Source organism: Rhinoraja longicauda, chromosome 12, assembly GCF_053455715.1.
Source record: "Rhinoraja longicauda isolate Sanriku21f chromosome 12, sRhiLon1.1, whole genome shotgun sequence".
Taxonomy (NCBI): domain Eukaryota; kingdom Metazoa; phylum Chordata; class Chondrichthyes; order Rajiformes; family Arhynchobatidae; genus Rhinoraja; species Rhinoraja longicauda.
Window position 1 is genome coordinate 10,199,056 of NC_135964.1, and position 144,179 is coordinate 10,343,234.

Here is a 144,179-nt window from a genome sequence, read left to right on the forward strand (position 1 = left end):
ACAAAATCCCAAGGGGCTTGACCGAATGGATGCAGGAAGGACATTTGTCTTTTGTGTGGGAATCAAGAATTGTGGTCAGCCAATTAAGGGAAAAAATTGGTAAATGTTATTTTCTCAGAAGATGGATTAGTCTTTCCACAAAGGTAGTAGGAACAGTCTTTGAATATTTTTAAGGCAGAGATAAATAGATTTTTGACAAGTAAGGGGGGTGAATGGATAGGTAGGAGTGCAGAGTTGGTTAAAAGCAGATCAGTCTACTTCTAATACTAAGTTGTAATTGTATTTATTGTCATTCGATCACTGGTTCTTTTTGTGCTTCTCTGTTCAAACTTGATGGTAACCCTGTATTCTGTACTCAAGCCATTCAAGTGGGTTACTTTTTTTTTTTAAACCCACAATTGTATGGACAATAAGTCAGCAGAAGGCACAGTAATGGTGAGTTAACACAGAGTTTCTATTTTCAGTTGAACGCAACAACTGCATCATAAGACATGTTTCATATAGTTAATAGAAACATAGAAAATAGGTGCAGGAGGAGGCCAATTGGCCCTTTGAGCCAGCACTGCCATTCATTGTGATCATGGCTGATCATCCACAATCAGTAACCCGTGCCTGCCTTCTCCCCATATCACTTGATTCCGTTAGCCCCTAGAGCTCTATCTAACTCTCTTTTCAATTCATCCAGTGAATTGGCCTCTACTGCCTTCTGTGGTAGAGAATTCCACAAATTCACAATTCTCTGGGTGAAAAAGTTTTTTCTCGTCTCAGTTTTAAATGGCCTGCCCTTTATTCTTAGACTGTGGCCCCTGGTTCTGGACTCCCCCAACGGTGGGACCATTTTTCCCCGCATCTAGCTTGTCCAGTCCTTTAATGATTTTATACGTTTCTATAAGATCCCCTCTCATCCTAAATTCCAGTGAACACAAGCCCACGTTAAAGCATTTTTCTGGGGGAGAGGAGAGAAAGAACTGAAAACAAGTCGGTGTCCCTGGGTTTATAAAGGCAGGTACAGAATTAATGCCAGAAAAGTAAAAACTATGTTTTCCACCTGAATAAAATGATCAAAATAAGCAAACGAGTACTTAATGAGAAGCAAGAAGAAAAATATACAGGATGAATCTGTGTAATGGAGTATTATCTTGTTTTCGTCTGTCTGACAGGTGTCTTGTCTATTAAACAGAGAATATGCTGTTCCCCCTCTACTCACTAATTGGCATGACACTTCTCAAGGGAATGGAGTCTCAAACTATATTTATTCACGATCAAGATTGTGGACCAACTTATCGACTTCCAGGTAACTCATAAAAATGGGAGACCTATAACCCTAAATTCAGAATCAGACATCTCTAGATTAATATAGTCAGATGTAACAATGCAAGTGTTTTTTACTCTCCAGAGAATTCCACCCACTCTTTGCACATCCCAGGATAAACTCATCTTGTTTCTGGTTCTTAACTATATCTGATCATGTAATTACTCATGTAATGTGAACAAAGAATTGTCTTTATTCATATTACAAAAGCAGCTAATTGCCACCGGGCCTGAAATCACGACTGATAATGTTTGCTAGGAACATTTCTTGCAGATGGCTTAATATAAGGCTTTACAGACTGCAGTTGAACCAACGAATCACCAAACGTTATGAGACAAATGGATGCCATTTGGAATGTGTAGGAACTGCAGAGACTAGTTTAAACCAAAAATAGACAGAAAAAGCTGGAGAAACTCAGTGGGTCAGGCAGCATCTCGGCAGAAAATGTCTGAAGAAGGATCTCAACCCGAAATGTCACCTATTCCTTGTCTCCAGAGATGCCGTCTGACCCGCTGAGTTACTTCAGCTTTTTGGATCTATCTGAGGCCATTTGGAACATTGATCAGCCAAAAAATGGAGCTATGTAGACTAATTCTAATTCCCAACTCTTGGTCATTGCATGTAGTCTAAATCATATCAAGGCATTATGTAATGAGGATTGCAATCTCCATCATCTTTCAGGCAATAAAGTTCCAGAGCCACATCGTTCTTTAAGTGAAAGCATTTTCCCTCAATTGCCTCCAATCTTTGTTATTAAATCCATGCATCCTAATTACTATGTGCCCTGCACAACTTTAAACTTTGCCCCTGTCACCTGAGAGCTATGCCCTCTGGTATTTGATATTTTCATCGTTGGAACAAGCTTCTGACTGTCTACACTTTCTATGACATGCTTTCATATACCTCTATCAGGTCTAATACCCCTTAATCCAGGCATCATCCTCTGCAACCTTCCCAATGCCTCCACATCCTTTCCTCAATGGGATGACCAGGACTGCTTACAATACTGCAAATGCGGCCAAACAAAAATCCTATAAAGGGCCCAGGACGTGGAGCTTGGTGATGAGTGTATAATTACGTGAACACCAAACTGTCGTCACTGAAAAGCAGCCTAATGTATGCTTTCCTGTTATCATATGGTCTAGAGCAGAGAGGAATCCAGTAAGATAGCATCTGCTGCTGGCCTGTTATGGCAATGGGCAAATTGAAGTGGAACTAGGCCATTTAGTTTAGTTTAGTTTAGTTTAGTTTAGTTTAGTTTAGTTTAGTTTAGTTTAGTTTAAAGATACAGCGCGGAAACAGGCCCACCGAGTCCATGCCTACCAGCTATCCCCGCACATCAACACTTCCCTACACACACTAGGGACAATTTACAATTATACAGAAGCCAATTTACCTACAAGCCTGTACGTCTTTGGAGTGTGGTAGGAAACCGGAGCACCGGGAAAAACCCACGTGGTCACAGGGACGACGTACAAAACTCCATACAGACAGCACCCGTAGTCAGGATCAAACCCGGGTCTCTGGTGCTGTGAGGCAGCAACTCTACCGCTGCACCACTGTGCCGCCCCCTGAGGCAGGAATTGATTAGCACCATAACCAACCTCATGAGGCTGCTGTTCATTACGGTGGACGTAACTGCCACCAGACGGTAGTCAGGTCACTGTGCTCTTCTTGAGCACTGGTACGACAGATGCCCTTTTGAAGCAGGCCAGGACCGTAAACCCCAGAAACGAGGTTGAATATGTCCTTGAATACTCCAGCCAATTAGGCCTCACAGGTACAGGTATACTTCTCAAAATACCTAATTTCAACAATTTGAAATTTTAATGAAAATATTTTAATATATGTCTATATATAAAGGGGTAAGTGTACTTACTGATGTCTCGTGGCACTTGGTGAAAGATGGTAGCGAAGTTCAAAAAATTCATAATTTATCCAAGACATCTGTAGATCTCTAATGATTCAATAGGAAGTTGAACTGTCTTGGTTGCTCTAGGGACTTCAGGCTTTGTTTTCTTTTGCATTATATTGTATATTTTTATTGAACATTTTTGTGTGTTTATTATATTATCTATTGAGTACTTGTTTACCACATGTGTAGAAAGAACTGCAGATGCTGGTTTAAACTGGAGACACAAAAAGCTGGAGTAACTCAGCGGGTCACACTGCATCCCCGGAGAAAAGGAATAGGTGATGATTGGGGTCGAGACCCTTCTTCATAAGTTTTCTCCAGAGATGCTGCCTGTTCTGCTAAGTTACTCCAGCTTTTTGTGTCTATCCTCGTGTTCACTACCTGGTTGTGCTGCTGCAGGTAAAAATTTAATTGTTCCATTTCAGTACATATGACAATATAACATTCTTGATTCTAATCTAACTACTTTTACACTGGTGTCAAAAACTATTATTTATAAATATGTTATCATAACCTATGTGGTATTTATTTTAATAGATAATGATGATATCAAAGTGGTCTGTGGAACCCAAGATGTGCAACTATCGATCTATTTGTGCCCAATTTATTTTGCTGGTTACAACGAGAGTCATGTGGCTTTAAACAAACAATACCATGACTCTAAATGCCACGGAAAGGTGGATGATTCGGTTTCTCCTCCCGTTCTCAGGTTTTCATTTCCCATCAGTGATGTCAACTCCACATCCTGTGGAAACAGACTTATGGTAGGTCAGTCATCACGACCTGAAGGAATTGCGTACTTTGAGGAGAAATTACCTTGGAAATTATAGCTTATGATAGCATTAAATATAAAAATTTAAAATAGAACTGCAAAAATACATACCATTTATAATTTGTTAATTCCTCATGCTTATTCAGCTGGGCATGTGGGCTGAAGAATCACTAATGGAGTTTAATGCAGATAAGTGTGAGGTGATGCATTTTGGGAAGTCAAACCAGGGCAGGACCTTCACACTGAATATTAGTGCCCTGTGGAGGGTTGTAGAGCAGAGGGATCTAGGGGTGCAGGTGCACAATTCCCTGAAAGTGCCGTCACAGATAGATAGGATCTGTTGACCCATTTGGACAAGTTGGGTCGAAGGGCCTGTTTCCACACTGTATCACTCTTTGACTCTATAGGATGGTAAAGAAGACTTTTGGCACATTGGCCTTCATCAGTCAGAGTATTGAGTACAGATGTTGGGGACGTTATGTTACAGTTGTGTAAGACATTGTTGAGGCCATTTTTGGAATATTGTGTTCAGTTTTAGGATATAACTGCTATAGGAAGGATGCCATTAAGCTGAAAAGAGTGCAGTGAAGACTTACAAGGATATTGCTAAAACTCAAGTTTCTGAGCTATTGGGAGAGATTGGGCAGGCTGGGACTTTATTCCTTGGAGCACAGGAGACTAAGGGGTGATCTTACAAATGTGTATAAAATCATGAGGGGAATTAATAATGTGAATGTGCAGTCTTTTTACCAAAGGTTGAGGAGTTGAGAAGCAGAGGACATAGGTTTATGGTGAGAGGGAAAAGATTTAATAGGAATCTGAGGGGCAAGTTTTTCACTCAGAGGCTGGTGGATATATGGGGTGAGTTGCCAGAGGAGGTAGTTGAGGCAGGTATAATAACAATATTTAAAAGACACTTGGACAGGTATATCAAGGTATATCAATAGGGGAAGGTTCACAACGACATGGACCAAATGCAGGCAAATGGAACTAGCTGAGATGGGGCATCTTGGTTGACTACATTAGCTACAGGGAGAAGTTAATCCAGGCAGTATTCTTCTAAACCTCTTCTGCACCCATTACAGGAAGGATGTGGAGGCTTTGGAGAAGGTGCAGAAGAGGTTTACAAGTATACTGCCTGGATTAACCTCTCTCTGTAGCTAATACCCCCATATCCAAGCAACATTCTGGTAAACTTCCTCTGCACCCTCCTCATAGCCTGCACATCCTTCTTGAAATGGGGCATCCAGAACTGCATGTAATACTCCATAAATAGCCTAACCAAAGTCTTATAGAGCTGCATCATGACTTCCTGACTCTTATACCAATACCCTTAGCAATGAAGGGAAGCATACCATTTACTGCCCTATCTACTTCTGCTGCCACCTTCAGTGAACTATGAACTTGGACTCCACGATCCCTCTGCACATCAATGTTGTTAACTGTATGCACTCCCCTTACATTCGACCTCACACCTCACACTTGCTCAGATTCACATGCATCTTCACCTGAAAAAAGAGTTGGATAAACTTGAATAGATGAATTCTCTCTCTAATAGACGTAGAGGCACCATAAAAAAAACTGATGATAATTTATTATATATGTTCCTTATACATGCATATTTTCTGGCCTTTTGAGCACTGAATCCCAGAAAAAGTGTAACATAAGTTAAGAGCAGCTGCCCACAGTTCCAATGATCTGGGTTCAATATTTGAGCTCTGTTCAGTCTGTGTGGAGTTTGCACATTCTCGCTGTGACTTTGTCAGTTTCCCCTAGGAACGCCAGTTTCTTCCCAGAGCTCAAAGAAAGGCAAGTTAGTAGTTATTTGGCCATTTTAATTGCCTCTAGTGTGTAAATGGATGGCGGAATCTGGAAGGAGTTGATATGGGAGAATTTAGTGGGATTACTGTCAGATTAGTGTTTGATGGTGCATGGGTATGGTGGTCTGATGGGCCTGTTTCCATAGTTTATCACTCTACAACTTTAGCTCCACCATCAGAGGCCGTCCTCACCTGGACTACCATCTGGAAAGTACTGTAGTGTGAGCAGCAGGAAATTTTCAGAAAATAAATGCAAGTAGCCCCAAGACCAGGTTACAAATATCACTGCTTAAGAATGTATGGCAGTCTAACATAATATTTAAACAATAGTTTTACCTCAACATTTTAAATATATTTTGTTCTATACATAGATCACCAGTGCTCAAGGAACGGGTGCTTTTAAAGACTTTTCAAACATCCAATTTGTCAATATCAGTGGTATGATAGAAACCAACGACCCAGTAACAAACATCATAACGTACAACCAGGAATTGGTGTATCTGTATTCCTGCTCCTACCCTTTGGAGTACTTCCTCAATGATACTAAACTGGATGTGTAAGTAAACAATTTGCTCATTATTTGTTTAGCTGAATTCATTTTTAAGTAGAATTTCTGAATTAAAATGTACATTTGGAAAACATGAGCTTTAAACACTTCTCTGCTCCTTCCTTTGGCTATTAAATAATATCATGGACAAACACCATTCACATAAGATAGACTCGAAAAGCTGGAGTAACAGCGGGACAGGCAGCATCTCTGGAGAGAAGGAATGGTTGACGTTTCGGGTCAAGACCCTTCTTCAGTCTCGACCCGAAACGTCACCCATTCCATCTCTCCAGAGATGCTGCCTGTCCCACTGAGTTACTCCAGCTTTTTGTGTCTATCTTCGGTTTAAACCAGCATCTGCAGTTCCTTCCTACATATAACTTTCACATCATGGATTGAATCATCGGAGCAGATTTAAATAATATCAGTCCCCCCACCCCCTCCCCCCATGAAATAATAATTCCTACATTGCATTGCTGTCCACTGGTATTGTAGTTCAGAATTATTTATTTAAAAGGTTATAAGAACGTTTGGCCCATCCTGGTGATAAAACAGCCTATTCCCACCTTGCCTACACACAGAATTAGGATAGAGATTGCTCCATCAGATCGGTCCAACTTCAAAATGATTTCACCTCCATCCTTAATCCAAAATATCCAGAAAACAAAATTTCCGAGGAAAATACATTCTATGTTGCAAACCCTGTGATTCCGAATGAATAAAGATATTACAAGATCCAAATATAGCATCACTGATAGATATGACATGGAAGGAGACAGCCCATCCATGCCGGCTAAAGAGATCTAATTCAGCTGTTTCTATTTACTAAGCTCCCAATCTGTAGTGCTGTAGATTTATTGCTGGCGCCATGTCCTCGTCTAGGTACTTTTTAAATTTAATAAGGTTTTCAGATACGTTATGGATTTTAAAAAATCATAACAGGAAATCTTTGCTGTATTCTGTAATAATTTCATACTGATTGATTGATTGATGTAATTGATTTATAGTGCAGGAGTCAGTATAGCCATCAAGGATAACAATGGGACCTTCAGGAGCACGCTCACACTTCAGCTTTACAGTGTAAGTTGTTTGATCTTCTATCCAGTGATTAAGGTATCAAAGTTGCAAAATGTTACCAAAAATTAAGTCACAATAGACAAATGCGCTCAAGAATATCTGACCACCGAACCTTCAGTTATGATTAATTTATATATCAAATGTATTTTGATCAAAACATGCTTTGGAAAGATGCTGGAGGTTTGGAAACAGGGTTTCCTGTTACTGGATTAACAGAGTCTCTGATTTTCTGGCCAGTAATTTAAATGCATGGAAGATTGATGGCTCCGTCGTGGAAAAGATCTTAAAAAAATGACTTAAATACGCAGTGCAGGATTTAGGTTGGAGATGTGGTTCAAACGAGAAAGTAATGAATGGGTTTGTAGTGAAATTAAACATTAACAGAAAGAAGAAATCAGCCATAGGAATTAACTCAGCATGCAAGTAAATAGCCTTTGGGTTATTTGGGGAAAGAAATGAGGTTAGGAGTAGAAATAGAGTAACATAAACACAGATGAGTATAGTGAGGCTGTGTGAAGTCTACCTCATGGATTGCCATGTGCAATACTGCTTTTTAACCTGAGGAGAATTCAGAAACTGGCAAGAGACTGTTGACTGGGTCGGGGTAATGATCATCTCCAAAAGATGGATTACTTAATATCTAATAGATAATGTAGCAGCTGGTTCTCACACAAAAGATATAAAGAAGAGTGCATCTCCCATTTGGTCTCGGAAAGAAAGAGATCTTTAAATTATACTTATCACGTTTAATAGCATTATCGTAACTAATAGCCGGAGAGAGGAAATGGTCAAATTCATACAGCTGTTGCAATTGTGGACATTTTTAATGTAAATCTTAAATAATAGGTTTTAACCCGCAATGGCAAAATAATGCTGGAAAATAGAAAAATACTGGAGATAGACACAAAAAGATGGAATAACTCAATGGGTCAGGAGGCATCTCTGGAGAAAAAGAATAGGTGACATTTCGGGTCGAGACCCTTCTTCAGACTGAAATGAGCGATATAGACAGTGATGTAGAGAGATATAGAACAAATGAAAGATATGCAAAAACGTAACGATGATCAAGGAAACGGTCCATTGTTAGCTGTGGGCTAGGTGATAACGAGTTATGCAGAGAGTGAAATTTGCCAGGACAACAGTGAAACTAGTACAACGACTAGGGTGGGGAAGGGACGGAGAGGGGATGCAAAGGTTACTTGGAGACATAATCCTCCAAAATTTCCGCCACCTCCAACAGGATCCCACTACCAGTCACATCTTCCCATCTCCACCCCTTTCCACCTTCCGCAGAGACCGTTTCCCCCACAAGTCCCGGGTTAACTCATCCCCTCCTACCCAAACCACCCCCTCCCCAGGTACCTTCCTGTGCAACCGCAGGAGATGTAGTTATACCTCCTCCCTCAACTCTGTCCAGGGACCCCAACAGTCCTTTCAGGTTAGGCAGAGGTTCACTTGCACCTACTCCAATCTCATCTGCTGTATCTGTTGTTCAAGATGTGGACTCTTATACATTGGCGTGACCAAGCGTAGACTGGGCGATTGTTTTGCTGAGCACCTTTGCTCAGTCCGCCTGGACCTACCTGATCTCCCGGTTGCTGAACACTTTAATTCCCCTTCCCATTCCCACACTGAACTTTCTGTCCTAGGCCTCCTCCATTGTCAGAGTGAGGCTGAATGCAAATTGAACAGCACCTCATATTTCACTTAGGCAGCTTAAAACCCAGTGGTATAATTGACTTCTCTAACTTCAAATAACCCTTCCATCTCACCTCTCTCCATCCCTCCCCAACCCAAGTCATTCCAACTTCAAAGTCGTCTTGTTGAGTCTCATTGTCTATACTTGTTTTCACCCTGGCCACGGCTAATAATGGCCTGTTTCCATTATCATCGTTACATTTTTGCATATCTTTCATTCTTTTGTTCTATATCTCTCTCTACATCACCGTCTATATCTCTCATTTTCCTTTCCCCTGACTCTGTCTGAAGAGAGGTTTCAATCTGAAACGTCACCTATTCCTTTTCTCAAGATGCTGTCTGACCCGTTGAGTTACTCCAGGTTTTTGTGTCTATCTATGATTAATAAGTTTGTAGATGACACAAAATTGGGTGGTATCGTAGTAAAGATGTTTATCAAAAATTGCAGCAGGATCTTCATCAGTTGGGCTGGTGGGTTGAGCAATGGTTAATGGAGTTTAATATAGATAAGTGCAAGGTGTTACATTTGAGGTCAAACCAGGGCCGGACCTACACAATGAATGGCAGGGTTCTGGGGAGTGTTGTAGAGCAGAGGGATCTAGGAGTGCACATACATAATTCCTTAAAGTGGCATCACAGGTAGATAGGGTGGTTAAGAAGGATGTTATGATACAGTTGCACAAGACGTTGGTGAGGCCATGTTTGGAGTATTGTGTTCAGTTTTGGTCATGCTGCTATAGGAGTGATGTTGTTCAGCTTGAAAGGGTGCAGAGAAGATTTACGAGGATGTTGCCAGGATTTAAGGTTCTGAGTTATAGGTAGAGGTTGAGCAGGCTAGGACTTTATTCCTTGGAGTGCAGGAGGATGAGGGGTGATCTTATAAAGGTGTATAAGATCATGGGGGAATAGATAGGGTAAATACACAGTCTTTTACCCAGAGTAGGGGAATCAAGAACCAGAGGACATAGGTTTAAGGTGAGAGGCAACTTTTTCACACAAAGGGTGGGGGTATATGGAACAAGCTGTCAAAGGAGATAGTTGAAGCAGGTACTATCATAACATTTAAAAGATACTTGGACAGGTATGTGGATAGGAAAGGTTTCAAAAGATATGGGCCAAATGCTGGGAATAGTGTGGATAGGGCACCTAGGTCTGAGTGGGTAAGTTGGGCCAAAGGGCATGTTTCCATTCTGTATGACTCTATGGCATGGTTGTGGGAGGGACTTGATAAGCTGCTCAATGTTCCGAGGTTTCAATGTTTCAGACTTGATCGAGAGGAAGGCAAAAGAGGTGGAGGAGTTGCACTATTAATCAGAGAGCTGTCACGGTGGCACTCAGAGAGGATATACTGGAGGATTTGTCCGCTGAGGCAGTATTGGTGGAGCTTAGAAATAAGAAAGGTGCAAGTACTCGAATGGGATTTTATTATAAGCCCCCCAATAGCAAGCGGGAGATAGAGGAACAGATATGTAGATAGATTACTGAAAGATGCCAAAGCAACAGGGTTGACTTAGTGGGTGATTTGAACCTTTCCAATATTGACTGACTTGCTCAGTGCTAAAGGCATAAATGAGGTAGAATTTATGAGGTATATCCAAGAGGCTTTTTTGATACAGTATGTGGATAAACCCAAGAAGGAAACATACTGGACCTTGTGTTAGAATTAACCTGGCCAGGTAACAGGTGTTTTAGTGGAAGAGCATTTATGGGATAGTGATCACAACTCTATAAGTTTTAAGATTGTTTAAACAGGGAGAAGGCTGAGGAATATAAAGAAAATAGGAAAGAACTCAAGGGAATGATTAGAAAGGCCAAGAAATTGGTTTTTATACCTATATTAAAACGAGGAAAACCTGGGAGAAGGTCGGACAGCTCAAGGATAAAGAAGGGAATTTGTGCCTGGAGTCTGGGAATGTCGGTAAGTAAACAAATACTTTGCATTTGTTTTTTATCAAAGAGAAGGACATGGAAGACAGTGAGATCAGTGTGAACACTAATATGTAAGGGCAGTTTGAGATTAAGAAGGAGGAGGTGTTGGGGCTCTTGAAGAGTATTAAGGTGGATAAATCCCCAGGACCTGATGGGATTTATCCCAGGTTATTGAGAGAGGTAAAAGAAGAGGAGCCTTAATGAAGATCTTTGCAACTTATGTAATGTTGTTTTTACGAAAGAAAGTAGAGAGAATACAGGGAATTATAGGCTGGAAAATCTCATGTCAGTGGCAGGGAAACTATTGAAGAGGATTCTTCAGGATGGGATTTACTTCCCATTTGGAAAAGAATGGGTTACCAAGGGAGAGTCAGCATTGCTTTGCACACAGGTCGTTTCTTACTAACTTGATCGAGTTTTTGAGGTGGTGACGAAGGTGATTGATGAGGGTATGGCGGTGAATGTTGTGGATTTTAGTAAGGAATTTGCTAAAGTCCCCAATGGTAGGCTGATCCAGAAGATTAAGATGCATGGGATTAACAATGACTTGGTCATATTGACTCAGATATGGATTCAGAACTGGCTTACTGATAGAAGACAATAGGGTTGTGATGGAAGGACAATCAGGCTGGAGGTCTGTGACCAGTGGAGTTCTGCAGGGATCTGTGTTGGGACTGCTGCTGTTTGTGATATATATATATATATATATATATATATATATATATATATATAAATGACGGACGTTAACGCAGACGGGTTGGTTCGTAAATTTGTAGATGACAGCAAGATTGCTGAGGTCATGAACTGTGAGGAAGACTGCCAAAGTATATAGCAGAATATAAATCAGCCACAAAAATGGGCAGAGAAACAGCAGATGGCGTTTAATCCGAGCATGTGTGATAGGTTGCAATTTGGGACATCAAATGTAAGACGGAAATTTACAATTAATGCATGACCCTTAACAGCAATGATATACAGAGATATCTTGGGGTCCAAGTCCATAACTCCCTGAAAGTGGCAACACAAGTAGATAGAGTGGTAAAGAAAGCACATGGTATGCTTGCTTTCATAAATCAGGCCATTGAATATAACAGTCAGGAAGGCATGATATAGTGTCTTGGGGGAGTAATGGGAATGGGAGGAAGACAGCTTGGGGAAGTAAAGGGGGATGGGATGTAGTCAGCTTGGGGGAGTAATGGGGATGGGGTGTAGCCAGCTTGGGGGGAGGAAGGGGAATTGGAGGATGCCAGCTTGTGGGGAGTAAGGGATGGGAGGTTGGCATCTTGGGGGAGTAAGGGATGGGTGGCAGCCAGCTTAGGGGAGTAAGGGATAGAGTTCCCAAAGTCCGTTGCGAACCAGGGACCGTGACCTCCGTGATGTTAAGGTCCGCAGCTCCCGCAGGTTGGAGCACCAAAGTCCGATCCCTGGCAAAGGGATCGCCCGCTCCGAGATGTTAAAGTCCACAGGCTCCACGGTTTTGGAGCTCTAGAAGTCCCAGCAAGAGGCCCAGCCAGCTCCACGATGTTGGGCCGCAGTGCGGATGGAGATACGGCAAGGAAAAAGTTGCATGTCCGTCAAGGAAAGAGATAAGAAAAGTTTCCCCACCACCCCCACATAATACAAAACTAAAGATAAATTAAAACATACATTTTACAACAAACTAAAAACAAACAGAAGGAAAAGGACAAAGACAGACCGTTGGCGAGGCAGCCATCATGCAGCGCCCCCTGGTGGTATTTTAAAGACTTTTGCATAGGTATAGGGATATGTAGGGAATTGAGGGATGTGGGTTATGTGCAGTCAGATAGCTGATGGTCTTGGCATCATGTTTAGCACAACCCAAAAGGCCAGTTCTTGAGCTGTACTGTTCTATGGTCTGTGTTCAATGGTCAAAAATAGTTCAACTACCATCACAAAAGCATACGTAAACTGTATTCTTTTTCAGGACTCAGGTTACAAAAATTCTATGATCGTCCCAAACACAGGACTCATCTTGAAAACTAAGATTTATGTAGAAGTAAAAGCTGTCAACCTAACTGAAAGGTAAGAGAAGTAAAAATCGTTTGAGTGTTATAATTAGAAAAGCTTTGTCCTCTATGTCACAAGACCATGGGCCTGTGAAATGTCACACGTGAGGTAATGCGGCCTTCTCAAAAATCATTGCACTAAGATTTAATTTATTGTAACTCATATGGTTCTAAGGTTTCTTGAACTAAAAGTAGAAACTTTTAATTGCAGGACATAATTTGAGATATAATGAATCAAAGTTGGAAACAGTCACCTGTACTAAAAGTATTTTTCATAAATAATTTTTAATCTCTTACCTGAAATCCTACAGCCTCGACCACCAGCGTGAAAGCTTTATTTAGTTAATTGAAGGTCTCTTTTGTGTTTACAACCTTAAGACATAGGAGTAGAATTTGGCCATTTGGCCCATCGAAGACTTCAGCATTCAATCATGGCTGATCTATTTTTCCCTCTCAACCCCATTCTCCTTCCTTCTCCTAGAAAAGCCCATTAAAGTAATTCCGTGGTAAAGTTTGTAAATGGTTAGCTGTGGATCTGATAACAATTTGTGTTGTGTATGCTGTAGCCAACTCTTGTTTAGATCTAGATTTATAATTGTCACGTGTACCGAGGTACAGTGAAAAGCTTTGTCGTGCATGCTATCCAATCAGATCAGATATACCATACATTGATAGAATTACGTCAAACTCAAGTACAATAGATAGAGCAAAGGGGAAGATACAGAGTGCAGATTATAGTTCTCAGCATTGTAGTGCATCAGTTCTAAATTGGAGATTGAATTCCTTTTTATGTTCAGGGAGTTCTATTTCCTGATCTGATTTAGAAGCATTGCTGTCCCTTAATGCTGTTCTAAGTCAACTAAAGTAACAGCAAATTTAATGTATCACCTCCTTTCAGAAACATACAAATGTTAGAATTTAAAAGGATGTACGCAGTGGGAAGATGTAAACTGCCTTTGTGAAAATGCTTGCTGTGTATTTATCATCATTTATCTTCCACACAAAGGTTCAATGTCCTTCTTGATCGTTGCTATGCTTCAACTTCACCATTTCATTTAAATTCTTCCCAAACATATGATCTCTTTGTTGGGTAAGTGCTCTAAATCTACACGTTTACTGTAGTAATTTTCTATCAATCTAGTTAATTTTTTTACGTATATTCTCACCCCTTCACTATTGTGATCTACACATTTCTTGAAAATCATAAGGAATGGATAAATCAATGTAGAGATGAGATTGTACCTGAGAGACAGCCCGACTTCTGACACCTCAGCCCCAGTCATTAAAATCTCCTCACTAAACTGCCACTTTTGCCCACATTTATAAACCACAACAGGAACCATCCTTGTTTTGTTTATTTTTATTTCCGTGTAAAGTTTACTTGCATATTTTCTATGTTTTATGGTGTTTCTGTAAGAACACAAATTAGATCACTAGTAGGTCACCCTGCTTCTCAGGCTATGTGCCAGTCAACAAGGCAGCACCATCACCCTTTCACCTCTGCAGAAGCTTCTCGAGCCGAAACGTCACCCATTCCTTCTCTCCAGAGATGCTGCCTGTCCCGCTGAGTTACTCCAGCATTTTGTGTCTATCTCCAATTTAAACCGGCATCTGCAGTTCCTTCCCACACACTTTCACCTCTACCTTCCCCAACCTCACCATCCTGCATTGTTGTTTTGGTAGCAGTGAGTTTTGGCCTGATAGGCCCTTCAATCCAAACTCATCCTCATGGATGTTTTGCACCTTCTCCAGCTCAATCAAATCTTTCCTATCGTGTGATGACCAGAACTGCACACAATACTCAAAGTACAATCTAACCAATGTCTTGTTCAGCTGTAACATGGCATCCCAATCCATTCCCCATGCCTCAGTCAATGAATGTAAGCATGACCTTCGCCTTCCCCACCACCCAGTCTATCCATGGTCCAGTTTTTGGTGAATTATGTTGAATCCTGGTGTCCCATGCACAAAACCATGCTGACTGTACAAATTTTCATGTATCTATATTAAATTTATGTGAGGATGTCAACTGTGCATCATGTTGCAAAGATACGATATGAGGGAACTTTATTTATCCCAGGAGGGAATTCGGTCTGTCAACAGTCATGGAAACACAACAAGATACATGAAATATGAAATTAAAGAGTGGAGAGTCCAGGATTGGGGATGTGCAAAGATTGGGAAGGGGGAGGGAGGGGGAAGGGGAGTCAGTCTACCCCATGACACAAGGAAGAGGAGTTGTACAGTTTGATAGCCACAGGGAAAAAGGATTTTCTGTGGCATTTTGTGCTGCAAGAGTCCAGATTGTCCTCAGAATGAATCATTTATGTTCAAATGAGTGCAGTCAGGTGCCAGGGCTGCACCATATAACTGAGCAGAATACAGCTGATCGTGCTCCAGCTATCACGGTAGCCAAGATGATAAGTTCTGTTACTGGCTGTAATGCTCCTAAATTGATTGCTGACACTTGCTTCCGATAACTATTTCCTTGGGTCAACTATTAGTCTCATCATTGCGAGAAATTTAGATTTGCTTGTGGGCTGCGGAGATCATCTTCTTTTGAAGATACATGTTCATCACAATACGTCATTCGCAGTGTCAGGAACGGGCCTCAATTATTTCTCTAATAGCTTGAACCAGGGGCATCCCCTGCCAACATTAGACAATAGACAATAGGTGCAGGAGTAGGCCATTCGAGCCAGCACCACCATTCAATATAATCATGACTGATCATTCTCAATCAGTACCCCGTTCCTGCCTTCTCCCCATACCCCCTGACTCCGCTATCCTTAAGAGCTCTATCTAGCTCTCTCTTGAATGCATTCAGAGAACTGGCCTCCACTGCCTTCTGAGGCAGTGAATTCCACAGACTTACAACTCTCTGACTGAAAAAGTTTTTCCTCATCTCAGTTCTAAATGGCCTACCCCTTATTCTTAAACTGTGGCCCCTGGTTCTGGACTCCCCCAACATTGGGAACATGTTTCCTGCCTCTAACGTGTCCAACCCCTTAATAATCTTATATGTTTCAATAAGATCCCCTCTCATCCTTCTAAATTCAAGTGTATACAAGCCGAGCCGCTCCAGTCTTTCAACATATGACAGTCCCTCCATTCCGGGAATTAACCTAGTAAACCTACGCTGCACGCTCTCAATAGCAAGAATGTCCTTCCTTAACACCATCTTTAAGCTCCTTCTGTAGGATTTGAACCTATGCTTTTACTGGAGATGGCACTTCAGTCCCCAGTAAGGCTACCCTTCCTGCTTCAGGGCTCTAACCATAAAATACTGAAGGAAAGCATGCCTCCATTGCCTTATTATGACTATGACATATTTTTGAAGCAATATTTTTTTCCCTTTAATAAGGTGCTTCATGTTTTTGTGTTGCCTCCCTGATTTTGTGCACCTCGCCCAGGTTCTCTGCTGAACCCTAGACGGTCAGGAATAAATTCAACTGATTCCCATCAAAAAATATAACAAGATTTCCTTCAATTCCAATTTTGCTGGGTCACAAAATCGCTTTTCATGGTTGAGATATGAGCTAAAATAATGTATTCAACTCTACAGATGCAATAAAGAACCACAGACCAACGTCGTGTCTAACGGAAAGGACCAGTTTGCGAGATTCTATTTTGAAGCATTCCGCTTCACTGAGCATCGAGACCTGGCTGTCTCCACCTTCTATCTGCACTGCATCACACGTCTCTGTGCTCAAGCTGCTTGCAGTGAATTTAATGTGAGTACCAGACATACAGGATGAAAATGTTTTGACATCCTTTTCAAAAAGAGATGTCGGACCTAAATTCCCAAGGTTTCAGCTCTGATGAGTGGGGTTCTGACGGTGATGGAAGGTTCGCTGTCTGCAGGCAAAGACATAAACCTTGTCCAAAATTGTGAACCGTGTCCCAAATGGTGAACCATGTCCCAAATTGTGCACCATGTCCCAAATTGTGCACCATGTCCCAAAATTGAAACATGCCTCAAAACCATGAAGCTGGGTTCTTGAGTCTGGTGATACGTTCTTTCAAGTTTCTGTATCTTCTGCCCAACAGGACCAGGGAGAAGGAATGACCCGGGGTGCGACAAGTCTTTGATTATATAGGCAGCTTTTATGGGGACTATGGTCCGTGTGATGGACTGAGCTACACCCACAACTTTCTGCAATTTCTTGCAGACTTGGGCAGAGCTGATCCCAAACCAAATTGTGATGCAACCCAAAGTATGCTTTCAATGGGCATCTGCAGAAGCTTCCATGAGTCAATGAAGACATGCTGAAGTTCTACAGTCTCCTAAAGAAATAGAGGCGTTGGTGTGGCTTCTTGTCTACGCACAATACTCCAAATGTTGCCGAGCCAGTTTTAGAGAATCCCCTTTATTCTTACATTTTACCACACCAGCCTCTGTAACTAGCACAACATTATTCAGCATTTCCATCACCTTGAACGTGAACCCACCACTAGATACATTGTCCTCTCCCCAACGCTTTCTGCTTTCCACTCTCGCTGCGATTCCCTGGTTTGCTCGTGCCTCCTCACCTATTCCACCCCCAACCCAGGTATTTTCCCCCGGAGATGTGACACCTGTCCCTAACCCTAACCCTCAGTTCCATCCAGGGCCCTTATCCAATCTCGTCGACTGCATTCCGTGCTCTCCAAGTGGCCTCCTCTACATTGGTGAGACCCAATGCTGGCTTGGCAACCCCTTTGCCAAACACCTGCACTGCATCCGCTCTGGCCATCTGTATCTACCAGTTGCTAACCATTTTAGAGTCATAGCGTCATACAGCATGGAAACAGGCCCATAGACCCAATTTGCCCATGCCACCAACATGCCCCATATACACTAGTCCCACTTGCCTGTGTTTGGCCCATATCCCTCTTAACCTATCCTATCCATGTATCTGTCTAAATATTTCTTAAACTTTGTGATAGAATCTGCCTCAACTACTTACTCCAGCATCTCACTCCATTTACCCACCACCTTTTGTGTAAAAAGTTTACCCCTCAGGTTCCTATTAAATCATTCCCCCTTCAACGTAAACCTATGTCCTCTGGTTCTCGATTCCCCAACTCTGGGCAAGCGACTGTACAAAATCTTAAGGAGTAAATCGGGTAAACGCACATAGTCTTTTAGAGTAGGGGAATCGAGAATTAGGTCCGAAAGGCCTGTTTCCACGTTTAATAACTCCATGACTCTAACTTGTAGTTGCAGAAAACTACTCAAATCATGTTCCTTTTTCTTTTAGAAATGTGCCAGGTCAAAAAGAGAAGCACCGGTCATACACACCACTCCAACGCCAGATGCATTATCCAACCCCTCGGTAATTAGTTCCTCAAGTATCCTGACCAAGAATGATAATGGTATGTTTTTTAAAATCCAATTTAAATCAAAATGCACATGAAATATGAAGTCTATCATTAGCATTGAACAACATAACCAAATGTTTCAGCCGAGGATTGGTCCTGGATCTGATAAAGACAGGGTAAAAGCAAACAAATAAAGTGGCCAAGAATTGTACTATAATTTTCTACTGATGGGACCTTGTGCATGTTTGGCCAATCAGGATCATTGTAATATGAGGTTGTGGGCACGCAATCTTTATCAAAATGCCCCGGTATGACCTCAGTAAATTCTCTAACTCTCAATTAATGGAATACCCTTGTCAAATTCAGCCACCCACAGAAATTTGTACATTTGCTCCACATTGGTACACAAGTCATGATATGAAACAGTGGTCTGTAACCATTCTCAGTGTGGCCTAGTGTCAAAATAGATTGTGTCATAATCCCAGCACTTTTCTCAATCTTTCTTGCTAAAATGTTGCAACCCACTCCATAAACTTTCCACATGAGCAGTGCTAATATTCAGAATGAATGAGAAGCTGTTCAAGCCACAGATGGCACACCCAAACAGCCAATCCCTGCTTTTGTGCATTTTGAGAGGCTCTGCTTCGAGAAATTGTCAAAACCTTTACAGATGTGTCTCAGATGGGCCTTACACTCAATATCTGGAAGGTAGAGTTCCTCTGTCATTTACTCTTTCTGCGCACCACTCCACTCTCACAATAAAGGTCACAGAAAAACCCTGGAAAATGTGGATCGTTCCCCTAACTCAGCATCACAACGTCTCAGTGAAAGCCGGCATGGAAGGATAAATTCATGATCACCAACACAGTCTTTAATCAACTGAAAAAAGGATACTTGGAGATCAAGATCTCTCACATGGCACAAAAGTCGTGGTTTACCAAGATATCTGTTCCCCTATATGGTTCCGAGACCTGGACTACTGTTTCAGTTTCAGTTTATTGTCACGTGTACCGTTGAACAGTGAAAAGCTTTTGTAGCTTGCTATCCAGTCAGCAAAAAGACAATACATGATTACAATCGAGACATTTACAGTGTATAGATACATGATAAGGAATAACATTTAGTGCAAGGTAAAGCCAGCAAAACATAGTTAAAGTAAGAAATGTTGCTGTTGGAATTGAGATTTAAGTGTGGAGCGATTTAATATGAGTTTGTAGATCTGCTTCTGTGGCTAGCACACAAATAGTCGCTTGGGCTGGGCATCATTTTGGAAGCCTTTCTGTGAGCAGGCATTTCTAGGTGTTGGGAAAGTACAGATTGTCCTTAGAATAGGACTTTATACAGATTGTGTTGGTGGTACTTTCCCAACTCCTAGAGATGCCTGCTCACATGATGGCTTCCAAAATGACGCTCAGCCCAGGCGACTAGGCGAATAAGTAAACCAAAGTTAATGTCTGCTCCCAGCACAACATCCCCAGAAATTGAGTCCCTGGCTATGTTGGGCTGTTGGGAATGGAATCTGATACTCTTGTATCAGAGTATCATGGTATGTAGGTTTTATCTGTTTACCACCATTTGTACACAGGGGAATGGTATGCACAATTTTATGGTGTTGATCTCAATAAGCTCTCACATCACCAAACTTCTACTCATCCTTTGACAAACACACACACATTATCACCTCAACTAATTTGAGGAACGTTTTTCTTGTTTGCAACCCTTTTAAGATTGCTGAGAACTCAAAGCCAGAATTCTTGCCACTCCTCTTCATTCTGACTTTCCTTGTCAGCTAATTTCTCTTTTTCCACTTCCCACATCTATACCCACGTCAATGAACAGTTCCCCACATCTGATTGTCTTGGAAATTTACTAAACACCTGGTCCTCCTGTTTCTTCCCACATCCCAAACACATGCTTTTTGGAAGATTAATTGTCTACTGTAAGTTGTTTCTGGTGTAGGTAAATAGTAGGTAAATTGGGGGTGGGGTGGTTTATGTGTGTGTTTGTCTGCTTGGAAATAAGTAATAGAATGAGATAGATGGGACATCTGAAACCTTGTATAGACTTAAATAGCCTCCTATGTTGTTGGAAATATGAAATTCAATGCTGGTACTTCAGATGAAACAAACAAATAAGTCTAGCTAACATGCTGAATAACCATGATGTATGTGTACAACCTCTTGCATAAACATTTACTCTTAATTATTTTGCTTCTGTACTTTTTTCCACAGTGGTGAACACAAATAATGATTCAGGTAAGGGAAACTATTGCTGCAGGGCACTTAAATTCATCATAAATATAAAGAAAAAAAAAGAGCAGATGCCAAATATTAACATTTGCTAACAAAGGCATTTTCTTTGATATTTTTAATGTTCATTAATAGGTGCTCCACAAGACAACATTCTCACATTGTCAAAATACAAACCTTGCAATTATTTATATAATTAGAAAAATTGACAATCGTAAATTTCAACAACATCTAACCTTTATGATTCTGCTGATAGCAATTTCAACTGTTACTTTGTTTAGGATGGCCAAGGATGCCTACCTGAGTTCCCTATTGCCAGTTGCTTCTCTACGTGCTTGGTCTACAACTTTAATGAAACCCCATATGACAAACACCACCCAGTATCTCCTTCCTAGATTTCACAAATTTTCTAGCAGATTTGGACTGTGTGTAACTCTGGGACACACAGTAGAACCCCTCTGTGATCTGAAACAGATATCTGCACCTTTTACATGAATGCTTCTACAACCACTTCAATGACAGACCAAACAAACTCAGGGTGATAAGAGACGCGATTATAATTAATTTTTCTATTCAGTAAATATGAAATATATTTTGATTGTCTTAATTTAATGATACAAATGAAAGAACCTGCCATGCTTTTTCATATCATATTACTTAATTGAAACAGAATATTAGGTAAAGTTCCTTCAAAGTTTGTTGCCTCTGAGGTAGCTTTCTACTTGAAAATCTCAGCAACTGTCCTGTTTCATGACTTCTCTCTTGAATTTGTCTGCTCATTGCCAAAAATGGATGAAAATGTTAGAATACAATACGGTCAGTATGTTTTCAATGACTGAGAATGGCAAATTCATTGTTTATTTAGTTACAAAAAGATGTCTGCAAATTTAGTTCATTCATTCCAGTCTATTTTACAACTTGCTGGACTTTTAAAAATATAACTTTAACCCTTCTGTGAACTAATGGTCAAAAATTTTACCAACGCATCAAAAAATCGAATTCAATCTTCATGAATTCCTCATCTCAACAATAAAAAAAGCTCAACTGACAAATAAAAAAAATATATGAAGTAATTCTGGTGTTTATTGGCATTTCCCTGCATCCATGTTATATCTGATGTTTTAGCTTTACTTTCTGCTTTCTCCCACTCCTCGAACACAAGTGCTGATTTTCATTCATGGCACAGCTCCTCATTGACTCATTTGCATGCAACTTCACATTTCCAAGGCTAGAAATGAATACTAGCAAACTATTCAATCTTTTAAAGCTTTAAATCTGAGCCCAAGGTCATTTGTAATTGGCAGATCATTATATAGTAATCCAGAATATGTGCTCTGCCATTCTCCACACCATCGCCCTTTCTCTCTTCCTTCCTACTGCCGTGATTCCTTAGTCCAGGTTGCTGAGGTTGATTTTATTATTTCAATCAAATGCTTGGTTCACACTTTCATTGATTTATCATGCAAGTGATCTTGCATTGTTAGTGTAGATAAGCAATGTTGGCTCTTTCTATTTCTTGAACATTGTTTAACATGTTTGTTATTTTTACCTCCAGCATCAGCTTTAGCTGCTCAACAGGCCTTGAGTGTGTACACTGGTCTGGGAGTTGGATTGGGAATCTTGGCTGTAACCTGCATTGTCATGATTGCAACAGGTATACTACTGTATCGAAGATTCAAGAAAAAGAGCACCTTAAAATAAGCTGGGAAGCATGTAAAGAAAATATAAAAATAAACAAGTTACCTTTCACTGATGACTTTGCACACATTCAAGCTTCCATTAGAGCTTTCTGAAATAGAGACGATGAGTCTTATTGTAGCCACTGGCAGTATGAGCCATATTTTGTAGAGTATATTGGTATATACTATTTCATTGCCACTTGGAAACCAAAATATAACTGATTAATTTTAACTGCACCTATGCTAGGATCATATGTCGTGACACAATGAAGATTGTATGCATACATCTTTCTCTATGCAACAATTACATTTAATTTGCAAAAAGGTATAAAATATGTCAGATAATATTACTTAAAAATTACACTTTGTAAATTTATATGTTCTACTATAATAAGAGTGGAAAATCAGGTTGGGTAAATTCTAAAATATAGTGTTGCTTAATCATTGTGATGCCTTTACTGCGTCTACTTAGCCTTGTCTGTCTGACAAAATCTGCACATTGGAAGCAAAAAAGGATGTAATATTGTGAAGTAAATGAGTGAAACTGAATTTTTTTTGCACACCACGATGCAGATGACAATGTATTAGAGTAGAATGAAAAATAAAGTGCGAGCTGCTCTGATCATTTAGTGTGTATACAGCTTGGTTTGGTATTGAGTACAACGAAACAGGCATATTCCAAATTATGAACATTTGTTTACTTGTTTTAGATAAAGACAGACTGGGCATTGGTATGGGGCATCACAGTTCACAGAATAGGTGACTCTGGTCAGGGTGGGAAAGATACACAAGACATTTTGGGTGGTACTGTGGTGCAGTAGTAGAGTTGCGACCTTGCAGCGCCAGAGACCTGGGTTTGATCCTGACTACGGTGCTGTCTGCACAGAGTTTATATGTTTTCCCTGTGACCATGAGGTTTAACTCCGGGTGCTCCACTTTCCTCCCACACTCCGATGACATACAGGTTTGCAGGTTAATTGGCTTTGGTAATAAAAACTTGCCCACACCGATCAACATGCCTAGGGTTGCCAACCCAAATTGGTTTGTCCCATATGGGACCGCCCTTGTCCCGTATTAGGCCCGGGGATGCTGTAGGCCCGGACACTGTAGGCCCGGGGGCCGCGGTAGGTCCGGACAGTGTAGGTCCAGACAGTGTAGGTCCAGTCAATGTAGGCCCGGAAGCCCGGGCGCAGCCTAACGGAGGTTGCGTAGCAACCTGCCTCCCGGCCCGGGCGGCCGTCATTGGTGGAGGGGGAGCACATGAGCGATGGCTGGGTGAGGTCACGCGGGGCGTGACGTCACCTTGTCCCTTATTTGGGAGTGAGATAGTTGGCACCTCTAAACATGCCCCATCTGCACTAATCCCACCTGCCTGCATTTGGCCCACATTCTTCTAAACCTGTCCTATCCATGTACCTGTTGTGAAAGTACCTGCCTCAACTACCTTCTCTTGCCGCTCGTTCCATGCATCCACCAACCTTTGTGTAAAAAAGTTGCTCCTCAGGTTCCTATTAAATCTATTCCCCCTTACCTACAACTGGTTCTTGATTCCCTGACTCTAGGTAAAAGACTCAGAGATCCCCTCATGATCTTATACATCTCATAAGGTCACCCCTTATCCTCCTGTGTTTCAAAGTATAAAGTCCTAGACTGCTCAACCTCTCCCCATAGTTCAGGCCCTGAAAAATAGATACAAAGTGCTGGAGAAAAGTCAGGCAGCATCGCTGGAGAAAAAGGATTGGTGATGTTTCGTGTCAGGATCCTTCTTCAGACTGAAAGTAGAGGTGGGGGGAGGGAAGGAGAGGAGCTGGAAGCAAGAAGAAAACAGGATGTATCGGGGCCAGCCACAAATTACCTCAAGCAGGGCATCACCTGGTAGGTCATTATTAGCTAGGGAAGGTATGATCTCAAGAGAAACAATGTGGACAACTATGAAACTGGTAAAATGACTAGGGAGGAGGAAGAGGGCAAGGAGGGTGGGGGAGGAGTATGAGATTAAGCTACTTTAAATTAAAGAATTCAATTTCATACCGCTGCGTTGTCAGCTACCCAAGCAAATTATAAGATGATGTTCCTCCAATATAGCGTGTGGCCTCACTCTAGCTATGGAGGAGCCCTATGCCAGAAAGGTCAGTATGGGAATGTAAAGCGGAGTTGAAATGGTCAGCAACCGGGAGAACCCGTAGTCTAGATGGACCAAGCGTAAGTGTTCCGAGAAACGGTCGCCAAGTCTAAGTTTGGTCTTGCCTATGTACAGGAGCGCACATCGGGAACACTGGATGCAGTAGATGAGGCTAGGGGAGGTACATGTGAACTGTCCATCCTGAAAGGACTGTCGGGGTCACTGGGTGGAGTCAAGGGAGGAGGTACAAGGACTGGTGTTGCATCTCCTGCGGTTGCAGGGGAAAGTACTTGAGGAGGCAGTGGTATGGGTGGGAAGGGACGAGTGAACCACAGAGTGACTTTCTGCAGAACGCAGAAAGGGGTGGAAATGGGAAGATGTGGTTAGTGGTGGGATCTCTCTGGAGGTGACGGAAATGTCGGAGGTGTTGGATGCGGAAGCTGGTGGGGTGAAAGGTGAGGACTGGGGAACCCTGCCCTTTTTGTGTCTGGGGGGGAGGGGGTGCAAGACCAGAACTGCAGGATACAAAGGAGACACATGTGAGGGCCTCATCTATGATGTTCCCCGAAGAATGAGGACATCTCGGATGTAGATGTCCATCTTCGGACATCTCGGATGTCCTTGTATGGAACACCTCATCTTGGGAACAGATGTGACAGAGACGGAGGACTCAATTCCTACTCTCAATTCCTCCGTCTCTGCCACAACTGTTCCCAGGATGAGGTGTTCCATACTAGGAGATCCAAGAACTCCTCATTCTTCAGGGAACATGGGTTCCCCCCTTCTATCATAGACGAGGCCCTCACACGTGTCTCCTCTGTGTACTGTAGTTCTGCTTTCACGCCTCTTCCCACCACAGAATAAGGACAAAGTTCCCCTGGTCCAAACCTTTCACCCCACCAGCCTCCACATCGAACACATTATCCTGAAATTTCTGTCACTACATTAAGTGATCCCACCACTAAAGACATCTTGCCATCTCCACCCCTTTCTGCCTTCTGCTGGGACTGCTCCCTCCGCAACTCCTTGGCTCCCTCAACCCTTCCCGCTCATACCACCACCTCCCCAGAAGATGCAACACCTGTCCTTATACCTCCTCCCTCAACTCAACCCAGGTACCCCGACAGTCCTTCCAGGTAAGAACGAGGAGAACATGTACCTCCTCCAACCTCATCTACTGCCCCGGTGTTCCCGAAGTGGGCTCTTGTACATCGGAGAGACCAACCGCAGACTCGGCGGTCGTTTTGCTGAACACTTATACTTGGTCCACCTAGGCAGACCGGATCTCCCGATTGCAAACCATTTCAAACTCCCCTTCCCATTCTGACCTTTCTGTCCTGGGGCTCCTCCATTGCCAGAGTGAGGCCACACACTATATTGGAGGAACAGCACCTCATTTTTCGCTTGGGTAGCTTACAACCCAGCAGTATGAACATTGAATTTTCTCATTTTAAGTAGCCTCAACCCATACTCCTCTTCCCTACCCCTCCCTTCTTGCCCCCTTCCTCCTCCCTTGTCGTTTTACCAGTTCCACCATGGTCCACATTGTTTCGCTTGAGATCACATCCTTCCCTATCCAACAATGAACCGACCAGGCACTTCATAAGTGGTCACTTCATAAGTTGTAGGATCAGAATTAGGCCATTTGGCCCATCAAGTCTACACCATTCAATCATGGCGAATTTATCTTTCCCTATGAATCCCATTCTCCTGCCTTAAGAATCTATCAATTGCCACCTTAAAAATATCCATTGACTTAGCCTCCACTGCCTTCTGTGACAATGAATTCCTCAGATTCGCCACCCTCTGATGAAATAAATTCCTTCTTATCTCCTTTCTAAAGGTACGTTCTTTTATTCTGAGGCTTTGGCCCCTGGTCATAGACTCTCCCACTAGTGGACACATTCTCTCCACATCCACTCTATCCAGGCCTTTCACTATTCAGTAAGTTACAATGAGATCCCCTCTCATCCTTTTAAACTTTAGCGAGCACAAGTCCAATGCCATCAAACGCTCATCATATGTTAACCCAATCATCCCTGCGATAATCTTTTTAAACCTCCTTTGGACCTTCTCCAAAGCCAGCACATCATTCCTCAGATATGGGGCCTAAAACTGCTCACAATACTTCAAATGTGGTCTGACCACTGGACCTTATAATGCCTCAACATTACATCCCTGCTTTTGTATTCTAGCCCTCTTGAAATTAATGCTACCATTGCATTTGTTTTCCTTACTACCGATTCGACTTGTAAATTAACTTTTTGGGAATCCTGCACCAGCATTCTTAAGCCATTTGTAGCTGGCCCTGATTGGTCCTGGTCTTTTCTCGCCTCCAGCTCTCCAATCCCCATCCCTTACTTTCAGTCTGAAGAAGGGTCCTGACCCAAAACGTCACCCATCCATTTTCATCAGAAATGCTGTCTGACCTACTGAGTTACTCCAGTATTTTGTGTCTATCTTTGGTATAAACCAGCATCTACAGTTCTTTGTTTCAAGATCCTCACGTTTTCCCTGTGTCTCACCATCTTTCCGACAAGAGGGTGACCAAAACTGAACACAATACTCCAAATGTGGCCCCACCAATGTCCTGTACAACTGTAACACAACATTCCAATTTTGACACTCAATACTTTGACTTATGAAGGCCAACGTGCTGAAAGCCTTGTTGACCACCCGATGTACCTGTGAGGCCACTTTCAAGGAACAATATACCTGCCCTCCAAGATCCCTCTGCTCTACAACACTCCCCAGAGCCCTGCCATTCAGTGTGAAGATCCTGCCCTGCTTTGACTTCCCAAAATGCAACACTCCATTAAACTCCATATTAAACTCCATTAATTATTCCTCAGTCCTTTTGCCCAACTGATCAAGATCCTGCTACAATTTTTGACAACCATCTTCACTATCTACAATGTCATCCACTTACGTTGTCATTTGCAAACTTGCTAATCATGCCTTGTACATTCTCATCCAAATCGTTGATAGAAACCACAATCAACAAATGGCCCAGCACTGATCCCTGAGGCATGACCGCTAGTCTCAGACCTCCAGTTCGAAAAACAACTTTCCGGCATCACCCTCTGCTTCCTTCCATGAAGCCAATTCTCTATCCATTCGGCCAGCTCTTCCTGGATCCCATGTCTATCATGGCCTATCATGCAGAACCTTATCAAATGCTTGGCAATGTATTTGTAGAATCATGTTCTAGCATGATCTACAAGCTTCAGAGGAGAGGAGAATAGATATAGGGTGGTGGGGGGGGGGGGGTGGTGAAGAGAGAAAACAGACCCATTAATATTTTCAAGATGAATTTCATTTTCTTGTATTCATTGCAGCCGAGTGTAGCTGAGGAAATCTCAGCCAATGTGTTCACCAAGTTGGAGAGTAAAAGACAAGGTAAATATGGTCAAAATCAGTTTTATTTTTAATCTGACACATTTAGGATACTAAATAAATTAAAATATACTTCAGAAAAGAGAAAAGCTAATTAGATTTGAATGGTCCATGTATTTTGGGAAATCCTCAGTGCCTCCTGCTTTCACATTGCATTCCTCTGTCCATTCTTTCTGCAGCATCATGACTCTGGGCCCATTTATCCTGTCTATTCCAACAAGATTCTCCTTCAGTTGCAACACAAGTGGATTAAGTGGTAAAGAAAGCATATGGTATACTGTCTTGTATTGATCGAGGCATTCAGTACAAGAGTTAGAAAGACTAGAACTTTGGTTAGGCCGCATTTAGAGTATTACATGCAGTTCTGGTTGCACCATTACAGGAAGATGTGGAGGCTTTGGAGTGGGTGCAGAGGAGGTTTACCAGAATGCTGCCTGGATTAGAGGGTATCAGCTATAAGCAGAGGTCGGACAGGTTTGTTTTCTCTGGAGTGGGAGAGATTTAGGGGATCTGATAGAAGCATATAACATTCTGAGAGCCATGGAATGCATTGCCAGGTCTGCTGGTGGAGGCAGATACGATAATGCCATTTAAGAGCTTTTAGATAGGCACATGGATATGCAGGCAATGGGGGAATGTAGATCATGTGCAAGCAGATGACATTTATGACATGGGCATTATGGGCCAAAGGGCCAGTTTCTTCATAAGTTCATGTGATAGGAGCAGAATTAGGCCATTCAGCCCATAGAAACATAGAAGCAAGAGGAGGCCATTCTGCCCTTCGAGCCAGCACCGCCATTCATTGTGATCAAGGCTGATCGTCCACAATCAATAACCCGTGACTGCCTTCTCCCCATATCCCTTGATTCCACTAGACCCTAGAGCTCTATCTAACTCTCTCTTAAATCCATCCAGCGATTTGGCTTCTACTGCCCTCTGTGGCAGAGAATTCCACAAATCTGGTCATCAGGTCTACTCAGCTATTTCATCACGGCTGATCCATCTCTCCCCCCTCAACCCCATTCTCATGCCTTCTCCGCATAACACGACACCCATACTAATCAAGAATTTATCTCTGCCTTAAAAATTGTCTTGGCCTCCAGAGCCTTCAGTGCTATACATTTATGTGTCTTATGTTCTTTACACTAAAAATATCTGTGATTTTTTTACTGTTACTAAGTTTTATTCTAACTTAATTTGATAATTTATTTCCTCATTATATGACTTATGTCTGACTTTTTGATTCATTCACACACTGCAACAATTTTAATCAAGCAAGCGAAAAAAGCAGACATGGCCTTTTCATCAATGAAGGCATTCCATCAGACACAGACAGTATCCCAACAACTTACCTCTCAAGCCATGCAATTTCATGGAAAAGGTGGGAACGCTATGTCTAAATTGGTAAAAAAAGTCTTACAAAATGTTTATCTGACTTTTTAAGACAATGAAGTAAACTCCAGGAGATCATCTGAAGAGGGTCAGCATTTCTGGTAATCCCATTGTTAGCCTTTACTTATCTTTCAGATGGGATGTTAAACTGAAATCTTGTATACCTTCTGCATGTCTTGATATTATTTTGAAGAAAAGCAATGGAGCTCTCCCTAATATCCGAGCCAACCATTATCCTGCACAGACATCCTTAATATAGGTAATAATCCATTGCACAGAGGAAGAACATCGTAACCTGGGGTCATTGGGTGTTTCGGGTCTTTCAACATCAGACACCCTCGCCCGGGCGACCCAGCCGTGGTTGATCAGACCATGACTTGTGTTCAGGTGGCATTTGCTCCACCGCATGGACCTCCTCTCCTGATCCAGAGCCATCTTGAGGCTTTCTCTGCTGCCTCTGTGGTGTTCTTGATGGCTCTTCTCCTCTCCATTTCGGTGATGCCCAGTCCACTCAAGGCCTTGTAGAGCGATTGCCCTGCAAGACCTCTACAGCCAACCTCAATGGGCATACACCTTGCCTTCCAGCCCTGCTTTCGGCAGTGTATGACCAGTTCTTCGTATTTGGTCTTCATTCTCTCGTGGGCCTCCTCCAGACAGTCCTCCCACGGCACTGTCAGTTCCAACAAGACATTGTTTTTGGTCGCCTCTGAGACTAGGAGGATGTCCGGCCTCAGGGTGGTCGTGGCGATGTGCCGTGGGAACGTCAGCTGTTTCACCAGGTCTACAGAAAGCTGCCAGCCTGTGCAGTCACCAGAATTCCCAACGGATTCTTGGCTGCTGTGGTTCTTGGCAGCTGCACTCCAAGCTTCACAATGATGATCATCTGGGTGGTGGGGCGTGCTTGTCTGCAGCTGCTGATTCCCATGCTGATGGCTCCTGCAATGGGTTTCAGAACCTGGTTGTGACGCCAGGTGTACCAGCCGTGCCCAAGAGCCTTTGGGCAGCAGCTCAGGATGTGTTTCAATGTCCCCTTGCCTGAGCATTGCGGACAATCCGGAGATTCCGCTTGCCCCAGATGAAGAGGTTCGATGGGCTGGGCAGGACATCGTACGCTGCCTGGACTAGGAACTTGATACGCTGTGGTTCAGCCTGCCAGAGCTCAGTCCATGTGACTTTTCGGTCCATGGCCTGCTCCCACCTTGTCCAGGCCCCCTGCTGCCTCAAGCCAACCACTCTGCTGGACCCCTCCTCCTCCACCACTGTCCTCACTTCCTCCTGGACCAGCCTGCACCTCTCCCTCCCCTTGCCCTTGTCAAACTGGGGAGTTGGGAAGGTTCCCAGACCAGCTCTTCCCCGGGTCACTGCTCCCACCAGGACTCTGTGGCGTATCCGAGACTCCGCTTGCAGCACAGCTTCGCCGGCTCTCCACTTCCTCACAGTTTTCACCTCCACCCTTACCTGAGCCACCTTGGGGTCGCTGGAGTCCCTGTACAGCATCACCTCTCTGGCCCGAGTCACCTTAAACTCCTCCTCTAGGGACTTCAGGGACAGCTGGAGCTTGGTGTTATTACCGTAAAGAGCGATGCTACTAAGGCTCCTGGGCATTTCCAGACACCTCGTGAGGAAGTTGCTGACTTTCCTCTCCAAGCTCTTTACGATGGAGATTGGGACTTCGTAGACAAGCAGTGGCCCGAGCATCCTTGGCAGGATACCACGCTGGTATATCCATGCCTTGAACTTGCCGGGAAGCCCTGACCGGTCCACCGCTCTCAACCAACTCCTGACAGCTTGCTGGGACTGATGCTGTATCCTTCAAGCTGCTGTTAAACACCTTGCCAAGACTCTTCACTGGCCTTTCGGAGACAGTTGGGATTGGTGTCCCTTCGATGCTGAAGCAGAACCTGTCCATGACTTTGCCCTTCTTCAGCACCTGTGACTTTGATTTTCCTGGCTTAAACCTCATCCTTGCCCATCCAATTAGTTTCTCCAACCCTTGCAGGATCCACTGCCTCCTGGTACTGACTCAGTTGTGTCCATGAAGGTCCTGATTGGTAGTTGGCGTATTCCCGACTTGGTCCGAGGGCCCCTGCACTCTGGTTCAGCAGACTTGACGATCATGTTCATCACCAAGGCAAAAAGGATCACTGAGTGGGGCCAGCCTGTGATGATCCCAACCTCCAGTCTGTGCCACTCTGATGTTACTGCCCCTGCTGTGACTCTCATGCTGAACTGGTTGTAATAGTCCAGGATGAGATCTGCCACTTGGGCCGGCACATGATGCTTGACCATGACTGTCTGGATCAGCTTGTGCAGGATGGAGCCATAGACGTTGGCCAGGCCAAGCCAGAGCACTGTCAGGTTCTCCCTAGACAATAGACAATAGGTGCAGGAGTAGGCCATTCAGCCCTTCGAGCCAGCACCGCCATTCAATGCGATCATGGCTGATCACTAATCAGCTTCTCTGATGAGCTGGGTCACCACTCCCATGTGCTCTAGACACCCCGGCACTCCAGATATGCCTCCCTTTTGCACTGAGGTGTCAATGTAGCCATTGTTGAAGAAGAAGTTAGTCAACGCCTCGCTACTATGCTGAAGAAAATCTTGCTTTCAACGCTGAGCAAGGAGATGATCCAGAACTGGTCGATTCTCTTGGAATCTTCTTCCTGTGGGATCCAGACTCCTTCAGCGAATCGCCACTGCTGCGCCACTTTCCCTCTCCTCCAGATGTCTTTCAGGATCTTCCACAGCCGTTTTAGTAACAAGGGGCAGTTCTTTTAGACCTTATCTAATATCGTTGATAAAAACTTCAGTTATTTTTCTATCAAACCTATATTTCGTCAGTTAAATTAATTGAAGTAATTATCAAGTTATTCCAAGAAACCTGAGATTAATCACTGTGATTACTACCCGCTGTGTTTTTATGTGAGCCTCATTATTCTTCACCGTGAATGAGGATCTAAAAGTGTGCTGTGTAGAGCTTACAAAGGGCGTGCATTATGGAATCTTTTTGCTCAAGCTCTATTATCTTAGTAATGCTACACAAAACGTTTTAACTTTTCATTGTCTTTGCCACACTAGTGAACTCTCTACTTGACCCTGAATGGATATCCCTGTATCACATTCACCAGAAATTCCTTAAACCAAATGCTAAACACTCAGAGTGGTGGTTGATTCATTGCAATTCTAACTTCCTACTATCAATTTAACCCATAGAGTCAAAAATCAACTTCTAATTGCAGTCTTTTAAGCCAGTTATTTATCTAACTCGTTTTACCATAACTTTCCACATTTCTTTTACTGTATCTGTTAAATGCCAGTGTAAACACTATTAAAAGTATCCTGAATATCTCAGGATATATCAAAATTGAAGCTTTTCACCATGCTCGAAAAATTCTGGCACATTGGCTAAATTTGTGGACATGGACTTTTAAAATATTTATTTTTCAGAGATCATTGCAATTTTCCAGCAGTTATTAAATGTAGATGTTCTTCAGAATGTAGATATATAGTTGGTATTAGTATTAGTTTATTATTGTCACGTGTATCAAGATTCAGTGGAAAAACTGTGTTTTGTGTGCTATCCAGGCAAATCAGGAAAATAAGCAGGCTGCAGAATCTAGTCTACATCTACAGAGAAAGTGCAGATTTTAAAAAGTGCAATGGCCCCAACGAGGTCGAATGGAAGAATGGGGATTCATTCTTAGCTTATGGGAGGTCCATTCATGTGTCTGATAACAGCAGGAAAGAAGCTGTTCTTGAATCTGGTGAAGGTCCTTATGTATCTTCTCCCTAATGGGAGAGAGAGAAAAGAAAATTACCAGTTGTGAATGGTCCTTGAAGATGCTGGCTGCAGTAATGAGACAACTTTAAAGTATCTAATGGGACTAGTGTAGATGGGACATTGGCCGATGTGGACAAGTTGGGCCAAAGGGCCTGTTTCCATGCTGTAAGACTCGATGATTCTATCTATGGAGTAGATGGAGGAGGCTGGTTTGGGTGATGGACTGGTACTGGTCTGAATTCTCTGCAATTTTTTGTGATCTTTGGCAAAGCAGTTGCCAAAACTAAAGCTGTGATAAAATGCATCCTCTAATGCATCTGTTGAAATGGGAAGTTATTGGAAACATGCCAAATTTCCTAAGTCTTCTTAGGAAGCAGAGGTGGTGATGTGCTTTCTTGGCTGTAATGTCAATGTGATTGGACCAGGACAAATTGTTAGTGATATTTTCAACTAGCAACTCAAAGCTCATGGCCATCTCCACTTCAGCACCATTTTACTGGGGCATATTCTCCACCATGCTTCCTGAAATGGATGACCAGGTCCTTTATTTCTCCTACATTGAGGGAGAGACGTCAACACAATGCTACTATGCTCTCTATCGCCGTCCAGTATTCTTCCTTGTTATTGTTTGAAATCTACCCATTACATGGTATCGTCTGCAAATGTGTGTTGGAAAAGGAGTTGGAGCAGAATTTAGCCACAGTCATGAGTGTATAGAGAGTACTAGACCAAGTGCCCAAACCTCTCCTGCATTGGTGCAGCACCCTCTCCTCCCCCACTCCCCCCTCCCCTCTCCCCCTCCCTCCGCCCTCCCCTCCCCTCCCCCCTCCCTCCCCTCCCCTTCCCCCCATTCCCCTTCCTCCTGCCCCCTTCCTCCTCCCATCCCCCCCACCCACCCCCTCCCCTTCCCCCCTTCCTCTCCCCCTTCCACTGACGGCCTCTACAGCCCTCCACAGATTCACCACCCTCTGACTAAAGAAATTTCTCCTCATCTCCTTCGAAATAGAACGTCCTTTAAATTCTGTCTATGACCACTATTCCTAGACTCTCCTACCAGTTTAGTTTAGTTTAGTTTAGTTTAGTTTAGTTTAGTTTAGTTTAGTTTAGTTCAGTTCAGAAATACAAAGTGGAAACAGGCCCTTTCGGCCCACCAGGTCCGCACTGACCAGCGATCCCCGCACACTAACACTATCCAAAACCCACTAGGGACAATTTTTTACATTTACCAAGCCAATTAACCTACATACCTGTTCGTCTTTGGAATGTGGGAGGAAACCGAAGATCTCGGAGAAAACCCACCCAGGTCACAGGGAGAACGTACAAACTCCGTACAGACAGCACTCGTAGTCGGGATCAAATCCGGGTGCCCGGCGCTGCATTCGCTGTAAGGCAGCCACTCTACCGCTGCGCCACTGTGCCGCCATTAGTGGAGACATCCTCTCCACATACACTCTATCCAAGCCTTTCACTATTCTGTACGTTTCAATGAGGTCCCCCCTCATTCTTCTAAACTCCAGCGAGTACAGGCCCAGTTCTGACAAACACTCATCCTACTCTTTCCTGAGGTCATTTTTGGAAATCTATAAAGTGCAATGACAATAGAATTTTCCAGTGATGCATCAGTAAAGATCACGTCTGCCAAAAAAATTCTAAATCAGTTCAGTTTTGTTTATTGTCACGCGTACCGAGGTACAGTGAAAAGCTTTTGTTGCGTGCTAACCAGTCAGCAGAAAGATAATACATGATTACAATCGAGCCATCATTCATAAATTTGGTATTGTTGTACTTTTGTGTATACTAATAAATATTTACCATGTTGAACTGACATTATTTCAATGCAAGCTTCGTATAGAGCTGAAAATGTACCTGTTCGTTTGATTATATTTTCCACACATTTCCTGCATTCAAAGAATGATCTTATCATACTATTATCATACTGTAACCTGGATCCTCATTCCATATCATGACCATGGGTTAATAAAGGTTCTTGAGGTTTAATTGTACTTTCCAGTTACAGGGCACTTACATTGAGGCCTCCTATGGTTTTCATTTACAAGCTTGTAATCACAGACAAAGAATCATTCTACCAAAACAGACACATTATTCTCAGCTTTGTCATTGGTAAAGATTATTATAGGGACAGAGGAAAAGAGCCAAGTATACTTCCAAAGCCCTCTTGGAAAGTTTAAAATCCTAACTGACTCCTAAGAATTACATTACAGATACCTAGTATTACGGTTCATACATTCAAGGAGCAGAATTAGGCCATCGGGCCCATTAAGTCTACTCCGCCATTCAATCATGGCTGATCTATCTTTCCCTCTCAACCCCATTCTCCTGCCTTCTCCCGATAAGCCCTGACGCCCTTACCAATCAAGGTTATTAATTTATTTTTTATTATCAGATTTTTAACTTGGTGTCTTGCCAGTTTAACTGCTGCAAGAACTCAATTATTTCATTATAGGTGCACATGTTGGTCAACACTCCTGATTCATTGGGTCATTGAAAATGAACTGGGATATTGCCTAGGTTGCTTTCCTCGGCCACCTCAGTGTTGCTGCTTCTCTTTGTACGCTCATTTTTTGGGGTAGAGCTTTGAGGCCTCTTTTGGATTTCATCATGCCTGGAGGAGGCAACCCAGATCACTCAAACATGTTCTGGACATCACAGCCCCAGGTGCGGTTTGACCAAGCCGAAGCCCAATTCCACATCCGCCAAATAACTGCTGACGACACCAAGTACTACTACGTGGTCAGTGCGCTGGACCAAGACACCGCCGGACGCCTGATCGATTACCTTTGCCAGCCACCAACCGATAACAAGTACGAAGGGATCAGAACGCTCCCCAAGGACACTTTCGCTCAGCTGCCACGACAGGGCGGCAAAACTCTTGCACTTGGATGGCCTAGGCGACTGCAAACCGTCCCTGCTCATGAACGAAATGCTCGCCCTGATGGATGGACACAAGACCTGCCTGCTTTTCAATAGACAATAGACAATAGGTGCAGGAGGAAGCCATTCAGCCCTTCGAGCCAGCACCGCCATTCAATGTGATCATGGCTGATCATTCTCAATCAGTACCCGTTCCTGCCTTCTCCCCATACCGCCTGACTCCGCTATCCTTAAGAGCTCTATTTAGCTCTCTCTTGAATGCAGATAGGTCTTCCTCGAGCAGATTCCTGAGGACATCCGCCTGCTCCTCGCGGATGATGATTTCACCGACCCCCGACGGCTGACATCCTGTGTGGACATGCTGTGGCAGGCCAAACAGCAGGGTGGTGCCACCATCAGCCGGGTGGCGGTGGTGCTTCGGCAGGTCATACGAGTGGTCCCAGCCTCAACGGAAGGAGTGGCAGTGACGTCGGCCACGAACGGCACCAGCAAGGACAAGTGGTGCTACTAATACCAACGGTGGGGCTCCAAGGCCCGCCGATGCCGACCGCCCTGCACGCATCCGGGAAACGCCTCAGCCGGCCGTCGGTAATGGCAACTGCGGGCTGCCAAAAACATTGCCTCCGCTACACCTGGGATCGTCATTCGGGGCGGCGTTTTCTCATTGACACGGGAGCGGAGGTCAGTGTTTTGCCCTCCTCGGGCACCGACACACATTCTGGAAAGAAGGGGCCTCCTCTGACCGCCGCCAATAGCAGCAACATCAGAACATATGGGGTCCGCACGATCCCACTCAACTTCAACTCCTGTAGCTTCAGGTGGACCTTTACCATCGCCAACGTCTCACAATCGCTGCTGTGTGCCGTCTTCCTCCGGGTGCATCCCTGCTGGTCGACATGAAAGGAAAACGTTTAGTTGATTCTGAGATGTTCGAGTCGAACGCCTTGTGCCCCGCCGAATTGACTGCGCTCCACCTTGGCTCAGTGACCTTCTCAGACAACGAGTACACCAGGATCTTGGCCGATTTCCCTGACATCATAACTCCCCAGTTCACAACGGTCAACCCCAAGCATGGGGTGCAGCACCATATCCCCACCACCGGACCACCACTCCATGCATGCGCACGCAGGCTGCCCCCCCGACAAGCTCCAACTGGCCAAAGACAAGTTCCGCAAGATGGAGGAAATGGGCATAGTGTGCCGCTCAGACAGCTCGTGGGCATCCCCGCTTCACATGGTCTCCAAGGCGTCTGGGGGCTGGAGACCCTGTGGGAAATACCACCGTCCCAACGAGGTCACAACTGCCGACCGGTTCCCTGTCTCTCACATCTAAGAATTCACGGCAAACCTAGACGGTGCCAAGGTTTTTTCCAAGATCGACCTGGTACACGGCTACCATCAGATTCCGGTCCACCCAGACGACATCCCCAAGATGGCCCTCATTGCCCCATTCGGGCTCTTTGAGTTTCTGCGTATGCCTTTCGGCCTCAAGAACGCCGCCCAAGCTTTCCAATGGCTCATGGACACAGTGGGCCGCGGGCTGGACTTCGTGTTCATCTACCTCGCCGACATCCTCGTCGCCAGCTGCTCTCGCCAGGAACACCGCGCACACCTCTGCCAGAGGCTCAACGAGCATGGCCTGGCCATCAACCTGGCCAAGTGTCAGTTTGGCCTCACTTCCATCAACTTCCTTGGCCACCACATCAACCAGCACGGAGCGGTTCCGCTCCCAACCAAGGTTGAGGCCATTCCCAATTTGCCAAACCCAAAGAGGCGCTGGCAAAGGCACATCCACGGGCCAATGCACCAACAGCTCTCACGGTCGATGCATCTGGCACAGCTGTGGGCGGAGTGCTGGAACAACTGAACAATGGTAGCTGGCAGTCGTCATCTGAGACCTCCCCGAGCAGAAATACAGTGCTTTCAACCCCAAGCTCCTCGCTCTCTACATGGCCATCCGGCATTTTGCTACTTCATCGAGGGCAGGGATTTGACAGCTTTCTCTGACCACAAGCTCTCATGTTTGCCTTTGCCAAAGTGTCTGATTTGTGGTCAGCCCGACAGCAGCGCCGCCTGACCTACATCTCAGAATACACGACTTGCGTCCAGCACATCGGAGGCAAGAGCAACCAGGTTGCAGATGCAATGTCCCGCACCGCCACCAATGCCATCCATGCTTTGGCCCTAGGTGTCGACCACATGGCCGTGGGAGCGCCCAGCGAGAGGATGAAGAGATGCTCACCTACCGCACCGCCATCTCATGCCGGCTGTTGGAGGATGTGCAGTTCGGGACCGCTGACATCACACTCCTCTACGATGTATCTACCGAACAGCCAAGACCCATCATCCCCTCTGCCTGGCACCGCCAGTTTTTTGACATGGTTCATGACCTAGCTCAACCTTCCATCCGTAAAATAAAGGTACTGATGTCAGCCAAGCTTATGTGGCACGGGTTGCGCAAATAGGTCGGCAACTGGGCCAGAGTGTGCATCCCCTGTCAAACCTCCAAGATTCATCGACACATCGAGGTGCCGCTGCAGGACTTCACCCTCACACACCGGCATTTCGACCACATCCACGTCGACATCGTTAGACCGCTGCCATCTAGAGGTGTATCCCACCTCTTCACCATCGTGGACAGATTCACAAGATGGCCGGAAGCCGTCCCGTTCTCGGATACCTCCACTGCGACCTGTGCACGTGCCCTCACCGCCCACTGGATCGCCCGCTTTGGCGTGCTGCTGGACATCTCCTCCGACAGAGGTGCGCAGCTCACCTCTGAGCTGTAGTCAGCAATGGCCTGGCTGCTTGGCACTAAGCTGAACCACACAACGACCTACCACCCACAAGTAAAATGGCCTAGTGGAACGTTTCCACCGGCACATGAAGGCATCCCTCAAGGCACGGCTCACGGGCCCAGGCTGGATGGGCGAATTGCCATAGGTCATGCTAGGCATACGCACTGCCCCGAAGGAGGACCTGGCAACTCCCTCGGCCGAGCTGGTGTACGGCGCCCCGATTACGGTCCATGGGGACTTCATCCCGGCAGCATGCGGACAACAAGAACCACCCACGACCATGCTGGCGCGCCTCCGTGAGAAGGTGGGCACACTCTCTCCAGTCCCAACGTCCTGACACGGTGCCACAACCACGTACGTCCCACCCGACCTCCAGGACTAGCAGTACGTCTTCCTTTGCCAAGATTCCCACCATACACCACTGCAAAAGCCTTATGAGGGACCCTTCAGAGTACTGCAAAATGACACCACGACTTGCTTCATCGACATGAGCGGCAGCCACGAGACTGTCCCCATGGACCGTCTTAAGCCGGTTCACTTGGACATTGACCAACCAGTGCAGGTGGCACAACCTCGCCACAGAGGGCGTCCACCATCACGACCAAACCCACCCTCAACCCAACCAGCTGCAACCTTGAACACGGGAGACACGTACACAAGATCAGGCTGCCTCATTCAACAGCCTAACCGCCTCCAATACTCCAGTTCTGGGGGGGGGTCATGTGGCGGGCCAAGCCACTTTGGTCTCGAACCGTCATTCGTCGAGCTCGAGCCCTCACGTGGACCTGCAGTGATCTGGGCCGTTCAATCAACACCGACCTGGGTGGTCTGCTGGCGGTGTGCAGCGAATGATGGATCTGGTCTTCACCGCACAGTCAACACGTTAACACACACCTTGCCCCCTAATTGTTGAGCTGTATCGTTTAAATATTACACTGAATATTTATACAACACGTGAACCTCTACATTGTCAGATTTTTTACTTTGTGTCTTGCATTGCTGTTTAACTGCTGCAGGAACTCAATTATTTCATTGTTGGAACAAATGACAATTAAACACTCCCGATTCATTGGGTCATTGATAATGAACCGGGGTATTGTCGATGTTGCTTTTCTCGGCCACCTCTATGTTGCTGCTTCCCTTTGTACGCTTATTTTTTGGGATAGAGCTTTACAAGACGCAGTAATAATGTCCTTTTAAAAGCATGATTGATGTCTATCAAGATTTTAAAAGACAATCGCAATTATTGAAAGTACAAAACTTCTCTGATCTATGCGAGTACATGAGCAACAATATTTCTGTTTAGGAAATGGAGTGAGTGTAAGGACGGGTTAAACCTTTGATCTATAACTCATGTTGAGGCGGAATGGCAGCTGTGGAACCTGACCAACATTTTCTGCCATTCCAACGAAGTGCTGATGGAACCAAGCATAACCTTCTGCTGGAAGTGATACTTTCTTCCATTTTATGATGCAGTTTTCCTCCAGTATATTTCTGAATATTTACCCAAGTTTGCCAACATTGATAGAGGCCAGAGTGCAGCTTATTCGTTTCATCAAATGGTAGGAGATAGCCTCAGGATCAGGGACTAAGGCAAGGGGTGAAATTCTGCTCAAAGCGACATTTACATTTTTTTAAAATAGAAGAAATCAACCAATTCTAGCTTTGGAACCATTCCCCTTCTCTTCTCTCACACATTTGTTCATTGTTCACTGGCTTCACCACTGTTTATGTCAAGGAACACAACTATTGTTGTGTAAGAAGGAACTGCAGATGCTGGTTTACACCAAAGATAGACACAAAATGCTGGCGTAATTCAGCAGGACAGGCAACATCTCTGGGGAGAAGGAATGGGCGACGTTTCGGGTCGAGACCTTTCTTCAGACTGAGAGTCAGGGGAGGGGGAGACTAGAGATATGGAAGGGTAAGGTGTGAAAATGACAGATCAAAGCAGACGGTGTTGAGGAAATGCACAATGGTTCATTGTTATCTGAGGGGAAGGTGACAATAAGCACACAAACAGTAAAATTAATCAGAACAGTGAAACTAGTCGGAGAACCAGGGTGGAGGAGGGATGGAAAGGGAATACCTCTGGGCTGTGAGCTGCCCAGGCGACATATGGGGTGCTGTTCCTCCAATTTGCGTGTGGACAACTCTTGTTGTAATGGTTTGGAGAAAAGACCATTTATACTAAGAGGCTGCACAGAACACGTGAGGATGTTCACACCATTTTAACAGAGAATGGGGAGACCATATTTGAGAAGCAAAATACCTCATAGTTTCATTATTTATAGGTGAGGCCCCACAAATTCCTAACGCCCTTCTCGACGGCCACCGGACCTTCTCGCTCACGCCGTCGACTGCAGTGGCGCCGGGCGCCGAGGGCGGCTGTCCACCTGCAGTGTCGCCGGGCGCCGAGTGGCGGCGCTGCCGGGGGCGGCTGTCCGCCTGCAGTGGCGCCGGGCGCCGAGTGGCGGCGCTGCTGGCAGCGGCCGGGGACGGAGGTTTGGTGCTGAGGAAGGAGCTGCGACGCTGGTCGTTGCCGGGGCTGCTGTGAGGCGCCGTGAGGTCGCGCTCGGGTAAATGCGCCGCGCCGCGTCTCGTCCGCTTCCTTGATGGGAAACCAGTGCCAATGATAGAGATAATTGGGAGGCGCTGCGAGAGATGGGCGGAAATGCAGTGCGGGTGGCCCGGGCCAAACGGGAGCAACATCCAACCAACCCCACAAACCCAGCCAACTCCATAACCCAACGAACCCCCATACCCTCCTCCACTCCTACCCCCCCCCCACACTCCCCCCTCCACAACCCCCTCCCCACCACACTCCCCCTTCCCACCACACCCCCTTCCCACCACACTCCCCCCTCCATAACCCCACACCCCCTCCACAACCCCCTCCCCACCACACTCCCCCTCCACAACCCCCTCCCCACCACACTCCCCCCATCCCCACCACACTCCCCCTTCCGCAACCACTCCCCACCACACTCCCCCCTCCCCACCACATTCCCCCTCCATAACCCCCACAACCCCTTCCCCACCACACTCCCCCCTCCATAACCCCCACGACAACCTCTTCCACACCACACTCTGCCCCTCCACAACTCCCTCCCCCCTCCACAACTCCCTCCCCCCTCCACACTCCAGCCTCCATAACCCCCTCCCCAACACGCTCCCCCCTCCACAACGCCCTCCCCACCACACTCCCCCTCCCCACCACACTCCCCCTCCCCACCACACTCCCCCACCCCACCCCACCACACTCCTTCCATACCTCCCCTGTAACTGCTTTGTAGAATATTGTGTCCACTTCTGGGCGCCATGTTTTTGGAAAGATGTTGTCAAGCTGGAAATGGTTCAGAGAAGATTTACGAGGATGTTGCCAGGGCTAGAGGGTTTGGGCTATAGGAAGAGGTTGAGTAGGCTGGGACTCTATTCCTAGGATAAGGGGTGAACGTAGAGTTGTATAAAATCATGAGTGGAATAGATCGGGTAGATGCAGGGGAATCGAAGACCGGGGGTCATAGGTTTAAGGTGAAAGGGGAAAATTTAATAGGAATCTGAGGGATAACTTTTTCACACAAAGGGTGGTGGGTGTATGGAACAAACTGCCAGAGGAGGTAGTTGAGGCAGGGACTATCCCAACGTTTAAGAAACAGTTAGACAGGTACATGGATAGGACAGGTTTGGAGGGATATGGGCAAAACGCAGGCAGATGGAACTAGTGTAGCTGGGACATGTTGGCTGGTGTGGTTAAATTGGGCCGAAGGACACAATGTAACTTCTTCTTGCGTTTGAGGCAGCAGAAGTTATGAAGCTGCATCTGCTTCTGCTGTCTCTGTTGTCGTTCGCCTGACTGAGGTCAGTTGACAGGGCTCACCACGGGGAGGTCGACAACGTGAGCCCCACACAATTAATCACTCTATGACTATCACATACCCCATAACTCTTCACCTCCATACCCCCCTCTCCCACTGCCCCACCCTCATAACCCCCTTCCCCATACTCTCCCACACGCCTCTCCGCATACCCGTAACCCCCTCATCCACGCTGCCCCACCCTCATATTTGCCCCACCCTCATATTTCCCCTGCCCTCATATTTCCCCTACCCCCATAAACCCCACCCCCATACCCTCCTCCACTGCCTTTCCAATGTTTGCACCTTTATCAGTGTTTATCTCCAAGGATACAACCTCAGCCCTTTTTTCCTTTCTTATCTAAGTGTGGCCTCTCAGTAACACAAACCAAAATATAGCATTAATTTTCACATTTCACAATATACAGAAACTCCTCCCTGTGCCTCCTGCAGAACATTTCCCCAAATAAGTCTCAATTGGATCAGGAAAGGGCAATCTACATAATTTGACAAGTTTCTGACAGGCTGTTTTATTTAGAAGCAATCAGGATTTTTTTCAAACTTAAATAGTGTTTATGCCACCTGAATTCAAATCAGAGCATCTTTTGAGCTTTATACTGCCATCATTTATGTAGATCCTAACTCACCTGAACATTGCCATTTAACCATGCTTCATATTACTTGAAGTTAGTCAAGTCAAGTCAAGTCAATTTATTTGTATAGCACATTTAAAAACAACCCACGTTGACCAAAGTGCTGCACATCTGACTAGGAAAAAAAAAAGAAACATACAGTGGCAGGCAGCCAAACACAACGGCGCGGCCATCTTGAACAAAATGTTAATTCAATCACCCACAGTCCAACAACTTGAGTTAGAGAAGTCAATATTCATACCACTGGGGTGTAAACTGCCCAAGCGAAATATGAGGTGTTGTTCCTCCAATTTGCCCTTGCCCAAATGTAACCCTTGCTCTCCATCCCCTTCCCAGTTCTCCAACCAGTCCTACTGCCCTCAATTACATTTTATCTCTGTTTGCTTTGTTGTTACCTACGCCTAGCTAACAATGATCTATTCGACATTTTCCTTTGTCTCATTTTCACACCTTACCCTTCCTTACCTCTGTATCTCACTCTCCCCTGACTCAGTCTGAAGAAGGGTCTTTACCCGGAACGTCACCCATTCCTTCTCTCCAGAGATGCTGTCTGTCCCGCTGAGTTACTCCAGCATTTTATGTCTCATTTTTCTGGTTGGATGAGATGCTGGCTGTATTTCTGTTCCTAGAAATGCTGCCTAACCTGACTGTTTCAGACATTCTCTGCCCGCACATCATGTTTTATTAGTACTGTCCACAATAACCTACAAATGGCAAGCTAAATGTTCTTTAGTGGTAACTTTGCATGAGCGGTTTGAATTCAGATTTAGTGCTTTCAACAATGGAAATGTTATGGAATTTGAATGTGCCTAAAGACAGCTATAAACATTATTTACCTGTGCTTTATGAATTACTTACTTGGCTTAGTTATGGACTGAGGGGAAAAGATAGTTCAAAGAAATAAAATACTTTTTATTCGGCAGAAAGGTCCCAACCTGAAACATTGCCTATCCATTCCCTCTAGATACTGCCTAATCCATGAAGCTATTCCAGCACTTGTGTGTTTTGCTCAAGGTTTCAATATCAGCAGTTCCATGTGTCTTCAAAATGCCTTTATGTTTGTGATTGTCTAATTTTCTCCGCCATTTGCTATTTTTCATGGTTGCTGATTGTTGATATCTAATCATGGTTCTTAGGGTCATCATTAGGATGGATGAAAAGAAAAAGTCCGAAAAAGCTTCTGTAAGTTCATTTTTAAGTATACCGTACACACGTTGTGGATGAATGCGACGAGCATGTACAAATTTTGTGTGGTATATTTTAGCAATTGTTGAGTTCAGTTTAGTTTAGAGATACAGCGCGGAAACAGGCCTTTGGCCCACCGAGTCCATACCGACCAGCGATCCCCGCATATTAACACTATTCTATACACACTAGGGACAATTTACACTTATACCTAGCCAATTAATCTACATACCTGTACATCTTTGGAGTGTGGGAGGAAACCGAAGATCTCAGAGAAAACCCACGTGGTCACTGGGATCACATACAAACTCCGTACGGACAAGCAGCTGGAGCCTGGATCGAACTGCAAGGATCTGGACCAGAACTGGATCTGGCGCTGCAAGGCAGGTGCAAGGCCTCTGGATCTGGCACTGCAAGGCGCTGCAAGGCAGCAACTCTACCGCTGTACCACCCAATTGTGGTGATTCCAGACATGAGAACACAAATTTTGGAATAATTTCTCAACACACAGATGAGAATGACGAACACTTGATACGTAACAATAGAAACAGTGTCGATGCATTTAAGTGGAGTAACCTTGAGAATGAAGGGCGTAGAGAGATGTGCAGACAGGGTGCGATGTATATTTGGAGTGTGCGGAGTATAAATACCGGGAATAGGGAAGTGGGTTTGAATGGCTTGGTTTTGTGCAGTAGATTACTTGCAGACGGAAGGAAATCTATGCTTGGATGGTGCATAAGTTGGATGTTGCCAAAGGTTTTAGTACTGCAAAACAGGTCCGATAATTTTCATTTGTACAGTTAATTTTTAAAGAAGTCTATCTTCTTTCTCTTTTGTTTGTGTGATCTCCAACCCATACTCTGACAGAGATTCCTTTTGGTGTAACTCCACTGTTCGACTGATGTTCTATTCCTTTTAAGTTAACACTTGTACTTCTTATATTTATTTGTTTAGATTTAACTTAATCTTTTCACATTGATGCTCATTCCTTGAAGGTATCTCAAAATAGCTGGAGTAACTCAGCTGGTCAGGCAGCATCTAGGAGAGAGGGAATGGGTGACGTTTCGGGTCGAGACCCTTCTTCAGACTGACCTGACCTGCAGAGTTACTCCAGTATTTTGTGATACCTTCAATTTGTACCAGCATCTGCAGTTATTTTCCTACACCTCATTCCTTGAAGTATTAGCTCCACGCCATGTGTAGAGTAATGGTTTATTTTCCGGTTGCTACTTCATCTATTCATCTCTCGGATTCTAGTCCCTTGCATTTGGCATATTTTAATAATTTAACCATTGTTGGCTGTGATTTTAGCTGCATGGACCTTGGTACTGAGATACCTGCTCCTCCCCCACCCACCCTGGTTTTCTGCCTCTATTTTTGTTTTGAGGCATCCCTAAAAACCTGCCTCATCTATTAGGTTTTTATTAAATGCAGTGATTCAACCGTACCATTATCAAACAAAACTTGACAGAAGACTCAAGACCTTTAATCAAGGGATCATAAATAAAATAATTAATTTTGCCCTTTACCTGTTTGTACCACTTTCAAATGAGATTAGTTAAATATATCAGCAAATTTTGGCACTCCGTTCCATCAGAATTGGAAAATTCAGGTTAAACAAATTGTTCTAACTTCAGTTTAATTTTGAAACCTTTGAACCGCAGTTGATCTTAAATGGTTGGAGATTTGAATTATTTTGAATAGGTTTGCCTATCTATAGTCCTGAAACCTTTGTCAGAATATTCAAAGCCTTTGCAGACAGGAGTTTGTTATTTCTATTACTTATTATGAGACAAAAAGGTTCCTAACCTCTAATCACCCTGAGCTCTGTATGACCTTATTCTTTTTTTTTCCAACAGAAAATATTTTCCTTAAAAAGTCTATCAAAAGTTTTTTAAATTGTTATTTTCAAATATTTTTGAATTAAGCTTTGTATGTTAGTTTTAACTTTGGTATCATATAATAAACACTGTTAAGATAATGCTTAAAGAACTGATTTACTACCAGTTACCTATTGAACTGTTGACGGTCAAATGTACAGAACAGCATAACATAAGAAAAGGCCCTTTGGCCCACAATGTCTGTGCCATACATGATGCCAAGATCAACTCTTATCTGCCTGCAAATAAGCCATTCATCTCCATTCCTTGCATATTCACATGACTGTCCAAATGGTTTTTTAAATGCCACTATCGTATCTGCCTCAACCACCACCCCCAGCAGCATGTTCCAGGCACTCAGCCACCCTCTGTGTAAAATAAACACATCTCCTTTAAACTTTGCTTCTCTCACCTTAAAGCTACTCTAGTATTTAATTTTTCCATCCTGGGAAAAAAAGGTTCTGATTGTCTACCATCTCTGTGCTGCTCATAATTTTACATACTTCTAAGGTCTCCATGCAACCTCTGTCATTCCAGAGAAAACAATTCATGTCTGCAAACCTCTCTCTGTAGCTAATACCCCCTAAAACAGGCATCATTATGGTAAATCTCCTCTGCACCTTATCCAAAGCTTGCACATCCTTACTGTAAAGGGGCCACCAGAACTGAACGTAATACTCCAAATGTGGTCTAAGCAAAGTCCTATCAAGCTGCATCACGACGTACTGATTTTTGTACTCAATGCCCCAACCGATGAAAGCAAGCCTACTATGCTTCTTTACCACTCTATCTATGTGTTGCCACTTTCAGGGAGTTGTGGACTCCGACCGCAATATCCATCTATACATCAATACTGTTAAGAGTCATGCCATTAATTGTATATTTTCCCCTTACATTTTACCACCCAAAGTGCACCACCTCCCCTTACTCGGATTAAATTCCATCTGCCATTTTTCCGCCCATTTCTGTAGCTGATCTTTATCCCCACTGTATATCTTGACAGCCTTCCTCACAGTCGGCGACCCCAACAATCTTGGTGTCATCTGCATACTGACTAACTATCCCATCTACATTTATGCCTCAGTCATTTATATATATCACAAACAGCACATGTGGAACTCCACTGGTCATAGACCTTCAGCCTAAATATTGTCCTTCTATCGCAAGACAGGTCCAAATCCATACGACAAATTCACTGTTCATCCTGTGCATATTAATCTTCTAGATCAGGGGTGTCAAACTCATTTTAGGTCATGAGCCGGAATGGGGAAAATGCGACTTCATGCGGGCCAGATCAGTTGTGCACGCACGCACGCGTGCTCCCACAGCTTTTGTTGCCTACATTTTTTCAACCTGCTCTCATGTGTCTCAGTCTCTGCTATTACTACAAAATGTTTCACTTTACGAATTTAATTTCTTATGAAGAAGATTGCCAAGCAACCATTACTTTTATGATTGGTATTAACTTACAGTCGTAGGCTCCAAGAATGTTGTGATGAGAGAGAGAGAAAAAGCGATGCTATTTTGGCTAAGATTGTTTTGGGAGCAACACCCTTTCCATTAATAATCCATTTGAAATCGAACATTAGCAGACACAAATGTAGACCTAACGAAACAAATTGTAAATGTGGGCTACACAACTACACCTAATTTTTATTAGCCTGCTTCCAGCAATCAAACTCAGACAATTAACACAGTTAGCCTCTAATTTTTATTGAAGTGATCACATTTACAATAATAGAATAATCAGAAAATGAATTAATCACAATATTATGACACTCAATATTTCATAATGCATTTTGCTTACATGTCGCAGTGCATCGAACATTGTCACTCATTTTTCACCTGCTGCTTCCAGACACCTGACATCTCTTGGCTTTAACCAGCCTGTCAACATCAGGGACCAGTTTCTGGGCAGTTGTGATTTTCATAATGTCATTTCGATGTCTGTGTGTCAGCTGCGAGCGCAGTTTGGATTTGTTAACGTTCATTATGGAGAACGCCTGCTCACAGAGATATGTTGCCTAAACATGCAAAGGATCTTTGAGGCAAAGTCTGTCATCTTGGGGTACATCGGTCCCAGGTATTGATAGAATGAGTCCACACCCACAGACTCAAATTTATATTTCAAAGCGAGTTACACTGAACTTCAATTTGTTCCATTTGGAGTTCCTCCGGCACATCTGACGCTGCGTTGATGGCAAACGGTGAGCAAAACAGTGAGAATTCCTTCTTGAGCTGAGTGAAGTCTTCAAAATAATTCTGAAACTCACTTTTCAGCCGTGATATTTTGTCCTTGTACCTGTCCATGTTGTCATTATTCCCATGAACGACACACATAGACTGCAAAGAAGGGAAATGAGCCGGGTTGCTCCGGGATAGTTGCATCTCCCGCAAGCCTAATTTAATTTGAAAGGCATGGCTGCTGTCTTAGTATTCCATAACAAATTTGTTGCGGCCTTGCATGTTAACATTAAGCACATTTAAATGCTCTCATATCCACCAAAAATACAAGATCATGAAGCCAGTCTGGGTCATCCAACTCTGCCACCGGCTTCCCTTTCTCGTTCATGATTAGTCCAATTTCCGCACGTAATTGAAAAAAACGTTTGAGCACAACCCCTCTGCTCAACCAGCGGACTTCAGTGTGGTAGGGTAGGCCGTGTCCAATATTAGTTCCGGACAAAAGAGTGTCAAATTGCCGATGGTTGAGTCCCTTGGCTCTAATAAAATTAACCGTTTTGCTTACTACATCCATGACATTGTCCATTTTCAGGCTCCTGTTACATAACGCATCTTGGTGTATAATACAATGAAAATTCCAAAATTCCTGCTCTGGATGCTCTGTCTGAACTTCCTCTCTGAGTTTCGCAACAACACCTGCCTTTTTCCCAACCATGGACGGTGCACCATCTGTTGCAACGCTGACAGCGTGACTCCAGTCAACCCCCAGTCTGTCCAAGGCCTCGACGAGACTGGAGAAAACGTTGTCCGCCGTTGTAGTGTTTGTCATGGGCACCATCTCCACAAACTTATCGGTGTCGGTCAAAGATGCATCGACACCACGAATAAATATTCCCAATTGAGCTACATCAGTCGCGTCGGTGCTCTCATCAATTGCAATAGAGAAGGCAATAGATGACTTCACTTTGTCTTTTAGTTGACTGTTCAAATCTCCTGCAAGGTCCCCGATTCTCGCTGCCACAGTATTTCTTGACGCTGATGTTACCGAAAGCCTGTCTCTTCTCAGGACACACCAGTTCAGCTGCCGACAGCATGCATGCTTTGATGAATTCCCCCTCTGAGTATGGCTTTGACACAGCAGCTATTTTGTTGGCAATAATATAGCTGGCCTTGACAGCTCCATCATGAGTCTCTCGACTTTAGGTGAACACTGATTGCTGTTTTTTCAGAGCTGCTTCAAGCTCATTTACCTTTTGCGTTCTGAGTCGTCCTGCATACTTGTCATATTTTTCTCCACGTGACGTCTCATGGTGTCGTTTGATATTGTGCTCTTTTGCCACAGCCACTTGTTGCGAGCATATCAGACACAGGATTGTCGTTGACCTCACAGAAGAAAAAAAGATCTTTCCAATTATCATTGAATATCCGACCTTTGATGTCAACTTTTTATTTTCTTGGGATGCATTTTGAACCACAGCAGCAAACAGTCTCAGCCTTGCTACAGGTGTTACTTACCTGAGTAATCTGTGTGTTTATACTGTGTCTAATGACGTAAGTGTGGCCCAAGTGGTCTTCAGTGCATGGTGGTAGGTTCTTATGCACAGCAGGTGGTTAACTGCCGCCTATTGTTTTCTAAGTACACACAACAAGCTGCCGGCCCAGTAGGCGGTACAGACAGCGGTGGGAGAGAGAGCGGCGAGAGAGAGAGGGGCTGCCATACAGATACATAGTAAATGGTCGTGAATATACTTTTTTTTTGCCAATATCATCCCACAGGCCGGATTGGACCCCTTCGCGGGCCGGATGCAACACCCCTGTTCTAGATCAACCTATCATGGGAGACTTTATCAAATGCCTTAGTCAAATTCATGTAGACAACATCCACTATCATACCCTTATCGTTCACCTTAGTCACCTCCTCAAAATACTCAATCAAGTTAGTGTACAAAGCTATGATGACTGTCCCTATTTAACCCATTCTTTTTCAAATGGGAGTAAATCCTATCCTGAACAATCCTCTCCAATCACTTCCCTACCACTGATGTGAGGCTCATTGGCCTGTAAATTCCCTGGATTTTCTCTCCTACACTTCTTAAATAAAGAAACAACATTAGCTACGCTCTAGTCCTCCGCGACCTCACTTGTGGCTAGAGAAGATTCAAAGATCTTGGTCAAGTCTCCCGCAATCTCCTCTCTTGCCTCTCTCAAAAACCAGATAGGTTCCATCAGGCTCTGGGGATTTATCCACCTTAATGCTCTTCAAGAGCCCCAACACCTCCTCCTCCTTCATCTCAAACTGCCCTTGCACATTGGTGTTCTCCACACTGATCTCACTGTCTTCCATTTTCTTCTCCTTGGTGAAGACAGATACAAAATGATTGTTTAATACTTTGCATCACCTACATCAACAGACTCCAAGAACATTCTTCCTATATTTGGGAAGATCTGTTGGTTCATCATGTTGGATAAATTAATGAGGCTAAAACTGGGCAAATCCCAAAGAGGTGGCTGCAGAAATAGGGGATACATCAGTGTTGATCTCTTCTAGTTTCAGCAATTGTTCAATAGGTTAAAAAGTGACATGCTATTTTTAAAGAAAGTAAGAAGAGAAAAGAGCAGTCTTCTTGACAGCTCTTGTCAGTAAAAGAACTAGAATTCATCTTATAGAACACAGTGAAAAGGCATTTAGAAAATCATGAGATTAGGCTGAGTGCAGGGAAAATTGTGTTTTGCAAACCCAGAGAAGCTGGGAATGTAACCAGCAGGGGAATATATTATAACCACTGGGTGTATAGCTGGATTTTCATATCTTATTTGATAAGGTACCACATAAAAGGATTCATGAAGTTAGGCATAACATTAACGTGAAGCAGCGTGGGAGTAAATGAGTCATTTTCTGGTTCGTAGGCCTTCAGGTACACCACAGGGACCCCTGACTATTCAAAGTTTATATTAGTGCCTTAGGTGAGAAGAATGCAATATTACTGATTTCATGTGAGAAAGCGAACTGTGGGAAAGAGGTGAAACCGCTGTGAAGGGATGGAGTCGGATTAAGGAAATGAACAAGCTAGTGGTAGAGTATAATGTGGGAAAGTATGAGATTGTGCACTTTGGTTGAATGTGCATGCGTAGAATAGCACAAAACTATCTTTTAAACAGTGGAAACTAATGGATGTTTGTGCACAAAAAAAATTAACGATATCAGTCTTTAGGCAGACCTGTTTATCTTTAACGTTATCTTAGAGGAGAATGATCGCTCAAACAGGTTTCCAGTTATAAGATTCTGACATAAAAAGAATGAAAGGATATGCAATAAGGCAGGAGAGTCTTTGAGACATGGGATCAACCACTGTATAAAATGACAAAACACATGTGGGTGCTCTTTGGCCTACTCCTTTCGGTTTATTATATTTTTTTGTAGGAAACCATTCTTGCAGAGTTGTCTCTGCAAGCAAGACTGTCATTTAGATTTAGATATATAGCAGGGAAACAGGCCCTTCGGCCCACCAGGTCCGCACCGCCCAGCGATCCCCGCACATTAACACTATCGTACACACTAGGGACAATTTTTACATTTGCCCAGCCAATTAACCTACATACCTGTATGTCTTTGGAGTGTGGGAGGAAACCGAAGATCTCGGAGAAAACCCACGTAGGTCACGGGGACAACGTACAAACTCCGTACAGACGGCGCCCGTAGTCAGGATCGAACCTGAGTGTCTGGCGCTGCATTCGCTGTAAAGCAGCAACTTTACTGCTACGCCACCGTGCCGCCCACATCATTGTACCTGTATCACACCATGCATGTTCACATGACAATAAACTCGACTTGTATCGCTCCTCGATACAGCGTGAGAGGGAACCGTCTTCCATTCTGCTAGTTCTGAAAACATAGATGAAGCATTATGTATGGCAAAGTTGATTTGAAAACTTTTTGAGCTCAGCTCAAATATAATCATGAAATTGGACGATATTGTTGTTTAATCACAATGTTGTCTTTGTTTCAGATTGATTCTCATACAGGCAGTTCAAGTGATGTAAGGTAAGACATGCATTCGCAAAAAATAGAGAGCTGCCGTTCTAGTGGTGGTAGTGAAAAGAATGGTGTTGTAGTGAGGGGGGATTGGATACTTCCGCTGCAGGCAGGAGAAAGAGGCTGGAGACGCTGTTACCTACCCCTGACAGGGTGAGGAATCTCCTCCAGCCTGGAGAGTAAATCCAAGGAGGAGGATGTTCTGGTCCACGTTGCGAATCTATGACATTCGTGAGACGAAGAAAGGGGTCTGACTGAGTGAAGGAGCGGAAGAAAATATGGCTGAAGCATTGTGTAAGAAGAAGCTACAGATGCTGGTTTAAACCAAAGATAGACACAAAAAGTTGGAGTAACTGAGCGGGTCAGACAGCATCTCGGGATAAAGGAATAGGTGACATTTCGGATCGAGACCCTTCTTCAGTCTGAAGAAGGGTCTCGACCCGAAACGTCACCTATTGCTTTCTCCAGAGACGATGTCTGACCTGCTGAGTTACTCCAGCTTTTTGTGTCTATGGCTCAAGGATTGATGCGGGAAAGATGGATTTCAATCTGTCGGACACACGAGAAAGAGAGGGCTGTTCCATTAGGATGGTCTGCACCTGAACCGTGCTGGACTAGAGTTAAAATTGTTCTAGGGGATTGAATAACCAGGAGGTAAACAGGGCTTTGAGCTAAATGAGAGAGGGGAATTCCAGTAGAGGGAAGTCTGGAATGTTAGAGAGGAACCACAAGGAGGCAAAGCAAGAAATTGGTTGGTGAATCGGCAATGGCTGACATTTAAGGAACAAATGTAGAATCTCCAACATTCCTGCCTGTCATAAAATTATAAAGAGAAAAGAAATTGAACAGTGAATGACAAAAGGAGTTAATGATAGTATTAGATCCAAAGAGAATCGGATAATTTTGCCATTTGTGGTAATAAACCTAGGCTAGATGACTGCTTTGCTGAAGATGTGCGCAGTGTCTGCCAGGGCCAGCTGCTAGCAACTTCAGTTCCCCATCCCATTTACATTCCCACACTGACCTCTATCCTGGGCCTCCTCCACTGCCAGAGTGAGTTGCACACAAACTGGAAGAGCAGCACCTCGTATTCTGCTTGGGTAGCTTACAACCCAGTGGTATGATCATTGAATTCTTAATTTCAGGTAACTAACTCCTCCCAGGCACACCTTTCCTTCCACTCTCCCTGCTCCCTTCTCTCAGTTCCTTTCCCGTCCTCCATCTGCTCACTACTCTCCTCCCTACTCTGACTTACCCCCTTTTCTCTTGTTGGTGGGAGCGAAATTTGTCACTTTGGGAATGCAGAGCTTTGAAATATTAATATTTGTTCCCCCACCTGCACAGTTCCATTTGCGCTGCTGTTTCACCAGCTGATTGTTTATCGCTGAATATAATATTTCAAACTTTGCAAGTTATATAAAATTGCATGGGTAATGAATGGTGAGGATGCAAAGAGGCTTCAATTTATCTTTGACAGATTCAACAAACGAGCACAAATTTATCATATTGTGGGTAATATGGTAAGAGTGAATTTATCTATTTCAGCAGGGAAAAGAGAAAGGTAATGTATTATTTACATGCTGATAGATTGGAATCTGGTGGTCTACTGGAGATTTAAGTGTTCTTGTACATCAGTCACTGAAAGCAAACCTGCATTCAACTATCAGTATTGGTCACGTGAAATAGAAACATAGATAGAAAATAGGTGCAGGAGGAGACCATTTGGCCCTTTGAGCCAGCACCGCCATTCATTGCAATCATGGCTGATCATCCACAATCAGTAACCTGTGCCTGCCTTCTCCCCATATCCCCTGATTCCATTAGCTCTGAGAGCTCTATCTAACTCCCTTTTAAATTCATCCAGTGAATTGGCCTCCACTGCCTTCTGTATCAGAGAATTCCACAAATCTACAACTCTGGGTAAAAAAGTTTCTTCTCACCTCAGTTTTAAATGGCCTCCCCTTTATTCTTAGACTGTGGCCCTTGGTTCTGGACTCCCCTCAACATTGCAAACATTTTTCCTGCATCTAGGTTGTCCAGTCCTTTGATAATTTTATACGTCTCTATAAGATCCCCACTCATCCTTCTAAACTCCAGTGAATACAAGCCCAGTCTTCCCAATCTTTCTTCATATGACAGTCCCGCCATCCCAGCGATTAACCTCGTGAACCTACGTTGCACTGCCTCAATAGCAAGGATGTCCTTCCTCAAATTAGGAGACCAAAACTGCACACAATACTCCAGATGTGGTCTCACCAGGGCCCTATACAACAGCAGAAGGACCTCTTTGCTCCTATATTCAAATCCTCTAGTTATGAAGGCCAATATGCCATTAGCTTTCTTCACTGCCTGCTGTACCTGCACGCCTACTTTCAGTGGCTGGTGTACAAGGACACCCAGGTCTCGTTGCACCTCCCCTTTACCTAATCTGACACCATTGAGATAATAATCTGCTTCCTTGTTTTTGCCGCCAAAGTGGATAACCTCACATTTATCTACATTATACTGCATCTGCCATGCATCTGCCCACTCACTCAACCTGTCCAAGTCACCCTGCAACCTCCTAACATTCTCTTCACAGTTCACACTGCCACCCAGCTTTGTGTCATCTGCAAACTTGCTAGTGTCACTTCTAATTCCATCATTCAAATCATTAATATATATGTAAATAGTTGCGGCCCCAGCACCGAGCCTTGCGGCACTCCACTCGCCACTGCCTGCCATTCTGAAAAGGATCCGTTTATTCCTACTCTTTGCTTCCTGTCTGCCAACTAATTCTCTATCCATGTCAATACCCTACACCCAATACCATGTGCTCTAATTTTGCCTACTAATTTCCTGTGGGATCTTATCAAAGGCGTTCTGAACGTCTAGATACACTACTTCCACTGGCTCCCCTTCATCCATTTTACTTGTCACATCCTCAAAAAATTCCCGAAGATTAGTCAAGCATGATTTCCCCTTCATAAATCCTTGCTGATTTGGACCAATCCTTTTACTGCTGTCCAAATGCGCCATTATTACCTCTTTAATAATTGACTCCAGCATCTTCCCCACCACCGATGTCAGACTAACTGGTCTATAATTCCCCGTTTTCTCTCCCGCTCCTTTCTTGAAAAGTGGGATAACATTAGATACCCTCCAATCCACAGGAACTGATCCTGAATCTATTGAACATTGGAAAATGATCACCAATGCGTCCACGATTTCTAGAGCCACCTCCTTGAGTGCCCTGGGATGCAGACCATCAGGCCCTGGAGATTTATCAGCCCTCAGTCCCATCAGTCTACCCAATACTATTTCTTGCCTAATGCAAATTTCTTTCAGTTTTTCGTCTCCCGACATCCTCTATCCTTTAGTACATCTGGGAGATTGTTTGTATCTTCCTTAGTGAAGACAGATCCAAAGTACCTGTTCAACTCTTCTGCCATTTCCTTGTTACCCATAATAATTTCACCCGTTTCTGCCTTCAAGGGACCCACATTTGTCTTTACTAATCTTTTTCTTTTAACATACCTAAAGAAGCTTTTACTATCCTTTATATTCTTGGCCAGCTTCTCCTCGTGCTTCATCTTTTCAGCCTATATTGCCCTTTTTGTTACCTTCTGTTGTCCTTTGAAAGTTCCCCAATCCTCTGGCTTCCCGCTACTCTTTGCTATGTTATACATCTTTTCTTTTAGTTTTATTCCATCCCTAACTTCCCTTGCCAGTCGCAGTTGCTCCCCTTAGAATCTTTCTTCTTCTTTGGAATGAAATAATCCTGCATCTTCTGGATTATGCCCAGAAATTCCCGACATTGCTGTTCCACCGTCATTCCTGCTAGGATCCCTTTCTAGTCGACCTTGGCCAGCACCTCTCTCATGCCTTCATAGTCCCCTTTGTTCAACTGCAATACTGACATTTCTGATTTAAACTTCTCCCTCTCAAATTGCAGATTAAAACTAATCCTATTATGGTCAATACCTCCAAGTGGTTCCTTTACCTTGAGTTCCCTTATTAAATCTGGTTCATTGGACAAAACTAAATCCAGAATTGCCTTCTCTCTGGTAGGCTCCAGTACAAGCTGCTCTAAGAATCCATCTCGGAGGCACTCTACAAATTCCCTTTCTTGGGGTCCAGAACCAACCTGATTTTCCCAGTCTAACTGCATAGTGAAATCCCCCATAACCACAGTGGCATTACCTTTGTAGCATGCCAGTTTTAACTCCTGCTGCAACTTACACCCTATATCCGGGCTACTGTTTGGGGGCCTGTAGATAACTCCTATTGGTGTCTTCTTACCTTTACAATTCCTCATTGCTATCCACAGTGACTCTACATCGTCAGTCGATATGTCACCCCTCGCAAGGGATTGAATTTCATCCCTCACCAACAGAGCTACCCCACCTCCTCTGCCCACCTGCCTGTCCTTTCTATAGGACGTATAACCCTGAATATTCAGTTCCCAGTCCAGATCCTCCTGCAGCCACGTCTCTGTAACCCCACAATGTCAAATCTACCAATCTCTAACTGAGCCTCAAGCTCATCTACTTTACTTCTTATACTTTACGCATTCATATATGATACTTTTAATCCATTACACATCTCACCTTTCACATTGATTCCTATTACACTTGGCCATACTCTCCTATCCCTTCAAGAGCTTTCTGACCCGTTAATTCTGGGATCTTTCTTAACTTTTCCTCTACCCTCTTTCCCTTTAACTCCATCCTTGTCCATCCCATTTGACATCCCCCCCCACTATTTAGATGAAAACCACCCGTGTCGTGGTGGCAAACCTGCCTGGCAGAACCCCGCCTGTTGAGGTGCAACCCGTCCCTTTCGTACAATTCACCCTTAACCAAAACAGATCCCAGTGGTCTAAGAATCTAAATCTCTGCCCCCTGCACCAGCTCCTCAGCCACACATTCAGATCCCCTATCTCCCAGTTCCTGCCCTCACCAGCACGAGGAACTGGAAGCAAACCGGAGATAACCACCCTGGAGGTCCTGCTTTTCAGCCTTTTTCCGTTCTCTCTAAAGTCACGCTGCAGAATCTCTTTCCTCTTCTTCCTGACGTCGTTTGTGCCGACATGCACTACCGCTCCCGGCTGCTCACCTTCACCCTTGAGGATGCTCTGCACTTGGTCCGTGACGTCCTGGATCCTGGCACCAGGGAGGCAACACACCATCCTTCAATTCCGCCTGTTGCCGCAGAAACCCCTGTCTGTACCTTTCACCTACTACCACGGCTCTGCCTGACGTCGGTCTCGTCGGCTTTCCCTCAGCGCCACATTTTGCCTCGCAGACTTGTCCGCTGCTCAGACTGGCAGTGCCTTCTGTCCCGACAGCTTCCAAGAGGGTGAACCTGTTTTCAAGAGGTACAACCCCCGGGATCTCTTGTACTCCAAGCTTCCTTCCCTTCCTCATCATCACCCACCTTCTCTCTTCCGGTGCCTTCGGTGTAACAATGTCGCTGTAGGTGTTGTCCAGGAACGTTTCACTTTCTCGGATGATCCTGAGGTCATCCAGTTGCCTCTCCAGTTCTCCAACACGGTCCTTCAGGAGCTTAATCTGGACACACTTTCCACAGTTGCAGCAGCCAGAGGCACCAGCGGTGTCCCTGACCTCCCACATCCTGCAAACATCACACTGACTCAGCTTACCTGTCATTTCCGTACAACGTCTCACCCTTTAGAACTGAGATGAGGAAAAACTTTTTCAGTCAGAGAGTTGTGAATCCGTGGAATTCTCTGCCTCAGAAGGCAGTGGAGGCCAATTCTCTGAATGCATTCAAGAGAGAGAGCCCTTAAGGATAGCGGAGTCAGGAGGTATGGGGAGAAGGCAGGAACGGGGTACTGATTGAGAAAGATCAGCCATGATCACTTTGAATGGCGGTGCTAGCTCGAAGGGCCGAATGGCCTCCTCCTGCACCTATTGTCTATTGTCTCTCCAACATTTGGCATAGTCTTCTCCCTCAGCCTCCTCGCCGAAGACTCGCACGCCAAAGACTCTCACGTTTCTCACAATGCACTTCCCTCGACAAGGCTGCTCCCCTACTTGCAGCCAATACTCGCTCTCGTTGCTTGTGGCTGCTGCTTCTCTCCGACCTTCACAGAAAATCACTAGACTATTTAAAAAAAAAATAGTTAGCTAATATTCGATAGGATAGAAAATCTGCTATCTTTGTTTCACTGCGACTCCAAACCCACAGTCATAAAGTCGACATTTAACTTCTATTATGCTATTAAACCATTCAGATGTAGCAAAATGCTACACTTTAGCTGTTCAAGGAGGCTCATCACCTTCTTGAGGCAACTAGTAATGAGCAATAGACACATGCCTTGCTGACAACGCCCACGTCCCATGAATTAATTTAAAAAGCTGATTGGAAACTGTTGATTTAAAAAGCACCAGGGTCACAGAAGAAAGCAATGCAGTGTGTCCATGGAACGTCAACAAATAAAGTCAACGAGTAGAGTCAATGAGAATAAATGAGAAGGTCAGAGATTCAGTCTCTGCTGAATTAGTTGAGAAATTAAATTAAAATCTTCTAACATATCTTTCCTAGAACAAAACAAGCATCCGATGCAAACAGAGAGGCTTACCAACCAAGGAGAGGTAATAAATCTTTATCATGTTGTGTTTCCATGAGATTTCAATCTTTTGTTTTAACTAGTTTCAGTTTGACAATCTTAGGCATTTATCCATTATTTGTTAATGTTAAATATGTTAGATGATCATTCCAACTGCAAGGTAACTGATGGCTTGATTTTATTCTGAAACTATGTTCCCTACCAAGTTCTAGTTTCCCCCAAGAGGTGGGAAATATATCTGTCCTTAAGCACCCTTGAAATTTCTCAACTAAGAATCCACAATCTCATTTATGAACAAGGGGATCAAAATTTATTCCAACTGTGCCCTGATTTAAATGTAACTTGTGAAACACTGATGAAGTCATACTGATGAAGCCCGAAGAAGGGTTCCGAACAGAAACATTGTCCCTCACAGTTGCTGCCTGATCCACTGAGTTTCTCCAGCACTTTGTTTTTGCTTACGATTCCAGCATCAGTAGTTTCTTGCGCCTCAAGTATAAATGGTCGTGAACTATTAAATAGCCATAGAAGGAGGTGGCGGCTCCATGAATATCCCCATCCCCAGTGGTGGCACAGCTTGGCATGAGTGCCAAAGATGAGTCTGACGCATCTGCAACCAGAACCGGCAAGTGTTTGATCCATCTCAGCTTTTCCTTCTCTTTTCTGGTCTCTGGCTAATTTATTTCACTCTGTGTGATGTCAAGAAACATTTAACAGTAATGGTAATAGGGTGATAAAGCATTCTTCCTATGATGTAAAGACCTGGAGAATTATTTGTGGCCAAGCATTTTCGCTGTTGTTACCATATTGTCACTTAGCGGACAAATGCGGAAAATTGCCCAGGTATATCCTGTTCACAAAGAGCAGGACAAAACCATCCACTGTCAATCAATAGCAAAGTGACAGAAGCTGTAATCAACAGTAACAAGAAGATACTCTTACCAATACTCTTCTCATCAGTTCTCAGTTTGGATTTTGCAAGGACCACTCACTCATCCACAGACCTCAATGTTATGGTAACTGGTGTCATGGTAACAGATTATGTGATGGCTGTTGCTGCTTTGAAGAAGCATTATGTGGTTCAAACAAATGCTACATTTCTATGACATGGGTTTTGGCAGACGACACAGAGAGAGGAGAAAAGCATTGCTCTGTTTGACACAAGATTGCATCGTTTCTGAGGGCCGCAACTCTAGCGCTGAATTGCAGAAACAAATCAGGGTTCAGGTTGAACAAAGTTGCAAATCAAATGGCTTAAGTCGGAAGTTGCTGGAGATAGGTGACACACTAACAATAGTGGAAACACTGACGGTATAAGAAAATAACTGCAGATGCTGGTACAAATCGATTTATTCACAAAATGCTGGAGTAACTCAGCAGGTCAGGCAGCATCTCGGGAGAGAAGGAATGGGTGACGTTTCGGGTCGAGACCCTTCTTCAGACAGAAGGGTCTCGACCCGAAACGTCACCCATTCCTTCTCTCCCGAGATGCTGCCTGACCTGCTGAGTTACTCCAGCATTTTGTGAATAAGTGGAAACACTGACAATTGCCTGTTCATTTGAAGCTGTGGAAACCCAGTTCCAGACTATGGGATTGGATGAATGAAGCCAGAAGGCACTAGGGGTACTTGTACAGAAGCATGTGGGACAATTGAGAGTCATAGAGTAGACAAGCAGGTCATTGACGGAAGTAGAAAGAAGATACTCCCAGACAGAAAATGAGGCTTTGGCTTTGGTGTGGCCATGAACACTTTCATGCATACCTGTATGGCATTGAGTTTGAGTTGTGGATAGATCACAAACCGCTGGAGACAATCTACTCCCCTCGATCCAAACCGTGTGACCGGATTGAAAGATGGATGCTTAGAAAGTTCCCTTCAAATCAAAGATCACCATGTAGCCCAGGGTCAAATGTTTGGAACTCCCTACTCAAGGTATTATGGCTGTCACTTCACCAGAAGGCTGGCAGCAGTTCACCTGGCTCAACATGACCTTTTCCAGGCAATTGCAGATGGGCAGCATATATTGGCCTTGCTGAAAGTACACAAATCCTATGAGCCCATATATATTGGTCCTGATGCAAAATCGCAGTCCAAATTCTCGACCATGCCTTTGCCTCTTCAAATGCTGCTGGGCCCACTGAGTTCTCCATCAGTTTGTTTTTTACAGCGGCTTATTGGCCACTTTATAATGCATTTTTTCTGTGGAGGTTCTGAAATCCCAATGAAATGTTTGCTATAATGATTGAAAATTGCCTTGTTATCTTTCTATGTTTGTTTCTGTGCAGGGCTTTTGTTAACGGAAGAACCTAAAAAGTGTTATTTATTGCGGGAACTCACTGCAGAGAGAGCAACTATTGAAAAGGGAATGCTGGATGTCGATCGCCTTATTCTCAAACTCTTCACATCTGGGGTTTTGGACTTCATCTCTTTGAATCACATCACTAGAAATCCAGTCAGGAATGACCGGACTCGAGTTCTGCTGGATCACTTTTTACAGATTAACAACAATGGAATTTTAAGACAGTTTGTTTCCCACATGCGGGACTCAGTGATTCTAAATGCAGAAGCACTAAACTGGGCAGAGTACATGCAAGGATGCAGTGAGTATCTTTTCCATTTGTTTAATTTTACTTGAAATTATCAGGTTTTTTTTCTTTAAATGACCTTCAATTTCGAAGATTCATCCTGGGATTAGATTCCTTTCACCTTAATTAAACCAGGTGCCTTTTTGGATGAACAGGCATTACTGTATGGCTGCAGAAGAAAATCTAGCTGTTCCATTTGCTTCCATTTAGAGGTGGTTCAGCCAGAGGAATGTGCACACCCAGCCAGTGCAATGTATGTATGTAGTCTGATCTTATCTCATGCTGTGATTTTCAGTAGGTTAACTCCAAATAGTAAATGAACTTGCTCCTCACCAACACAAAAGCAGGAGAGACTCAGATGTCAATGAGATGACCTAAAGTGTCGTGGCTAATTGGCACATTGTGAAAGTAACAGGGGCTGCACTTCCAAAATAAATAATTGATGGGAAAATACTTTGGAACATCATGAAGATATGAAAAGTGGCAATCAAATGTAAATTATTTTATAATTGCCTTTCGGGAAAGCACTGCACAGTAGTTGCCTGAAATATTATCCTAATGGTGCAGATGTGACCTTCTTTGCTGTGTTGTATAAAGCCATGAAATATGCATCGCAGTGTTTGTCCTAGATAAAAGGCCATATTTTCTTCTCCTTGGTGCACACTTCCTTGAAGGAAAGATGTGTTTCTCGTCAGGTGTGAATTACAGACTCTCTGCCAGTTTGCCGTTTTGTTTTTTCAGGCGTGGGGAAGTCAACATTTGATGTAGATTTTAATTACAAGGTTGTTTGGTCACTTCGTTGAACTTTCTTTATTCATTAGATTTTAGGAATACTTTGGGGGGAGTGGAAACCTAACTCATTGTAAGAATGCAGCACCAGGAGAGCTTTAAGGTGCCATGAAATCATAGCGCCATAGGTTAAGGGTACTTTGACATTAGTTCCTACCGGTAAGTTTTGAGCATTCACAGTGACCATGACTTGTACTGCTACTGGATATGGGGGAGAAACAAGGGTTGTGTCGCACACGTACATGAGAGACGTGCTCTCCAAAATGGGCATTGAGGAGGGAATCAGGAATTGGATCCAACTGCTCTATCTGTAGTGCAGTCCAAATCAATGGGTGGGAATCAGACAGCTTCCCTGTCAGGTCTGGAGTCAGGCAGGGTTGCCCTTTCTCCCCTGTCTTCTTCGTCTGTTGTATTGAACCCTTTGCCGAGTCCATCAGGAAGGACGTGAGCATAAGAGGAGTGACATTGCCAGGCAGTGGGGGCACTCAGGTCAAAACCTTCCTGTACTTGGACGATGTCGCCGTCTTCTGCTCGGATCCAGGATCGGCCCGCAGATTAGTTAGCATCTGCGACCAGTTTGAGTCGGTCACGGGAGCCAGGGTGAACCGCAGGAAGAGTAAGGCCATGCTCTTTGGCAACTGGCCTGACCGATCTTCCATCCCCTTCACCTTCAAGCCGGACCTTGAAGGTGCTGGGGATCTGGTTTGGGGGGGCTGAAGCGCGTGACAAAAATTGGCTGGAGCCAATAGCCAGGGTGGGGAAGAAACTGGAGCACTGAAACTGGCTCCCTCGCCATCACAGGGGAAAATCTGGTCATCAGGTATGAGGTGCTCTTGGGGCTGCTGTTTGACGCTTGTGGCCTGACTCTCCCTCCTACGCCAGGGATCAACTGGGGGTCGAGGATGGACCGGGTGCAACGGGCCACAATGCACAAGTCGGCAGACAACAGGGGTACAAGCGTGCCCAACGTCGCCCTCATCCTGATGGCCACCTTCGTGTGTGGCTGCATCAGGCGGAGCGTAGAGCCAAGGCACGTGGGCCTTGCTGAGGTTCTACCTGTCCCCGGTGTTGCGAAGGATGGGCCTGGCGCAGATACCACGCAATGTGCCAGTCAGCTGGACATTGCCGCACCATCTGTCGTTCGTGGAAAGGTTCTTCCGGACCAACACCTTTGACCAAGTCCATCGGGCAGTGGTCAGCACGGAACGTCCTGCAGGCACTTCAGGGGAATGACTCCATGGATCCTGTGGCGTGGTTCCCAGAGCAGACCGCCCAGCTTGTCTGGCGAAATGCCTCATCGCCAGAACTCACCAACAAGCACCAAGACCTGGCTTGGCTGGCGGTGAGGTTCCCCTCCCAATCAGATCCTTCGTGCACTGCTGGAACCTCACTACCAGCGCACTCTGCCCTCGGGACGACTGCTATGGAGAGGAGATGGTTGCCCACCTCTTCGCAGAGTGTGGATTTGCAAAGAGAGTCTGGAGAGGTTTGCAAGGGTCCCTGGCACGATTTATTCCAAACAGCTCTGTCACAGAGGACTCTGTGATTTACGGACTGTTCCCAGGGACACATTCAGAGACTGACAGCGAGTGCTGCTGGAAGGTCATCAACTCGGTGAAAGACGCTCTTTGCTCTGCCCGAGCTTTATTGACCTCCCAGCGGAGCGAGCTGTCCGTTGAGGAATGTTGCCGACTGGCCCGCTGCAGACTGCAGGAATACGTGCTGAGGGATGCACTGAAGCTTGGTGCAGCCAACGCCAAGGCCCTGTGGGGGAGGACCACAGTCTAAGGTCCTTCTGCTGCTGGACATGGGGGGCAGGGTGTGGTGGAGACGCCCCTCAAAATAAGGGAAGGGATTCCATGCCAGTGGGCCACATGAGTGGAAAAGCGTGGGAGGTAATTTTATGTAATTGGTGTATTGAATGTATGTATAGCCTCCGAGAATGTCGGATGGAGTTTTGGAAGGAACATGTTTTGTATATATTTATTTCTTGAATAAAGTATTTTTTGATAATTAAAAGGAAAAAAAAGAGAAAAAAAAAGAAACCAGGGTTGTGTTGAAATCAGCTGCTGTTTATTCACTTCTGCATAATACATAAGCTAGAGAACATTTGCTTAATCTTTTAAGCAAGTTAATTGCTTCTTCTACAATGATGCGCTACTTTGAAATACATATGCAAATAATATTTTATATCCTTGTTAAATCTCTTTGGTGGATGCAAATAATACTGGTCCAGATATGTTTCTGGGGTAAATGGCAGATGTTGGGTGAATACCTTGTTGTGCTAAATAGACAATAGACAATAGACAATAGGTGCAGGAGTAGGCCATTCAGCCCTTCGAGCCAGCACCGCCATTCAATGCGATCATGGCTGATCACTCTCAATCAGTACCCCGTTCCTGCCTTCTCCCCATACCCCCTCACTCCGCTATCCTTAAGAGCTCTATCCAGCTCTCTCTTGAAAGCATCCAACGAACTGGCCTCCACTGCCTTCTGAGGCAGAGAATTCCACACCTTCACCACCCTCTGACTGAAAAAGTTCTTCCTCATCTCCGTTCTAAATGCCCTACCCCTTATTCTCAAACTGTGGCCCCTTGTTCTGGACTCCCCCAACATTGGGAACATGTTATCTGCCTCTAATGTGTCCAATCCCCTAATTATCTTATATGTTTCAATAAGATCCCCCCTCATCCTTCTAAATTCCAGTGTATACAAGCCCAATCGCTCCAGCCTTTCAACATACGACAGTCCCGCCATTCCGGGAATTAACCTAGTGAACCTACGCTGCACGCCCTCCATAGCAAGAATATCCTTCCTCAAATTTGGAGACCAAAACTGCACACAGTACTCCAGGTGCGGTCTCACCAGGGCCCGGTACAACTGTAGAAGGACCTCTTTGCTCCTATACTCAACTCCTCTTGTTACGAAGGCCAACATTCCATTGGCTTTCTTCACTGCCTGCTGAACCTGCATGCTTCCTTTCATTGACTGATGCACTAGGACACCCAGATCTCGTTGAACTCCCCCTCCTCCTAACTTGACACCATTCAGATAATAATCTGCCTTTCTATTCTTACTTCCAAAGTGAATAACCTCACACTTACCTACATTAAACTGCATCTGCCATGTATCCGCCCACTCACACAACCTGTCCAAGTCACCCTGCAGCGTTATTGCATCTTCCTCACAATTCACACTACCCCCCAACTTAGTATCATCTGCAAATTTGCTAATGGTACTTTTAATCCCTTCGTCTAAGTCATTAATGTATATCGTAAATAGCTGGGGTCCCAGCACCGAACCTTGCGGTACCCCACTGGTCACTGCCTGCCATTCCGAAAGGGACCCATTTATCCCCACTCTTTGCTTTCTGTCTGTCAACCAATTTTCTATCCATGTCAGTACCCTACCCCCAATACCATGTGCCCTAATTTTGCCCACTAATCTCCTATGTGGGACCTTGTCGAAGGCTTTCTGAAAGTCGAGGTACACCACATCCACTGACTCTCCCTTGTCAATTTTCCTAGTTACATCCTCAAAAAATTCCAGTAGATTTGTCAAGCATGATTTCCCCTTCGTAAATCCATGCTGACTCGGAATGATCCCGTTACTGCTATCCAAATGCTCAGCAATTTCGTCTTTTATAATTGACTCCAGCATCTTCCCCACCACTGATGTCAGACTAACTGGTCTATAATTACCCGTTTTCTCTCTCCCTCCTTTCTTAAAAAGTGGGATAACATTTGCTATCCTCCAATCCACAGGAACTGATCCTGAATCTATAGAACATTGAAAAATGATCTCCAATGCTTCCACTATTTCTAGAGCCACCTCCTTAAGTACTCTGGGATGCAGACCATCAGGCCCTGGGGATTTATCAGCCTTCAGTCCCATCAGTCTACCCAAAACCATTTCCTGCCTAATGTGGATTTCCTTCAGTTCCTCCATCACCCTAGGTTCTCCGGCCCCTAGAACATTTGGGAGATTGTGTGTATCTTCCTCAGTGAAGACAGATCCAAAGTAACGGTTTAACTCGTCTGCCATTTCTTTGTTCCCCATAATAAATTCCCCTGCTTCTGTCTTCAAGGGACCCACATTTGCCTTGACTATTTTTTTCCTCTTCACGTACCTAAAAAAACTTTTGCTATCCTCCTTTATATTATTGGCTAGTTTACCCTCGTACCTCATCTTTTCTCCCCGTATTGCCTTTTTAGTTAACTTTTGTTGCTCTTTAAAAGAGTCCCAATCCTCTGTCTTCCCACTCTTCTTTGCTATGTTATACTTCCTCTCCTTAATTTTTATGCTGTCCCTGACTTCCCTCGTCAGCCACAGGTGTCTCTTACTCCCCTTAGAGCCTTTCCACCTCTTTGGAATAAATTGATCCTGCAACCTCTGCATTATTCCCAGGAATACCTGCCATTGCTGTTCTACCGTCTTCCCTGCTAGGGCCTCCTTCCAATCAATTTTGGCCAGCTCCCGCCTCATGCCTCTGTAATCCCCTTTGCTATACTGTAATACCGACACTTCCGATTTTCCCTTCTGCCTTTCCATTTGCAGAGTAAAACTTATCATGTTGTGATCACTGCCTCCTAATGGCTCTTTTACCTCTAGTCCCCTTATCAGATCAGGATCATTACACAACACTAAATCCAGAATTGCCTTCTCCCTGGTAGGCTCCAGTACAAGCTGTTCTAAGAATCCATCTCGAAGGCACTCTACAAACTCTCTTTCCTGGGGTCCATTTCCAACCTGATTTTCCCAGTCTACCTGCATGTTGAAATCTCCCATAACCACCGTAGCATTACATTTTTGACACGCCAATTTTATCTCCTGATTCAACTTGCACCCTATGTCGAGGCTACTGTTTGGGGGCCTATAGATAACTCCCATTAGGGTCTTTTTACCCTTACAATTTCTCATTTCTATCCATACTGATTCAACATCTCCTGATTCTATGTCACCCCTTGCAAGGGAATGAATATCATTCCTTACCATCAGAGCAACCCCACCCCCTCTGCCCACCTGTCTGTCTTTTCTATACGTTCTAAACATCGGGTTCTGTAAATTGGCTGCTCAATTTATATAATAACTTATTTCAATAATTATGTGACCCTTGGCTTTATGTTGTGTAGGTGACAGCTGCTGCATGTTCTTCATTAAGAAATATGCCGATGTTTTTAAATACGTATTGGAGGAATACGGTGTGAAGACCTTTGCTGAATACTTCCTGAAATCAGGAATGCTGATTGAATCGGAGAGCAAGGATTTATGCAAGTACAGCTATAAAGAAGGAGCCGAGCGTTTTATACACATTCTCTTCACCAAGAAGACCATTCTGTGTGTAGCAGACATGTGGTTTACATTAGTGGAACATCAGCATGATATTCCTTACCTAGGACCATACATCAACAGCTTCCTGAAAGCATTTGATGAACAAAGTAATTGAATTGTTTTTTATCTAATTATAGAGAAGTTTGAATTTCCTTTGGTTGCAAAATATATTGTGATAATTTGAGTCATGTATATTGCCAAAACATTATGACTACTGACAGGCGAAGTGAATAACATTGATTATTTTGTTACAATGGCACCTGTCAAGGGGTGGGATATATTAGGCAGCAAGTGAACAGTCAGTTCTTGAAGTTGATGTGTTGGATGCAGGAGAAATGGGCAGGAGTAAAGACCTGAGCGACTATGACAAGGGCCAAATTGTTATGGCCAGACGACAGAGTCAGAGCATCTCTGAAAACGGCAAGGCTTGTGGGGTACTCCCGGTCAGCAGTGGTGAGTATCTACTGACAGTGGTCCGAGGAGGGTGTTGGGCGCCCAAGGCTCATCAATGCGCGAGGGCAACGAAGGCTATCCCGTCTGGTCCGAACCGACAGAAGGTCTACTGTGGCACAAGTCACAGGAAATTTAAATGGTGGTCACAACACACAGTGTATTGCACCCTGCTGTGTATGGGGCTGCACATGGAGGACCAACAGCATATTAGGCAGGTGGTCATAATGTTTTGGCTCATCAGGTCATAATATTTTGGCTGATCGATGTATATATATCCTTTAATTTATTACTCCTATATATAACTGCTGTGCTATCTTAAATTTAAAAGAAAGTTGTTACATTAGGTATATGCAATGGACATTATTTGGGCACTAAGTCTCACCTTTGTAATGGCATTTCAGGTGGATTATGGTCACCATTCTACTCTTTTGCTTTTGAGCTGGAAGAGTTTAAAATATGGTCTGGCAAACATAGTATCCTGTTGCAAACAGACTCGCTGCAAATAGTTTTCTATTATCAAGCTCGTTAAAGAAAGCATAAGTATATTTGACCTATAATTTTATTTTTTTCATATAGCTGGGCCTTTCTGTCCACAATTTGATCCTCAATTGCCAGTCAAACCTCTATTAAAAAAGAGGTGCTACGTTAATCTATATCGCCTTCTTCATTTAATACATGTTGAAGGCACAGAGATAGTTCGGAAAATTTTTGAAGCCCACGTCTCAGCAGAAGAATTGGAAGAAGAAATTACAAAGAATAAAGTTCTGATCAAGAATCGTTTGGAGGGACCAGATTTTTGCAACTTCAAAAAGAAATGGATCAATATTATTTATTCAGCAGACAGATCAAAAACGCAACATTTTTCGTTGCCTCTTTTTCAATTTCTTGCTGTGTTTATGAAAAAGTTTCCCCGTCCCAAAAAGGGCTGGACTGGCAGGCTTGCAAGATCTGACACTTCTCCCGGAGCTTATCTGCGACGTATTTGTGAGATGCGAGAGCATCTTTTGAAAGACATCTTGCACAAAGAACTGACCTATGAAAAATTTGACAGAATGTGGAATGAAGCTGCAGAGATACTTGGTCAGCTTGGTGTTGATGAAAAGAGATTGCAAGAACTTCGGATGCAGCCAATGAGCATCGTGTTTATTGAAAGGAGATACATGGAGAAGTACTTCAATAAACCACTGTCTGAACTTTTGGAAAACCTTATTGTTAAACACCACAGAGGTAAATTTTGTTCATTTATATATTAAACACCAACCAACTAAAATTAGAAACTGCTGGGACCACTCAGCAGGTTAGGCACCATCAATGGGAGATAGACACAAAATGCTGGAATAACTCGGCGGGACAGGCAGCATCTCTGGAGAGAAGGAATGGGTGACGTTTTGGGTCGAGACCCTTCTTGAGAGTCATTTTGGGTCAAACACTATCAGAATAGAAATGTGAGAAGACACCTGTATTTAAGTTGGAATGAGAGAGAATGGTGGAGAAAACAAAATGATTGTCTGGTTGGATGCCATTCAAAGTTATCAAGTTAATAACTACTTTAAAAACTGTCATAGGCTGACAGAAAAGTCACATCTGTAGAGAAAGGGGAAAGAAGAGATTACGTGAAATTGGTTGAACTTAATAAGATTGTAATGAATAGCAAACTTCCTGACTAATTACTTGCTTCAAACTTAAATTTTCTTGCAACATTAGCATGGATTTAAAGCTTAATTCTTGCTCAAACAGACCTAAATACGTGTAGCCTTTGACGTTGTGTGTGATATTGTCTTTCTGTTTCTTTAGGTATTGATTCGGTTTGTGCTTGTTCATTGGCAAAGGATCCGATTGCAGGTAGGCCTTGCCGTGGTCATGTGTGCTTTTTTGGAGAAATGGTTAACTCATCTATATACTAAAACTCTTGTTCGTTTATTTGTTTGTTCCTGAACTACAGCCAAAACGGTACACGATAGCGTGACAATATTAGGCCCACCTTACTCACCGTCGTTCCTTTGGTGCTAATGGAAGATGTTTCATTGAAATCAGTGTTATATTTTTTAAGTTATTCACATTTTAAAGTTTAAATCTATTTCCTAGGGAGGGAGTTTGGGGGGGAGGGAGGGGGGGCTGAGGGGAATGGCGTGGGGGGGAGGGGAAGGGAGGGATGGGGAGAAGGGGGGTGGAGTTTGGGGGGGGGGGGAGAGTGGAGGAAAGTGGAGGGGGAATGGGGGAGGAGAGGGTGCTGCACCAATGCAGGAGAGGTTTGGGTCCACTTGGTCTAGTTCTCACTAATCCTCAGCTGTGCATAATGTATATTGGATCAATCTGATTATACAGATTTTAGATGAATTTTTTCCAGTCAGTGATTTTGGCAGTAGTGTAAAATGAGATATGGGAGATATTTCATCTCCACACTGATTGTTTAATGACTTTTCACAAAATCAAGAGAATGGAAAATCCCCATAATTAAAAAGGTTTATATTGAGCTACATAATTATAGTTTTTTTTCAATAAATCACACTCAGAACTGATGATCAGACCAAGACAAAAAACTACTGGCACTTTCATCTGTGACTTAAGCCACTCAAAATGTTATTTGTTCAAGCACAAATTTATTGTAATATGTATGAATACGGTGAGGTACAGGTACAATGAAAAATCACATCACAGGCACAGAGACTCGGACAAATTTCCTTACCTAGAAAAAAGAGAATGTTAAGCTTTCATTTAAAATGGTGGAAGGGAATATCATTGCTCTCTTTAAAGGTAAAGTAAATCAGCACATATGAGAGAAAACAATAGGAGGGTATGTTCATAGCTTGAGATAAAGTGGGGTGGGAAGAGACCCGTTTAGTTGAATCTCAGTTATGGAGGGTACAGGATAGAAAATAGGTGCAGGAGTAGGCCATTCAGCCCTTCGATCATTGGCTGCATCCGAAGTTCTTGCAACCTCCTTTCATCATTCAATATGATTATGTCTGATCATCCAAAAGCAGTACCCCGTTCCTGCTTTCTCCCCATATCCCTGGATTCCATTAGCCCTAAGAGCTCTATTTAACTCACTCTTGAAAACATCCAGTGAATTGGCCTCCACTGCCTTCTGTGGCAGCGAATTCCACAGATTCACAACTCTGGGTGAAAAACTTTTTCCTCATTACAGTCCTAAATGGCCTACCGCTTATTCTTAAACTGTGACCCCTGGTTTTTGACTAATGCCTCAATTTCCCTCGTCAGCCAAGCTTCCTTACGTTTGCCTGCTTTACCCTTCACTCTCACGGGGATGTACATATCCTGAGCTTTCGTTAGCATGCTTTTAAAAACAACCCATTTGGCCAATGTTCCTTTCCCCTCAAATAACCTGCTCCAGTCAACTTGAGCGAGACTTTCTCTCATACTCTCAAAGTTGGCCTTCCTCCAGATGAGCATTTTAACACGTGGACCCACTCCGTCCCTATCCATAACTATCTTAAACCTAATCAAACTGGTCACTGGTCCCAAAAAGCTCCTCCACAAACACTTCATTAACTTGCCCTTCCCAATTTCCCAATACTAGATCCAACGTTGCCCTCATGTGTGAGGGCCTCTACATACTGCTTAAGAAAACTCTACTGAACACTTTTGAGGAATTGCACTCCATTTAAACCCTTCACACTATGATTTTCCCAGTCTATATTGGGAAAGTTAAAATCCCCTACTACAACAATCTTATTTGACCTGCAGCTGTCTACAATCTCCTGGCATATTTGTTCTTCTAATTCCCGTTGACTATTCGGGTGTCTGTAGTACACCCCGAACAAGGTGACCATCCCTTTCTTGTTCCTCGGCTCCACACATATAGCCTAACTAGACAACCCATCTGTAATATCACCTATAATCACTGCCGTGACATCCTCCTTAACCAATAATGCAACCCCCCCTCCTCTTTTTCCCTCACCCCGGTCTCTCCTGAAGCTCCTGTACCCAGGAACATTGAGCTACCAGTCCTGCCCCTCTCTTAACCAGGTTTCAGTCATGTCTACAACGTCCCAGTCGCTCGTACCTATCCATGCCCTAAGCTCACCTGCCTTACCCGACAGGCCCCATGCATTAAAATACGTGCAGTTTTTAACCAACCCTCCTTCCTCTCTCTCTGCCTTTCACCTGCCTATTCTGTCCACTAACTTTTCCCACACCACTCTCCATACCAACTTCTAGCCTCTCGCATGCCTCTGTCCTGTACGAGATCCCACTCCCCTACCAATCTAGTTTAAGCCCTCCCGTGCAGCATTAGCAAACCTGCCCCCTAGGATGTTGGTCCCCCTCCAGTTAAGGTGCAACCCGTCCCTTATGTATAGGTCATCCCTGCCCTAGAAGAGATCGCAATGATCCAGAAATCTAAATACCTGTCCCCTGCACCAACTCCTCAGCCACATATTCATGTTCCCTATCTTCCTGTTCTTACCTTCACTAGCATGAGGTACTGGAAGCAATCCTGTGATCACTACCCTGGAGGTCTTGCTTTTCTGTCTTTTACCCAATTCCGTAAACTCATGTTGCAGAACCTTCTTCCTATTCCTACCTATATTGTTTGTGCCAACATGCACAACAACCTCCGGCTGCTCCCCCTCACCCTTGAGGATTCCGTTCAGCCGCTCCGAGACATCCTGGATCCTGGCACCAGGGAGGCAACACACCATCCTGGAGTCTCACCTGCTGCCGCAGAATCTCCTGTCCGCACCTCTGACTAATTTGAGGAAGGACGTCCTTGCTATTGAGGCAGTGCAGCTTAGGTTCACAAGGTTAATCCCTGGGATGGAGGGACTGTCATATGAGGAAAGATTGGAAAGACTAGGCTTGTATTCACTGGAGTTTAGCAGGATGAGAGGGGATCTTATAGAGACTTATAAAATTATAAAAGGACTAGACAAGCTAGATGCAGGAAAAATGTTCCTAATGCTGGGGGAGTCCAGAACCAGGGGCCACAGTCTTAGAATAAAGGGGAGGCCATTTAAAACTGAGGTGAGAAGAAACTTTTTCACCCAGAGTTGTGAACTTATCTGCGGGTGTGAACTTATTCAGTGGGAAAAATCACGAATGACAAATGAGACTCAGAGTTGAGTGAAACCTATTCACTTCTCTGCTGCCAATAGCCTCCTTCTGCATTGCAATATGTCACAAGTTTAAATATCGGACACATGCAGAACCGAATCAAGTGTAGTCTCCTCGCTGAAGACTTGAGCCAAAGCCTCGCACTTTACCTCCCAAGGCACTTCACTTCAACAAGGCTGCTCCCCAAGAGCAAGCCCTACTTTTGTTTGCTGATCAATTAACTAATTTACTAATTAACTAACTTACCAATTAACTAATTTAGATTTCCGCACTCGCTCCTTCAACTGCCGCTTCTCTACCGACCTTGATCAATTGAATTCATTAGATCCATGAAAGAACAGATCGATAGATCACTACATCAAAGTGTTGGGTTTTGTATTTCCTGTATTCACAGTCAAGGAGTCATATATATTTACTTGTAGTTCCAGCTAAAGTTGATGCAAGTTAGCAATCCAGATTTATCAGACAGAATGCCTTTTATTGAAATTGTAATATACTTAAAAATAATTAATCCTCTGTACTTTAGGACAAAAGCTTGAAGCTAAAGTGACCGTTACTAAAGAAGAGCAGAAAGGAAAAGATACCTCAGAGGATGAATTTGCAGTGCCTGCTGCAGTATGTTGGTGACTTTTTGAATCTAAGATAGAATTGCACACATTTTGGTATCTCTTTATCGCTGCTAGAGGCATGCATTGGATGCTATTGTAAACACATTCAGGACTATTTGCAAGCAAGCAATCACATAACAGTGTACAGAATTTAGGGCTTTGAAGCAAGCTACTCTGATGTTTGATCGTCAGTAGTCATCGTCTACATCGTCAGTATTCTTTACTTTTTGTTGATCGTCAAACAAAGTAGTATTTTTCCTTCCTGTCTGGTCCGACAATTCTTGTTCAATGCAATTGTTGTTGAGACGGTGGTGTTGAGTTACCTTCTTGAATTGACACATGCTATCTCTTGAAGTTGGGAAGTCATGGCGCTGTTGTGTAAGACATTGGTGAGGCCGCATTTAGAGTATTGTGTTCTGTTTTGGTCACCGTGTGGAATGGGATGGAGTACTTTATTGTCCCATGTGACAAGGCACAGTGAAATTCTTTGCTTGCATACCCAAGGTATGCAAATAGTCGCCATATAAACGGCGCTGACAAAGTTACAAAGTACCCCGCGCCGTCCACCTTTGTTCTCCCCTCCCCCTCCCCCGTTCATGGTGGTTCTCCCGTACCGTCAACTGCGGGTCGACCCGCGAGACCCCATCGACCCGTGAGGCTCCACCGCTGCCGCGAGGCTCCATCAGCTCAAGTAGGCCTTGCCATCGACTTCTCTGTGGCCTCCTGGGAGGCGTCTTCCGCCATGGCCTCCTATTTATGTGAAAGGAAAGATGGTGACAAGCTGGAAATGGTGCAGAGAGAATTTACGAGGTCGTTGCCCGGACTCTGACAACGTTAGAAGGCCTGAGTTACAGGGAGAAGCTGAGCCAGCAATGACTCAATTCCTTGGAGCACAGGAGGATGAGGGGTGATCTTCTAAAGGTGTACATAATCTTGAGAGGAATAGATCGGGAAGACGCACAGAGTCTCTTGCCCAGACTAGGGGAATTGAGAACCAGAGGACATAGGTTTAAGGTGAGGGGGGAAAGATTTCATAGGAACCCGAGGGGTAACTGTTTCACACAAAAGGTCATGGGGGCATGTAACAAGCTGCCGGAGGAGGTACTTGAGGCAGATACTATTGAAACATTTAAGAAACATTTAGACAGGTATGTGGATAGGACAGGTTTAGAAGGGTGAAAAGCAGGCACATGGGACTAGTGTAGATGGGACGTTGGCCCGGGTGGAGACGTTGGGCCAAATGGCCTATTTCCACGCTGTAAGACTCAATTACTATAAGTCAAATCAGTGCAGGACCTTCACAGTGAATGGCAGGGCTCTGGGGAGCGTTGTAGACCAGAGGGTTTTAGGAGTGCAGGTACATAGTTCCTTGAAAGTGGTGTCACAGGTATTTAGGGTGGTCAAGAAGGCTTTTGGCATATTGGTTTTCATAGGTCAACGTATTGAGTATGGAAGTTGGGAGGTTATGTTACAGATGTACAAGACATTGTTGAGGCCTTATTTGGAGTATTGTGTTCATTGTTGGTCACCCTGTTATTGGAAAGATGTTGTTAAACTGGAAAGGGTGCAGAGAAGATTTATGAGGATGTTGCCAGCACTTGAGGGCCTGGGCAATAGGGAGAGGTTGAGCAAGCTAGGACTTTATACCTTGGAGTGCATGAGTATGAGGGATGATCTTAAAGTTGTGTGTAAGATTATGAGGTGATTAGATTGGGTAAATGCACAGAATCATTTACCCAGAATAAGGGAATCAAGAACTAGAGGACATGGACTTAAGGTGAGAGGGGAAATATTTAATAGGAACCTGAGGGGCAACCTTTTTACACAAAGGGTGGTAGGTGTATGGAACGAGCGACCAACAGAAGTAGTTGAGGCAGGTACTATCACAACGTGTAAATTACAGTTGGACATGGACATGGATAGGTTCAGTGGAATATGAGCCAAACGCAGGCAGGTGAGACCAGTGTAGATGGGCCATGTTGGTTGACATGGGAAGTTGTGCCGAAGGGCCTGTTTCCACACTATGACTGACATTTATTTTTACAAAGTTTATTGTTGATCTGTGTGTGGAAAAGGTTTAACCTAGTAATTCTAGTAGCATGAAGCATAAACGTTCAATTATTTTTACTTAATGTAGCCATTTTCATACAGTTTCAGAACAGTATTAGTCCAAATCTGTCAAAATAGAATATGTCCATAATTAAGAGAGTGCCCTGAAAGATTTGGAATGAATACTTGATATTTATTTTGCATTTACAGTTTTTCAAAAAAGAATTCTGTCATTGAGTACTTTCCATTTTACATTGGAAGGTTGAGATGACCTGGCCATAACATCGGTCCAGGAAGAGATGGCAGTTCCAGTTTTATCTGTGTCCTTGCTCACATCTTCTGGCAACCAAGCCAAGATGTTTTTCTAAAAGTAATCGTGGAACTTGGATTAAAATCGGTTGCTTAATTCAAGCCAAACCAGGGCACGGTGTGTTGTAGAGCATAGGTCTTTGAAAGTAGTGTCACAGGTAGATAGAGTAGTGAAGAAGGCTTTCGGTACATGGGCCTTTGTCAGTTAAGGTATTGAGTATAGAAGATGGGATGTTACATTATAGTTATACGAGAGATTGGTGAGGCCGCATTTGAAGTATTTTGTTCAGTTTTGGTCACCTTGCTATAGGAAAGATGTTAAGCAGGAAAGGGAACAGAGAAGATTTACGAGGATGTTGCCAGGATTCACGGGTCTGAGTTGTAGTGCAAGGTTGGACTGGCTAGGACACTATTCCTTGGAGCACAGGAGGATGAGGGGTGATCTTTCAGTGGTCATAAAATCATGATGGTATTAGACAGGATGAATGCGCAGTCTTTTAACCAGAGTTGGGGAATTAAGAACCAGAGGAAATAGAGTTAAGGTGAGAAGGGAATGATTTAATAGGAACCTGAGGAGCAACCTTTACACACGCAAGGTGAAATGGACTGCCAGAGGAGGTTGTTGAGGCAGGTTCCATAACAATATTTAAAGAAAATTTGAACAGGTACATAGATAGGAAAGGATTAGAGGGATATAGTCCAAATGTGGGCAGGTGGGGGTCGTATATTTGGGCATCATGGTTGGCATGGGTAAGTTGGGCCAAAGGACTTGTTTCTGTGCTGTATGATTCCACGACTTGATCTTATAGAGGTGTGCAAAATCACGAGAGGAATAGATTGGATAATCTCTTGTCCAGAGTAGGGGAATCGAGAACCGGAAGTCATAGGTTTAAGGTGAGGGGGAAAGATTTAATAGGAACCTGAGGGGTAACTTTTTCACACAAAGGGTGGTGGATGTATGGAACAAGCTGCCGGAGGAGGTAGTTAAGGCTGGGACTAACGCAATGTTTAAGAGGTATTTAGACAGGTACATGGATAGGACTCGTTTAGAGGGATATGGGCAAAATGCAGGCAGGTGGAACTAATGTAAATGGGACATGTTGGTCGGTGTGGGCAAGTTGGGCCGATGGGCCTGATTCCATTCTTGCTGACTTTGACTATGACTTTATTTCTGCAAGTCTATAAATACGTTCCTTTGAAATGTGACACCTTATAGTAATGCATAAAGTTTAAAATAAAATAATCCACTGTCATTTCTCTGCTCATAGGCTACTGGAGACTCGAGATCAAGGAAAAGGCGAAAAAAGGCAAGAGGGAAAAAGGTACAATATTGCAATGTTGTGAAGTCTACTTTAAATTTAGTGCTCTTCCTGAACAATCATCAGTTACTGAAGTAGTTGTTGCTTGATTGTAATGAAAATCACGATAGCTTCAATAGTTTTTGACAGATGCAGACCTGCAGTCAGGTATTGCAGGAATACAAATCATTTCCAATGCAGCACAGCATCTATATACTAAAACTCGTTTGTTTGTTTGTTCCTGAACTACAGCCAAAACGGTACACTATAGCGCGACAATTTTAGGCCCACCTTGCTCACCGTCGTCCCTTTGGTGCTAATGGAAGAAGTTTCATTGAAATCGGTTATATTTTTGAAGTTATTCACATTTTAAAGTTTAAATCTATCTCCAAGTGAGGGAGGGGAGAGGGAGGGGGGAGGGGAGAGGGAGGGGGGAGAGGAGAGGGTGCTGCACCAATGCAGGAGAGGTTTGGGTCCACTTGGTCTAGTTGACATTAAAATGCAGCACCAGTGCCAAAATATAAAGGAGTCAGTATAACTGCTTTTGAAAACGATGCACAGACATAGTTATCTTAGACTCCACTGGAGATTGATATCAACGCTGAGGAAATAGCCTCTATTATTTCAACTACAGTGGGAAAATAATGCTGTTTTCTAGGTCTCATACCGTTGCCTGCCATCCAGGCAAGTCAGTGGCTGCACACAGCACTCACAGTAAATAAATGTGTGTTTCTCAGTTGAAATTCAGTCAGTCAAGATACCAAATAACATTTCAAAAAATCATATAGCAAATTAGCTTCAGATTTTGGCTGTGAATATTTCATGTGAATAAACTTGAGGACTTTTTTGTTAGTACAGTCCCTTACCATAAATGAAAATTACGTTAACCTGCTCGCATCTGACTAATTTGAATCCCTGACTTTAAATAAAAATACAAAAAATATTTTGCAGATTTGGCTGATCAAATTGAAGTTGCAAGAAATATATCTTGTGATTCAGTGGTAATTTATTCTAACGATGTGTGATAATTTAATTACCAATCTCATAATATACTGCCAGTTGTAGGGTAAATTGTTAATTAATTCACACATTTTGCATTTTTTTGAGTTTAGCAGTAATTCACATCTCCAGAACGAAGGGAAATAACTTGAAATCATTGACCAGTAATGTAAATCATACATTCCCTTTTTGGGAGATTCCCAGATCTTGTTGGATGTAGCATTTAACTATATTGTCTGGACTGTTGAATAATGGAAACTTATTGCAGCATTGCCATTTAGGGTCTTTACAATATGTGGTGTTCTCTTCAAAAAAAATAGTGTCTAGAATTAAAGCTTCCAAACATTAAATCTCAATCAATGTTAATAGGGGTGTTTTGAGTGCTCATTGCATGCACTTATCAAACCTCTGTGAAATATGACTCCAATCTCCGACTGTTCATTCATCATTAAGAAAACCTCTTTGTGTATTAACTTTGTCTATCTCTCAGAGTTTAAAGTGCAGCCATTAACATGATTACTATGTGAATGCAGGGTAAAAAGTCAGAGGCTGGTCCCCAGGCACCACTGCAGGATGCTGGTGTGCTCCAAGAATTAAAAAGGTACAAATCTCTCATTGTATCTCTGAGCATAAAATATTTCCCCTTTTTTTTTTGTGAGACGTTAATAAACAGATTATCGTACACTTCAGACAGATGATTATAATTTATTTTAATTTATTGAACGTTTTGAATCCTTGCTGTAATAACCCTTGACATACTGCTATTTTGTAGATTCCACTGGCCGAGAAATTCAATTATGTGACACATTGATTGAATTGTAGTGTAGAATCACCAAGAGTACCTATTTCCATCATCTTAACATCGTTCAGCTCCACTGACACATCCTTTACTTTGAAATTGTTTTATTCTTCCAACTCTGGCCTCGTTTGTATGCTTCATAATTGACAGGCATGATTGTCAGTTCTTATCTTCATTACCTGTGGGATTTTGTGATGTTGGAGGCACTATTGAAGTGGATATACATGGAGAAGGATGGAATTATTAGTCATTGTTGAAGGTTTAGATCATTTACTGTCAACCCCAGAAAGTTATGTGTGTGTCTGAAGTTGGATGGCAATTGAAATTGTTTACCTGAAGTGATTTTATAAAATAGATTTGCATGGGATGAGCTGCCACCTGGTGAAAGATGGGATAGATATTTTCATGTGTGGATTTATTGAAACCTTCAGCAGCTGAGATGAGGAGGAAATTTATCATATTAATGGGAATGCAGACTTGTTACCCTGTGTGGTACTAATTTTACAAATTGTATTGTATATCAGCTGATTCTATATAATGTTCCAGAACTTTCCATATCCAATTCTACTTTGGAACTGAAGTGCTTGTGATTAGATGTGTGATTGAGATCCATATTATTTCTTCCTTCTCACAGCTGCTTGTGAGAGATAACTGTAGATATAGGTAGGATAAGATATACGAAATGTGAGCAAGAAACCATACAATCTCTTAAACCCAGCCAGACATTCATTAATATTATGACTGCTGCTCTACCTCAAATTCACTTTGGTAACTTATAATCAAAACTCTTAATTGGACTGAATACTTGACTGTTCATCGCCCTCTGAAGAATTACAATGATTCACAACATTGAGCCTCCATATATGGATATGCTTTCTTTTCTGGGGTGTTCTGACAACTGCATCCATATCACAGTGCTGATGATCCCCTAATTATCTGAGCTTTATTGATGATAAAGTGGCTACATCCAATTATTGAATTTAAGCTGCTTTTGTCAAATTCGATGAGAAGCTTCAGTTTTGAAATTGTGTTATTTCCTTGAAATCAACACTAAATAAGAAATGAAAGGATGAAACCATGTTGCCACCCACATCTGTCCCACATTTAGCCTGACTAGGTTGCCTTGAGGCCTCTCAGCATCCAAATCACAATTCAGATGCCCACACCTCTTGACATTTTCACCAATTTAGATACATTACAGTAGATTCCCCGGTCTAGATTGTCAAATAGGTGTAGTTCACTGGGAATCTAGCACTGAACTCCACTGTACCAGAGAAGAGTGTTCCCCTACCTTGTTGGTGTAAAATCTTATGTTTCTTCATTTCACTTAATTTCTCTTCTTTTCTGACAGCTTTAATTTATCTCTAGCTATGGGCTAGTTTCTCTTTCGGGCCAAAAAACCTTGTTAAAGGTCTCCAAGGTCCAGTAATCCACCCAATGAAGCAAAGGTTCGCCCACAGGAATTACAAGACTTGAGAGTGAACCCTTGCAACTGTAGTTGGATCAAGGTGTCAAAATGTTGCTATGTTTGAATGAAGGATTAAGCTTCAGAAGAGATTTGGAACTGGTATATGGTTTCCGATGAATTCATGATGAAATTTCAAGTTTGGGGGAAAACATAATAATTGTACAGTATAGAAAGAGTCCCTTCCGCATACCAAGTTTGCGCTTGGTACCCATTTACACCATCCCACACTAATTCACTTTAAATCTCCCTACATTTCCATCCACTTCCCTGCTGATTCTACCACTGGCCTGCATACCAGGACAATTTACAGTGGCCATTTAACCAAGAAACCGTGCCATCTCTTAAACCTAGCCAGTCATTCACTCAGATTATGACTACTGTTCTACCCCCTCTATTTCACTCGATTCCTTCTCCCCCTTCCCTGCAGCAAGGCCCTTGGGACTGCATTCCTTGATGCAGCATTTACCACTGAGGATTTTACAACTGTTATCGCAAAGCAAACCTACCTCTGATCCCCTTTCCACCTCTTTTTGACCAAACAGTGTTGCAATATCCCATTGTTGTACACCATCAAAATGTCTGTAGTAATGCCTTTCATCAAAAGTATTTAATAAATCCAACAGCGATTACATTTGTTGCGGTCCAATGAAATGCCTGGCAGCAAACTGTCTAATAAGGAAACAAATGCTAGCCACTTGTTTCAGGTGGAGCACATCATTCGGATCTGGGAAACCAGTGTCTAAAACTTGCATACAAATTAAATATATAAACAGATTTTTAAAAATCTGACTGTGTAAGTATGATAGAAAGAAACAAAGACCACAGCTCCCTGAATCTTGTGCTTTATTTTTTAAAGATGATTTAATTGTAAAGGTAGTTGTATTATCATTTAAATTTGTAAAAGGATTTACTGTCACCGCCTTATTTTACACCATTGGTTTGGAATTCTGAATTGTCTTCAATGAAACACAATGTAAAAACTGAATAGCTCTGACAATAAAATGTCAAAAAAACTTACACTGTACTTATTCTTTTACGCATAATCACAACATGCCAACTGTATCAGTGAGACTTTGTTAATAATTAAATTATTATGTTGGAAAGCAATCAAGGTCATCTGTCATCACTAATACTTTCTGTTCCGTGTATTTTTGCAGTGCGCCATCTGAGAACAGTGAAATTCCAAAGGATCAGACTCAAGGAATCGCACAGATAACCACAGAAACAGGTAAAGTTGAGCTGACTTTTTGTTTAGTTTAGTCTAGAGACACAGCATGGAAACAGGCCCTTCGGCCCACCGGGTCCACACTGACCAGCGATCCCCACACATTGACACTATCCTACACACACTAGGAACAATTTTTATTTATACCAAGCCAATTAACTTACAAACCTGTACGTCTTTGGAACATGGGAGGAAACCGAAGATCTTGGAGAAAACCCACGCGGTCACAGGGAGAACGTACAAACTTCATACAGACAGCATCCGTAGTCGGGATCGAACCGGGTCTGGTGCTACAGGCACTGTAAGGCAGCAACTCTATCGCTGCGCCACTGTGCCCCCCAAATGACTGTTATTCATGTGAGTGGAAAATGTATGACAATCATTGCTACTAAAATCTTTTCATTTAGTTTTCAATGATTCAAACCTGACAAAGTAGACAACGGGTAGGAAGGAACGGCAGGTGCTGGTTTAAACCGAAGATAGACACAAAATGTTGGAGTAACTCAGCGGGACAGGCAGCATCTCTGGAGAGAAGGAATGGGTGACTTTTCGGGTCGAGACCCTTCTTCAGACTGAAAGTCACGAGAAAGGGAAACGAGAGATATGTAGAGACGACAATGATGTAGAGAAATATAGAACAAATGAGAGCTGGAAGAATCACAGAGGGGGAACAGCGAGAGAGGGTGTTGCAGAACTCTCGTCGGAGAAAGGAGAACTTCATCAAAGTAACTACTAACACTTCCCTCCACCCAGAGGAGCTGGTCCTAACCCTTAACATCTTCTCCTTCGACTCCTCCCATTTTCTCCAAGTCCAAGGTGTAGCTATGGACACTTGCATGGGCCCCAGCTATGTCTGCCTCTTTGTAGGATACTTTGAACAATCCCTGTTCCAGGCGTACACTGGCCCTATCCCCGAACTTTATTTCCGTTACATTGATGACTGCATCGGTGCTACCTCCTGCACCCATGCAGAACTCAAGGAATTCATTAACCACCACCAATTACTCAAGGAATTCATTAACCACCACCAATTTGCAACCTGCACTCAAATTCACTTGGACCATCTCCGACACCTCCCTCCCCTCTCCTGATCTCACCGTATCCATCACAGGAGATAGACTATCGACTGACGTCTATTACAAACTCACTGACTCCCACAGGTATCTCGACTACATTTCTTCCTTTCCTGCAAAAACTCTATCCCCTATTCCTAATTCCTCCGTCTACGCTGTATTTGCACCTAAGATGAAATGTTCGATACCAGGAAAGATGTCCACATTCTTTGGAGAACGGGGATTCCCCTCTTCCATCATTGATGAGGCCCTCACACGGTGTCTCCTTGGTACCTTCCCCTGCAACCGCAGGAGATGCAACACCTGTCCCTGTACCTCCTCCCCCGACTGTGTCCAGGGACTCTGACTGTCCTTTCAGGTTAGGCAGAGGTTCACTTGCACCTCCCCCAATCTCATCTACTATCTCTGTTGTTCAAGTTGTGGACTCTTATACATCAATGAGACCAAACGTAGACTGGCCGATTGTTTCGCTGAACACCTTCGCTCAGTCTGCCTGGACCTACCTGATCTCCCAGTTGCTAAACACTTTAATTCCTCTTCCCATTCCCACACAGACCTTTCTGTCTTAGGCCTCCTCCATTGTCGGAGTGAGGCTTAATGCAAATTGGAGGAACAGCATCTCATATGTTGCTTGGGCAGCAGAGAACCCAGTGGTATGAATATTGATTTCTCTAACTTTGTCACCCCTGCATTCCCACTCTCTCCATCCCTACCCAAGTCACACCAGCTTTCGTTCTCACCTAGCTACAGCTATCAATGGCCTGTTCCATTTATCATTGTTACTTTTTTGCATATCTTTCATTCATTTGTTCTATATCTCTCTACATCATCGTCTATATCTCTCGTTTCCCTTTCCCATGACTTTCCGTCTGACCAGTGTCTTATAAAGCCTCAGCATTACATCTCTTTTTATATTCTAGTCCTCTCGAAATAAATGCATTGCATTTGCCTTCCTTATTTACCAATTTGACTTGCAAATTAACATTTTGGGAATCATGTACCAGCACTCCCAAGTCCCTTTGCACTTTCAATTTCTGATTACTCTCCACATTTAGAAAATAGTCTATACTGTAGCGTGTTGATAAAGGCAAGGAGCCAGGTATTTTGGGAAGGTATATTTATTGGTTCGTGGGTCTCAGACGGGTCTAGTCTGCCGGAATGGCTTGGCGCCCAAACCTTGTCCTTTTATACCTGAGTCCAGGACCGCCTCCCGGGACTGGTCCATTCCCGTGCCGAGGGGTCGGTAGTAGTATGGCCCGACCCTTGGGAGCCGCCACAGTACCCCCCCCCAGATCCGGAGGCACGAAACGCACTGGTGGTCGCACAACCCGACCGGACCGCGTACGGTAATCGGTTGACAGAGGGGCCGGCGGAGGCACAGTTGGAGAGACAGGCGGTGGGACCCGCAAAGGGGGGCGACCTCGTGGCCGAGGCTGGGCCACCCGTACCGGTTGGTCGATGTCTAAGTGGGCCGGCTTCAGGCGGTCAATCGACACGGCCTCCGGCCGGCCCCCCATGTCCAAAACAAAGGTTGTCTGCCCGTGCTCCAGCACCCGGTACGGGCCTTCATACGGCCTCTGGAGTGGCGCCTGGTGGGCGTCACGGCGCAGGAACACAAAGGCGCAGTCCTGGAGGGCCGATGGCACGTAAGGGCGGAATGTCCCATGGCGGGACGTCGGCACGGGTGCGAGCTTGCCAACTCGCTCTCGGAGGCGATGTAGGGTGGATGAGGGCGGTTCCTCTCGCCCCGGCAACGAGGGCACGAACTCCCCGGGCACCGTGAGCGGAGACCCGTAGACGAGCTCCGCTGAGGATGAAGCCAGGTCTTCCTTGGGGGCAGTCCGGATGCCCAGCAAAACCCATGGTAGCTCGTCCATCCAGTCGGGGCCGGCGAGTCGCGCCTTCAGCGCTGCCTTCAGCTGCCGGTGGAACCTCTCCACCAAGCCGTTTGCCTGCGGGTGATAGGCCGTGGTGTGGTGCAGCCGCACGCCCAACAGGTGGGCCATGGCCGACCACAGCTCGGAGGTGAACTGTGGCCCCCGGTCCGATGAGATGACCACCGGCACACCAAAGCGAGCAATCCAGTGCGCGGCCAATGCACGAGCGCATGTGGCTGTAGATGTATCAGCCAGTGGTATGGCCTCCGGCCACCGCGTGAAGCGGTCCACCACCGTGAAGAGGTGGGTGATGCCCCGGGACGGCGGGAGCGGGCCCACAATGTCCACGTGCAGGTGGTCGAAACGGCGGCAGGGTAGACCGATCCCTTGGAGTGGCGCCCGGACGTGGCGTTGAATTTTCGACGTCTGGCACGGAATGCAGGTGCGGGCCCATAGGCCAACCTGCTTGCGCAGACCATGCCACATGAACCGCGCAGCTACCAAGGAGATCGTTGCCCGGATGGATGGGTGAGCCAGCCCGTGGACCACGTCGAACACCCTCCTGCGCCACGCGGCCGGGACGATGGGGCGCGGCTGACCTGCCGACACATCGCAAAGTATCGTCGTCGCTCCGGGGCCGAGGGGAACATCCTCAAGGCGGAGGCCAGAGATGGCAGTCCGGTAGGCGGGCATCTCCCCGTCCGTTAGTTGGGCCTCCGCCAGGGCAGAATAATCAATGCCGGGTGCCACTTCTAACACGGCATTGATGGCGGGGCGAGACAATGCGTCGGCCACCCGGTTTTCCTTCCCCTCGATAAAGCGGATGGAGGTGGTAAATTCGGATATGTAGGCCAACTGGCGCTGCTGTCGGGCGGACCATGGGTCGGAGACCTTTGCCAGGGCGAAAGTGAGCGGCTTGTGGTCCGTGTAAGCGGTGAACGGGCGGCCCTCCAGAAAATAGCGGAAGTGACGAACGGCCAGGTACAGGGCGAGGAGCTCACGGTCGAAAGCGCTGTACTTCTTCTGGGCGTTGTTGAGGTGCCGGCTGAAGAAGGCCAGGGGGCGCCAACCCCCGTCCGTGAGTTGCTCCAGTACGCCACCAACCGCCAACTCTGAGGCGTCCACCGTAAGGGCTGTCGGGGCATCCTCCCGTGGGTGAACAAGCAGCACAGCCCGAGCCAGGGCCTCCTTCGCGCCGTCAAAGGCTGTTACGGCCTCGTCGGTCCACACGACGGTCTTACGCTTGCCCGCCAGCAGCTCGTATAGCGGCCGCATGATGTGGGCCGCGGATGGCAGGAACCGGTGATAAAATGCCACCATGCCGACGAACTCCTGCAGGCCACGCACCGAGGACGGACGGGGAAACCGGCGGATGGCGTCTACTTTGTCCGGCAGGGGAACCGCTCCTTGCGAGGACACACGGTGGCCGAGAAAGTCGATCGTGGCCACGCCAAAGCGGCACTTGGCGAGGTTTATGGCCAACCCGTGTTCGCTGAGCCGCTGGAAAAGCTGCCGGAGGTGAGCACAGTGCTCCTGCCGCGAGCGGCTGGCTACCAAGATGTCGTCGAGGTAGACGAACAGGAAATCCAACCCGCGACAAACGCCGTTCATTAATCGTTGGAATGACTGGGCGGCGTTCTTGAGGCCGAACGGCATCCGTACGAACTCGTAGAGTCCGAACGGCGTGATGATTGCCGTCTTGGGTACATCCTCCGGGTGGACCGGGATCCGGTTGTAACCTCGCACCAGATCCACCTTTGAAAATATCGTGGCCCCAGCCAAATGGGCGTTGAAGTCCTGGATGTGGGGCACGGGGTATCGGTCCTCGGCGGTAGCGACGTTCAGCCGCCGATAATCCCCGCAAGGCCTCCAGCCCCCGTTTGCCTTGGGGACCATGTGGAGTGGAGATGCCCATGGGCTGTTGGAAGGGCGGACGATCCCCAAGGACTCCATCGTACGGAACTCCTGTCGTGCCAGGCGTAGTTTCTCAGGCGGGAGTCGGCGTGCTTGTGCGTGGAGGGGTGGGCCGGTAGTCGTGATATAATGGTACACCCCATGCTTGGGGGTCGATGACCGGAATTGCGGGGCCATAATATCCGGAAAGTCCGCCAGCACCCGAGCGAAATGGGAGTCCACGGACGACAGCGGGCGTATAACGGGGTCGTTCAGCCGCAACGCGATGGGCTCCATCGTGGCGGAGTGGACCAAGCGCTGCTGCCTGACGTCCACGAGGAGAGAATGAGCCCGCAGAAAGTCGGCCCCGAGCAACGGCTGGGAGACGTCGGCGATCGTAAACAGCCACGTAAAATGACTGGCGCCGAAAACGATGTGGACCGTGCGGACGCCATACGTCTGGATAATGCTCCCATTTGCCGCGGTGAGGATGGGCCCCCGCTTCCCAGAACGAATGTCCAGCGGCGAAGGGGGCAGGACGCTCAGCTCCGCCCCGGTATCCACGAGGAAGCGGCTCCCGGACCGCCGATCCCAGGCGAAGAGGCGGTGAATCTGGCCGGCCACCGCAGGGACTATTGGTAGCCGGCCCCGGCGTTTCCCGGAAATGTGCACGGCTGGCGGCATTGTCGGGCTGCCGCACCCCAGCGCTGGTGGTAATAACACCAGTACTTCTTGCTGGTGCTGGCTGGAGCCTGCTGATGTGGGACTGCAGGTGCACGACCCGCAATGGCCACCGGGGGCGATCTCGCAGGCCTCCGGGACGTAGCTGTCACTCCTTCCACAGCTCCCCCGCCCGACCGGAGAAAATCGGGCGCTTCTCGAGTGACGTTTAGCGCACTGACGTCATCACGGCGCGCCGCCCACAGCGCGTCCGCGCGCCTGCCGAGGGCCCGGGTGTCTTCCCAGGAGACGTCGGTGAGCTGCAGGCGAATGTCGGCCGGCAGCAGGTGCAGGTAAGTATATTCAAACATCAGGCATGGTCTGTGCCCGTCGAGCAGCGCGACCATCTCCTTCAGGAGGCTAGATGGGCGCCGGTCACCGAGGCCTGGCATGTGGAGGAGCCTTTCGGCCCGCTCCATTCGGGTTAGCCCGTAGGTTTGGAGCAGCAGCTCCTTAAGGGCTTTATATTTACCGTCGGCCGGTGGGTCCTGGAGGAACTCCGTTACCTCTTCGGCCGCGTCCTGGTCAAGGGCTCCCACCAGGTGGAAAAACCGGGTGTCATCCGTTATGTTGCCCCGCAGCTGGAACTGGGCCTCCGCTTGGTAAAACCAAATGCGAGCCCGGGTGGTCCAGAAGGTCGGGAGCTTGATGCCTACCGCGTTGACAGCTGGGGCCTGGTCGGCCTGCGAGCCGGACGGGCGGTCGAATTCTGTTTCTCTGTCCATCCTAATGAATGGACCGTCGAGGTCACCAATGTAGCGTGTTGATAAAGGCAAGGAGCCAGGTATTTTGGGAAGGTATATTTATTGGTTCGTGGGTCTCAGACGGGTCTAGTCTGCCGGAATGGCTTGGCGCCCAAACCTTGTCCTTTTATACCTGAGTCCAGGACCGCCTCCCGGGACTGGTCCATTCCCGTGCCGAGGGGTCGGTAGTAGTATGGCCCGACCCTTGGGAGCCGCCACAATACCTTTATTCCTATTACCAAAATGCATGACTCTACAATTTGCTACGCTGTATTCCACCTGCCACTTTTTGCTCAGTCTCCCAACCTGTCCAAGTCCTGCTACAAAGTCCCTGCTTTCTTTACACCACCTGCCCCACCACCTATTGTCTGCACACTTGGTCACAAAGACTTCAATGCCCTCATCAAAATCATTGATATACAACATGAAGAGTAGTGGCCCCACACCGACCCCTGCGGAACTCCACTAGTCACTGGCTGCCAAACAGAAAAGGCCCTTTGTTGCCACTCTTTGCCTTCAGCCATCAAGCCAAGCTGCTATCTATGCTAGTATCTTCCCTGTAATACCTTGGGCTCCCATCGCCTTAGCAGCTTCACGTGCGGCACCTTATCAAAGGCCTTCTGAAAATCTGTGATGTAACAAACATATCAGTGCAAATGGCACCAGAAAATATAGTGATAAAGTACATACTGTATATATATGTAAGGTGATTAAAAAATCTATATTTATATATTTGGGGTGGCACATTGTGCAGCACTTAATGTTGCTGCTTCATAACTTCAGAGACCGAGGTTCAATCCTGCCTTTGGGCGCTTTCTGTGTGGAATTTGTATATTCTCTCCGCAAACACGATGGTTTACCTGGGTGGCGTTGAATTGGATTGGACTGTTTCATTAGCTCCTGATGGAGGCTGCTGCCTCCCATTTTTGTTTAGCTGCACCGTTCTCCATGGCCTGGAGACCATGGGAACATCTTCAACAGTGACCATTGAGCTCATTCCAGCGCACATCTGTTGTCACAGGTGGCCTGTGCACACTGAGCAGAGGGTGCATCAGTGACAAGAGGAGCATCAGTGACAGGAGGAGCTCTGTGCCAGATTACCAATATAGCAATCCTGTGACCAGTGCATGCATCTCCGTGCTAGAATGATCTCTTAATGCTGATTCCAAAACGCTCTTGTTCCTGGGAGATTTCCCAAGTGCAAGTGAGGTACTGTGTATAAGTGTGCACTTGCATGGCATGTTTAACAGTCCTATAAGGCCACATTTGAACAAGTAACTTCAACTATTTGTAGTTTTAGGATGAAGTCATCTGACATTGCTTTGTTCAAAAGTTTGACATGAGAGCAAGCTTTGGTTCTCGGCACTTATTATATCACCTGCAGTCATTGTAAACTTTTAGTGCACATGTTGAAAATTGTGCATTATTAACCACAGAGATAAGTGCTGCTATTACTGTGCACTTTCCATTGAGGGAAAATTACAGTTCACACAAGGGAATATAAAACAACATTTCAGATTGGTAGCTGCATTATAAATGCTCCATGTTATGGATTTTTTTTGTGTTTCCATTTATGTTTGAAAATGATTTAAAAGGATACTGTAATTTTCTGTGGTTTCTGTGAAAGGAACCAGTTGTAAATTTGCAAATGTTTCTAATCTGTAGAGTGATTATTTCACAGTAATGTTGCAGGTTATCAGATCTGAAGGAACTAATGTATTTTCACCATAGATGGTGCCAACTCTTTAAAAGTTGAGCAGGAGGGGCGAAGTATTTAATATTCAATTTCTCAATCATCATCAAAATGACTGTTAGGTGCTTGTGGAGTTTATTTCCATGTAGCTGATTGGGAGCATTTACCCATAATGAGAAGATTTCATCATTTTGAGCATATTATATTAGCATTTGTGTGTTTACATTGAGATTCTTTACCATGTTTGCATCTTACAATGTATGTTTAAATTTTATTTCAAGAATTAGAATTGGGGAGGGCGAACTACCTGAAAAACTTCAATAGATCTACAAAGCCACAGCTATTTTCTCAGCTATGGTTAAAAATGGTGCTCCTCTCTATCTACAAAATGATAGCCGGGAATGAAAAACTTCTATTGAATCTATCTGAACTCATTTGCAAAATATCAGATACAATATGTAAAAAGTATGTAAAATTATAAGGGCACAAATGGCCAAAGCCTCAGCAGAATAGTAGATAAACATGGAAAAGAGAGCGCAATCTTTCCTTTATTTTGACTATCTCCAAACATTTTGCCCTATTTGCATAGAAAACATACATGCCAGCCAGTGCATTCATTTCAATTCAAGTTTTAATTCTATTTCTCTCTACAGATAAAGTGCCCTCCAGAATGCTTGGGACAAAGACCCACCATTTATTTATTTGCCTCTGTACTCCACAATTTGAGATTTGTAATAGAAAAAAATCACGTGTGGTTAAAGTGCACATTGTCAGATTTTAATAAAGGCCATTTTTAAACATTTTGGTGTCACCATGTAGAAATTACAGCAGTGTTTATATACAGTCCCCCCATTTCAGGGCACCATAATGTTTGTGACACGGCAATGTCATGTAAATGAAAGTAGTCATGTTTAGTATTTTGTTGCATATCCTTTGCATGCAATGACTGCTTGAAGTCTGCAATTCATGGACATCACCAGTTGCTGGGTGTCTTCTCTGGTGATGCACAACCAGGCCTGTATTGCAGCCATCTTTAGCTTATGCTTGTTTAGGGGCCTAGTCCTCTTCAGTTTTCTCTTCAGCATATAAAAGGCATGCTCAATTGGGTTGAGATCGGGTGATTGAATTGGCCATTCAAGAATTGACCATTTTTTAGCTTTGAAAAACTCCTTTGTTGCTTTAGCAGTATGTTTGGGATCATTGTCTTGCTGTAGAATGAACCGCCGGCCAATGAGTTTTGAGGCATTTGTCTGAACTTGAGCAGGTAGGATGTGTCTATACACTTCAGAATTCATTATGCTACTACCATCAGCAGTTGTATCGTCAATGAAGATAAGTGAGCCAGTACCTTCAGCAGCCATACATGCCCAGGCCATAACACCCCCACCACCATGTTTTATAGATGAGGTAGTATGCTTCGGATCTCGGGCAGTCCCTTCTCTCCTCCATACTTTGCTCTTGCCATCACTCTGATATAAGTTAATCTTCGTCTCATCTGTTCACAAGACCTTTTTCCAGAACTGCGGTTGCTCTTTTAAGTATTTCTTGACAAACTGTAACCTGGCCATCCTATTTTTGTGGCTAACCAGTGGTCTGCATCTTGCAGTATATATAGCCTCTATATTTCTGTTCATGGAGTCTTCTGCAGACAGTAGTCATTGACAAATCCACACCTGACTCCTGAAGAGTGTTTCTGATTTGTCAGACAGGTGTTTGGGGATTTTTCTTTATTATAGAGAGAATTCTGCTGTCATTAGCTGTGCAGGCCTTCCTTGGCCTGCCAGTCCCTTTGCGATTAGTAAGCTCACCAGTGCTTTCTTTCTTCTTAATGATGTTCCAAACAGTTGATTTTGGTAAGCCTAAGGTTTGGCTGATGTCTCTAACAGTTTTATTCTTGTTTCCCAGTCTCATAATGGCTTCTTTGACTTTCATTGGCACAACTTTGATCCTCATGTTAATAAACAGCAATAAAGGTTTCCAAAGGTGATGGAAAGACTGGGTGCTGAGAGCTCTCTTATACCTTCATTAAGGAGGCATTTAAACACACCTGAGCAATTACAAACACCTGTGAAGCCATGTGTCTTAAACATTATGGTGCCCTGAAATGGGGGGACTATGTATAAACACAGCTGTAATTTCTACTTGGTGAAACCAAAATGTATAGAAAATGGCCTTTAATAAAATCTCACAATGTGCACTTTAACCACATGTGATTATTTTTCCATTACAAATCTCAAATTGTGGAGTGCAGAGACAAATAAATAAATGATGGGTCTTTGTCCCAAACAGTATGAAAGGCACTGTATGTCTCTTTTAGGCATTTTGCAGACTTGTTGGTGATATTTAATTCTCTGCATCGTCATGTTTCTACTTTTCACACCAGCTTCTAACCAGTACAGTAGTGATCACTGGTACCCAGGTATCATGGGTATAGCTGTGTAAAACCCATATTGAAGGGAGCCTCATTCCAATCATATGCTGAAGAATAAGTTATAAGCTGGGCTTGTCACAGGCAGGATTATATCCAGTTATATCTCTATAACCATGAGCTAAACCATGCAAAGGCCTGCCAGCATTTTCTTCCTTAATTACCATCATTACAATCTTTTCTACTCAGAGATTATTTGGATGATCAAATTCTGATGCCGTTCATTAATAACCTGACTCAAGCAGTGCAGTTTGCCTGGGAACTTTGCTGTGCTGCTGAGATACTCATAGAGTTCAGCGACCCAGTGGAATATCCCAGAACTTCCGATCGCAGATGCCGGCAGCAGCAATCTCCAGAGTCTCCCAGCCTTTGCCTCCAGGTTCAACGTTAGATGGGCTTCAGTCACCCAAGATGGGTCTAGCTAAGACATTGAAGTAGACTGGGAGTAAAGTATGCTGTCGGCAATATATAGTTCAATGGTGCTTTATATGCATAAGCACTAGAGCTCAGAAAATCAGGAGTGCAGGATTAAAGTCAACAAAGCAGCTCAGGTTGTGATCATAATTTGTAAGAAACGCTACCTGTGGCAACAGGCTTCATGTGTACTACTGTGTGGTTTAAGGGTTTGAAGTTCACCATAAATTGCATGGTTATCTCACCAGGTGCCTTGTTTATTGTGCTTGAACGAGCCTGAGAATTCCTGTGCCACCCCCCTTTCACGTTTTCAGTGCTGGGATTGTCAGATTGGTACCACAGTAAACATCATCTCTTAGGACATACAATTAGTCTGCTGTAGTGATGAAATTTGTTTTGTAGTTTCAGCCTGATACAATAAATGCGAATAATCTGCTACCCAGAACTTTCGTAGTGCCAGCGAACAGATTTTCTAGACTGTTGGTTGTGATTTCTATAATTATCCAAATTTAAACTCACTAGGTTCAATGGAAATTTAGAAGGATGAGAGGAGATCTTATCGAAACGTATAAGATTATTAAGGGGTTGGACACGTTAGAGGCAGGAAACATGTTCCCAATGTTGGGGGAGTCCAGAACAAGGGGCCACAGTTTAAGAATAAGGGGTAGGCCATTTAGAACTGAGATGAGGAAAAACTTTTTCAGTCAGAGAGTTGTGAATCTGTGGAATTCTCTGCCTCAGAAGGCAGTGGAGGCCAATTCTCTGAATGCATTCAAGAGAGAGCTAGATAGAGCTCTTAAGGATAGTGGAGTCAGGGGGTATGGGGAGAAGGCAGGAACGGGGTACTGATTGAGAATGATCAACCATGATCACATTGAATGGCGGTGCTGGCTCGAAGGGCCAAATGGCCTCCTCCTGCACCTATTGTCTATTGTCAAATGTACTATTTGACCTTTTTCTCTACACATTGTACAATATTATGAATTTTCCATTGAACCTAGTGAGTTTAAAAAGAGTGGGAAATATACAAACATTCCAGACCTTTACTCCATCTACATAACCACCTGTGTTCCTGGCTCCTGGTATTCCGGACCCAACAGTAGCTCCGGCTGCCCATTGACCCACAGTTCTGGTCCCGCCCTGGCCTCATGCAGACCCTGCCGGAGGATGAGTTCAGAACAGAAAAATGTATCCTGCTTCATTCTCATACTTAATTTTCATACAAAAAAATCTATTCATTTATTAACCAACTGATCATTGTTAACGGTTAAGAAAGTCAATAATTTTAAACAAATAAATTGAATGGTAAAGGATGAGGCAAGTCTCATCTTTATCAGCTGCTGGAGATAATGAAGGGTGTGGATTGCCAAGTGCAGACATCTCTTGCATGAGGCATTGGAATGTAACTGTCCAACCACTGGAATATTGTTATCATCTTTTTTACATCTTTTTAAATTTATTTTTCCTATACTGTTTAGCTTTAAAATCTGTGCAGAATAATTTAACAAGCACACCTGATCCTGAGAATAATCAGAGGGTCCCTGTACCTGTTCTTGTTCCTGCTGCTTCTCCAGCTGAATCCTGCAACTCCAAAGAGAGAAGTGAAGATGAGTCTGTGGATGAGACTAGCCATTTGGGGGTAAGTAGCACATAGTTCAAATGTTACTTGCAGCGCATTTTAAAGAACAGAACTTGTAAAGGTGACAAAAGGAACTGCACATGCTGGAAGCTTGAGTGAAATACAAAGTGCTGGAGGAACTCAGTAGGTCAGCCTGCATTAGTGGTGGGAATGAAGATGACATTTCAGGTCGGGGCCCTTCAGGGTAGTTGCAAGGAGGCTTATGCAAGAAAATTATTTTTAATCAATCAAAGTTTGTTAGCACATTTATTTACAGATTAACAAAATGTTCTATTGTTGGAAATGATGTGGAAGATTTGTTTAGGCTAACCATGTTTTTGATCAGCTGGGGGGTTGGGCAGAGCAATGGCAAATGGAATGTAATACTGAAGTGCTAAGTAATGCATTTTGGAAGATCCAATATGGTAGGATATGCAGAGTATATGGAAGGGGTTTCAGGAGTGTAAATGTACAAAAGGACCTGGAGGTACAAGTCCATAGAACCTTCATCGGCCTTGGCATAGAATATATGGTCAGGGATGCCATGTTATAACTTTTTTTAAACATTGGTTAGGTAACACCTTAGTGGTTGTATTTAGTTCTGGTCACCACACTGTCAGAGGGATATGATTGTGCTGGAGGAGCTGCAGAGGAGATTCACCAGGATGTTGGCTGGATTGGAGCTGTATTTAGTTTCCTTGCAGTGGACGAGGTTCAGCTATTCAACATTATTTGAGGAGTGGATTGGTAGATGGTAAGAATCTTTTTCCTTTGGTGGGATTATCTAAGTCAGCTCGGCATAGCTATATATTGAGAAATAGAAGGTTTAGTGTAATCTGTGGGAGAATATGTTCATGGAGTGATTGTAATCTGGAATGAGCTACCAGAGGAGGAGTAAGCAGGCACCCTCATTGCATTGGAGAAGAATCTCCAAGGCAGAGACCAAATGCATATATATGGTGTCAATACGGATATGTACATTGGTTGTATGATTGTAGTGGGCCAAGGGGCCTGAATCTGTTCTGTACAACTCTATGATAAAACCAGTGGCTGAGACAATGCAAGCTGCCCCTGGGTAAAGCAGGTTCTGTTTTTACAAACATCCATAAGCTGAGATTATTCATACATTGGAAGCATCAGAATCACATGTGACAGATAAGAAAGAACAATTACTAAAAGTGAAGCGCGAGGAAGCAAGTTCTGCCATTCACAGGAACAAATGTAGGTACATCAGACTACTTCATTTAGAAATATGGGAGCTTGTTGGATGCACAGGTGTCCATAAGTGGGGCGGATGTACTGGGGACGACCAACATATTGAAACACACAATGGTGTAGAATGTGGGTGAAATTGGTGTCATGTGTAGAAAGTTATATTTAAGTACCAAATTGTACATGCAAATATCAAGCTCTTCTTACCCTGCTGACTAACTTGCCAGTGAGACAGTTTTTATTGACAATTCCCAGTTGGTGCAAAGGTGTCAGCGAGCTTTCTCTTCACCTACTTGATCACTCTGCGATGACATTTACCTGCCTGACACCAGTCTCTTGAATTAGACATACTATTCTGAGACTGTCATGGGATGTCAAAGGAAAAGATTCAAGAAAGCCTCCTTGAAAAAATGCCATATTCCCGCCGACATTTGGGAATCCCTGGCTCGTGAGCACTGAGAATAGAGAAGGAAAATTTGGGATAGCGTGGAAAATCTTATCCTTGTATTTGGAGCACATAGAAACCCAGCATAAATGGTGAAAGGAACATAGCACAAAATATTCACTCACCCAACCTGCCACATATATGCGGAGTCTGCAGGATCCTGGTCTTTTCCATTGATTCAGTCCCATCGCAGGATCTTGAAAAATATTCTGCTCTTCTCACATATTATTCTATTTTGTTTGCAGGTTTTGAAAGGAATGGGTAATGCTTATGTCAACACCGATGACGTTAATTTCAAGGTACCCTAATTATTTATTACAGCATTGAGTTCTGATTAGTCTTTTCTCTCCACAACAGTAAACTATCTAGTTATCATGGAGTTTTACTCTTCAGCTCTGTGTTTTAATCCCTCTTAGATTGACGCACTAAAACGTCCACACTTTGGGCCCTGCAGGATTTAAATCAGTGGTTTCAGCTCAGTTCATACTAGAAATGAGTGCCGGCACCAAAGTAACCCAGATTTTGCCACCTGCGGTCAGAGAGGCTGGTGAAGCAAGAAACAGAAAACAAAATATACACATATAATCCAACTGTTTTTCATTTATTCTTAAAATGACCTTATTTTTCCATGTGATCAGAAATAGAAATTTAAAGCCAATCTGTTTAGATGCTATGTTGAATATGTACTGTATCATGTGTTCTCAAAAAAAGGCTGAAATCTGACGTCTTTCTGTTACATGAAATTCTATTTTCCTTTTGGTAGGAGACTTTCAAAAGAATAGAGGCAGAGAGGATTGAATTGATTCATTGCATTGAAGATCTACGTGACAGCTGCAAGCAAATTGAAAATGAAAGTTATCTTGAAATTAAAGCCTGGAAACAAAGAATTCAAGAGCGAGAGAAAGAAAATGTGGTATGCCCCTTACACTCACCATTTATACAAAAAGGGGCATTTATCAATAAAGTACAACCGGCTGCAGCACTACCTTAGGATAGAGAAGGAAAATGCGGGATACTTGAACAGTCACCCAATTTTTGAAACCTCATGGATATGCCATGTGAATGCCTTCCATTGCAGCTGATAATCATCAATAAGATTGTTGTAAATGATGAAATTCCTGATGAGTAAAATCCCAATTTTGAACATGTCTAATGATTTTAAATATATTTTGCAATAAAATGAGCTCTTTATATCTCTGATATCAAAGTACAACAAAAGGCACTTGCTAAGATTTTGTTATGTAGGAGAGACACCTCTCTGTTGAGTACAGAGATATCCTCTAAAATGCCCCAGTTTCACAGTACTGAATACTGAGAGAGGAGATTGAAACCAAACCTCTTGTTGAGCTTCAGTCCCTGATTGTTCTTGGGACCTGACCATGCTGGTGAATGCCAGCGGTTCTTGTTGCATTCTTGTTGATTGTCAAGTGCAGATATTGAAAATATACAGGCAGATTCAGGACACCTAACCTCTGTTTGATCCACTGCTGAACTCACAGTGTGGATTTGAGTTAGATTCCTTAAATTTTATGCGGGAAGAATGCTACTCAAATCTTGTGTTAAGAACAGCAGTCTGATTGATCTTAATAGGTTTTGTAGGGTTGTGATTTAGGAGACAAAAGAAAGGTAATTTCCTTTATGAATCATTTCAATTCAGTTAGTTCATTATTTTAAATTATTCATAAGTGCTTTTAGATGTTTTAGCTAGTTTTTTACGTGTTATTAACAATGCAAAGAATTTAAGTGCTCTAATTATATACCACTCTTTTATGGCTTTTGAATATGAACCATACTTAAATGAGCTCCACTTTCACTGATGGGAAAGCAGAAAAAAAGTGATTTCATGTGCAAGGCTGAGAGCTGCAGAGTTTTAGATGGACAAAGGCAGAGGATTAACGGTGATCTCAGTGAATGTAAGAGCGGGCTCATGAGGCATTATGAGGTTATATCTTTCTGTTTATTTCAAACCTTGTGTGGCCTGTAGGCATCCAAAGTCTAGCACACTTAATCATGCGTTTTGTAGTGCCATTAATTTGTAATGAAACAGAAAACGTGGACACAGGCCAAAGTGTGAGAAAACTGGCAATGATAATTTGGTTTGACATTGCTGGTAGAAGGAGCAATTTGAATGAATGAATGCTTTATAGTCACATGTGACAAGTCACAATGGAATTCTTTGCTTGCATACACAAAGTATGCAAATAGTAGCTCATAAAAGGAGCTTACAAAGTATTAAAATATGCTGTCAGATTGAAAGGTCCCCCTTTCATCTTCACCCCTCCCTCACGGCGGACCCCCACGCCCGATCCTCCGTTATCCATTATTCTTCCCCCTCCCTCACGGCAGTCTCCCCGCGCTGGGTTCCCATTCCTCTTCCTCCTCCCCCACGCCGGGTCCTTCTTTGTACATTCCCCCGGCAGCGGCGTCCTCACTTCCACGTGTCCGTTCTCGTCCATCGGTCGGCGCCATCATCGACCGCCTCACCGACCTCTCCACTATCGCCGCCGGGTCCTCTCCGGATGCCTCCGTGGCACCGACCCAGGCCCAGCCGCAGGCTCCACCGTCCCAGGCACCGATGGCCGTGGGCTTCGTCAACCCGTGAGGCACGGTCTTGCAAGTCTCCGGCCTCGGCTTCTCAGCAGCACCTCCAGTAGGCGCCTGCCGCAGTGGCACCTCCAGAAGGCATCAGGTGGATCGCTGTTTTTCCCGATAGTGGGGGGGATAGATACGACATTAGTTTAGAGAGCTGGACTTTACATACAGGAAGACAGCAGGTCCATGTGGAACCATCGACTGGAGTGGAGGTGTTAGTATGTTCCAGACTCAAGCAACACAAAAGGAGGTGTTCATGAATCATTATTCATGAATACAAGATCAGCATTCTTCTCCACCTACCTCCATTGGTGAAATCTCAGTTAGGGTCATCATGTAACCCATCTGAGATCAGCCTCCTACAGCTCCTTGTGCTGCTTGTTGGTGCTTTAGTTCATTTTCCTTCCTCCATTTGCTATTTACTGTTAAATTCCTGGACAAACATATTTTGTTTGTAAATTTCACATTGCAATAAGAAATTGTTTAAGAAATTAACTGATTTTTTAACTTCATCCTGCAGGGCCTCCAGCAGGAATTTTTTGGTATCAAGCATCAACTCCAAGAAGAATCTAACAGGGTAGTTCAGGAGCAGAAAAATCATCAAACGCAATTACTGAAAGTCAAGGAATTAATTAGAACCAAAAAAGCTCAATGTGAAAGGTACCGCAATAATTCTAATCCCTTAAAGCCATGCATCAGTTCATAAAAACATCTATGCTTATTAGAGAGGCCTCGACTTTATGTTACTTTCTCCTACCTCCAACTCCCCCCTACCCACCCCCACTTTGAGCCCTGCATATGCAAAGCAGACACATTATTCATGAATACGAGATCAGCATTCTTCTCCACCTCTCTGAAAACATCTAAAGGTGTAAAATATGCTGTCAGATCTTGTAGTTGGAGTTTATATTTTTGGTTGCAATTCATAATTACACAAGCAAAAATACTGTAGCCAATAATCAGCAGTTCAATACTTGAGCATTACTTTATTTCAAAGATAGTGAAATATTTCATATTTTGGTCCGTTTTTGGAATCCTTTTGCCGTGACTTGATAAATGTTCCCCACAAGGATGGCCTTGAAGTCCTCCGTTTCCTCCTCGACCGCAGAACCAGCCAATCCCCATCTACCAACACTCTCCTCCGCCTAGCAGTGCTGGTTCTTACCCTCAACAACTTCTCCTTTGACTCCTCCCACTTCCTCCAAACCCAAGGCGTAGCTATAGGCACTCGCATGGGCCCTAGCTATGCCTGCCTCTTTGTAGGGTATGTCGAACAATCACTGTTCCAGGTGTACACTGGCCCCATCCCCGAACTCCACCTCCGCTACATTGACGACTGCATTGGTGCTACCTCTTGTACCCATGCAGAACTCACTGACTTCATCTAATTCACCACTAATTTCCATCCTGCTCTTAAATATACTTGGACCCACTGTTTCTGGATCTCACCATCTCCATCACAGGATACAGACTAGTGACGAACATCTACTACAAACCTACTGACTCCCATAGCTATCTTGACTACAATTCTTCTCACCCTGTTTCCTGCAAAAATTCTATCCCCTACTCCCAATTCCTCCGTCTATGCCGCATCTGCCCCCTGGATGAGGTGTTCCTTACTAGGGCATCGGAGATGTCCTCATTCTTTAGGAAACGGGTTCCCCTCTTCCATTATAGATGAGGCTCTCACTAGGGTCTCCTCAATATCCCGCTCTTGCTCCCCCTACTCGTAACAAGGATAGTCCCCCTTGTCCTCACCTTCCACCCCATCAGCTGTCTCATACAACAAATTATTCTCCAACATTTCCGCCACTTCCAACGGGATCCAACCACTGGCCACATCTTCCCATCTCCACCCCTTTCTGCTTTCCGCAGAGACCCTTCCCTCTGAAACTCCCTGGTCCACTCATCCCTTCCGACCCAAACCACCCCCTCCCCAGGTACTTTCCCCTGCAACCGCAGGAGATGCAACACCTGTCCCTTTACCTCCCCCCTCAACCCCATCCAAGGACCCAAACAGCCTTTCCAGGTGAGACCGAGGTTCACCTGCATGCCTTCCAACTTCATCTATTGTATCCGCTGTTCCAGATGTCAACTTCTCTACATCGGCGAGACCAAGCGCAGGCTCGGTGATCGTTTAGCTGAACACCTCCGCTCTGTCCGTCTCAACCAACCTGATCTCCTGGTGGCTCAGCGCTTCAACTCCCCCTACCATTCCCAATCTGACCTTTCTGTCCTGGGCCTCCTCCATTGTCAGAGTGAGGCCCAACACAAATTGGAGGAACAGCACCTCATATTTCGCTTGGGCAGTTTACACCCCAGCAGTTTGAACATTGACTTCTCCCACTTCAGGTAGCCCCTGCTTCCCCTCTCTATACCCTCCCCCTTCCCAGTTCTCCTACTAGTCTTCTTGTCTCCGTCTACATCCTATCTTTGTCCCGCCCCCTCCCCTGACATCAGTCTGAAGAAGGGTCTCGACCCGAAACGAAGCATCTCTCCTGAGATGCTGCCTGACCCGCTGAGTTACTCCAGCATTTTGTGTCTACTCTCGGAAAGGTATTTGGTAGGTAGGCCTTTTGTTGCATCTAGAATTCAACAGGTTACAAACTTTGTCCTTAAGTAACCTGGATGTTAAACTGTTGAATATTTTAATTATGTCCAGCTGTTTCAGCATCCCCAAGTTATTTTCATTGGGACTTACATGATTCTTTTTTACTAAGGTTTGTAAAATCAATTAATGACAAGAATGAGGAACTGATGAAACTAAAAAAGGAATTGCAGAATGACCAGTAAGTACAGTCTATCAAGCTTTTTTTTTTAACACAAATAATCTTTTTACTGCAATAAAATTAATTGTGGCTGAGACTGGACTATTGCTGCGATCCAGACCAGAAAGTCTTTGACTTTTCTAAACCCAACAGCCAAAGAAGCTGCATTAAAATTAGGTTGAAAATCAAAAGAACTACAGTTAGATTAAGAAAGGGGTTAAGAACGAAAGTTTGGATTAATAAGCAAATAAAGTCTATTTCTGGCAAAATACATACTTTCGTTATAAAACGAATAAAGGCTTAATTTCTCGGAAAGGAAATCAAAATGTAAGATCTGATTTTTGAACGTTGCAGTGAAGCTGAGAAAGGGAAAGTTATCTTATCTAAGATAAAACAGTTCCAGAAACTGAAGGTTCTTCCCTGTAATTGACTGCATGTTTTGTAAGGATTGAGGGCAGAGTTACAAGCTGAAAAACGGCATGCATGCCACTTTAAAAAGGGAAGTACAAATTTCTAATAATTCTGTTTACAGGTTTAGAAAAATACGTTAAACAAAAAATGATTCTTCTTCGATCTGACATTTTTGTTGAGATAATGGATCAGGTTTTCTTATTTTAATAATAGTTTCTCTATTCTGATTTGTTTTGAGGCCGATATCCCAGCTCAGTCTTGCTTTCAGATCACAAAATGCAACTAGGTGAATAATTTGGTTTGGTGCTGTTAACTTCCTTGTTATCTACTCAATTTACTCGTATTTTTGACGAGTGACAGTTTACGATGATATAAAATTGATGCATGTTAAGCTCCACTAAACAATCTGAATCTCTTAACATTTAATTTCATAAGAATGTGAATTAATGCTCAAGATTCCAGCCTTGCAGTCTCTTGTATCCTTATAAATGGGAGAGTATTGTTGATGGAAATAAATAGATTGTGTCGGTGTAACTTCACAAAAATATATCAATGCTGATCTAAAACATGTGACTCTCCTGATATTTTTCAATGAGGTTGTTGCAGTTTCATATCTGTTCTGTAAAATGTATATTAGGCTACTCTAATGGACGATTCTCCACTTTGACATGCTGGACTGATCTTTGAATTTTACTAAGAGGTTCAAATAATAAGACCGGGGGCACTGTTAATCCATTTAAACTGCCATCTCTCTTGTGACTTTGGTTTTCACGAGTGATTTTAGAGTTAATTACTTATTTAACAATCTACCTGCAGATTTGCAGAATGTAATGTCTTCAATACCCTTGACATTTTCACAGAAAAGAATGGTCCCATGAAAAATTACAGCTGGAGAAAGAGATTGCAAATATTAAACAGACCGAAACAGAGAATGTGAAAAAGGCAATCAGTCAAGAGGTGAGAGGTATCTGGTCAGGCTTCCACAGATTTATTGATCGCTACTTACTGGCACTTAATATTTTTGTTGCATGAGTCTCTGGATTAAGCTGACAGTCTACGGAGGATTCAGTGCCAGTTTTACATTCCTAATTTTGATGAACAAAAACCTTTAAAATCACAATTACAGAGGATTTTATTGAAATTGACTTATTAGATTAACCAAATATTTAAAGTAAGTTATATCCTGTTAATTTGCTGCCTAACAGGTGGTAGTTAAATGTATATCTACTTAGATTTGTGGTAAAGGAATGCAGACTAAAATGATTGTTTCTCCGGCAGTGTCTTTTGCTGGAGATGCGCAGAGATTTCACACTCAGAAACCTGGAGGAAGCCCTGTTGGAGACAGATCATCAACTAAGCTTGGTCATGGATAAGACAAGGGGGTATCTTCACTTTTAATTATTTCAATGCGAGTTAATCGTTATTGGATACAAATCCATGAATTTTGCTTGTGAATGAAATCAGCCATTAATTCTCCATCATCAAATTGACCGATGACAGTTTTACAAATAGCTCTTCAAATTCACATTGTCATTCTATTTAGTTTGGATTCAGGAATAGCATTTCTGTTCTTGTACCTTTCAGGTCAGTTGGTTAAGCCACGGGTAAACCTCCTTCCCATACGCCGTTCTTCAAAGGAGGCTTTAAACCATTGTTAAGCTCACCATGTGCTTAATATGGTTTCAATTCCATGCCCTGGCCACCAACCTCTCAGCCTTGACTTGAATGGGAGACAACACACTTGAATGTTTGATGTGAGAAGTTTGAAAAATGGGTGTGGTGCCTTAGAGATTTATTTTGTATACATGTTTCCCATATAAATTCTAGGCAAATTGTTGATCCATCACATATTCAAGCCGCTCTGAACAAATGGGAAGCTGCTGCTGCAGATCTCAGAGGCAAGATTGACTATACAAAGGTACACACACATTTCAGGAATTTTTGCTTTAGGACTGTATTATCATTTTGTAAATATTGCAGACCTAAGTTATTTGCAATGTATTCAATTTGTCATGAATATATTTCTGTGTTGGAAGATGCTGGTTTAAACCAAAGATAGACACAAAAAACTGGAACAACTCAGCGGGTCAGACAGCATCTCTGGAGAAAAGGAAGAGGTGATGTTTCGGGTCGAGACCCTTCTTCAGAAGTCTCAACCCAAAACGTCACCTATTCCTCTTCTCCAGAGATGCTGTCTGGCCTGCTGAGTTGCTCCAGCTCTTTGTGTCTAACTTTATTATGATGCCTTATTCTTTGTGAGTAATCTTGTTTTCACCTTTGTTAATATAGCAAAAACCATGTGTATTGTTTAACCATTAATCTGCTACATAAGCAGATTTGTACTGCCTATTAAAACTTTTACCTCTATGCGTGTCTTGTGAGGGATCACTATACTACAGAACTGACAGTGGGTCTTTATATTTTTGACTCTATTGGCTGCCCATTATAATCTTCTGATCCCCAGTTGACAAAATTAACCTTTTTGAAATCCTCCCCTGACAACTCACCTTCTGTCACAATGTGCATATGTAAGGGAGAATTGAAAAGTTTGTGGTGCTGTGAAAAGGAATAAAGAAATAAGATTAATTTGGCAGCACGGTCAAAAACTCAGCAGTCAAGATTAAATAAATGGTTTCACCAGTGCACTGTTATTTAATGAGCACGGGTACACTTTGAGGCTGTGGCTTTTCAAAATACCAGAGACCAAAGCAAAGCTGCACATGAAAGCAGAAATATCATGTTCTGAATAAATGCCAACTGCTATTCATGTTTTAATCAGTAATATCCAAGCAGTTTAAAATTCTAGGATTTCTAGGCACAGGATAATATTTTTTCAATTACTCTTAACACTTTCTCCAATAATGTGAGGCATTGTGGGTTTAGAGAAAATATTTATTTTCATATTTTCTTTTATGAATTATTCACATTCCAAGTTTGTGAATATAAGTGTCAGAATGAGTTTTTACATTTGTATGTCCAGAATGGTGTCATTTTGGAAAGGTATTCACATTTTTTATCACCTTTTATTTCCTTAAAGCCTCATTCTCTTGCACCAATTCAGATCACTTAGTTTAATTAATACCGACCAGGATGAGGCCTAATAATTGTCCTGTTACTACACCCACAGTGCAGACACTCCCTCATCATCAATATTTTGAATTAATTGTAGAGATTGATGCAATGTAGTCTTTTATTAACTTGAAACATTTGTCTTTATTATTTAGAAAAAATTCAATAATCATATTCAGCTGATCAAAAATGGAGACAAATTGAGTAATCTTCCTAAACTCATTAATCCTGAACCACTTCCTTTGCATGTTCTGGTAAGAAGACTGGTTTCTCTCAGTTTGGCTAAATAGTTGAATTTATTGCCATTATTATGAAAAATAATGAGAAGGGTTACTGTTGCAAGGTCGAACTATTGGGTGCAGAGAGCAGAAAAATAGAGATCAAGACAAGCAGAAGTTGTGGTCTGTGGAACTGCCACCTGGCTGTGCTTTCTGAGTGTAAATGTTGGTTTAAAATTGGTACGGTGGCCAACCTGAGACATTCACTGGTATCTCCCTCATACTGCAGGTACATAGTTCCTTGAAAGTGGCATCACGGGTAGATAGAGTGATCAAGAAGGCTTTCGGCACATTGGCCTTCATCAGTCAGTGTTTTGAGTACAGTGGTTGAGAGGTCATGTTACAATTGTACAAGACAGTGGTGAGGCACATTTAGAGTATTGTGTTCAGTTTTGGTCACCCTGTTATAGGAAAGATGTTGTTAAGCTGGAAAGGGTGCAGAGAAGATTTACGAGGAATTTGCCAGGAGTTGAGGGCCTGAGCTATAGGAAGAAGTTGAACAATACTGGACTTTATTTTTTGGAGCACATGAAGATGGGGGAGGGGGGGATCTTATAGAGGTGTACAAGATCATGAGAGGTATAGATGGGGTAAATGAACAAAGTCTCATCCAGAGTTGGAGAATCAAGAACCAGATTTAGACCAGGTGTAAGGTGAAGGGGGAAAGATTTAATAGGAACCTGAGAGGCAACCTTTTTTACACAATGGGTGGTTGGTATATGGAACGAGCTGCCAGAGGATGTAGCTGAGGCAGGTACTATCACAATTGTTAAAAAAACTTTTGTACGGGTATATGGATAACATAGGTTTAGAGGGATGTGGACCAAACGCAGGCAGGTGGAACTAATGTTGTTGGGCATATTGGTCAGCATGGCCAAGTTGGGCTATAGGGTGCTTTTCCACATGTATGACCTTATGAATCTCTATTTTTCATATCTGTACACAAGTTTATTCAGGTTTTTGAAAATTTACTTCTGTTCTTAGAAATCTGGGGGGAAAACGAGCTCTCAGGGTTTACCATTGTCCCGTCAGTCAGGCCAGGTGCACTCAGCTGCTACATCTGCTACCATGATGACTCCAACCTTCGGCCAGTTACATGGATACAGAAACAGGTAAGTTTTAAAGTTTGGCATTATGTTTTAATGTTAATATTAGATTTAAAATGGTATTTTGTTCTATTTCTTCCATTGAAATCTGGCCTCCTTCCATAAATTACTTTTTAGATTTGTGGCATTTAGTTGTCACTGAACATTTGGCAAACATTGTCCTTTGAAAATATGTCAGTGTGCTGCTACCTGAACCACTGCAGTTTATGTAATGAAGGTGACAACCATAGTGCCTTCAGGAAGAGAATTTCAGGATCTTGGGACAGATCTGATGAAACAGCAATATATTTTCACTCAGGATAATGGAGTCATGCACATGGAAACAGACAATTTCAGTCAATCCATCCACGCCAACCAAGATGCCCAATCTAAGCTAGTCCTATTTGCCTGCATTTGGACCATATCCCTCTCAATCTTTTCTATCCAAATAATTGTCCAAATGTCTTTTACATGTTGTTTCTGTACCTGCCTCAACCACTCTTTGGCAGCTCATTGTGCACCTTCTGTGCTACTCCGTAACCTGAAGGCAATATGCGGATATCCCATGCGAATGTGCCCTTGTCACTTTCGCAGGTCATGGGTTTAAAGAGCCTTAATGAGATGCTGTAATGCAGGTTGGAGATAGCACAGTGTGTTTTGTCAATAGTGGAAGGAGTGAATTGGCGCAGAGACTACCATTTTACAAGCAATTAGCGGTATGACACTAGGCTCCTTGTGGCAAGGTCTATGGGAGTCCGAACGTGTGTCACTTGCTGCAAGGTACCTGTCCTCAGTGTCGCGGTATTCTCCTGACTCAAGTTTCTAACCAATGGTGATCCCAAGATGTGATGGTGAGTAATTATAAAGGCAAAGCAGCTTAGATTCACAGCATAATCATTATATTGGAAACTATAGTGGAATTTAAGAGACTTGATATAGGTATTGGGATATGGATTACATTTAGGTTGAGAAGATTAGTTTAAATTAGCATCCTGTTTGTTACAGACATTATGGGCCGAAGGGCCTGTTCCTGTGCTGTTCTATGTTTGATCTGTGCTACCCTGCTCTGATCATCTGCCTCCATGATTGTCTCTCTATATTTTTTATTTCAGATTTGATGCTGTGGTAATACCTAGCCAATCCTTAGTCCTGCTTCACCTTTGAACTGTCCGTAGTTTACCAACTCAATGATTATGCTGCTCTTACGTCTCAGGAACTGATGTTCACGCACAAGAGAGGGCAGGGGGGGGTGGGGTGTCAGGGCAGGAGGAGTGCGGGGAAAGAGAGGACTGGAACAATGGAGGAGAGAGGGCCGGAGGAAGGGTGGAGAGGGCCACAAGATGTAAAGAGAGGGCCAGTGATGTTGGGGGGAATAAAGGTTCACTGTTCAAAGAAGGGGTGTCTGAATTCCTAGACCATTGCCTGTACAACATTCTGCAATATAATTTCTCTTTTAGATCAGAGTTAAGCAACTTTGATGATCCAGTACTAATGGAGCAGGATTTGTGGTTGGGTCTTGAATATCATAAAGCCGCTAACCAGATTGTGCAACAACCGGAGGTATGAAGTAAAATTGTTATTGATTACATTTCTATAATATAATCATTGAAACAACTAATGAGCCACATCCTGTGTTCTGCTTGGCTGAATACATTATATTTATTTCCTTTTTGAACAAACTACTGTGGAGTAGGCATCATGAGGTAGAACTCAGTCATGATGCTTCAGAAATTCAGGCGCAATTTCAGAAATGGAGCACAGTGTGCAAAACCACTAAATCACACATTTATTATATAAAATTATGAATTCATTTTTACCCCACTGTCTTGAAACACTAATTAAAAATAGAGAAAGCTCTTCAGGATAATGAAAACACAGGAGTAAGTGCATCACAGAGAATGGTGCTGATTGTTGTTTTGTGCTGCTTCAGATGATTTTTTTGAAAGTTACAGAAGATGAATTATATTGGGGGTCGATGACTCTGGTAGGGAAGAGTAAGAACAGCCAGGATCACTGCTAGTAACTGTTGTCTGCTGATTCCAGATCAAAAGATCACTGTGTTTATTTAAACTGAAATGGAAATTGACATCGCCCCACGGTGAAATAGTCAGCACTTTGAGTCATCGAGTGATATAGTGTGGAAACAGGCCCTTCGGCCCAACTTGTCCACACCGGCCAACATTGTCCCAGCCACACTAGTCCCACTTGCCTGCGCTTGGTCCATATCCCTCCAACCTGTCCTATCCATGTACCTGTCTAACTGTTTCTTAAAAGATGGGATAGTTAGTCCCAGCCTCAACTACCTCCTCTGGCAGCTTGTTCCATACACCCACCACCCTTTGTGTGAAAAAGTTACCCCTCAAAACCCTATCAAATCTTTTCCCCCTCACCTTGAACCTACAGTATGTCCTCTGGTCCTCGATTCCCCTACTCTGGGCAAGAGACTCTGTTCATCTACCCGATCTATTCCTCTCATGATTTTGTGCACCACTATAAGATCACCCCTCATCCTCCTGCACTCCATGGAATAGAGACCCAGCCTACTCAACCTCTTCCAAAAGCTCACACCCGCTAGTCCTGGCAACATCCTCGTAAATCTTTCCTCAACCCTTTCAAGCTTGACAATATCTTTCCTATAACATGGTTCCCAGAACTGAACACAATATTCTAGATGCGGTCTCACCAATGTCTTATACACTGCAACATGACCTCCCAACTTTTATACTCAGTACTCTGACTGATGAAGGCCAAAGTGCCAAAAGCCTTTTTGACCACCTTATCTACCTGCGACTCAACATTCGAGGTCCTGCAACCTTCAAGGTCCTGCGACTCGACCTTCAAGGACCATGCACCTGTACTCCTAGATCCTTCTGCTCTAGCCCATGGGGTGAAATTTAGTTTTGGGAGTGCAAGATAAATGATATCACATCATTAAAGTGCAAAATAAATGGTATCACATCAACCACCAGCATGATCTTGCATAATCCATCAATAGTCAATAGTCAATAGTCGTTTATTTGTTACATACACATAAATGTGTAGTAAAATGAAACATTACCCGCAGTTGAACAATAAGACCAATAAGATTAATCAATAAAAATGCAATAACACATACAATCACAACTAACACCAAACAAAAAGAAACATCCATCACAGTGAGTCTCCTCCAGTCCCTCCTCACTGTGATGGAAGGCTCCATTGACCGCAGTTGAACTTAATTTTCTATTGGAGGCAAGCAATGCCTATGCCCTCCTTTCACTGAAACTGAATTTATACACATACATGTAAAAACAACTGCACTGACCAATTACTGGCAGAATGTGTGTATTTATTTTGATGCTTCAGCTTCGGAACTGTCTTCAGAAGAGATGGGGAATAAAATAAGAGAAATTATGAAGGAAGAAACCAAAGGAAGACATTACCTTGTCCATGTTCACTTACAGGATGTGCCTGGGTGTCATTAATAACAATTAAGTCGATTCCATTTCTAATTATGGGTTTCTCCCTGCTACTCAAGTTTCCTGATATAACCCAGATGTTTGGGTCCAGGGTGTCAGAGTGTAATACGATGATGCCTTCATTTTGTTAATTTGCTAATGATTTGCTTTGTTCCTGATGACAGTAGTAGCACAAGGGACACGTTTTTAGTTTCCATTTGCACAACATGTCCACACCTGTCATGATATGTTTGCATGTAGTTCAGACATGCACATGACCTGTAGAACATAAAGGCAAAGAACCTAAAGTTCATCGGGTGTTTCACTTGCAGGAAGTTGTGTCCAGCTACAATGAATGCTGTGGAATGGCAGCGGATAGAGTTAGGACATTTTATTTTCTTGATTGAACAGATTTTGCAGAGGATGGCAGCAACAGAGCAGAATGATGGGTGTAACTCAGCAGGTCAGGCAGCATCTCTGGAGAGAAGGGATGGGTGACGTTTCGGCTCGAGACCCTTCTTCAGACTGATGTCAGGAGGGGCGGGACAAAGAAAGGATATAGGTGGAGACAGGAAAACAGTGGGAGAACTGGGAAGGGGGAGGGGAAGAGAGGGACAGAGGAACTATCTAAAGTTAGAGAAGTCAATGTTCATACCGCTGGGCTGTAAGCTGCCCAAGCGAAATATGAGGTGCTGTTCCTTCAATTTGCGGTGGGCCTCACTATGACACTGGAGGAGGCCCATGACAGAAAGGTCAGACTGGAAGTGGGAGGGGGAGTTGAAGTGCTCAGCCACTGGGAGATCAGGTTGGTTAAGGCGGACTGAGTGAAGGTGTTAAGCGAAACGATCGCCGAGCCTGCGTTTGGTCTCGCCGATGTAGAGAAGTTGACATCTGGAACAGTGGATATAATAGATGAGGTTGGAGGAGGTGCAGGTGAACCTCTGCCTCACCTGGAAAGACTGTTTGGGTCCTTGGATGGAGTTGAGGGGGGGGAGGTAAAGGGACAGGTGTTGCATCCCCTGCGGTTGCAGGGGAAAGTGCCTGGGGAAGGGGTGGTTTGGGTAGGAAGGGACGAATGTACCAGGGTGTTACAATGGTCTCTGCGGAAAGCAGAAATGGGTGAGCAATGGTTGCCAACACAAGCAGCTTGGTTGTCGAAGTGGATTAGATCCAGGCATTGTGATGTGTAGTTGTACGTGGTGACACGTACATGGCTCTGATCAATGGACGATGTTCAGTAACTGAGTATAAAAGGGTCAGTGTGATAACTCTGATGTAGGTGCTTCTGAGCTGATGTGTGCCCACTTCAACCCGTTCCTCACTTCAAGAAAAACACAAATATCTGTGACCAACAGTAGTTCTCTCCTGAAATTCAAACTTTATTAAACCCAAAGGTTCTTTGAATTTTAATCTGTTCATTTTGTAATTTTGATCCTAAGAGTATTGAGGAAGATCCTTGCGTCATTTGCCATGAAGAGTTAGTTCCCTTAGAAGATTGTTATAAACTGGAATGCAAGCATATTTTCCACAAAAAGGTGGGTGTACATTTAATTGTTGCACAACTGCTGTTAGGTTGTTCAGCATCAATATTTATGTTGTTAATAACTTGAAATGTAATAATGCTTAAAGTATCAGTCATACTTAAAATGTCAATAACAGACAATTAAGGATAATAGTATCCTCGAGCATGTAGCAGTGATGTTATTACATGATGTACATTGTTCTGCCTCATCTCTTATCACAGAGAATATAATTGGAAATTACCACTTGCTACTCAGATAACAATTCAGCCTCTTGGACAATTATTCAGTCTATCATTAAAGCAGGGAAATTTGACTTTTTTTAGCTGTCTATTTGAAGGCGTATGTTTTTACAAATTGATACTGTTTCTGCTTCAGGTGAGATCCTTAAATTAACCTAAATTATTCAGTCAGCAAGAGGGCATGTATTTTTCCTATGCACTTGAAGTAATTTGATATTTATTGCATAATTACACCTTTCATTGGTGACTTGTTGAGGATATTAGCTCAAATATGAAAATCCTTCTCTGCGACAGACCAGATCTATGTGGATCTATGTTAATCTATCCTAGATTAAAACACTGCACTCTAAGATAAAATGAAAGATAATGGCATTCTTTTTGTGCTTTGTTCCTGATTTGGTTTAAAGATAATTAGAAGTACTTTCAGGCTGCAAATTTCCCAAAAGGAGCAGCATTTAAACTTTAATTAGCTATGTATTGTGCTTAGAGTAACAATATTTACTGAAATATTGTGGCTTTAAAAGTATAGCCCGAATTTCAGGCCAGACCAGATTTTTTTATTGTTACCCTTGGTGGAAAAGGCATCCTCATACCCCTGCCCCTGGAGTTAGACACATGTTAATTGTAATTTTAATTGTAATTAATTTATTAGCCAAGTATGTAAACATACAAGGAATTTGATTTGCCAACAGTCATACAAAAAAGCACCAAGATACATAACCTCATAAAGATTAAACATAAACAGCCACCACAATTGCGTGTGAGACTCCCCAGGGCACACAGCATGAGTGGAGATGCACAGCCATCAGTTCACCGTGGTGTGACCAAGGGTTTATCGACTGCTTTCACTCTCTCTGCAGTCTCTGTCCGCCTGAACAGTCAGAAAGCCGTCCACACTCGCACTAGACTCCAGGATGTTCTCATGGCGCGATGTTCCCGCAAAACACCGAGACCAATGCACTCCGAGTCCTCACCTGTGCAGGCAGCACGTCCATCTTGTTTTTTTGGCGACCTCACATTCCCCACTGTGATGGAAGGCAAATAACATACCTTCTTTCCTCCTTTTCTGCCATGGTTAGGGACAATCGAAATTTCCACATCGGGGCAATCAAAGCTCCCGTGATCGGAATGGTCGAAGCTTCTGCGGTTGGAGCTCCCGCAGTCGATCTCTAACAAAGGGACTGCCAGCTCCACGATGTTAAAGCCCCAGTGCAGACGGAGATACGATGAAAAAGTTGCATCCCCGTCGAGGAAAGAGATTTTAAAAGGTTCCCCCAACCCCTCCACCCTCACCCCCGGTCCTCATATAATACAAAAACTGAAGATAAACTAAAAACATTCAAGTAAACACAGACCAAAACAGCAAAATAAGAAAAAGACGAGACAGGCTGTTGGCACGGCTGCCATGTACGGCGCCTGTTGAAGGAATAGTGATATGCAGGCACCCCCCGAATTATGTAATAGGTGACTTGCATAGACTCGTACTTACGTAAACATTCTTCAAGCCCACTGATGCCCATATGGTCTCCGCGTTGTAGCTCTCCAGTGGTCTCCACGTCAAATAGTTCACTCATGCGCAGTGGCACATCTGTTTTCGATTTGCATAACATACAACTAATGCAAGGACGTAATCCTTACGTAAGTCGTGGAGCGTCTGCATAACCAGTGATGCTGGCGTTTGACTTGGAGGCGATCCCCAAAAATGCAGTGATGTTCCAACACTCTAATGACTTGCCCTACCTAGTTATCACACCTGCTAAATAACAATCTATCAGATTAAAAAATAAACTGCAGGTCGAGCAGCATTTGTGGAGGCAAAGTTGATGTTTCAGGTTGAGACCCTTGATTAGGACATCAAGATCTATCAGGTGTAGTTGAAATACATTTTATGAAGTAAATGCCGCTGTGATGGTGATGGAGGAAATAAATGTTTGGATAATTAATGGGGTATCAATCACTTGGGTTGTTTTGTTGTGGGATGGTGCCAAACTTCAAGAGTGCTGCTAGGGCAACACTCATCCAAGTCAAGTGGAAAGTATTCTCAATTTCTTACTTGTGTCTTATATTTGTGGGTAAGATTTTGGGGTGTCAGGAGTAAGTCATTTGCCAAAGAGTACCAAGTCAGTGACCTACTGTTTTAGCTGCTGTAACTATGGGTGATCCAGTTGAGATTCAGGTCAGCGATAAATAACTCCACGATATTGCAAGTGGGGTACTGAGAAATGTTAAGGATAGGTAATTCAATTCTCTCTTGAAGATAGTCGTTGCCTGGCACTTTGTGGGTGAACGTTACCTGCCTGACTCTTGTCTGGGCTTTGCTTCATGCAGGGACTGACCACTTTATTTATGAGGAGCTTTGCATGGAATTGAACACTTGATGTTTGCTGACGATTGCCCAATTTCTAATCTAAATGATGGTAGAAGTAAATAGTCTAAAATATTATAAATACACATTTTAGCTTTTATATGCTTTTGAATTGGAACACAATTTTTTATGGTTTTTAAGACAAAATAATACTTGCTTTATGCACACAGTTAAAACTCCTGTGTACATGTTAAATAATTGAACATTATTACACTGTAAAATTTTGAGGTGAGCATACGGAAAATAAAACAGGAGATGAGGCAGGAATTATTCCTATCATATGCGGTAAAATATTTTGAAGAACAGACTGTCTTCGCTAATTTGTTATCAATACTATATAAAAGGTTTGGGCATTATAAATCTTAGGACTTAAGATTGATGTTGTATCATACCACTGAAGATTGTCAACTGGATTTCCTTGCATAATATAACTTAGCCACAAAGCAGAGTAGCCAAAGAACGTGCTCTATTATAACTTGCTTAGTGCCAATATAAGTACATTGGCAGACACCAAAGTGTTTTTTTTAAATTTGTTAAAATAATGTTACATATCTTTCAGAAATGTGACTATAATATAGATATTTCTATATTGCCTGCAAGCATTATGTAACAGTAACAGAAACCTTTTTTTTCCTTGTAGTGTATTGATTACTGGCTGAAGGAACAAAGCACATGTCCAATTTGCAGGATTCTTGTATTAAAGCCAGAGGACTACCCCCAGCTGCCCAAAAAATAAGGTTATCTTAATTAACAATATGCAAACAAAAATAGCTGTTGGGTTATTAAAATGACTGTGTTTAATTTGTACAAACAGAATAAACTTGTTCTTTCAAATTTGCTATTACAAACCTTGATTGTGCTATTTTGAAGATCTCTGTTCACTGTTGAACCTTGGATTTTTGTCAATTTAATTTAGAGATGCAGCGGGGAAAGAGGCCCTTCGGCCCACTGAGTCCACACCAACCAGCAATCCCTGCTCAATAACACTATCTTACACACTAGGGACAATTTACATTAATACCAAACCAATTAACCTACAAACCTATACGTCTTTGGAGTGTGGGAAGAAACTGAAGATCTCGGAGAAAACCCACACGGTCACGGGGAGAACATACAAACTCCGTACAGACAGCACCAGTAGTCAGGAACGAACCCGGGTCCCTGGCGCTGTAAGGCAGCAACTCTACCGCTACGCCACCGTGCCGCCCTGTCTGGTGTGCATTTATCTTGTAATTGCTCTAGAAGTCATTTTTATTTAATTTCTCATAGCTGGTGGGTGTGTTTTGGAATCAGGAGTGCATTGCTCCGTAGATGAACTTAGAAATTGTAGAAAATAAAGAAACGTGTTACTTTTCAGAAAATTAAGTATTCTTTATTTTTAGTTTTAAAGTACACAACAAAGTATTCTGACTCAGACTTAAATGCAGAAACTATTTTTTTTTTTTTCATTTTCTTTGTATCTAGGGGTTTAAACGTAAAATCCATTGAACTTGCCAAGCTCACTTGACTCCACAGAAGCAGTTAGTTGCTGTGAAGGAATCTGAATTGAAGGCAGAACTGTGTTTGTTTCTTTGGAGAGTACAAAAGAGAAACCTAAAATTGACACATGCCTACAAGATAATGTCCAAGGAAAATTTACTCAAAACAATTGAGGGAAACCTGACGTGGTTAGAAGTATAATGTAGAAGTTAAGAAGGTTCCTGCTATGTTGATGGAATATATTATTTTAATTGCATTTAACCCCTGCTGTATATTTTGGAGAGTGGATATATGAGAGAATTACAATAATTATATGTTTCCCTAATTATTCATTAAACAGTGTAGCCTCTGAAGAATCTACCCTATCATGGCAAATCCTGCACTATCACTCTTCTAATATTCATTGTTGAAATATTCACCATCTCTAATAAAGATTTATTTATATACCATTCAATCTATTTATTTATTCAACAAGAATGCAATGATTCAGTTACTTTCAAAACTAATTGTATTTATTCAGTACTTTTTCAAACTGAAATGTCAAAATCTTTAAAACACAATAAATAACGTTTAAAGTGTTATTAGTAAAGTTCTATAAACAGTATTCAGATAAATGGCCCGTTCCATTTTGTGTTGTTGGTTGAAGGGAAATTGTTGGGTAGCACATTCTTTATTGTTACAAAACTTACAATAGTGCAGAATTAATGACTCGCAGCAAATTATTTCCTCAATGAGAGAAAACTAAAGTGTAATTTTTCCCTTATGGCAGTACCTCCAGAACCCGTAGCATCTGCTGTCAAGAATGAAAGGGCAACAATTGCGGAGTAGACTCGATGGGCTGAATGGTCTAATTCTGCTCCTTTGTCTTATGGTTGTATGGGGACACCACCTTCAAATTCTAGACTGTCCTATCTTGGAAATATATTGTAATAAAAATGAACTGCAGATGCTGATTTACACTGATCAGTCTAAAGAAGGGTCCTGACCCGAAATGTCACCTATCCATTTTCTCCAGAGATGTTGCCTGACCCGCTGAGTTACCCCAGCATTTTGTGTCTATCTTTGGAAATAGATTGCTTTGGCATAAATGCTGGGACTGCCAACCCAACACTACTGTGGAAAGACCTTCATCAGAAGCATGTGTAGGAAGGAACTGCAGATGCAGGTTTAAACCGAAGATAGACACAAAATGTTGGAGTAACTCATCTTGTCAGGCAACATCTCCAGAGAGAAGGAATGGGTGATGTTTCGGGTCAAGACCTTCTTCAGACTGAAAGTTATGGGAAAGGAAAACAGATATAAATGATGTAGGGATATAGAACAGTGAATAAAAGATATGCAAAATAGTAAGGATGATAAAGGAAACAGACCATTGTTAGCTGTATACTGGATCAAAATGAGAAGCTGGTGCGACTTGGGGGGAGGGAGGAGGGAAAGGGGGTGGATTAAGAGGGAATGTTGGGGTTACTTGAAGTTAGAGAAATGAATATTCATACCCCTGGGCTGTAAGCTGCCCAAGCGAAATATGAGTTGCCATTCCTCCAATTTGCGTTTAGCCTCACTGACAATGGAGGAGACCAAGGACAGAAAGGTCAGTGTGAGAATGGGAAGGAGAATTAGTGTAGCAAACTGGGAGATCAGGTAGGGTCCAAGTGGACTGAGTAAAGGTGTTCAGCGAAACGATCGGCCAGTCTACATTTGGTTTCGCCGATGTATAAGAGTCAACATCTTATACAACGGATCAGTAGATGAGGTTTGAGGAGGTGCAAGTGAATTTCTGTCTAACCTGAAAGGACTATCCGGGTCCCTGGATCTTCCTCCCCTTCCTTCAGTAACTTCACCACCAATTTCCATCCTGCACTCAAATCCATTTGGACCTTCTCGCAACACCTCCCTCCCCTTTTTTGATCTTACAGTCTCTGTCACAGGAGATGTCTATTACAAACCCACTGACTCCCACAACTATCTTGACTACACTTCTTCCCACCCTGCTTCCGGCAAAGACTATCCTCTACTCTCAATTCCTCCATCTACGCCACATCTGCGCCCAAGAAGAGATGTTCCATACCAGGACACCCGAGATGTCCTCATTCTTTAGGGAACGGGGGTTCCCCTCTCCCATCATAAATGAGGCCCTCACATGTGTCTCCTCAGTACCCCGCAGCTCCGTCCTTACTCCCCCCCTTACCGTTCACCCCATCAGCCGTTGCATACAACACATAATCCTCCAACATTTTCACCACCTCCAACGGAATACCACCACTAGTTACAATGTTACACCTTCTCATCTCCACCCCTTTCTGCCTTCTGCAGAGATCGTCCCCTTCAGAACTCCCTAGTTTACTCATCCCTTCCCACCCAAACCACCCCCTCCCCAGCTCAACCCACCTGATCTCCCGGTTGCTAAACACTTTAATTCTCCTTCCCATTCCCACACTAACTTTTCTGTCCTAGATATCCTCCATTGTTAGTGAGGCTAAACACAAACTGGAGGGACAGCATCTCATATTTCGCTTGGGCAGGTGACAGCCCAGTGGTATAATAATTGATTTCTCTAACTTCAAATATTCCCAGCATTCCCTCTCACTCCATCCTTCCCCCACACAAGTCGCACTAGCTTCTCGTTTTCACCCAGCAAATGGTTAACAATGGTCTGATTCCTTTATCATCGTTACTTTTTTGCATATCTTTCATTCATTGTTCTATATCTCTCGACATCATCGTCTGTATGTCTCGCTTTCCTTTCCCGTGACTTTCAATCTGGAGAAGGGTGTCGACCCGAAACATCACCCATTCCTTCTCCAGAGATGCTGCCTGTCCCACTGAGGTACTCCAGCTTTTTGTGTCTATCTTCATTAGAAGCGTTTCATAAGGTCAAGTAGGTGACTCACCACCACTTCTCAACCACAATGAAGGATGGATAATAAATGCTGGCTTTGCCACGTTCCAAACAAAATAATTTAAGAAACTGAATGAGTCTTATTAAAACATAGAAAAGACAGAAACGTGATTAGTTTTATCTGAATATTTAACAATTTTTCTCATTACAAACCGAGAAAGGATATTTGGGTTTGTATTGTTTCCAAATGAATAACATTTCTTGGGAATGTAGTTGCACAGATGCACATAATAAATAATACACAAATTAAAAAGGATCAGATAAAAGTTATTCCTAATGAACACTATCTTAAAAATTCTGCTCAAGTGAAAATGTAATTGAATAAAAATGTACTACAGAACATGAGTTCTTGCCTGAAGGTCTCACTCAGTCCATGTCTCACTGCTGGTTTATTCAAACTTCAGAACACATCTGAAGGGGGCAGCATAAGCACTGCATGGAAGAGCTGCTTCCAAGAGAATGCTGATCATCTGGAAATGAATGTAACATCCCTCATTGCATCAGCTTAACCTAGTCATAGAAGCAAGATTTATTTTATATTCTATCTGATAAAAATTATTTCAGTAGATTTCTTCTGTGTTTTACTAGATTTGAGCTTGATGTACATCTTTGTACAATTAGATCACATGTCAGTTTCCTATATTCTTTACAGAAGATGTATATATTCAGTTACATTATAAAGTATGACCTGTTAAGCACTATGCTTTAATGGTGAATTGAGAATAGTACAGTCTGACAGGGATTCCCCTGGGGTTGCTACCTGTCGTATTGAACCGTGAAGTCTGATTATTTTGAGTAGACTGTCTGGAAATTCCTCAAATGGAAACTGGACACTACAGAGTGTAAAGCTTTAGTCTTTTTTTCTGGGAGTTTGTCACCTTTGTTGGTGAGAGAATTAAGGATGACAATTCCAGAGGTTCTGGCATCAGTATTATAAATTCTTCTCAGATAAAAGCTTGGTTCCAGCAGTCTACAATATTTTAAATATGAACTTCCCTACTCAAAAAAAGTAAAGGGAATAAACAGATCATCTGAATGGTTACGGTGGGGACATCCACAAAGACAATAATCTGGAGTGAAATTAATTGGGAAAATATTGGTAAATATTAAATCCAACATTGATTACTTACAATGAGTAATTGACAATTCTGGTGAACTGACACTAAAACGATGCACCCTCATATAAGCAATCCAATTTTGGATCAGATTGCCGGCTTGGATACCAATGATTAACTTTTTGGAGCAGCCTTCAATATTGAACCTTATCAAAGGCCTTCCTGGAGTCCATATAGACTACATCAACCACATTGCCCTCATCAATATATTTTGTAACAAAAGGCAACCCTGGAAGAACTCAGCAGGTCAGGCAGCATCTCTAGAGACAAAAAGTGCAAGTTGATGCCCTGCATTAGGATTGAGAGGAAAGGTGGGCAGCATTTCGATGTATGACGGAGAGATGGGAGAGAGGCCGGGGACGATGGGTGAAACTAGATAGGGTGGGGAGGGGTTGGGCGGAGGCTGATGATGACATGAATCCAAGTGGGAATGGGGGGGATGGGAAAGGTGAACAAAGGAAGAAGAAAACTATGAACAGTATAAATAGATTTGTTGTCAGCTGCTCCAAGTACACACTGAAGCCCACATTAAAAGCATGCAAATGAATATCAGGCCTGGCCCTCAAGCGCCAGCTGAAGTAAGCCAAAAAGCTACAGTTGTGTCAGATTTGCTACCATGAATTACACCATCCAATTCACAGGACAACAAAGGAGGGGCAGTACCTGAGAATGCCAAGAATGAATAAAGAAAAAAGAATTAGGTAACTCATCACTGGCACAACAATGTGACGGCCTAATCAGTCAGGACCATTCTTGCCAATAGAGCCATTATGACTGATCAATTTTCATTCATAACAAAGGAACTCTGACTCTGATATCTCTCTAATTAATCTACCCCTATATTCATTTTTGGATTAAAAACATGTAATCCTACAATCCCTCAAGACACAATGTTAAGGTTGTCATGTGAACATGCCTTCCCCAGCTATGAGTTGAGTAATGAAGTACTCTCCTGTTTCTGCCCAGGAGCTAGAACAAGACTGGAAACTCAGCCAGCTGCATAAACAGCTGCAAAAAGCATGAATGAATTATTGATTTTTAAAAAGCTAAACCCTGCAGTTCAGATTGGTTAAAATTATCCCAACAGGTCATTATCAATTAATCATATCCCCTAATAATTCTGTCCAATCAATATCAATCAGTTTTCAAATTCAAATATACAAAAAGAAAAGTCAACTATTTCACCTCCTCCACGCAGATAAAAAGTCAACTGAAAGTAAACGTCTCAATGATACAAATGTGTTCCAACACGACCAGCAATTCGGCAGCGGTGCTTTATGCAACCGTTGCCATAGTCATTTTTTTGCCTTATTTGCAAGTTGTCCAAGGTAACATAAGTGGTAATGAGAATAGTTTCCATACATTAACTTTGAATGCAGTTATGTGTCACTATTTATTCACAAAATGCTGGAGTAACTCAGCAGGTCTGGCAGCATCTCAGGAGAGAAGGAATGGGTGACATTTCGGGCCGAGACCCATCTTCAGACTGAAGAATGTGTCACTATCACTCGCAATAACTGCCCATTTCACCCGAGTGCCGTAAAACATGAACCAGAATTTTCCATAATTCAAGATGTATTGAATTCATAATTCGGTGCTGGCTCGAAGGGCCAAATGGCCTCCTCCTGCACCTATTTTCTATGTAGAAACAAGGAACAGCAGATGCCGGTTATCAGTCTGAAGAAGGATCCTGAACCAAAACATCAGTCTGAAGAAGGATCTCGACCCGAAACGTCACCCATTCCTTCTCTCCAGAGATGCTGCCTGTCCCGCTGAGTTACTCCAGTATTTTCAGTCTACCTTTGATTTAAAGCAGCATCTGCAGTTCTTTCCCACACATCCATTTTATCCAGGAATGCTGCCTGACCTGCTGAATTACCTCAGCGCACCCAGATGTCCTCTATATATTTTTCCATCCTCATTTAACACTGGGATGAGTGAAGACAAATCAATAGCTCCTGTTAAAAGCTCCAGATGGTTGCTTCCAATTCTACAACCCTCCTCATGTGCTCCCATGTTAAACCAGAAGATACAAGCTTGTTGCCCTGCTTTATCTATGTCATCATCCATCATGCATATGACTGGATGTGAGATTGGGTGTACTTGAGCAAAATTTGCTCATGATACAATGATAGTTGGGTTACCAAGCTGTGAGGACACAAGTAGCCTGAAGGGCGTACATTGGTGAAGGGAGTCAACAGTCAGTTAGCAAATGGAGTATAATGAGAGGAAATGTGTGGTTATCCTTATTGGAAGAAAGAATGATACAGAAATTATTATGTAAATGGTATGAGACTACTTGATGGCACTTTGGTGCTTCCTGAGCCACAGGCTAGTCCTGGAGGACTGGAGAGAATTCTTAGAGATAGGATTACCTCCCATTTGGAACGGAAAGGGCTGATTAGGCGTAGCCAGCACGGCTTTGTACACGGCAGGTTGTGTCTCACCAACACTTGAGTTTTTTGAGGAGGTGACAAAGGAGATTGATGAACCTAGGGTGGTGAATGTTGTATACATGGATTTTAGTAAGGCTTTTGATAAGGTCACATGGTAGGCTGGTCCAGAAGATAGGAGATTAGTGGGCAAAATTAGAGCACATGGTATTGGAGGTAGGGTACTGACATGGATAGAAAATTGGTTGATAGACAGAAAGCAAAGAGTGGGGATAAATGGTCCCTTTCAGAATGGCAGGCAGTAACTAGTGGGGTACCGCAAGGCTCGGTGCTGGGACCGCAGCTATTTACAATATACATTAATGACTTGGATGAAGGGATTAAAAGTACCATTAGCAAATTTGCAGATGATACAAAGCTGGGTGGTAGTGTGAACTGTGAAGAAGATGCTATGAGGTTGCAGGGTGACTTGGACAGGTTGTGTGAGTGGGCAGATGCATGGCAGATGCAGTTTAATGTGGATAAGTGTGAGGTTATCCACTTTGGTGGTAAGAATAGGAAGGCAGAGTATTATCTGAATGGTGTCAAGTTAGGAACAGGGGACGTACAACGAGATCTGAGTGTCCTAGTGCATCAGTCACTGAAAGGAAGCATGCAGGTGCAGCAGGCAGTGAAAAAAGCCAATGGAATGTTGGCCTTCATAACAAGAGGAGTTGAGTATAGGAGCAAAGAGGTCCTTCCGCAGTTGTACAGGGCCCTAGTGAGACCGCACCTGGAGTACTGTGTGCAGTTCTGGTCTCCAAATTTGAGGAAGGATACAGAAGATCAAGAGAGAGCTGGATAGATCTCTTAAGGATAGCGGAGTCAGGGGGTATGGGGAGAAGGCAGGAACGGGGTACTGATTGAGAATGATCAGCCATGATCACATTGAATGGCGGTGCTGGCTCGAAGGGCCGAATGGCCTCCTCCTGCACCTATTGTCTATTGTCTAAAATGTTCTGGATTCGCAATGACTTGGTCGTATGGATTCAGAACTGGCTAATTCATGGAAGTCAGAGTGTTCCAGTGGAAGGTAAATATTTGGCTGGAGGTGTATGACCAGTGGAGTTCTGCGGGGATCTGTGCTGGGACCTCTGCCATTGTGATGTATATAAATGACCTAAACTTTAATGTGGATGGGTTAGTGAGTAAGTTTGCTGACGACACCAAACTTTGAGGATTTTGCAGACATTGAAGGCTTTCAGAAGATAGATCAACTGCAGAAATGGGCGGAGAAATGGCAGATGGAGTTTAACCTGAATAAGTGCGAGGTGGTGCACTTTGTGAGGTTGAATATGAGGAGAGAGTATACAGTTAATGGCAAGACCATTAACTGCATTGTTGTGCAGAGCGATCTTAAGAATCCAAGTTGCGATGGCACCAGGCCGCCAGCTGTGTCACTACCCGTCTCTAGGCAGATTCCTCCCCATCCTGGATCAGTCCAATCAGGGTTGTGTCATCCGCAAACTTGAGGAGCTTGACAGAGGAGTCTGTGGAGGTGCAGTCATTGGTGTAGAGAGAGTAAAGGAGAGGGGAGAGTACGCAGCCTTGCGGAGCTCCTATGCTGAGGGTCTGCAGGTCCGAGATGTGCTTTCCCAGCCTCACGTGCTGCTTCCTGTCTGTCAGAAACTTGATGATCCACTGACAGAGTGGTTCAGGCACAGTCAACTGGGAGACTTTACTGAAGTCCACAAACAGAATCCTGGCATAGGTCCCCTTGAGGTCTAGGTGCTGAAGGATGAAGTGCAGACCTAGATTGACTGCGTCATCCGCCGATTTATTGGCCCTGTATGCAAACTGCAGAGGGTCCAGCAGGGGGTTTGTGATGTTTTTCAGCTGGGCCAGCTCGTCTTTCAATGGTCGTCATGACTACAGAGGTCAGTGCGACAGGCCTGTAGTCATTAAGACCAGTGATCCTTGGCTTTTTGGGTACAGGGACAATAGTGGAGACCTTGAAGCTGGCAGGGACAGTGCAGGTTTGCACTGTGACCCCTGGTTCTGGACTCCCGGCACGGTAGCGCAGCGGTAGAGTTGCTGCTTTACAGCGAATTCAGCGCCGGAGACTCAGGTTCGATCCTGACTACGGGTGCTGCACTGTAAGGAGTTTGTACGTTCTCCCCGTGACCTGCGTGGGTTTTCTCCGAGATCTTCGGTTTCCTCCCACACTCCAAAGGCGTACAGGTATGTAGGTTAATTGGCTGGGTAAATTTAAAAATTGTCCCTAGTGGGTGTAGGATAGTGTTAATGTATGGGGATCACTGGGCGGCACGGACTTGGTGGGCCGAAAAGGCCTGTTTCCGGCTGTATATATATGATATGATATGATATGATTGGGAACATTTTTCCTGCATCTAGCTAGTCCAGTCCTTTTATAATTTTATACGTTTCTATAAGATCCCCTCTCATCCTAAATTCCAGTGAATACAAGCCCAGTCTTGTCAATTTTTCCTCATATGACAGTCACACCATCCCGGGGATTAACCTCGTGAAACTACACTGCACTGCCTCAATAGCAAGGATGTCCTTCCTCAAATTAGGAGACCAAAACTACACAAAATACTCCAGATGAGGTCTCACCAGGACCCTGTACAACTGCAGAAGGACCTCTTTACTCCTATACTCAAATCCTTCATTATGAAGGCCAACGTGCCATTAGCTTTCTTCACTGCCTGCTGTACCTGCATGTTTACTTTCAGTGACTGGTGTACAAGGACACCCAGGTCTCATTGCTTTTTCCTAATCTGATATCATTGAGATAATAATCTGCCTCCTTGTTTTTGCCGCCAAAGTGCATAACCTCACATTTATCTACATTATACTGCATCTGCCATGCATCTGCCCACTCACTCAACCTGTCCAAGTCACCCTGCAACCTTCTAGCATCCTCTTCGCAGTTCACACTGCCACCCAACTTTTGTGTCATCTGCAAATTTGCTAGTGTTACTTTTAATTCCATCATCCAAATCATTAATATATATTGTAAATAGTTGCTGCCCCAGCACCGAGCCTTGCACCACTCCACTCGCCACTGCCTGCCATTCTGAAAAGGGCCCGTTTATTTCTACTCTTTGCTTCCTGTCTGCCAACCAATTCTCTATCCATGTCACTACCCTACCCCCAATACCATCTGCTCTTATTTTGCCCACTAATCTCCTGTGTGGGACCTTATCGAAGGCTTTCTGAAAGTCAAGATACATTACATCCACTGGCTCTCATTTATTCATTTTACTTGTCACCTCCTCAAAAAATTCCAGAAGATGCGGCACGGTAGTGCAGCGGTAGAGTTGCTGCTTTACAGCGAATGCAGCGCCGGAGACTCAGGTTCGATCCTGACTACGGGTGCTGCACTGTAAGGAGTTTGTACGTTCTCCCCGTGACCTGCGTGGGTTTTCTCCGAGATCTTCGGTTTCCTCCCACACTCCAAAGACGTACAGGTATGTAGGTTAATTGGCTGGGTAAATGTAAAAAAATTGTCCCTAGTGGGTGTAGGATAGTGTTAATGTACGGGGATCGCTGGGCGGCACGGACTTGGTGGGCCGAAAAGGCCTGTTTCCGGCTGTATATATATGATATGATATGATATGATATGAGTCCAGCAGGATTTCCCCATCATCAATCCATGCTGACTTGCATTAATCCTTTTACTGCTATCCCAATGTGCCGTTAATGCGTCTTTAATAATTGACACCAGCATCTTCCCCACCACCGATGTCAGGCTAATTGGTCTATAATTCCCCGTTTTCTCTCTCGCTCCTTTCTTGAAAAGTGGGATAACATTAGCTACCCTCCAATCCACAGGAACTGATCCTGAATCTATTGAACATTGGAAAATGATCACCAATGCGACCACGATTTCTAGAGCCACCTCCTTGAGTATCCTGGGATGCAGACCATCAAGCTCTGGGAATTTATCAGTCTTCAGTCCCATCAGTCACTGTACTGTTCTCATTATGTGGCGACACAATTTAACAGCCAGCCAAACTCCGTCCAATAAATGCATAAGAGTCAGGGATCATCTTAGTTGTGCCTTTTATTAAGATGCCGTTGTAGGTGCATTCATGAATCAAGAGTGAAACTGTAGAATAACACAACAAAATACATAAGCGATTCAATAGTGTTAGAACAAGTGTAATGACAAGGTAGCTATGGCTTGCTGCTACATGCTACATGAATTTTAAATAACCCAAAAATGTCTGAATTATTACTATAAATGTATATTAAATTACAATAATGCACTTTAAATACAATGTAGTTTTCAGAACGGCCTACTTTCTGTTTCAACCCATTTCGGCTCCACACCATCCAGGCACATGTAACATTTCAGCAATTACAGCATAAATCTTACAAAGTTGCCAAAAGCGTTCTCCTCACAAATATCACCAAATACAATTAGAATATAGGGTTACATAACACAGAAACTTACAGATTATGCTTTCACAAGCTTAAAGGAAAGGATGGCAGCAGATATACAATTTGCTTCTTGGACTGCCTGAGGAGAAAATGGCTGCTTTGAGGTCACGGTTTGAGGTCACAAAAGGTCACAAGAGACCCACTTCCTGATCAAACAAATCACCACTAGGGGCGCTAAAACAGTGCTAAAAGAACTCAAAAGCCTGGGGCAGAACAGTCACATACTATTTCTCGCCTAGTGCAAATTTCTTTCCATTCCTCTGTCTCCTTAGATCCTCTGTCCTCTAGTACATCTGGGAGATTGTGTCTTAGACAATAGACAATAGGTGCAGGAGAAGGCCATTCGGCCCTTTGAGCCAGCACCGCCATTCAATGTGATCATGGCTGATCATTCTCAATCCTTAGTGAAGACAGAACCAAAGTAACTGTTCAACTCTTCTGCCATTTCCTTGTTCCTCATAATAATTTCATCTGTTTCTGCCTTCAAGGGACCCACATTTGTCTTTACTAATCTTTTTCTCTTCAAATGCGTGAAGAGGCTTTTACTGTCCTTCTTTATATTCTTGACCAGCTTAAGCTCGTACTTCATCTTTTCAGCCTGTATTGCCCTTTTTGTTACCTTCTGTTGTCCTTTGCAAGTTCCCCAATCCTCTGGCTTCCTGCTACTCTTTGCACTGTTATACATCTTTTCTTTTAGTTTTATTCCATCCCAAACTTTCCTTGTCAGCCACGGTTGTCTCTTGCTCTCCTTAGAATCTTTCTTCCTCTGGAATGAAATGATTCTGCATCTTCTGGATTATGTCCAAAAATTCCTGCCATTGCTGTTCCACCATAATTCCTGCTAGGATCCCTTTCCAGTCTACCTTGGCCAGCTCCTCTCTCATGCCTTCATAGTCCCCTTTGTTCAACTGCAACACTGACACTTCTGATTTAACCTTCCTCTCAAATTGCAGATTAAAACTTATCATATTATGGTCACTACCTCCTAGCGGTTCGTATACCTTGAGTTTCCTTATTAAATCTGGTTCATTGGACAACACTAAATCCAGAATTGCCTTTTCTCTGGTAGGCCTCAGTACAACTTTAAGAATCCATCTCGGAGGCACTTTACAAACTCCCTTTCTTGGGGTCGAGAACCAACCTGATTTTCCCAGTCTACCTGCATATTGAAATCTCCTATAACCGCAGTGGCATTGCCATTGTTACATGTCAATTTTAACACCTGCTGCAACTTACACCCTATATCCAGGCTACTGTTAGGGAGCCTGTAGATAATTCCCATTAGTATCTTCTTACCTTTACAATTCCTCATTTCTATCCACAGCGACTCTACATCGTCAGTCCCTATGTTACCCCTCGCAAGGGACTGAATTTCATCCCTCACCAACAGAGCTACCCCACCTCCTCTGCCCACCTGCCTGTCCTTTCCATAGGACGTATAACCCTGAATATTCAGTTCCCAGTCCCGATCCTCCTGCAGCCACGTCTCTGTAATCCCCACAATGTCATATCTACCAATCTCTAACTGAGCCTCAAGCTGTAATACAAGAGATGCTTTCCACTGAATCCTGCTCAGTAAGACATGAAGAATTTTGTGTAAAATCTAAATGGCAAGGAGAGACAAGTGGGTAAGCAAATAAAATACACATTTGAAATAGTGTTACCCAAAACATTAAGAAACAGTCAAATATTATTGAGCGAGAAAATAATTGCTTTTGGATTCACTGCAATAAAATCTATTCCACCACAGGCGGTCTGGCAGTTTTTACACATATCTTTAGAAAATGATATCTGATAGCTATATTTTGTTCCAATCTGAGATAAGCCCTGCCAAATGTGTTTATTATTGCATGCAAAAGTAAACATGCCATCCAATCTTGCAAAGTAATATTTGTGGGTACCTTAGTCAGGAAAAATGAATCTGACTGTAAAACTCCATTCCAAGTTAAAGTTAATTTTTAGACCATTTGGATGCTGAATGACCAGCATGTGGCACTGAACATGAGCTTAAATGTCCTTGAATTGCCTCTAACCAGGACAGGACAATCGCAGAACAGCAATTATCTGAGTTTTCATCGTGCCAAATATTACAACAAAGACCACAGAACAGCACAGCGCTCAAACAGGCCCTTCAGCCCACAATGTCTGTGCAGAGTATGATGCCAAGATCAACTCCTATCTGCCTGTACATAATCCATATTCCTCCATTCCTTGCATATCCATGTGCCTATCCAAAACACTCTTCAATGCCACCAATGAATCTGCCACAAACACAGTCCCTGGCAGCACACTCCAGGCATTCACCACCCTCTATGGAAAAAACATGCCCCGCACATCTCCTTTAAACTTTCCCCTCTCACCGTAAAGCTATGCCCTCCGGTGTTTGATATTTCCATCCTGGGGAAACCGTTCTGACTGTCCAGCCGATATGCCTCTCATAATTGTATACACTTCTATCAGGTCTTCCTGCAACCCCCAGCATTGCAGAGAAACCAATCCAAGTCTGTCCAAACTATCCCTGTAGCTAATACCCCTAGTCTAGGCATCATTCTGGTAAACCTACTCTGCACACTTTCCAAAGCTCCCACATCCTTCCTGTAATCGGACGACCAGAACTGTATGCAATAAGCCAAATGCAGCCTAATCAAAAACCTATAAAGCTACATCATGACTTCCTGACTCCTATTCTCAATGCCCCGACCAATGAAGTCAAGCTTACCATATGCCCTCTTTACCAATCTATCTACTTGTGTTGCTACTTTCAGGTAGTTATGGACTTGGACCCCAAGATCCCTCTGAACATCAATGCTGTTCAGGGTCATGCCACCAATTATATCGTTTCCTCTTACATTTTTCGTCAAAGTGCAACACCACACACTTGATCCGATTAAACTCGGTCTGCCAGTTCTTAGCCCATTTTTGCAGCTAATCTATATCCCCATAGATACTTTGACAATCTTCCTCATAAATATTATGCAAGTAAAGTTTTAACAGAAATCGAGACCTAATCTTCATTTTCAGGCATTTACTGTCTTTTATTCTTTATAGATTACATCAAACATTTCTAGTACTCTGTACCATAAAATGCTTTCATTATTTCTTCTGTGATACAGTTATTGGTAAAATAATATTTTGAAACAAGTTCAGCTTTAACTACTTTGTTTTAAAGACATAAGACCCATAAAACTTGAGCAAATAATCTCAGAACATTTTCAATGTTGAAATTTTGCACAGTTCCAGCTTTCTTATTTCATCTGAGATAGTAAATTAAACCTCTGGCTGTCCTTTCTGATAAACTGATAAAATATAAGGATGGGATTTCTGATTTGGTCATTATCAATTAATACACTTATCTGGTCAATTATTTCATTGCTGTTTCTCAAATCTTGATTTGCACAAATTGGCTGTTGCATTTAAGTGACAACACTTAATAAGAGCTCCATTGGCTATAAAACACTTGTGTGTGCCTCAGAGATCAGTGCTGCTGGGCACATTGCTGCTTGTGGTTCATATTAATGATTTGGATGGGAATGTACAATACAGGATTAGTAAATTTGCAGATGACACCAAAGTGGGTGATATCATAGCGAAGATGGTTATCAAAAAACTGCAACACAATCTTGATCCATTGGGTAAGTGGGCTGAGGAACAGTTAACGGAATTTACTGCAGATGAGGTCAAGATGATGCATTTTGGGAAGTCAAATCAGAACAGGACCTTCACAGTGAATGGCAGAGACTTGAAGAGTGATATAGAGAAGAGGAGTCTAGGAATGCAGGTACACAGTTATTTAAAAGTGGCATCATAGGCAGATAGGGGGGGGGGGGGGGGGGTCATAAGGCTTTCAATGATCTTCATCAATCAGGGTATTGAGTATAGAGGTTGGGAATATACAAGACATTATTGAGGCCGCGTTTGGAGTATTGTGTTTAGCTTTATTTGCCCTGCAAAAGGAATGAAGTTGTTAAGCTGGAAACAATGCAGAGAAGATTTACAGGCATGTTATCAGGAGGGCCTGGGCTATAGGGAGAGGTTGGGCAAGCTGGGACTTTATTCCTTGGAGTGCAAGAGAATGAGGGGTGATCTATAGAGGTGTATAAGATCATGAGGGGAATAGATAGGGTGAATGTACAGTCTTTCACCCAGAGTAGGGGAATCAAGAACGAGGGGACATAGGTTTAAGGTGAGAGTGGAAGTATTTAATAGGAACCCGAGGGGAAACTTTTTCCACACAGAGGGTGAACGAGCTGCCGGAAGAGGTAGCTGAGGAAAGTAATCCTTAATGATCTTAATTTGGTAACCATTAATTAATCCTTGCTGGGCTCCTTCCAGGTCAATATATCTTATCATATCATATCATATATATACAGCCGGAAACAGGCCTTTTCGGCCCACCAAGTCCGTGCCGCCCAGCGATCCCCGTACATTAACACTATCCTACACCCACTAGGGACAATTTTTACATTTACCCAGCCAATTAACCTACATACCTGTACGTCTTTGGAGTGTGGGAGGAAACCGAAGATCTCGGAGAAAACCCACGCAGGTCACGGGGAAATCGTACAAACTCCTTACAGTGTATTCTAGCTCCTTGAATATTTGGTTTGTATCTTTCCACAGAAGTTTAATAATCTATTGGTATGAAACCCTAAATCTGTATTCCTCTGCTTCTAACTTTGCAGCAATTAAAACCTATTGGAATCTATTCTTTTTCAGGTACGAAGGGGCTTGTATTTGTTTAAATTGAAATCCATTTGTGAGTGTTTGTTCCATTTAGTTGCTCTATTTCTAATTTTATGCATAGCATTAGCGCTGGTTCCAATGTTGTCTGCCTTGGTGTTATCAGCAAACGTAGATATGCAGCACTGGATCCGACAGTCTAGGTGTTAATAAATAGTGTTCTAATCAAAAGTAACAGATCCTGAAGCAATAAAACTTTAGAATGTCAGTTCGGAAATGGCCATGAGCAGTGAATATTTGCTGGTATTCAGAACCAAGGGTTTCAGGACCAGGTTCTCAGTACGCTCAGGATATGCTCTGAAGAAGGGACTGGGACAAGCTGGGACTTGGGCCATTGGCATTACCCGTTTATTTTACCTATTCCAGATAAGTGAGGTACAAATGAGGATTTGGGGGATAGTGTGTTTCTTGGAAGGGAATGCTGAAGTTCGACCTATTCTCCATCCATTGGGAACAACAAAAATGCCCCCCAGAGTGCTTTCCCCACATTAGTGTAGATTACATTGCATCATTGGAGAAGTATCAGCCTTCCCTGTGCACAGAATTATGTACACAGACTACCAAAGCAGCCGTTGTGTTTCAAGAGTCTGAGAAAATTACAGTACAATTATCTTTTTCATTTGTCGAATATAAAGGTAATTACAAACTTTAATTTACTTAAAACCATTACATATAAAAGGTTATTTTAACATCTATGTTTTCACTTCTGCAATGCTGCAGCACTTCACAGTAAATTTCTGATGGCATTTATCCATTGTCCTCTATCCCTTGAATTCCAGTTCTCTGATTCAATCCGTTTCTACTTCCATCCCCATTCCCACTGTTTCCATAGATAGACACAAAATGCTGGAGTAGCTCAGCGGGTCAGGCAGCACCTCTGGAGAAAAGGAATGGGTGACGTTTCTGGTCGAGACCCTTCTTCAGACTGATGCTGCCTGTCCCGCTGAGCTACTCCAGCATTTTGTGTCCATCTTTGGTTTAAACCGGCATCTGCAGTTCCTTCCTACCCAATGTTTCCATGCTAGCTGATGTGCCTTTGACAACTTGGTGCCAAGTACTGGAACTCTGCAGAGGCTTTCTACCTCTCCACATCCCTTCCCTCCTGCGAAGGCCATCAGCCTTGACCAAGCCCGTAGCCCTCATTCCTAATTGACTCTGTTTACAATTTTCCTCGTGCTTCCTTGAAAATCTTTGGGACCTTTATGATGATTTAAAGGCAATATGATAAAAAATGAAAGCTGTTGTTGGATAAATTTGTTGCACAATGCTAATATGTAGATATTTTTGGTTCTATCATCACTTTAAAGATAATGTGGTTATTTGTTGAGAACATAAATAGGTATCTGAAATAAAATAGAGCTGCAAAGATATTGGATTGTTTTTTTAGCTTAGTGATTGCACATTGGATAAATGGCAACAAAAAGTAAAAGAAGATTGGTGTATCATACATTATTAAATACAAAAATGCATTTTTTCCTCAACAAAAACGTTTTTTTCCCTTTGTTAGAGTTTAGAGCCATATCTACAAAGCAGATATCCTATCGGCTTTCCTGCTGATGTCTGCTTCTATTGCATTTGCTTTCTCTCCAGAGCCCTCCTCTCTCCTGAAGGCATTAAAGATGATCAGGAAATGATACTGCGTAGAAGATCATTCAGCCCATCATGACTGTTCTAGGTCGATCTAAGAGCTATTCAATTAATTCCACTCCATTGCTCTTACTCCCTGGGTTCTATAGATTTCCCCTTTTAAAGATTTTATGAAATTTCTACTTGAAAGATACCATTGAATCTGCTTCCATTATTCATGTGCATGGACCTTTCTATTTGTGTCAATTTTTAAATCTATTGGTTTGTTTCAAGTGTTTACTTTTATTATTAAAAGCTAGAAAAATGCAAAAGCGTCAGACTGGGAGGAATGGTGGATCTTAAAGCCCATGTCAGATCAGAAAAATAATCACTAGAGCAAGGGTCTCATAAGTACTCACCGTTGAGAGACTGTTCATTCCCTTTAAATGTTCCTACAAATTCCAAGTTTACTCATCTTCTGTCATTCCAGTCACCTCATAAGATGACTTAATATTTCTTTGATTTCATTTCAGCTGAGGAAGACCGTAAACTCTTCTGCTTCGGTTTTCAGCCACTTTATTTCAGCATAAGCAGCCAAAGAGAAGATTGTTTAATAGGCTGTAAATGATATCAACCAGGAAACAAAAATGATTTCACCTGCAGAGGAAAGTGCTCAAAGTTAGTTCTGTGATGCACATGTATCTCTGGATCCACAAGGAACTGCAGCACCTAAGCAATGGTTTCATTTTACATTCTGATGCTATAACTTCTGGAGTTACCCATGGATTATAGTTCGCCTCTTATATTTGTAATCTATATTTACTCCTTAAACAACATCTAAAAATACGTCATGTTCCACTTACATGCTTAAAACATGCAGTGCTAGCTCACCTTCACCCCATTTGACATTCCCATTGTCTTCAAATTACCAGACCTTCAAACAGATTTTGTCCAACCAACTAGTCAAGAGAACATAATGTAGTAAAAAGGAACTGCAGATGCTGGTTTATACTGAAGATAGATACAAAATGCTGGAGTAACTCAGTGGTTCAGGCAGCATCTCTGAAGAAAGTGGGTAGATGACATTTTGGGTCGGGACCCTTCATCAGACTCAAGAAATGTCCCGACCCAAAACACCATCTATCCATTTCCTCTGAGATGTTGCCTGACTCACTGAATCCAGCACTTTGTGTCTATCTTTAGTCAGAAGAACATAGTAATTGTTTCAGCCTATGCTAAGAGTTCAGTTCCCTCACCACCACCATGATCATCATCTGAGGTTAAAACGGACATCCACAACTGGCAGGTTACCAACGTCAGATTGATGTACAGTCCATACTTATGAGCAAGGGTTTGTAGATTGGTGGGACGGATTTGCTGTGGGGCTGCTGGCATCTTCTGCCATATGGGACTTGGTTCGCAGCAATATAATTGCATCTCATATTAAAATATGAATGGTTGAGTTAAACACCATGGTCTAACTAGGTGTTACCCATGTTTGGCTTGTCTTTTTATTTAACAATTTTTCCCAGCAGTTACATTCCCGACATTCAGATTGTTCAGGATATGAACAGTTCTCAGAAACTGAACCATATCGTAACCTAAGGAGAACCTGTACACGAATCCCATTTACCAGTGCTTGATCCGACTATGCCTTGGCAATTAAAAAACCAAGCCAGATGCTGGATACCTGTAAGGATACCTGACTTCACCATCTTCTCAGGCAGTAGGCTCCAGATTACAAATATTCTCTGAATGAAAAAAATCTTCCTCAGACCCACTCTAAATCTCTTAGTCATAACATTAATCCAATGTACTCTGGTCTAAGAACCTCAGACATAGGAAAACGTTTGTTACTATCTATGCCTAATTTTATACAACTCCATCAGGAAGCCCCTCAGCTTGCTGTGCTCCAAGGAAGACAAACACAGCCAACTCAGTCTCTTTTTACAACTGAAATGTTCCACCCCGGGCAATCCTGGGGACTCTCCTCCACACCTTCTCCAGTGCAGCCATGTACAACTATCACATGGCAGGGTGAACTGCACACAATATTCCAGCTACGGTCAAACAAATGTTACATAAATATATCGCTGTTCCTTCATGAATGAATAAATGATACTTCATTATCATTCATCCAAGGTATTCATTCAAGTACCCAAGGTATGCAAAGAGTCTCCACATAAAGGGTGCCGACAGAGTTACAAGTATCCCATTTTAACACAAACCAATTTTAACACATTCCATTTGTGGTCCCCCTTCGTTCTCGGTGGTCCCCCCACGCCAGGTCCTCCTTTGTTCTCAGCAGTACGTCCGACCTCCAGCACCCACGTGGCCTCAATTGCCTTCACCCGCCATTGTTCGCCAGCGCCATTGGGCCGGATTGTCTCACCCACCGCATGACAGTTACTGCAGTAACTGTCAGCACTTTTCTTCATGTTGAACAGTGCCAGATAAGCAGAGTTGTTAACCTTTAGCCAACCAAGTGAACATCAGACCAACTCCTCAGTGGTCTGCCTCTCACTCAGTGTGAGGTGGAAGAGTCTCCCAATCAGCCTGCACAGTGGCAATCTGTAGCACTAATGGTACAGATCTAGCACCTGCCAAAATACTTCTGCTGCACCAGGCTGAGACCCCAGGGGGAAACTAAACTCCGAGGCCCATATTATTGAAAGCCAAACAAAAGTGTCACATCTTAAAAATTAAAAAGAAAAGAAACCAGTTGTTTCCCACTGCTGACTCTCACAACTCAGTCACTTCAAAAGACAAATAGAGGATTACATTCATTCTAGCCCTAAACGGGAGATTAAGTTTCCTGAAACAGAAATAATTTGCCTCCAAGGGACATCTCCAAAGGGAAATGATGATAGGTGAAAAGGATTTTGGCTTTGTTACACCACATAGTTCGGCCGCTTCAACCATGCGTTTACTTTGATATTAAGACTACTTTGCTGTTTCACCAGAGGCAGCAAATAGACAGAAACTAGAACATGTAGATCCTGTGCCATGGAGGCACTTTATCCACAGATCTGTCTGTTTAAATTGAGATAACATTGAATGGGATGACAGAGCAGATCAACGCAGGAGATCCAAGAGTGTGAAATGTGTTGTGTAGCAGGTGTGAGTAGTACCCCAGTAACTGCATTCCCTGCAAAGGATGTAAATAATGTAATTTACTGTGGTGTGGAGAGAAAGACGACCAGAAGAGTTGGATGGGCCGTTGATCAGGGAGGTGATTCTCTCTCCTAACCTCATTCTCCTGCCTTCTCCCCATAACCTCTGACACCTGTACTAATCAAGAATCTATCTCCTGCCTTCAAACTATCCACTGACCTAGCCTCTACAGCCTTTTGAAGCAAAGAATTCCACAGATTCATCAGCCTCTGACAAAATAAATTTCTCCTCATCTCCTTCCTAAAAGAACGTCCTTTAATTCTGAGGCTATGATCTCTAGTCCTAGACTCTCCCATTAGTGGAAACATCCTCTCCACATCCACTCTATCCAGGCTTTTCACTATTCTGTACGGTTCAATGAGATCCCTCCTCATTCTTCTAAACTCCAGCGAGTACAGGCCCAGTACCGACAAACGCTCATCATAGGATAACCTACTAATTCCTGGGATCATTCTTGTAATCCTCCTCTGGACCCTCTCCAGAACCAGAACATACTTCCTTAGATGTGGTGCCCAAAATTGCTTACAATATTCCAATATTCCTTACCAGCACCTTATCGAGCCTCAGCATTACATGTCTGTTTTTGTATGCAAGTATGTCAGGCAGAGGGGGATGTCAGGCAGAAGGGGCTAACAGATGCAGGTGGGGTGTCATGCAGAGGGTGTGTAAGGCAGAGGGGCTGTCAGATGGAGAGGGGGTGACAGGCGGGGAGGAGTGTCGGCAAAGGCGGGTTTCAGGCAGAGGGGGGTGTCAGGCAGAGGGTAGTAAAAGGCAGAGGGGGGTATCAGGCAGAGGGGGTGTCAGAGAGGGTGGAATCAAGCAGAGGGGGGTATCAGGCACGGGGGGTTTCAGGCAGAGGGGGTGTCAGGCAGAGGGGGTTATCAGGCAGTGTCAGGCAGAGGGGGAGACAGGCAGAGGGGGCTGTCAGGTGGAGGGGAGGGGGTGTCAGGCAGAGGGGGCTATCAGGCTACTGATCCAGGATATGTGCAGCTGATATGTTGGCGAATCCTGATAAAGTGAGGGTAGGACAGACACCAACCATTATCCAGGCATCATGCATTGACATTAGTGCAACAAAGTCCACCTCACGGCCTAAAAATACCATTGAAGAATTGAGATCTGGTTTTAATGGCTGATGAGATGTCGTGTGCTGGGGCAGCAGGGCGAAGACCACGGATGCTAACAGGATTAACAAGCTCATCAGGGAGGCCGGCTCCCACCTGGGAGTGGAGTTGGATTCATGGGAGGTGGTCATGGAGGGGAGGATGATCCTCAAACTGCAGAGCATCTTGGCCAATACAGCTCACACTGTGCAACTTGAGGAGTACCTTCAGCAACAGGCTGGTCCCACCAAGAAGCAGCACAGAACACCAGAGGAGATCCTTTTCCCCTGTGGCTATCAAACTGTACATCCCCAATCCTTTCCAATCGTCACTTTAATGTCATGATTGATGTAACTTATGCTGGCAGATCAATTTCCCTGCTGGGATAAATAAAGTTCTATCGTATCGTATCGTATCGTTTACTCTGCGTGGTGTTGCCAATAAGTTATTCTTGTTTTGTGGGATTAAGTTTTCACTGGTACCTTTCATGGATTCTAAATCACAAGAGCCAGTAGCAGTGCATACAGAAATATATATTTGGCACATTCTACGCAAAGGACCGTCAACTCCCGTGACGGTGAACAGATTAATGTTCCCAACAAAGCAGGAGCTGTTACTGAAAATTCCACTGACACAAAATTATATTCACACCATATTAAAAAGGAGTTGATTACACTTGAGGAGTCAGACTCTGATCATGGCAAGTTATTGGATTTATTATTGTTGAATAGAATTCTGCATATTAGTATTCAAAACATAGGTTGCTGTGTGCATTGAATGTGAAAATATTGGAAAGATTATTTCCATATCTCTGAACATCCTTTAATAATAAAAAGGACTAGCACAGTCAGTTGTTAGCAGGGAACTGTGGTGCCTCTCCTGCTGGTGTCATCAGTGCACCTGAGAGCTGGATGCACGACTGTGTGTGTGTGTGTGTGTGTGTGGTGATGAGACCCGTGTGGCCCGATTCCCCCAGGCTCTGTAGAGTGATGCAGGGTGGTCCACATTGCAGTTGTAATAGCTGGGTAGGAAGCCAGTGAGAGGTGGGTCGGGCATTCTGGACCATTATGCTGTGTCAAATCCAGTGGCTTCTGAGGTAGCTAGCGAGGTCAATGCAAATTCTTCCATAGATGGGGCAAGAGTAAATGATGAATACAGGTGAGTGGTTTGTGGCCTGGTGAGCTCCTCCCTCGCTGGGTTTTTGTGTGTTCCTGATCTATGGCCTTAAGATTCTCAATACCATCCAAACATTGGATCAAGACTCCCCAGATTCAGTGGGGATTTGCATTTCTGCAAGAAAGTTTTGAACACATCCTTGAATCTTTCACAAAGTGAGCACAGAAGAGCTAAAATGTGTAGGAAGGAACTACTGTTGGCTTACACTGAAGATAGACATAAAATGCTGGAGTAACTCAGCGGGACAGGCAGCATCTCTGGAGAAAAGGAATAAAAGTGTCTGTTTTGGGTGTCTGGTGTCGGACAGTCCAAATTAGTCAACTGTCAACCAAGGGCTCATTGCTAAGGATGCTGTCCTGGGAGAGGACTCTGACATTAGTGCTAGGTCTCAGGTCTTGATTTCAAATACTCTTTTCCTCCATTGACTAAAAGCTGTACTGGCACACTGAAGGTAGTGATGAATTTCTTCATTGATGTGCGCATTCACTAGTGTTTTTTTCTGGATTACTAGCACAGTAATTTAATCACAACCTAGTAATTCCGAAAAGCAAAAGTTCAAATACCACAATAGTAGCACGACAATTTAGATTTAACTGGGGCAGCATGGTGGCGCAGCAGTAGAATTGTTGCCAGAGACCCGGGTTCGATCCTGACTTTGTGTGCTGTCAGTGTGAAGTGTGCACGTTCCCTCTGCGACTGTGTGGGTTTACTCTGGGTGCTCCGGTTTCCTCCCACACTCCAAAGACGTATAGGTCTGTAGCTTAATTGGCTTTGGTAAAATTGTAAATTGTCCCTAGTAGGATTGTGTTAGTGTACTGGGTGATCGTCGGTCAGCGCGAACTCGGTGGGCTGAAGAGCCTGTTTCCGTGCTGTATCTCTAAAGTCTTAAGTTTAATTAAATAAATAAAATGGCAGCCATGAAGTTATTGTAAAACACCATGAACTTATGACTAATAGTTACCGTGAAATTACCATGAAACACACTCGTTCACTGCTGAACTCTAGGAAAAGGTATTGTTGTTCTTACCTGTTCTATCTTGTGTGTGCCTCTAGACCTATAGAATGTTGCTTAATCTTACCTTCGAAAATAGTCCATCAAGGACAATTAGGGCTGAACAATAAATGCCAAACATGCTCATATCTTGTGGTAGAGTCAAAAACAACATTACTTATTCTTTCACCAAGAGTTTTTCATTAAGGTATATTAATGGGTGTTGTACCTTTAGCCTAATCTAACTGTTCCTTCAGGGCTTTACATAACATGGTTGCGTTAACAAAGAATCTCACAACATTAACTAGATGGCACAATGAGACTGATTTGAAGCAATGTGTGTTCAATTGTTACTCTTGCCTTGTGGTTGCTCCAATTTGCACCAAATATCTAAATTATTTAATCCCTAAATTGTACTTTTTAAAAAAATTGTAGAAGTTTTGAAAAAAACACCTGGACATAAATCTGTGATGCTCTAAATTTTGGTTAATCTCCATTTGATCAACTTAAAGGTTGACTTCATGCTGCAAAACCAAAGTTTTCCTGATGCCTATTGATGAAATGGTGTACTTGTTCTTAATGCATCCAAACATTGTAAAGACCCATCACTGATCAGAAACAGGAAGTCTAACTGACCTTTTCTTCGTGGTCTGGGTGGAGGGCAGCATCATTAAAATATATATGGATGGAAAAGATATATTGAATATGGGGTAAATGGGATTAGATTAAATGGACATTTTGTCAGCATGGAGAAGTTGGGCTGAAGAGCCCGTTTCCGTGCTGAGTGACTCTATGACTACTGAAGCAAACTGGAGTTGTCCTCACCTGTAGTCCTCTTCTCCCAACTTAAATTCAGCTATACTCTGGAAATCAAGTGTGTACCTTGGGCTGAGTGGCTTAGTACTACACGAAGGGTTATAAATAACTATCATATCTCCTTTGCTGAGGACATTCTTAACACTTGTATTTTACCAATAGTCCAAATACAAGATTAGTGTACATGGAAAAAGTACAAGCAAAGCTTCCAACCCAATAAAAAATAACATAGATTTTTTGATCAATTAATTGATGTTGGTAGGAGTGTTTTCTCAGTTTTAAGCTTATGAAAGCACCAAGATACAATGCTGTTCTATCAATATAATTTCTCAAGCAGTTCTTTGTATTGGTGCGTGGATAGAGAGTGCTGACAGACTAGTCAGAAAAGGGCCTTTTCATCTTATTCTCAGTAAGGTCACTAGAGAGCAGTAAGGAATAAGCTTCCTATTCTAGCCTCGGGAATGACAGATGAGACATTCCTGGACTGGGTGCCTTGGTATCACACCACATTGTGCATTTACACAGTGGGGCACTACAGAAACTTCAGGGTAAAATTTTGAGCCATTTTCATTATTTTGGATTTTGGATAGCTTGCTTCTTTAAAATATATCAAGAACTCATAAAGAACAAAAGACATTACATCAACCTGTTTATGTATGCTACCATGTGTTCTGTAATTATTTTCCTGCTGTTATATACATGGTAGCCAAACAGCTGGCACAATGGCTGTTGACATAGCAACACCAGTGGATATGAGATTTGCACATTTATATTTCATCGTAAAATAAAGAGTGCGAAGGGGGATGGGAAAAGGGGAAAATGACTTATGGGCAGCCAGAAGGAAGCAAACTGATGCTTCAAAATTATCGAGTGGCACCCATCTGTTTTCCTGATGTTCCACATTGAGTATCCATCTGTTGCCCCTGATCGTGCTCACAAGGTGGTTGGTCTGATGGCCATCATCCTATAATGCCGTTGTAGAGGTGAATTGGTATCATGCAATCTAGCAGTTTGTTTTCTATTGAGGAAAGTTGCCTTCCAATAAAAAAGGTTAAAAGTAAATTTATTTTCAATTATCACTTGATATTGCCACAGCAGGTGTAATGTCAGTTTCCACCCTCCACATGGTGGTCTTTTAACTGTCTCAGATTCTCTTCCCCATATAAAAAGACTAAATTTCCTTTGATCATATACATAGCATAAATCATATTTCAATCTGAACAATCTGAACCAAGTTTCTCCGTTCCACGCTTTGATGTGTTAGTTTGCTAATTCACATTGTTTTCTTGTAACCCTTTGATTAGCATTTCAAAACATCTTTTTTGCTAATTTTGATGACAAATTCAGCATACATATAAAATGACAGTTCCTATTTTATTCATTCTTATCTTCTAAGTAAAATCTATGAACTAAGAATATAGGAAGTGAAATATTTTGGCATTTTAAATGTCTAGTTGTAATATAGATCCAGTTTTACTTTATTTTAATTTCTTATTCATGTCCTTGTGTCCTGAGCTTTTACATATTGACAGGATGTAATTTAGCTACCATTAGCTCATTTCAAACCAGAAGTTGTGCTAATTGATTTGGGCTAATAAAAATTGTCCATTTTGCTACAATATTTATAAGGCTTTCAGTTTTGTTTTAGAATTTCAATGGATTGATAATAAAATCAGACAGAAAATCAAAGGAGCATTTTAGTGCCTAATGCTAATTATCATGTCATAAATCTTTTAAACTTTTTACAGGAATCATTAAAGTGCAAATCAGTATACATTTAGATGGCTTTCACTTAGGAGTTATAATTTAAAATCCTATCATAAATCTGCTTGGGTGCTCCGTTCACCAGACACTTCCGAATGCATGTGTTTTACAGAGAGGGGAATATGTTTGTAGTACATTAAATATGATAATGGTAACCACTCAATTGTTGTATAAGAAGTTTACTGGAGTCTGTCTGGTCTGGATCTTGAATCAGTGCAGAATCCATCCCAATTGCAAGTGTTTTTCAGACCTTTGCAGATTCATATTCTGCATGACTAAAATAGCCTATCCATGTATTTTTAACAATGTCTTAAAATAATAGCCATTAATATTAAAGATCACTGTACGTTTTTCTTCATTTTTTTCCCATGGGAGTCAGGTTACTGTGCTAATGTGTTTTAAAATGCATACATTATAAAATCTCCAGCAGGACAATGAAATATTGTCTGAGTATTCAGTTTCCCATGCATTTTACTACTTGTGCTCTTAGGGCTGGATAATTGACACCTCTACCAGCCAGAGGCAAGGAACATTTTGAATGCTGAAATAATTATCTTTTCAGCATACAAATGACACCACCATGTCATATTTCCTCCTTGAGTTCTTTATTGTTTTCCTATGTGCTTTCTGTATCATGATTTTTGCAGCTATATGCAAACTCGTGATTCCCTTAAGTTTAGCAAAACTATATATAGTGTACCAAATTATTCTTGAGTTCAAAAACGTGAGAGGTGGCTTTCCTTGGGGATTTTGCCATTTACCCAGATGGAAAGCCAATATACAGAAGTAATTAAGTCTGTTGCCAAACTTATCCATGAAAATGTGTAGAAAGGAACTGCAGATGCTGGTTTACCCTGAAGATAGACACAAAATGTTGGAGTAACTCAACGGGCCATGCAGCATCTGGAAGGAAAGGGTGATGTTTTGGGTCAAGACCCTTCTTCAGAGTAGGAGTCAGGGGAGAAGGTTACAGAGATAAGGAAGTGTAAGAGATCAGATGCAGAACAAGGAAAATGTAGACTAAACGTTGTTAGCTCGGAGAAAGTGACCACAAAGCAGACAGAGATACAATGTAATCAGAGGGACACAGACTGGTTGAACTGGGAAGGGGGAGATCAGGTAGATAAACACTTTAACTCCCCCTCCCATTCCCACACTGACCTTTCTGTCCTGGGCTCCTCCACTATCAGAATGAGGACCATGCAAATATTTCGCTTGGGCAGCTTACACCTCAGCAGTATGAATATTGACTTCTCTAACTTCAAGTAACCCTTGCTTTCCTTCTCGCTCTATCCTTTCCTCTTCTCAGTTCTCCGACCAGTCTGACTGTCCCTCTGCTTTGTAGTCACCTTCTCTGAGCTACCAATGGTCTATTGTACATTTTCCTTGATCTGCATCTCTTTTGATCTCTTACGCTTCCTTATCTGTGTAACTCCCTCTTCCCTGACGCTCAGTCTGAAGAAGGGTCTCGACCCAAAATGTCACCCATTCTTTGTATCCAGAGATGCTGCCTGTCCCGCTGAGTTACTCCAGCATTTTGTGTTTATTATCCATGGGAATGACAGCAGAGTGAGAAGTGAATTGAGGAAATTTAGGGTACCTTCCCAGATGCCCTTTACTATGTTTTTTCTGCTGTCTTTCAATGTGTAGGTAGCTGAAAGGGAGACACGATGTCCCAAAAGTATTCCCTTGTGAATGTGTGAGAAAACTGGCTAACCATCAGTCATCGCCAGAAGTCATTTCGAAAGATCCACAAGCATCTTCATGAAGGAAGACAGTCAGCAACATCCAGTTGGATAGAATATTTAAAATAAATAAGAAAAACATCTATGCAAGATTTCTGAACAATTTATAAGTATAGTTAGATACTAGAAATGATTTATTTTTCAAAGATTTAGCGGTATCTGGAATAAATTGTAAAAATATTATGCGGTTGAATTTTTTGGTACTTGAACAATGTTAAGAGAGGGGATATTTCAAGTTAGAAAGGTAGGCAGCCTGTTTGATAAATGAACCCCATATCACCTAGAGATGCAGTTGAGTGTTTGAAAGTAATACCTCTGGTTTGTTTCTTTTCTAAATTGGCTGCAAATTTTTTTTTTTACCTTTCCTAAAAGTAGTAAGGTGAACAGAATATGAAGTTAAAGCCCGTGACTTTTTAGGTGACTACAGCTGATTAGGCTGTCGTCACACGGGTCGCCGGGGTGTCGCCTGTAAGGTCGTGTGTAGTCTCCAGAGTCGTAGCATTTTTCTACTCACCGCTGGATTTTGAAATGTTTAAACATTTTTGGCGACTGTTGATTTGACGCCAATGATCGTAGCTTGACGTCTCCTGACGTAGGTGCTGTTGTAGGTTGTCACCAGGTTGTCGCCAGGTGACGAAGGTTGTAGCCGGTGCTGACTTGGGTGAATTCCATTGGCGACTACCTACATCGACCTACGTCAGCCGGCGACAGGTACCGGCTTCAAAACCGGAGGCCAAAATGACGTGAATTCTCTTCAGTTGTCGCCGACAGGTTCGTAGCTTGTCGTAACTTGTCGCGGGTGGACATAGGTTGACTTCAG

The 144,179-nt window shown here is 43.5% G+C and overlaps 2 protein-coding genes across 2 annotated transcripts; both read left to right on the forward strand.

Moving 5' to 3' along the window:
* The first annotated feature begins 1,185 nt into the window (after positions 1-1,185).
* On the forward strand, positions 1,186-22,351 carry LOC144598493 (zona pellucida-like domain-containing protein 1). Its single transcript, XM_078408645.1, has 10 exons — positions 1,186-1,294; positions 3,765-3,991; positions 6,191-6,375; positions 7,374-7,446; positions 13,016-13,113; positions 14,104-14,187; positions 16,663-16,831; positions 18,341-18,455; positions 20,633-20,656; positions 22,206-22,351. Exons 1-10 carry the CDS (start codon positions 1,186-1,188, stop codon positions 22,349-22,351), a joined length of 1,230 nt encoding a protein of 409 aa, XP_078264771.1.
* An 18,831-nt stretch (positions 22,352-41,182) lies between these two features.
* LOC144598696 (E3 ubiquitin-protein ligase DZIP3-like) lies at positions 41,183-115,868 on the forward strand. The gene is made up of 26 exons (XM_078408998.1): positions 41,183-41,288; positions 44,356-44,401; positions 52,476-52,510; positions 59,051-59,100; positions 61,363-61,677; positions 67,584-67,889; positions 68,812-69,462; positions 70,030-70,077; positions 73,838-73,926; positions 77,546-77,599; positions 79,108-79,175; positions 81,999-82,069; positions 94,386-94,546; positions 96,428-96,481; positions 96,946-97,095; positions 99,295-99,434; positions 101,495-101,563; positions 102,814-102,910; positions 103,232-103,335; positions 103,781-103,871; positions 105,178-105,276; positions 106,285-106,412; positions 107,843-107,945; positions 111,262-111,357; positions 114,590-114,686; positions 114,866-115,868. Exons 2-25 carry the CDS (start codon positions 44,369-44,371, stop codon positions 114,683-114,685), a joined length of 3,108 nt encoding a protein of 1,035 aa, XP_078265124.1. The 5' UTR covers positions 41,183-41,288; positions 44,356-44,368; the 3' UTR covers position 114,686; positions 114,866-115,868.
* The last annotated feature ends 28,311 nt before the right edge of the window (positions 115,869-144,179 follow it).

Bases quoted from the DNA above. Each gene is read 5' to 3' on its own strand.
- LOC144598493 (XM_078408645.1), top strand. From the start codon at position 1,186: ATGCTGTTCCCCCTCTACTCACTAATTGGCATGACACTTCTCAAGGGA. The intron at 6,376-7,373 runs GTAAGTAAACAA...ATTGATTTATAG, and splicing joins AATGATACTAAACTGGATGT to TGCAGGAGTCAGTATAGCCA. The intron at 13,114-14,103 runs GTAAGAGAAGTA...TTCCACACAAAG, and splicing joins GCTGTCAACCTAACTGAAAG to GTTCAATGTCCTTCTTGATC.
- LOC144598696 (XM_078408998.1), top strand. From the start codon at position 44,369: ATGGATGAAAAGAAAAAGTCCGAAAAAGCTTCT. The intron at 77,600-79,107 runs GTACAATATTGC...ATGTGAATGCAG, and splicing joins AAAAGGCAAGAGGGAAAAAG to GGTAAAAAGTCAGAGGCTGG. The intron at 96,482-96,945 runs GTACCCTAATTA...TCCTTTTGGTAG, and splicing joins CCGATGACGTTAATTTCAAG to GAGACTTTCAAAAGAATAGA.